Consider the following 102,493-nt stretch of genomic DNA (forward strand, 5'->3'; position numbering starts at 1 on the left):
TATGTTACTTTAGAAAGCCCTTTCAGACTGGTAGAAAAGTCAGTGGATTCTGTCATTTTTTCCTTCTTTAAAATTTGGTAATGAGTAAATAGCATAAAGAGTAGGAACCTCCAAAAAATAGCCGAGTAGAATATAGTCGGTGAGAAAGCAAGATATTGGAATATTAGAAAGAAGGGAAGTAGCTAGATAGGAGAAATATTCGCTTATCTTGGCTTTTATCTGGCAACACTTAATATTTAATAAATTCTGAATGTTCACCTCCCTGGTATGATTCTGAAAACAATTTTTTTTATAAAAATTATACTTGTCAGTGAATTTCCTAGGAACATTCTTTGGTGATGACACAAAATTTTGTGGCTTTAGTTTTCCAAACTTGTAAAAATGACTCTTTGCTTATATGATTTTGTTTTTCTAGTAGAGAAACATCAAACATAACAACTTATCACTGCCTGGAATGAGAACCCTGCCCTCATTCCTAGGTAGTGATCCAGAAGTTGGATTGTATTTTCTGTTTTCACCAACATGTTGAGGTCAGCCTTTTCCATTCATCTAGTAACATTACTCATTATTTCTTGACAATAATTATTTAACAACTCATTTGTTTTTCTTTGAGGTACCATTTCTAATTAGATATTCATTATAATAAAATTAAAACGTTGTTCAATTTCTGCTAATGGACTGTGGCATTCTTCATATTAGGAAAAGCTTCTATCTCTATGGCGTTATAAAGATATTGAGGCCCAGGAATATTCTGAACAAAGTCAGAAACAGCCAGTAATAGTTCCTCCTTTGGCCAGATTCCCAGGAATGTCACTGTGTCTTTTCCCCAAATAATCCATTAGAATGCTGGTTCCTCATCTTTTAAAGATGTGCAGTCCATCCTTGTTTGATGTGAAAGATTTCTCTTTCAGTCTAGCTCCCTTTCTTCTTTCTGACCACCTGTCCTCCATCAAAAAGTGCTTCAGGAAACACTTTTAAAAATAAAAGTGAAATTAAAATAGCTGTGTTTTGAGAATTTTTTTCCCCACAAAATTCTAGGTCAGGCTTAGAGAATCAATTTCGGTCAAGATAATTTTATAACCCTTAGTGAATCCTTTTAGATTCACTAGCATCTAAAATTTTTATAACTGATTTACTATTTATCCCTGTTCACTTAATGAGAAATTTAGAAGTTGGTCAAAATAATTTTTTTTAAATACAGAATTTTAGCGAGGCACTCAATGTCCCGTGTTTAGCCATGCAGCAGCTGGACTTTATTCTCAGTTCCAAGCCCCAGGGTAGTGGGTGGAGTACATCCCATCACGCAACTGGGTGAGGCCAAGGCAGGGATGAAAATCTGAGGGTGACCTGGAGTGGGTGCAACGTGGCTAACTTTAGCTGTGTCATATCATGTAGAATATGCCACTGCAGTGCCAGCCAAAGGCAGACCAGGATTCAAACCCCAAAGAACCACTCTGTGACCTTGGGAAATTCCTTAACCAACACGAACCCCTGTTTTCTCATTCATAAAATGGAAAAGCTGCTATATCCATCACGGTCCAGTCAGGAGACAAGAAACCGTACCAGTTACCTGAACAGTGAGAATTTAATATATACACATATATAAAAAAGTTGTTAAGTAGGTATAATGTTGTTAACTAGGAGACTGAAAAGGTAGAAAGAAGACACTAAGAAACCACAGCAGAAGCAACTATGGGAAACATCCACCTCCCCTAGAGGTGGGGAAGAGAGGAGGGGGGTGCAGGTGGGACCTAGGACCTCTGAGGATAGCGCACGAGGATGGGGCTGGTGTCTCCAAGGGGGTGTGATGAGGCTGCTTCTGCAAGTGAGGGGGGAAGTGCAACCTGGATTCAGACTGCCCCTGGAAGGGATGAATAAGCATTGCTGATGTGAGACGCACGGGAACAAGAAGTAGATCCCAGCCCCCAGGGGAGGAGCACGTTCCTTCTCCCTCCTGCAGCCTTGTAGTCTCCCTCTGGTTTCCCCATGGGCGGAGCCCAACAAGGAATAGCGGGTAAACAGAACTGTGGTCTGCAGAGTCCCAGACCCTCAAAGCAGAGCAGACAGCGGTAGGTTTAGAACTGAGAGACAAAAGCCAAGTAACTGGCACAAATATCATGTATGCAGCACTCACTTCATGCCACGCACAATGCCAAGTGCTTTGCACGCATTACCTTATTTATCTTAACAACTTAGTGAAGCATCCCCATTTTACAGATGGTATGTTAGGAAGCTGGGTTTATCTGACTTCGTAACTCCTCTGCTGTACACAACAAGGTATTGTCTGGATCGTATCTCAGTAAGCAGAGGTCCCTCCCACGTTACCCTCCCTCCCTGTCCTAATATATTCAATTTTCTCAGAGCTTGCTGGTTCCTGGGGAGAGGCAAGGGGTATGGACAGTCAGAACTTACAGAGGAGCCAGGGGAGGAAGTGGACCCATTTCCATTTCGTGCTTCAGGTGTGCATAATGTGGCCCTGACAATAGGCAGATGGAGAAAGGAAGAGCAAGAGACTCCAAGGAAATTCACCTGGCAGAAAGGAGCAGACCGAACTCATGGCCATTGGTTCACTGGGGAACAGTGCTGTTAGTAAGTGATGCCTTGGCGGCTGGTCTGACCCAAGAGGGTTGCCAGGGTGGAGGGTTCAAAGGAAGGTCTGTGAAGCTGGGGTGGAGCTCCTGAGAGAATCTCCAAGGGTAGAAGCTTTCTCCCTTGTGTCTTGAGCTATCACTGTGGCCTGGGGCACTGGGACAAGAGAGCCATCTCTGGGCTCATCAGGGCTGAACAAAGAGTTCCAGCTTCAGTGAGAGCAGCTGTGATGAGAGGTGGCATCTTCCTGAACTGTGAAAGTTTCAGGGAGGAAGGCAGAGGCTTTTGCAGCGCCCATGGCCATGTCACCTCAAACAGCTCTAGAAAAAGAGCCAGTCTCTAGAGAGGATTGTTGAGGTGAGAGCCACAAGGCTGAGCGAAGGACACATTCCATCCGCCTTGGATCAAGCTGCCTGGAGAAAAACTCAGATAGAGATTTGCATGCAGGTGGTTCACTGAGGGGTGTAGTCGACAATTACAGACATAAAGAAGTGAGGAAAGCGAGCAATTATACTCCAATAAAGGTGTTAAAAAAAAAAAAGAAGTGAGGAAAGCAAGACTGGGTAGAGAGAGAGACTGAACTGCAATGGAGATGCAGCAGAGGCCTAGCTGATTCCATCTGCAGTGGGGCCTGGGACGGCCCTTCAAATCGGGACTGATCTTTTAACTCCCACATAGACCAGCCACTGGGTGCCATCCTTGGGGGAGGGGCTGTAAATCTTGTCCTGTGGGAAATTCCTAGACATGTGCCAATTGGAAGGTGTTAGCAGCTGACAGCCAGCAACTGGGGGAATGAACGCCTTGGTCCTAAATGAGAGATCAAGGAGGCCCACCACAGCATCCCCTGCATATCCATCAATTTTAAAAGTATTTGTTGAATAACTCCTCTAAGTCAGGCACTGTGCTGAGCACCGGAAACACAACAGTGAGCAAGACAGACAGATATCCAGTTCAAGGTATAGGTACATCTACTAAAGCTTTCTTTGCCTCGATGCCCTCATCTATAAACTGTGGATTATAATAGTTCCTAACTCAGGGGGTTGTTGTTACGAGCGAGGAAGGTAGCACACACAGAGCCCTGCCTGGTACATAGCAAGCTCTCAATTAGTATTAGATGTTGTTATCATTATGTATAATGCCCACTCTACAGTGTTTGAGGACTGCCGGGAGGACCAGCAGGGCCATCAACTCCACTGCTATACCATCCTTTGCAGGCATGGATTTGCATGAAGAAGAGGACATACCTTAAGGGAGAAAGAGTTGGAACTCTGGGATTGGTCCAAGTGCAATAGTAAGCAACTCCTGCAGAAAAAGTATGGTTCTCAGTAATCTACCCTGTCGACTGATGGCCAGCCCAGCCCCCAGGGACTCACAGTGGGAGAGGACTGCAGGGAAGAGTAAGTGATAACATACAGGGTGGTTTGACTAATCTCTGTGGCCGAATAAGCACAGTCTAGCCCAGCCAGCAGCTCTGGGAGAGGGGATACTCATCAGGCAATCAACTCAAGCTCAAGTCCATTTCTCCACGTCGGTGCTCCTCAGCTATCTGCCCACCTGTGTCCCTGGACTTGGGCTCTGAACTGGGACTTGAACAGGGCACTGCATCCAGGAATTTCCCTGGGCTCCATTCCCTTGGCTTTATAACCACAAATAGTTGTGTTCCAGCTCCATCCTCTGGCTTACCTGTTGGCTGGGCATGCACCACCTGAGCCCTGTCTGCCAGGTAAGAGGGGCTGAATGGCAAAAATGGGAGTGAAGGGTATTGTCTTCACATGGCATCCCTGTTGGAGAAGTGAGAAGAGACACCAGTTTTTAAAGGGTTTGATCCTTTCAGCAACATGCGCACCATGTCTGCTGCCCCTGGAGGGCATTGTGCACTGCAGAAGCAACACTGTGCTTTGCATACCTTGGCCTTGGCAGCCACAGAAAACATCACAAGAGGCCACAGCAAAGGGGGAAGAGGTTACAGGTCCTGAGCAATACCCAGAAGAACTCTTTCACAAGTGTACATGGGACTCCTTGCTAAAGTCTCCAGGGACTCCCTAACTAATAGGGGAGGAAGCTGAGGGTCTGGAGTTCTCACAGAGCAGGTGGGGATAAAACCAGAGAAATTCTAGTTTGTATGCTCTTGTGACCCCCTTTGTCCCTCCCATCTGCCTCAAGCTGCTATCACCACTCTTGTGTGGCCTGAGGTCTTAAGAGTTACATATGGGTAATTGACATCTGTTGTCTTGTCACTTAACCTCCGTGCTCCCTACTGGTAACCACAGCACAATTTCCCTTGGGGGATCACCAACTCTTCCCCTCTCAGTTCATGAAGTAAGGGTGGGGTTGATTGTAGCCTTGGCTCAAGGTATGGGCATGTGACTCAGCCTCACCAATCAGAAAAAATATGATATTTCTTTAGGTCACAATGATTGGTTTGGGGATGGGCACATGATCCAAACAGTCACTAAAACTCAATGACATTTTTACTGGAACTCTTAAGGAAAGGATAATTACTCCTTTCCAACAGACTTGAGTGAGGTCTGCTGCTCCTGGAAGCATCGTGTGACCACAAGGGACAGTAATATTTGGAAACTGAGCCAACACTGAGGAGAACAGAGGTGAGAGAGATTGGTTGGGTTCCAGTGATGCCACTGGAGCCCAGATCTCTCTGGGGATCTTTCAGTTATGAGTGTCAGTGTCTCTTGTTTTCGCTTAAGGCTGTTTGGCTTGTTTTTCTCTGTCACTTGTCACCAAGAAAATCAAGACAGATGCAGTCTGTAATATGTGCAGTATAGGATAGGGAACTTCAAAGGCGTCCGATCTCACTTCAGTTTCCGTTTCTCCCTTCATTTAATCCTCATTTCAACTATGAGAGGTAGGTAGGGGTGATGGTTTTACTGTCCCACTGAAAAGGTGATAAAATTATACCCTTGATATGCTGAATGACTGACCCAAGGTTTTCTAGCTAGTAGATTACAGAGCTTGGGGTTGGTGACCTTCTGATTTGGGAAACAGGAAATGTCAACAAGATCAGCACACCAAACGAGTGGTGATCGGACCTACTTACTGATAGTAATGTCTTGAGGATACGTTTGGTGCTTTAAATGATGCTTCAAACATTTTCTGTTTACATTCACTAATGTCATTTTTTAATTTTGCCATTGGCCATATTTGCACCTCCAAGTGGCTTCTCATATTAATGGGGACAAAAGAAGTTCCTATAGTAAACGAATTCAATGGAGCAATAGGAACTTATTAAATGCTTCAAAACTGTTCTATCACCTTCCACCTCATTCCCTCAGCTTTTGTGCCCTTGGTTCTCCAGAGCTGCTCACCAAGAGGCCCACCTGAGAGAGAGAGAGCAGAGTTGGGCAAGGATTGTCACAAAAATCAGTGCTGGGCATAGGTGACATTTAAACAGCCCTGAATTTCCTATTCCCAAGTATGAGTCACTGCCGCAGCCTGGGAACCCCAGTTGTGAGTGATGCCTAAGGAGATTCAGATAGATAGACAGACTGACTGAATGACTGACCAATGGACAGATTGGTTCCTTCCATTGTGTATCCCAAATTCTCCATGGCCTTACTCTGTCCACCTGCTGAGACGTGAATATCACTTATAGGAAAACTTGGGTACAGACTCTTGCGCTATTCACTCATTCATTCATTCACGTAACAAATGCTAGTTATGTACCTACTGTGTGTCCAAGACTGGGCTAGACTCTGAGGATACAAAGCCCACAAATAGACAGTTCCTGCCCTCGACAGCTTTACAGCCTCGTCGAGAGAGAGCCACAATGATAAGAATAAGTGTTCTAAGGCAATTTAGGTGCGATGATACAAATGTGTACAGAGTACAGTGGAGGAAAATAAAGGAAGGGTCAGTTCCCCCTGAGGCAGGAGAGCCAGAAGAGGCTCATAGATGATTGGTGCATAAACTGAGTCTTGAAAGAGAAGGAGATAGTTGCCAGTCGATGGGGGTGGGTGGAGGTATTCCTGGCAGGGGAAGCAGCAGGAGTTTGCCATTCCAGTTGCATGAGACAGAAAACCTGAGCCCAGCTGGTTTAAAGAAGGAGGGAATTTACTAGGGAACTGAGTGAGCAAACAAAAAGGCCAAGGATGGACTCATCAGGCATGGCCGGATTCCGGGCCCAACCACTGTCTCCAGGACTTGTTCTCTATCTGTATCTCATCTGATTTGCTCGGAGATGGCTCCAGAAATATCAAGACGGTGACAGCAGATCCGACCCTACAACCTCTCAGGTTTCAGCTTCAAAGCAAAAAGACTGCACATCCCACGCTTCTCAGAAATGTCTCCTTCTCCAAAAATGTTTCATGGCAACCCATGGGCTCTGAGGAGGAAGCGATCACAGGCCCATCCCTGAAGTGAGCGCTGCGGCCAGGGGAGTGTGAAGCTCTGATTTACTGCGGTCTGAGTCACTGCTTTCCCCAGAGAGTCAGGGTGGAGCCATCCTCATCAGGACAACTCGGACTAAGAGTGGGGAAGGGGCTTCCTTGGTGGCGCAGTGGTTGAGAGTCTGCCTGCAGATGCAGGGGACACGGGTTCGTGTCCTGGTCCGGGAGGATCGCACACGCCGCGGAGCAGCTGGGCCCGTGAGCCATGGCCGCTGAGCCTGCGTGTCCGGAGGCTGTGTTCCGCAACGGGAGAGGCCACAACAGTGAGAAGCCCGCGTACCGCAAAAAAAAATAAAAAGAAAGAAAAAAAGAGTGGGGAAGGACAATCCAGGCACTATGATCACAGGAATGGGGAGCTGACCACGAGCGTCCGTTTCAGCTCTAGTCCTGCCGACCTCCACGGCTCCATGTCATTCTGACCAGGAACCTGGAACCAAGCAATGCAACACCACAGAGTCCCAGGTGACTAGCACCAAGTCACAGTCTCCAAAAGGACCAATTTCTGGTCATCTCTTTTGTAAGCATTGTCTTCTCTGGAGCCCACACTTTGGGAAAGGTTTTTATTTCCTTCCCACCAGAGACCCCCAGCCCCTGGGGGGAGCCAGAGAGCAGCCGCAGTCTGGAGAGGCCCCTGGAGTCTCAGGGGAGCCCTGGCTGCCCGCCAGGACCTACCAAGGCCAGGCCACAGGTAGTGCCATGTCAGTTTTCTACTTTTTTTTTTTTTTAGTTTTAAAAAAACTAAAGTGAAAGAATGTTTTTACTCATGTAAAGATTACTCTATTCAAAGTTAGTGTCTGATTTGATAGGCAAGATTTAATTTGATAGGCAAGACTTTTACTAGTTGACACTAGTAAAATAAATAAATAAACTTAAATAGCCATATGTGGCTAGCGGCTGTCTTACTGAACAGCACAGATCTAGATACTTAGCTAAATTATACCGTGTTTTCATTTACTGTTTCTTAGAATAACATTAAAGACATCATAGTTATGTTTCAAACTTAGCTAATGTAAGGAGCTAGTATCTTGGATAAGTGGAGATCCAACCACAAAAATGTCGAGGAGCAGCAATAATTAGAGACGATCTCCCAATCACCTTCTCATTGTGTCTAATGTTCTCATATTTCCTTTTCTGGAAGCCAAGAAACAAGTCTCTCCTGTTTCTCTAGTGCTTTTTGCAGAGATAAAAAAAAAAAAAAAAAGTCCAACCACCAGATATTCATCTGAAATACTACCCATCTGGACACTTACTATTCGGCTGTTTGTTTTTGCCCTGAAGAGTCCAGATGACTGCTGATTTGGGTATTTCCAATTTTCCTTGGTGCTAATCTTTTTGAAGGCGGAGAGTTGTTGGCCTGGTATGTTGTTGGTTAAAATCCTTTGGGCTGCCTAAGTTTTCAGACCCACTAGAGCTATCTGATGAGAGGGCAAGCTGGAGGAGGGTTCAACTGAAGTGTAGTTGGGTATAATTATTCTGGATATAATCATGTCGTTTTGTAGCTTTTCTTTCTTTCTTTTTTTTTTTTTTTTTTTTTTTGCGGTACGCGGGCCTCTCACTGCTGTGGCCTCTCCCGTTGCGGAGTACAGGCTCCGGACGCGCAGACTCAGCGGCCATGGCTCACGGGCTCAGCCGCTCCGCGGCATGTGGGATCTTCCCGGACCGGGGTACGAACCCGCGTCCCCTGCATCGGCAGGCGGACTCTCAACCACTGCGCCACCAGGGAAGCCCTGTAGCTTTTCTTTTTTCATCGATTTTTCTTGTTTGGTCTTTCTTTTCCTCAGCTACAAGTGTTTTGGTGGTGGTGATGGTATGGGATGGTGTGGTTTGGGCTTTAAGGCAATCCAAGATGTCCTAGATTTGTAGGTGACACAAGCAATCTAGAAGAGATAGGTGTTACAGGATGCCTTCTGTGTATCTAATTCTGCACCTTACTGCTGGTAGGTGTCTGTTGTGGGACAAGAGTGAAATACAGGATTTGGAGCTCTAGGCATCTGAAGAAATGCACCTTTACAAAATAGCCCTATATGTATTTTCAATGGAGTTGGACCATATAATGACCTCTCTGCTAAAACTGGGAAGGACACAGGTATGTCCTTGTTTGGGTGTCACAAAGTTAAATTCTTTCTTTTTTTCACACAAAACTATTTTTATTAAATTTCACCTTTTAAATTTTGTACCATCATTGCCAATTCATAATCTGAACTTTTAATTCATATTATTTCTTCTTTTTAAAAAAATTTTATTGAAGTATAGTTGATTTACAATGTGTTAATTTCTACTGTACAGTAAAGTGACTCAGTTATACATATATAGATTCTTTTTCATATTCTTTTCCATTGTGGTTTATCACAGGATATTGAATATAGGTCCCTGTGCTATACAGTAGGACCTTGTTGCTAGAAAGTTAAATTCTTGATATCACAATCTTTACATGGAGGCAGCAGTGAAATGTTTCTTCTGCTCTCACTCCCACCTCTTCCAAGAACTTGAAAATAAAGTTGCCTCTGCATATAAAACCCTAAAATGCACCCATGTGGTAGCCATGGAGTACACCATATAGATGTCCCTTCAGGAGAGAACCTGGCGTAAGGACTGTCATTAGTTGTCAGCCTCCAGCTCCTGTACTTTAGAGATCTACTACAGGATACCTGCCAAGGCCACCCAGGCTGTTCCCAGCCAATGGCAGAAGTACTAGAGCCAACACAGGTCTCCTCTAACAGGCTCCTTGCTAGAGGTCCTTGTTGCCCTGGCCCAGCTTTTACTCAGGGCTGCACTGTCACCTAAAGTTCTTCCAACCCAATCCCACTTCTTTCCCTAAATCCTTTCACAGGTGCCAGACCTGCATTGCAGTCTGAGGCTCCCTACCTACTCATGCCTCCTTATCCCTTTATCCTCCACAGGTGTTTCCCTCAATATATCTGTGGACATCTAAGTCTGTACTAGTGACTGTCTCTCAGAGGACCTGAACCAACACAATACAAAATGAATGAGATTAATTAATTAATTAATAACTAAACTTGAAGGACATTCTCAACGGTGAGGATACAAACTGGGTCGTTCTATTCAACACTATATCTGCAGGGCCTAGTGAAGCAGTTGGCATAAAGCATAAAGTAGCCTCTCAAAAACTTATGAAAGGAAGAGAGGGAGAGAAGAAGGGAAGATTTTGGATGAGCTGAGATTAAAAATCTAACTAAGCTTTAGTGAATGTTAAAAAAAAAAAAAACCCGCAGCATTAGAAGGAAAAGCATGTAGACAGGAGAGGATGGTCAGTTTTGAATTTAGAAAAGGGAACGTCAAAGAGTAAAAATTTGTTATTACTTCCTCAGCACTGTCTGGAGAAGATACACACACACACAGATGCATACACACATTCCAACCTGCATCCATATCTATATATGCATGAATAATAATGTGTAGGAAATAATGGATATATTATACATCTATTCATATACCTATTACCTTGCTCAGAATTCTCAATATATACCAAGAATATACCACAAGGGTCAAAGGAAAATGGAACAAACAAAAAAATCTCCTCGAGATACTGCCAATGGAAACATTACCAATTGAGAAAACGGACGATCGCCAGCTGCAGGCACAGTCACAGCACTTCTGTTGCTACAACTTCCCATTTGTGCAATTAGTTCTACACAGCAGGCCAGAGTGCTCCTGTCATTAGCGTCTGGCAAACATCGCTCAGTTAAGATGTGGAAATTGCAGTGTCCCTGAGAAAAGGCTCTGGACTCCATCAAGAGCTGTAATCCTATTAAATTCCATCAAACAAGTCTCAGGCTAATTTTTAAAATTAATAACCGTTTAATGTCCACAATAAATATATGTTGATGTTCAAGCATTTTGGTTTTATTTAAATTTACCGAAAGTGATGTTTTCCCACATATATCTTCTTTTGCAATTATCTTAGTGGAAAAATGTGTATGCAGAGTTTGACTTGTTTCTTAGGAAAAATGAAGTTTTTGTTTGGATTATTCAAAAGTGTTTACAAGACAATAAAGTGTTTTTAGAACTCTGAGGGCAAAGGACTCAGGACACATACTTGAAACAGTTTTATTAATATCATGGATTTAGGACTGTGTTCATAGCCATAATTTCATGTTTATTTATATATAAACATATATTCATATACTACAGTATATATAAATCCTTGACATATAATTTTTTATATTTATAAATTCTTATATATAAAGCTTTTAGAGAAATTCTTAAATTTTAATTTCGTTTAATTTTAGTTAATTCTTAAATTGCAAATTCTCTACAGAAACACTTAAAAGAAAACCAACTGCAAAATTCACAGAACTCTGAAGAATCTCGTAATGATTCAGTCTCATAGTTTTAATGTCTTTGTTCGCATATAATATTTATTTGGATAATGCCTTTTAGGTAGTTATCTTACCTTTTCAAAAGCAATAACCTTTAGCAATCTTGAAACTCATAACAAACCAGACTCAAATTGGAAATACAAATTCTTTTATTCCAGATGTTTAATGAGCAATGAATGTGAATCTTTTCCTTGAGGAAAAATAAAAGGCAATTGAATTGAGGTAGATTTGTTGGTTCTGCCTGTGTTTAGAATCGGTTTCTCCAGACCGTAGTTTAGAAGACCAATGAGTGCAGGAAGTGACTTGTGAATGGAGAACATAGAAAAAGATCCACTACCATTCCTCTCAGGAAATCATGTTCAGTCTGTCACTGCAGTAATGTTGGCACTATAAGATCATTATCATTGATTTTCTTTATTGGTAACCTTCCCAAAATCGAAGAAGGACTTGGAATGAAAACAAACTCTTTAAATCCCTAGATATAATTTCATAGTAGAAGAGGCACATCAGAAAGGACGGGAAACTAAAGGGACACTAGTGTCATCTTTGGTGGCAAAGTTAATGGTGATTTTCTTCTTTCTCTTTTTAAATATTTTCCAGAGTTTATATAATGAGCATGTATTTCCTTTCTACTCAGGGAAATTTTTTCTTAAAAAATAAAAAGAACAAGAGATGGTGACCAAAGATGGAAACCCACGCAGCTCAAGAGAGAGCTTCACTTTTCATTCCTTGGTGTTGGTTAGGGTTGGGTGTTGACACCAAATGCTTGCCTCGAGCTTTGAGAATCAGTGAGGAGGACACAGGAAACGCAGGGTCGTCTGGGGCAAAGGGATCTGGGCTAATATGCTCTGGTGCTCTGGCATTTCTTGTTCCAGACTCCTGGTTCCTTGTTAGTGGGCAGTCATGGTGGCATTCCTCTCACCGTTGGGGTCCCAGCACTTTCCTCCAAGTAACCCCATCTTCCTTGAAGACAACTACCATCTTGGCATGACTCGTGATTATGAGTAATATTGAGTCTTGGTGAGAGAACCAGATGGGTTAATTGCAAACATATCTGGATCAATTTATTGAGGTTATTTAATTATGGGAAGTATACCTAACAAACAAAATTAAGATATTTCTTACCTACAGTTAATACTAATCTATCTTATAGACAAAGACTTAGCCCCCAAAGTCAACATAATAAAGTAATTCCAAGGCGTTTCGGTTTGATTTGGTGGTGTTAATTATACTCTTCACTTCATGGCCCCCATTATCATCAATGGTCCACACACTGAGGATATTTTAGGATCAAGTTCGTTTTTTTGTTAACACTGGTACTTACATCTTTTCTCATGGCCAGGTCTCCATATTATGTGGTAGAATCCTGTGTTCTCAACAGAATCTTTTTCGAATTCTCGGAGGGCCATCTTCATGTGGAAGTTGGGTGTCCAGTTGTTCTGAATCATTCACCTCAGGCTCGCTCTTCCTTTCCCGTAATGTTTGCTTACACGCTGCTTCCAGAGGAAGAAACAGGGTAGCAGAACCTTTTCCTCAATACCAACGATAGAGAAGTCCTGGGAGAGCTCTCTGATTGGACAGTCCTAGGTCACATGCCCCACAGGGCAGGGGAGGCGGGGGCCGGTAGGAGCAGTGAATGGAATCGGTGATCCTTGGTGCACACACAGCGTAAATCCGTCCACTCCAGGCACCATCTCCATCTACACTGAACTCATGGGTCCCAAATGAGGCTCTGCTGGATTGGCGTGCAGTATTGATGAAGAGCTTGGGTTTTCCAGTCAACCAGGGTTCAAATCCCAGCATTTCATTTACGTATGGCAGGTTTGGGATTAGCGGTTAACCTCTATAAATCTCAGAATCTTCACCTGTAAAATAGTGATTATCACTCTTACCTTATAGGGTTTTTGGCAGCGTTAAATGAAGTATTATTGTAAAGCATTTATATCACAGTTCCTGGTGTATAATAAGTGCTCAGTAAAAGTTAGGGATGATGATGATGAGGAGGAGGATGATTTATCGCAAAGTGCTTCCATTGGACAAAGTTTCATCCCAAACCAGCAAAGGGTTGCTGACTTTTGTCCAGCGTTGGCAGATGAGTGGAGCTGGTTTCATTCAACACACATTACGTTGCCTTGGGACCCTTATACATAAAGACTACCTTGGAGCCGTTTTCCTCAAAAGAGACAGGCTAATTGAACTTTGTATATCCCTGTCATGGACATTAATCATACTTGTGCCTGCCATTATTTTTTGAGTAGCTCTTTAATATTTGGGGAAATTTCTACAGCATGCAGACCTTATTCCCCACAAAGAGTTGTGTTCCTAGCCTCTCCTGCAGCTGAGATGCCGGCATGTGACACAGACATTACCATATGCACTTGCATGAGACTGATTCAAGAGATCCATCTGAGCAAAGAGGGTCAGTGATGAGCTTTCATTCTGTAGGTGGCAGCAGAGCTGTCTGGCCTTTGGGGTACTGGTATTGAGAGATTGAATTTCTTGGGGCAGAAATGCATCTGCTGTGCTCACAGGTGTCACAGTGTCGGCAAGTTGAAGTACCTGTGTTTAGTACTTAGCCTTGGTGGCAGTAGTGGCAACAGATTTCTCACGGGGACATTTCTGAAGCAAGGTTTTGGCCACTATTCTGGGAAAAATAGCCTTGGAATAAGTTTCTCCAGTTCTCTTAATGGTAATGTGAACTACCTTGTGTTTTAAAATACATCCCTTATACTGCTTGAATCAGCCAGTGTGGACTCAATTGCTTGTAGCTAAGAAGCCTAACCAGTACAATTCCCCCCCCAATGTTCTATTCTCAGGAGGAATAGTATGCTTCCAAACATCAAAAAAATTGAACTAGGGCTTCCCTGGTGGCACAGTGGTTAAGAATCCGCCTGCCAATGCAGGGGACATGGGTTCGAGCCCTGGTCCAGGAAGATCCCAAATGCCACAGGGCAACTAAGCCCGTGCGCCACAACTACTGAGCCTGCGCTCTAGAGCCAGCGAGCCACAACTACTGAGCCCACGTGCCACAACTACTGAAGCCCGCATGCCTAGAGCCCGTGCTTCACAGCAAGAGAAGCCACCGCAATGAGAAGCCCGTGCACCGCAACGAACAGTAGCCCCAGCCCGCCGCAAATAGAGAAAGGCCGCGCGCAGCAACGAAGACCCAACTCAGCCAAAAATAAATAAATAGAATAAATAAAGTTATAAAAAAAATTGAACTTTTTTTTTTCGAACTAACTTCTAATTCTAAAAATCCTTGTTCACAAGAGTATCTACTGATAGACCTGTGCACAAGAATTCAAAGATTACAGAGTTCCTAAAAGTTGATAGTATCTGAAAAGCTGAATTCAGAAAAGACACTTCATCAGTAAAGCATTAATATCATAACTCTACACTATTATATTTTCCTAGGTAAGAGAATATGGGCATATTCCAGTTTGATAGTTTTGCAGAATGACAGATGTTATGGAAATGTCACGAACAGTATTGTCACTAAGTTGGGCTGCATAAAAGAATTTCCACACTATTTGCTTTCCAGATACTTTTCATTCCTTTTATACATTTGGAGCACTTATAAATCTAGAGACCCATGTGGTGCAGCTGGAGCAGTGTCACGTTCAAGGAAGCACAGACCACACCTGAGTTCCAGATATGGCTCATGCCTCTAAAAGAACAATGGGAGGGATCCAGGGATAGAGCCCAGCCCGCCATTATGTCCTCTCCCGGACTCTCCCCGTCAACCTGATGCAGTCCCTGGATTGTTGCTCAGGTGCTTTTCAAGATAGTTGGAAAAATTATCTGAGATTTTGAATGAATCCATACCTGAGATTTACTGTACTGGAAAAGGCCACTTACTTAAAACAGGTTCCAAAGTTTCATAGCAGATATTAAAAAAGTGTTTAGGGTTTTACCTTCAAAAATGAAGCTGAAATTTTTTAAGTTAAATTTATTTTGTATTTAACAAAATTTCATCTATATTTGCAGCTATGTGCCAATTCTCATAATAAACAAAGAATGAATCAAATCTGGAATTTTTAGCACAATTTTCCCTACGAAATTACAGTCGAGCAAAATATAAGCATTCTTCCCTTCACCTTTGATTTTCACAACATCATAAAGTAGAACGTTACTTTTGAAAAAGTAGCATAGGGAATCAATTGTTCGCATGGGCATCTCTTTAATATTTTTGGCATTAAAAATCATTCTTTTTTGGTCAGCGACCTTTAGTTTTTTTCCTTCAGTTGTTCACTGGAGTAATTCATCCAGGTGTTCATTTGTCAAAGAAGTCCATCATTCCTCCACTTCTTTCAATATCACTTGCATCCATCTTACGAGATTCTGCATCTTTTACAAGATCAGTACCGCACCATGGATTAAATGTGCATTGTATTTCTGTTGCACTTTCAGATGTTTACAAGGTTGATGAATTGACCAGTGACTAACCAACAAAGATGTTGACATACTGGGCCCAGCTAGGTGCTAATATTATGCAACAAAGTACTATGAGCGGGGTCTAATTTTATAAGTGGTCAGTTCATTGGTGAGTATTCTCGTATTCCCATGATTTTGAGTCTCTGTGCAACTTGGTTAACTGCAGAGACTGGGTAATATATACTTTGGACAACAAGGATCACTTCACCAAACACTCTGCACCCGCAGGGGTTTGGTTCTCTCCACCTCTCTCCTTTCCTAGTGCCTGGAGTTTTAGCGGCTCCCCACCATTATACCAACGCTGCATCTCTGAAGTCCAGAAATCGGTCTCACAGAAATGGACCTTACACAAACCTTCAGAGTCCACTTGGGTGTGTCTCAATTCTGACACATTAAGCTTCTCAGGACATTTAAGCTTTATAATTTTGGTCAGAACTGTACCAAAATGTTCAATGCAGCTCTATTTACAATAGCCAGGACATGGAAGCAACCTAAGTGTCCATCAACAGATGAATGGATAAAGAAGATGTGGCACATATATACAATGGAATATTACTCAGCCAGAAAAAGAAACGAAATTGAGTTATTCGTAGTGAGGTGGATGGACCTGGAGTCTGTCATACACAGTGAAGTAAGTCAGAAAGAGAAAGACAAATACCGTATGCTAACACATATATATGGAATCTAAGAAAAAAAAAGTCACGAAGAGCCTAGGGGTAGGATGGGAATAAAGACACAGACCTACTAGAGCATGGACTTGAGGATATGGGGAGGGGGAAGGGTAAGCTGTGACGAAGTGAGAGAGTGGCATGAACATATATACACTACCAAACGTAAGGTAGATAGCTAGTGGGAAGCAGCCGCATAGCACAGGGAGATCAGCTCAGTGCTTTGTGACCACCTAGAGGGGTGGGATAGGGAGGGTGGGAGGGAGGGAGACGCAAGAGGGAAGAGATATGGGAACATATGTATACGTATAACTGATTCACTTTGTTGTAAAGCAGAAACTAACACACCATTGTAAAGCAATTATACTCCAATAAAGATGTTAAAAAAAAAAAGAACTGTAGTTCCAAGTTAAATATGCGTTTCTAAGAGCAAATAATAATGTCTTAGGAAATTTTTAAAATCACGTGGTAACATCAGTGTCTTTCTACATGTCTCAACAACAGAACTATCAGTGTTGGAACCCTAACTTTTTAGTGAGGATATAAACGCAGTTATCAGTCTGTAAATTAAGAAAAGAGTTGTTGCATATTTATGTCCAAATAGTTTTCTATCCATTTAGTCATATTTCAAACTTTGTTTTTTAATTTTAAATTTTGAAAACTTAGTTTTGAAGAATGAAGTATTTTCTGGCTATGATCACTTCAAATCATTACCAGAAAGTGAATTAAGCAATATTTTCACTTCATAATTTAAAACTATGACTTTTTAATAAAATATCATCTAAAATACGTATGCTGTTGGACAGCATATTCTTGAAATGTGTGCAAAATAAACAATCATTTATTTTCCTATTTGCTCTTTTAAAACAATTTTATTGGGTTGAGGGTGTAGGTTTCAGCATATAATGTAGTTTGCCAAGTTCTGTAATCCTTTTTTTTTTTTTTAAGTCATACAGGGTGTGGTGCCTTCAGAAAATTTTTAACAAGTTGTAATTCTTGGTGTTTTTTTCCTTCGCATTTTCAAAAATAGTAAGAAAATCTAAACCCCACAAGGAAATTCTGGTTCCTACTATTGACTCCTGGATTCCCCTCCTCTAAAAAGTAAGATTATTCTCTGCCGCCATTCTCTGTCGCTTATTTCCTTGCCTGGAGTATTTATGTTCTTAACACTGTAGGCTCATTATTAGAAATGAAGTCTTGGGACTTCTCTGGTGGCACAGCGGTTAAGAATCTGCCGGCCAATGCAGGGGACACGGGTTCGAGCCCTGGCCCAGGAAGATACCACATGCCGTGGAGTAACTAAGCCTGTGTGCCACAACCACTGAAGCCCACGTGCCTAGAGCCCGTGCTCCACAACAAGAGAAGGCACCGCAATGAGAAGCCCCCGCTCCCCAACGAAGAGTAGCCCCCGCCGGCCGCAACTAGAGAAAGTCTGCATGCGCCCAGCAATGAAGACCCAATGCAGCCAAGAATAAAAGAATTAATTAATTAATTTAAAAAAAGAAAAAAATGGAGTCTTGATAAGGATTATTTTAAGGCTTAATTTTTTTGCTTAGAATGGTGAAAATACTTTAGGAGGAACAACACCAATGAGGCATCGGAATTCAGCTATATCCCCTTGTGGTGATGTGGTCATTGAAAAACCCAATGACTCCATTCCATTCTTGTTTTTCTTTTATTAATCCCTGGTTATTGGGAAGCACTTAGCAAAATAAATATTTTAAATTATTTTTAATTAAAATTAATTAAAAGTAATAAAGAAAGCCTTGATTCCATAAGACTGCAATTGTTCTTAGAAAAACAAATTCTCTGTACATCTCAACTAATCAATACTACAGAAAAAGGCATCGTTGGAAAAAATCTTTGAAGAAGAGAGAGGCGACAGCAAAGAAGCGCTATTCTCAGGACGTAACATGGGGTGGTGAGAGCTGAAGATCCGGAGTTTGTCTCCGTTATTTGTCACGGTAATGACAAGTCACTCACTAATCACACGGCTGAAAACTCACTTCTAAACCGCCCCCCGCCTCCCGGACAGAACCTATCTCCCTGTTCTCACACACCAGTAAAAGCAAAAAGAATCTACTGAGATTCTGTGTGTGTAAAGTAAGAGAATTAGAGGAGGAGTTAAAATATAGTAGAATCTCTCTTCTCTTTTCTCTTTTCTTTCTTTGGATCTAGATGTCGTAAGGAGAAATCCTCTTTTCCAGCAATCAGCAAGCGCGAATACTTTTTATTTGAAAGCAACTAGAGAAAAACACTCCCCAAAGCAAACCAAACCAAGGCTACCCCCCTCCAACCACCCTCCCACCCCATCATCTGTGGATCAGGGCGCCAGGTCCCATTTGGGTACCACGCGGCAGGGGATTCCCTTTCATCCTTCTCTCCACAGCCCCTGCCCGAGGGATGTGAGCGGTGTGCGGGTCCCGGGGTGCCAGCGAGGAGCCGCCCGCCACCCCGCCCGCCCCTAGAGAGGAGGCGGCTCCCGCCTGGGAGCCGCCCCCTCTCGCCGCCAGAGAACAAACGGGATATTCAGCAGTGGCCTGTGGCTGCCAGAGCAACTCCTCAGGGGAAATTAAGCGGCGAGGCAGACTGCACCGTAATCGCCTCTAGAAAAGCGCCCGGCTCCGCCTGCCGTGCACGCCCGGCTACCTGGGCTGCCCCGCGGCGGCGCGTGCGAGAGAGCGGGAGAGGGCTCGCCGGGGTGCGGGGCGCGCCGGGGCGAGAGTCCGGGCCGGTGCAGAGCGCGCGGTGCTCCGGGGTGCGCGCCGGGGTGGGGCGAGCCCCGAGCGTCTCCACCGGCCATGAGGGGCGCGGGCGCCTGGGCCCCGCTCTGCCTGCTGCTGGCCGCCGCCGCCCAGCACTCGCGGCCGCAGCCCCCGGAGAGGTAACGCGACCCCCGCCCGCGCTCCCTCCCTTCCGCCCTCTCTTTCCCTCGCCCACGGCTTGGCTTTACCCACTCCGCTTTGGGGCGCCGGGGGACCCACACGCCACCAGGACCCCGGGATGGCGCCCGTCCTCGGGGCTCCTTCCGGCGCTCCCCAGCTCCGCCCGCCCCACGGCCCCGCAACTGGCCGGCCACCGCCTCTCCTCTCCCCGAAAGTTCAGGCGGGCGCTAGGAAGCACTGGGACCCAAATGTGTGGACTTTGCTTTACTCCTGTTTTCTTCCCCGGAGAGGTTTTGCCCAGAGACAGAAGCCTAGGGAAAAACGCGAGTTGCCCGGCGCCCGGGGAGCGGCTCTTGGCAAGTTTAACTCTTCAACCTCTGAGCTGCCAGATGGCTCCAGGACCTGGGCCGGGAGACCCGCCCTATGGCCAACTTTGCCTTCTCCTTTTCAATGGAAGGTTCTGCCAATGGCCAACGATTTTCAAACAAAGAGAGAATTAGGCATCTCTCCAAATCCAGGAAATTAAAACTTCTTCATATTAACCAATTACTTGTCTAGCTTTAAAACCATGCACTTCATGGAGCCTAGCTCTCACTCTCTCCCCACCCCCCCCGCCCCGCCCCGCCCCGCAGTTAAAATTTCCATTTACCATTTTCCTGTAAGATCTTACCACTTAACGTGGAGGACTTGACTGCATACGGATGGATGGATAGATTGATCTTGTTACTATGGTGGAGACAGATGGCAGCTGGACTGAATGTTTTAGAAGGCTAGAATTTATTCTAAGAGCTAACAAGTATTTCAAATCCCGTCTATGAAGCAGGCAGTCAATTGTCAGTATTCACTTTATCCATATTAATAGACTGCATCTTTCTGAAATTGACATTAAATTGTTAGACAGTGTTTCAAATTTCTTTTCTTCTTTTATTTTCCCAGACCTGTTTTCACATGTGGCGGCATTCTTACTGGAGAGTCTGGCTTTATTGGCAGCGAAGGTTTTCCTGGAGTGTACCCTCCAAATAGCAAATGTACCTGGAAAATCACAGTAAGCATTTTTTAAGAGGGTATTCTCCAAAAGTGAATACCGGAAACAGTGGAAGAGCTGCTGCTTTTTTCCTCTGCTGTCAGAATTTCGGTTGGGGGCAAATGTCTGTAATAGTGAAATGTTGGATTTATCTCTACTATTTGGGAGATTTTTAATAGAACTAGTGGTGCCCTGCATTAACAGTTAGAAAGGACTCGAGATAATGCTTGCAGGGATAAATTCTTAAAGCAGATGTGTGTCTGAAAACCCAGTCTGACTCAGCTGAGTTTCATGGATTCAAAATTAAAGCTATCTTCAGGCAAAGGCCCATCATAGAGACTTCTAGAAGCTATTTGTTGCCTATGCCTTTCATAAATGTCTCCCAGTGGCGGATAGAAGATCAAAGGTAGTACTCACCTCTGACTACTTTATAACCATTAGGGGGAAGAAAAGGGGAAAGAAAAAGAAAAAAACAATCCCACTTAATGTCTCTGACTTAAAACCACCACTAAAAGCAATCTAAGAATAGAGAATAACAATAACTTAGGGGAGAAAAAGCCTAAAAACAAAAACTAACAAAATGCCCAGGTTGGTTACTAATGGCATAGATTATGCTGAGTCAAGGTAAGAAATCAGATTTAGAGACAGCCAGCCTTAAAAAAATAAGTCTGGATTTAGTCAGCTAGAGTGAGTCATCTTTCCAAGTGAGCATAGTAGTGACCATTATCTTCTTCATTTTTTTCAATTTTGGGAAGTTGTTTGGTACTTGAACACATTAGTTCACCGAAAGCTTCATTCAGTCAGATTGTACCACCCATGAATTAATGATTTTTAAAAGTAGGTACCTCTTATTGAGCACTTACTGGGTGCCAGGCACTGTGCCAAGTAGGTAACAAGCATAATCTCACTGAATCTTTGAAATCACTGTGAGGAAGTATGATTATCCCCATTTTATAGATGAGGAAGCTGAGGTCTAGAACAATCATATAAACTGACTTGATCAAGCATTGGGTAAGTCCAACTTTCTATGAAGTAAAGCCTATTTTGCAGTGAGGCCTTCCCACCAAGAAGGTCATTTGACAGGCAGATATGAGGGGGTCTCCTTCTTTAAATAAAAGTCAGTTCCTATATGCATTGATGCTCTCCTGTAAAATATCGGCTATCTAATGAATTGGTACAGATTTCATTATGTTATTGCAACACATGGGGCCAGGAGAGGACGGTCATGAAAACTAGCTCTGCAATATTGGTATTAGCATAAATGTGAAATAAGGCTCTGAGACAAACATGGAACTTGGTTTTTATATTATAGTTGTGTTTCAGTTATGATTAAATGGCTGTAAGTTAAAAATGACCCAAGGAAATTAGTGACTGAGAGGCACCATGTGCCTAGCAAGTAGACTCCATGGTTAGCCCAGTGTTTTGGGTCTTCGGGGCAATGTTAGTTCTGGAGGTGGGGAAGGGTGTCCAGTGAAAGCTGTCCTTGGTAAAGGAGGGGTGTGCCCTCGCAGAGGCCTGACTACCTTATTTTTATGTGTGGGAAAGAGGAAGTGTAATGGATGCTCCTTATGGGTGCAATGTCAAGGTGAGGCATGCTGGCTCTCATTCCATCACTCAGAAGCCGTGTGATGGATTTATCTTTAAACCTCAGGACTGTTGTGAAGATAACATGAGATGGTATGTATAAAGCTCTTTGGCTGAGTGTCTGCGTTACAAGAAGTGCTCACTAAACGTTAGCTACCACCGTTACCGTTGTTGCTAGTATTGACTCATCCTTTCTTCTGACTGGTAGGCAATATGGCAGATCACTGCCACCCCCTTAGTATATGGGCTAAGCTGGGCTTGGCATCAGCTTTAAAGCAGCTCAGACTTTGATGGAACAATAGACTTTGTTATGTGTATCTAGGAAGCACTTATTTCTGTGCTTGGGTTCTCCTGTGATCTTACTGGAGAGATTCTGTGTGCGTTAGGACTAGGTTGGCTCCTAGTAACAGAGATGCAAAGTAACAATCGCTCAACCAGAAGCTTGGTTCTCTCCCATGTAAAGGAATCTGGAGGTAGGCAATCCAAGATGGGTGTGGCAGCCTCAAATCATTAGGCACTCAGTCTCTGCTTAGATGTGTGCTCAAGTTCCAGCCATCAGGTTCATGGTTTAGCCAACAAAAAGGAAGAGAGGAAGGGCACAGATCCTCCCTTTAAGGACATTGTGCAGAATTACTTGCACCTTGCTGTTTACATTGCACTGGTTAGTTATTAGTTACATGGCCACTCCTAGCTGCAGGGAAGCCCTGAAATGAAGTCTTCATGTCAGGAATCCATGTGCTCCGCTAAAATTCAAGAGTCTTCTTTTGAATAAAAGTCTTCTATCAACTGTGGAAAGAAGGGAAAACAAGCAAACAACAAGCAGTCTCTGTGACATATTTATTTGTGGTTTGCCCAGGCTGCCTGAACTAATGCTCAAAAGTTGAGTAAAAAAGTTGAGCAAATGCCAGCCTTTTTGAAAAATATATATTTTTAGAAAGCATAGGTAATACACAAGAAAGGACTGCACAATTTGCTTTTCTAGTGAAAAGCTTTATAGTTTTCACTCTTAGTCATTTGATTCTGTTTCAAGGGACTGCCTCTTTTATGCTTGCATATGAGTAGCACCAAGAACTTCCAGAGGAGCCCAGTACATTCTCCTGGTTATAATTACAGCCTCAGCAGAATGTTCCCAAAGGCCTTGGATGCTCTCAAGATCTCAGTTTCAAAATATCTTCATTTCTTTGTATTTCACAAGGAAAAGCACTGAATCGTTGGAAAAAATATTCCCAGTTCTTCTTCATGGTCCTCTGGTGTGTCAGAGTAGAAGAAGGGAGCTCCCTAGCTTCTGTATATCCTTGGGTTGATAAAAGAAGGAGGACTGTCGTAGCACTAAAGCTTGTAGAAGCTGGTAGCCCTAAGGTCTGTCATTCATTCAGCAAATGTGTGTTGGGTCTTGGGTACTACTGGAGTTTTGGTGAACAAGGCAGCCAAGCTCCTTGCCCTCATGCAGCTAGCATCTTAGTTTGGAGAGACAGGCAGTTAATATTTAAACAAACAAGTAAACAAGAAAATAGTGATAACTGAATTATAAAAATAAAATAGATACCACTTCATATCTATCAGGATGGCTACTATTGAAAAAACAGAAAATAATAAGTGTTGGCAAAGATGTGAAGACACTGGAACCCTTGTGTATTGCTGGTAGGAGTGTAACATGGTGCAGCTGCTGTGGAAAACAATAGGATACTTTCTCAAGGAATTAAACTTAAAATTACCATATTACCCAGAAATCCCACTTCGGGGTATATACCCCAAAGAAGTTAAAGCTGGGATTTGAACAGATATTTATACGTCCATATTCATGGCAGCATTATTCACAATAGCCAAAAGGTGGAAGCAACCCAAGTATCTATCCACAGATGAACGGACAAACACAATATGGTATACAAAAGAACATTACTCAGCTTTAAAAAGTAAGGAAATTCTGACACATGCCACAACGTGGGTGGACCTTGAAGACATTATGTTAAGTGAAATAAGCCAGTGACAAAAGAACAAATATTGTGTGATTCTGCTTACATGAGGCACCGACAGTAATCAAAATCATAGACACAGGAAGTAGAATGGTAGTTTCCACGGGCTGGGGGAGTAGAGGAATGAGAGTTAGTATTTAATGGATACAGAGTTTCAGTTGGGAAAGATGAGAAGGTTCTGGAGATGGATGGTGGTGATCGTTGCACAACTTAATGCCACTGACCCATACGCTTCAAAATGGTGAAAATGGTACATTTTATGTTATGTATATTTTACCACAATAAAACATTTTTTAAAATAAAATGAAACAGAGCAGTGGAATATTAGATAATAACCATATTCCAATTCCCAAAGGGCAAATCTGTAGAGACAGAGAGTAGATTAGTGGTTGCCTGGGGCAGGGGATAGGTGTGGAGACTAACAGTTAATGGTCATGAGGGATCTCAAAGGTGGAAATGACCTATGGTGATGGTTGTACAACCTGGTATAGTTACTAAAAGTTATTTAATTGTGCCGTTAAAATGGGTGAGTTTTATAATATGTTAAACATACCTCAAGAACTATGTAGAAAAAACCAACAAACATAACACAGTGGTGGGATAGAAGTAGCTATGGATGAGGTGGTTGGGAATGGCCACTCTGAGGAAGTGACATTTGAGCTGAGGCCTGAGTGATAAGGATCCAGCCATGTGAAAGTCTGGGGAAGAGCATTTTAGGCAGAGGGACCGGTGGGTGCAAAGGCCCTGAGGTACAGACAAGCTTGATTTGTCTGAGGAACAGCCAGGAGGTCACTGTGGCTGGAACAGAATGAGTTAGTGGGACAATGGGAGAAGTAAAAAAGGTGAGCAGGGGCCTGTAGGCCATGGTGAAGAAGAGTGGGAAGCCACTGGAGAATCTTAAGCAAAGGAGTGAGATGTTCTGATTTTAAAAGATCATTCTGGCTGCTGTGTGGAAGATGAATTGTAGGGCATTAAGAGTGGAAACAGGGAGACCGATTAGGAAGCTGTGTGGCCTCCGGGAGAGAGAAGATGGTAGAATGGACAAGAGGGATAACCAAGGAGATGAAGAAATGTGGACTCTTCTCCCTAAAGCAGTTGTCTTAGTAGTTCTGAATGCAGCTAGGGTGGAGTGGCACCGGCCAAGAGGCCCAACGCACCAGGCTCTGGACCCTTGCTTGACATCTGCTCCAGACAGGGCTGTGCTCTGGTGTGGCCTCATCCAAGGCAGTCCATTAAAGGCTTTCTGGAAACCAGTGGATCCAGTCCATTTTCCAGCTCCTGCAGTCAGTAAACCAAGAGTAGAATTCCCACTGGCTATTCAACATCATAGAGACCCCTCAAGACGGAAGAGTCTCAGAGTAGCCCCCAAACTCAAGTTCCCGTAGCCAGAAAGATCCTGGTTCTCACCACTCACCTGCTTTGCAGTCCATTCTTCCAGACTGGAGATGTGTCCCAGCAAGGTGGCTTTCACCACCAAATCCTCTTCATCAAACTCTATCTTATCAGTGGGGGCGTGGTGGTGGGAAAAGCCTAATGTTAACGTCTGTATACTTTGAGAAAGGTGAAGGCTAGTGGTCACAAGCAAACTTTCTAGCCATTTGTATTGGACTTTCTGAGATGGAAGTACAGCTTGCAGGTTGGAAATTTAGATTTGCCCTTAAATTATAGGACTTTAAAATTTTCCTTGCTATTTCTTGGACGGCTGCACTGTCTAAATACACTATCAACATTGGCTATTTAAATTTAAACTGATTAAAATTAAGTTAAAAATTAAAACTCCAGTTCCTCAGTCACCCTGGCCATATTTCAGATGCTCAATGGCCACATGTAGATGGCAGCCACCATATTGGACAGTATATAATATGAATATTTCCATCATCACAAAAAGCTCCTTTGGACAGTGCTGTTCTAGAAAAATTTCGAGGTTAATTTTACTCATGTGAAGATATGTTGAGGAGGCACGTGCTCCGTGCTGCTTAGTTGTACTTCTGCTTTGCAAACGAGGAAGCTGATGCTTGTTCTGTGTAGTGCCAAAGCTGTGACTGGAACTCAAGCCTCTTGACTCAACTATATCTTTCTGGCCACCAACTCTTGGTGACCTCAACTACGCTTAGGTTTTACTAATTAATTTTGCTGAGTGTGTTCTAAAAAACGTATGGCTAGAGTTCAAATCAGAGAATTAAGAAACTTAAATATTTTGTTACTAATGATGGAGTTGAGGGTTTCTTAGTTTCTCATAAGAGTTGAGGTTCAGGACTGTAACCTAAGGGGCATCTGCATAAAATACCAAGTCTGCATACATGGCGGGTGGGTAGGACTTAAGTATGATTTGACAGCTAAGGGAAGTATAATTTTTGGAAAATGGTGGCTGGTCTTCTAAGCAGGCTTGGAAGGACAACATGACTGGGTTGAGGCAAAAGTCACCCAAAGTGATTGAACAATGAGAACTGCTCCTGTACCAAGCCCGGCAACAAGAAAATGAAACTCCAAGTATTGACATACCACCACCCGGACCGCTCTATCACAGTGGTCCCCCTGCTGAGTACATGTGCCCAAAGGGGCAAGACTGTGCAGGAGACAGTAAGAGACCTCTGAGATCCCTAAAACAAGTCAGGGAGAGTGGACCAGTGTCAAAGAGCACAGCCGGTGGGATGTGGCTCACTACTACACTGGCAAGGCACGTTTACCAAGAGCCCACGAAGCACGGCTGTAGGTGCTGGAGACACACAGATGAATACCTGGGAGATATGAGCATGGGAGGCTGCCTGGGATGACGCATTCCCCAGGCTCTGGGTGGGAAGGGAAATAAAACCCAACAAGCACCTTGCTTTCTTGGGTCCACCAGCACAAAGATCACCATTCTATTAACGGTTTCCTTATAAATTCATTGCAAACTTGGCATGTCACCCAATCCTTCGGTTCCTTGATCTTTTCATCGATAACTTGTTCATTTTATAATCCCAGTAGAATTGGAGATTCATATTGATAATTTGACACAATTTAAAAAAGAAAAAGAAAAGAGGCTTTAGTAGCAAAATAATACCTTGTGAAAGCAACTCTATTCAGAGTTTGACTTGGGCTGCATATGGTATGGCCAACTAAGTGGAACCAGCTGAAACTTGGTTTATAGCAACTATGCAAATTAGAGGAAACTTGAAGCCTAGAACATTCTGGGAACTCTCCTCGAATAGGTATGTAGGAATTGTTATTTTAAATTGGTTCCCAAAGTTAACAACTAAATATTGCATCTGAATTGCTGTTGTTATCTAACAGAAACAGCAGTTGGTATGCAGATGTCAGTGAAAATGATTTTGTTCTTAGATTTAAAGGTGGGCATAATTTACAAAACAGTTTTTAAAAATGAGATTATTCGTGTATGTGGTCTTATTGTTATAAAACATTATCAGAATTACAAGGTATTTGTTTATGATTTATATCTCTTTTTTATTTCCAAAAAAAAGTTTGAAGGTACTGAAATTAGAGAGCAGATTATTGAAGGTTTCAGTTATTATTCTGAGCAGAAATCTGGCTTGGGAAAAAACCAGCAAACATTTGAGCAGTTTAAAATTTGGTGGTTCCTTTAACTCTGAAGTAAATAATGTGGGCTGATCAGAAAGTCACAGACTTATGCCAGAAATGGAAGGAGAATTATAGCAATGAATAGAGTCAGTCCTATTTAAGCCGAAAGTATGTGGCAAAGTTTTCCTTATTTAGCTAATTCATGCAGAGGAAAAAGGCATAAATTGTCATATGTAGAACATCTTCAGATTCCCCAGGTAATACACGTACTGTCATTTTGCTAACTACCTTATTTTTTCTATGCAACTGGAATTAAATATACTCGTTATTATACAGGTCGCAGATCTAAAATAATAACAAATGGTTACTTCATCTGCATCCAATTCTGTGATGTCAGTGGATACATGTTAGTATGTCCATTTCACAAATGGCAAAAGTGAGGTCTAAAGAACTTGTATCTTGCCTCATATCCCTGCAAATGGTTTGAAAAGCCTAGCACATTTTCTGACTCGGTGACACAAATGCACTATTATGCACTTATTTAACAAATAAACATTCGCTTAATGCTTATTGTGCATCCGATATGTACTGAGCATTGGGCTGGGCCCCAGGGCTAAAAGGTCAAGGCATAGTTTCTATGCTTACGGAGTTTATAATCTGGTAGGGAGTAGTTAGATAAGAAAATCAGTAGCAATTACGTTGTGTAAATAATTATGCTACTCACTGTAAGTAGTTTTAAGTATTGATAATGTGGAATAAGGCTGATTGACATTTTAAAAATTATTGAAGTTCTTAGATTATTTAAATGAAAACAATTATTACCTCATGCGAAGAGTAAAAGATGTTATGACCCACTTTACATCTGTGCTGCTCTAAGACTTGAGAAATGGTTAGATGTCCTTTGTTTGACAGCACAGGGCTGTTTTACAACACATGCCTTGGTATTTCCAAATACACCTAATAAACAATTGCGTAAAGGCATTCCTTACCATGGGGTGATTTTGTTATTTATGTGTGTTAAAGTCATCATACTGAATCCATCCTCCAAAAGCCTGATTAAGTTTAAATGGCATTCACATTTACTTTAGAGAAATGATAGATTGAAAATGTGATTGGGGTTTACATCTTCCCACTAACCTTCATATGGCTTCATGAAAAGCAAGTCAGCAGTGGTGGGGCATGGAATTGCATGAAAATTGAAACATATACTGATGTTCTATTTAGATTGGGGCTAGGTATATAATTTGAGAAAACAAATAGTGAATTTAGACAGGAACTCAACATTTAAGTCGCTTAATCATACCTAAGGGTATGGCAAGGGGTTCTAAAATTACTGTAACTGTTATTTGCCTGGTATAACCACAGCAGGACAGATAGCGGAATGGAATTTTGGCCTTAAACACATATTTCCTGGCTTTAAAATACATGTAGGATTTAGAATTATATAGAGATTTAAATTCCAGTCAACTATGGGGTTTGTTTTAATGTACCTATACATTTGTTAGACTAGGCTTCGTTACTTCAGCTGCCTGAATAGTAGTTCAACCCAATGCTTGACTTAATATCATTCATATCTAATTCCTTAGTAAAGATGAGTGCAATTAACAGAGAATGTCTGCATACCCAAACTTGAGCACTCTATGAATGGGAAAAGAACACGATAGCTACATGCTGTCTGTTTTTTAATTAGGAGAGAATAATTCAGAAACTTTGCGATTCTTATGACACTTAAACTGTCCCAGTTAGGTTTCAATTGATAAAATACTGGAAGCATTAAAACATTTTCCATGCTGCCTTCAGTCCTTCTGAGAAGCAGGGGGAATATAAATCCTAAATAAATAAGCAAGTAGGTGACGATTTCCCACTGGGGCCTCAGCCCAATTTTTCTAAATTTGTTTAGTTTCCTGCTTGCTTTTAAGGGCTTCTGTTGCTTGTTTTGTTTTGTTTTTCTTTGCTGTCTCACATGGAAATCAAATATGTTTTTATTGATTGAAAACATGATGTTTTATTATGTGCTTATTTGTACTGCTTGTATTTTTAGGCCTGGTTGAAGGCAGATGCCTTAGAAAGGGCTTAATGAGTAGAGAAGAAAATGAGAGACCATGAAAATGAAGTCCTCTTTGGGTATTTCTTTTTTCTGAAAGAGATTCTCTTTAATAATATATTAATGACAAAAAGTAATTTTTACTGAAACATCACTATAGTAATAGAGCACAAAGATAACACATTTAAAACCCCTCTATTAAAGAGCTGTATAATGAGAAAGCATTTAACAGAGGTAAAACACCCAGAAATGGTTTTAAAGATTGTATTATTAAAAAGACCGATGGAATTAGTTTCACACTCCTATCCCAGAGTTCAATTTATGATATGAAATTATAGGCAAATTTGAATTGTTCCATAAAATTTGCAGATTCCTTGCAATCTATCAGGTATTGACGGAAAAAAAAAGAAAAAGAGAGTGGTTTCATTGCTTGGTTGCTCTATGCTGGAGACCAGAGAAGCATTTACAGGGCTCCTAATTCTAAGGCTTTCTCTCTCTTTTTTTTTTTTTTTTCACATTGTCCTGCTTTTAGAGTTTGGAAAGTGTTCCGGTGGTTAGCTGCTGCACAGTCAAGTTTTATCTGCATGGATCATTATTCCTTGAGCCTATGAAAAACGTGATCACTAAAACACCCCTGCACGTTATAATTTAGCAGCCTTATTGACAGTGGCAGTGGCGCTTTGGGGGTACTCTTGAATTTCTTACTCTAGGGACTTGGGAGAATAGAAGTGTTTTCTTCAGATATAAGAGTCAAGGTGGCAAGTCTCTGTAAAACCAATATAAATATCTAAAAATAAATGGAACCACCACAGAGACGTGGGGAGTTGCAATTAAAGCTGCACAAGCCCTGCCACTAAATATCACCTCTCTTTCACCACCTCAGCCCCAAGACACTCCTGGACATGAAATATAATAAAATAGTGTTTCCCAAAGTGCAGAGGGAGGGAGAGACCTTTTCGTCACAGATGGGCTGTTCTGTGGACCAAGCTGGTAAGAAGCACAGGGAAGCCGGTGGAGATTGGATTGCTGCTCACCGCTCCTAGAAGTGAATTGATAGTGTTACGGACTAGGGTTCTTGACCTTCCTTAATCGATAGAAATTGATAAGAGGCCAGACAAGAAATTCAGGCCGTGCCTTATCGGGGGCCCCTGCTGCAGCAGGGGGGGAGCGAAAACAAGGAACGGGTTCCCTTGCTCATTTCTGGGGAGGGGCAGCAAGCTGGTTCCTTATATGGGGTGAGGATAAGGGTGTGTCCAGGGGTCGGGCTGGAGGTGTGGCTTAGGTGGCTTGCCCACCCTTTTGGTGGAGTTGAGTGCAGGTGACGTGCACATTATCCCTGTTTTTGCTCCGGGCTCTTCAGAAGTGGCAGTTGGATTTTTGATCTCTTTGTATCTTGTTGTCCATAATTTGCCCCAACTGGGCATGCACACAGTTATTTTTAGTCCCTTATAGTTTCTTTATATTGTGTTGATTGAGGAGACATTTTTCCAGGTGCAAGCACTGCAGCAGAGGGTCCCTGGTCCCAGCCTGTCTCAGTAAGGGTCTGATATAGACTTTCTAAAAGCCCTGGGCTATGATTGACCTTCTGGGAAGAAATCATAATTCATTACAACTATTTTTAAAGTACCTTTCAGAGATCAGATGCTGGGTTGGGTAGGGAGACTGTAATGTTTGGAAAACCATGTCCCAGAATAGGGCTTGGTGTGGCAAGGAGGCTTTCACTAGGCTGGGAGATGTCCCGGAAAAGATCACAGTAGCACAGGGTAACAAGGTTCACGGTGGAGTGTTGTAAGTATGGCATCACTCAGTGACTAGTAGAAACGGCATTGGCGAGTCATACTGAAATATTTTTCAGCTATTTACTAGGAATGTGATGCACTTTCTAGAACTTTCCAAAGTTGGTTATCATGGCCAGACCTGCGTTGTAAAGGTAGCGTGAGGATTGAAGGAGGTGGTAGATGAGAGGCCCTTGGCACGGCGCTTGATGCAAGAAAGTAGTCAATAAATTTTTTTTTTCAACCTCTCTTCCAGGACTGCAATAAGCCATGAAAGGGTGGTGTTTGTGTAGAACTTGTCTGCAAGCCAACGCATTTCAAGCTGGATGGTAATCCCTTTGGGGCATGGCTAGCTCCCATGGGTATTGGAAATACCCATTCCTACTCACTATGTCCTTTCTTCACTTAAAATATGGTCTTTCATAAGACTTTGTCCACAGAAGTGCTTCCAAACCTTCCCTGATTCTCCTCAAGCTAACCACCTCTCACCCAGCACCAACTGAGAATGCCCCGTAACTTTTAAGGCTAGGGTGTTTAGAGGCAGAGAAAGGATTGTCAGTTAAGAATTGCAAATAATTTTCTGTCTTTAGAGATGGGGATTTTAATTTGCTTTTGGAGGCTCAAATCATCAGAATAGTCCCCACTAGTCATACAAATTAAGTAACGAATTTATTCATTTATTCCTAATAGAGATACCCCATGATATATTATTGATAGTTAAGAGTGCAGTTTCTGGAGCCAGACTGCCTGGGTTCAAATACCAGCTCTCCTATTACGGTGGTGAATCCCCAAAGATGACCCCTAAATAACCTCACCTCCTGGTATTCACACCTTTTTCTAGTACCCCCAAACATTGAATCTTGGCTGGCCCTATGAAAAAATAGAATGAGACAGAAGTGATACTACATGACTTCTGGGGTTGGGGCATGAGAAATCTTAAAGCTTTTGCCTTAGTCTCTTAAAACATAAACTCTGGGGGAATCTAGCTGCCATAAAAGGACTGCCATGCTATGAGGAAGCCCAAGCTAGCCTTGTACCGAGGCTTCATGGAGAGAGAGAGAAAGATGCTCAGACAGCCCCCAGCTGTTCCAGTATTCCCAGCTGGGGTGCCAGACATGAGTGAGAAAGTCATCTTGGAGGACCAGCCCCAGTTAAGCCTTCAGACAACTTAAGCCCTAGCTGAGAACTGATAGTAATTGCATGAGATAATTCAAGCAAGAATCACCCAGCTGAGACCAGTGAAGTCGCAAAACCATAAGAAATAAGAGTACATTGTTGTTTTAAGCCACCAAATTTTGGGGTTGTTTGTTATGCAGCAGTAGTACCAAAACAGTTACTTACTAGCTGTATGACCTTGACCTTGAGTTACATACTAGCTGTATGACCTTGAGATGAGCTTCCTCATCTATAAAATATGGCTAATAATACTCTCTACCTCATAGGATCATCTTGGGCATTAAATTAGTTATTACATGTACAGTATTAAAAACCGTGCTTAGCACATGGTAAGTACTTGAAGAAAAAGTATTATTCATCCATGAACTATTTATTGAATGCTTAATATGCGTCAGGCCTTGTTTTATATTCTGGAGATATAATAGTGAAGGTTCTCATACTGATGGTGTTTACTCTCTATGGGGGGAAGAGAGACAATAAAACAGATCACAAATAGTAGGGTAGGAATAAGTACCATGAAGACAATAAAACAAGGTGATGTAATAGAGACTGAGGCTGACGATGTGACATTTGAACTGAAACCTGGATGATGCAAAGCATCTCCCCACTGATGGTTCCTGAAGAAACTGTGAGGTCATCACTGCTCTGAATGCAGATGACTAGGTATGTGGCATTAAGCAACTTCTGACATTTCTTGTCCATTACGAGTACAAAATGTCTTCTGGATGATTACGAGTGAAAAGGCCTTGCTCGTGAATTAAGGTTAACTCCTGTGGACAGAGTAGTGGATTTGGTTTGCTTCTTTGCTTCTTTATATTTGGTTTGTTTGGCTTTTACTTTTGAAAGGTGCTTTGGGATGTGGACAGGGGAAGAGCTGAAGGGTCAGTTTTTGTGCGTAATGTTGTCTTGGGTCCCAGGTGACACGGAGTGATGCAGAGTTGGGAGGAAGGTGTTGTCCTCATCCTGGCTCACAAGTCTCTGCAACTTGGAAGGGTGCAGAATCTTAGGAGCATCAGAAAATAACACCCTTGAAACAGATAGATGCTTCCTCTTCATCAGCCTGTTCAGGGGACTTGGTGGGCACTTCCATCACCAGGAACATTCTATTTATCCATTCATCTGTGAATGGACACTTGGGTTATTTCCACTTCTGGGCAATTTGAATAACGCTGCTGTGAACACTGGTGTTTAAGTGTCTGAGTCCCTGCTTTCAATCCCTTTGGGCATACACCTAGGAGTGGAATTGCTGGATCATGCGGTAATTCTCTGCTTTATGAGGAGCCACCAAACTGCTTTCCAGCAGTAAGAGAGGAAAGACACGTGAACGCTATCACTAGGGAGCCAGACAGCTTTGTGGGCCTGTGTAGACATCCCTTGGAGATACTCCAAAACAACTGAGATTTTAGGGGGGATTCTGGCACAGTCATCAAGCTAATAGGAACTTGCACCATTGTTCTTTAGGGATTACAACTAGGCATTTATTGTGTGGGGGATACATATATGTGGTAGAAAAAAAATTTTTTTTACTGCAAGGCAATTATCAAGAGCCATACATGTACCCTAGGAATTGCCCAATATACTTGTTTTAATTATTATATTAATTGTGATTTATAATTTTAATGAACTTGCTTTATTCTCCATAAGTCTTATATATATTTATCCCTATAAATCTGAGCAATGCATATATTGTTTTATTACTCTCTATAAATCTTAGCTATTTATATATCTGAAAATAATGAAACTATATTTCTTAGTAGAGAAATAAATCATAGAATTATTAAGTCAGAAAGGAATTACCAGAAAGCATTCCTGACTGTCTATCCCCCAGTGCAGGCTGGACTCTACTTCCTCTGTGTTCCCATAGCATCCGGGGAGTATCTTTATTGCAACACTGATCACTGATCATCTGTTTACTAATCTGTCTCCTCTACTAAACTGAAAAGCTCTTGCGGACAAGACCCTTATTTTAGTTTTCTGTTCTCCTAGTAGCTAACATAGTGCTTGACACAGGCAATAGTAGCTGATGAAAGAATGAATGTATAAATGAATGAATGTTCAAATGAATGAGTGAATGAATGAATAGATCAATGACTACACCTCCTTTTAGGCAGAACAGCACAGAAGCTATAGATCTCTGCAGAAGAGTATCAATTTATTGCCAAAGATCTCTAGGGAAGGAGACTTATTCTGAAAATGACTTATTCTGAAAATGTTTGTAATCTGCAGAATGCTACCGTTAAAAGAGATGTTCCCTTCCTGCATCCTCCTTGCTTCTAGTTGTGTGCCATATGTGTGCTGTTTGCACCTCCCCCTGCGTTTGTGCATTACCAGTCACCTTATGGTTGTACTGGGTGACCACCAGTCAGTCAGCGTAACATCAGTGACATGAACAGAACAACACACCCTGTGGATTTAATGTCGATTTCTGCATATTTACTTTCCAATATGGGTGAACATTCTTAGATGCATCATTGTGTGAAGTTCTTCTTCTGTGCCTTCTGTTCCACTGCACAGTGTCACTATAAATACGCATTACACTTCTCATATACGCAAAAGTACAGTGCTGCAATATTAATGTTGACTTTGTAAGCTGTTAGTTTTATGTATAAAACCATTCGGGGTTGGAATTTGTAAATAGTTAAGTAGAGAAATAGGTAAAACAGTTAATATGAATTAAAAGTGTGTTCTTTTCTTTTTTTTTGATTTTTATTTTATTAAATCATTTTTTTTATACAGCAGGTTCTTACTAGTTATCCATTTTATACATATTAGTGTATATATGTCAATCCCAATCTCCCAGTTCATCCCACCACCACCACCACCACCAAGAGTGTGTTCTGTTAGCTACTACACTTTGGTAAAAACGTTACATTCTTTTAAAGCCAACACATCCTTATAAAAATGTAAGTGATAGAAGGCTGAATGAAAGAGATTAGATTATAACATAATTCTCACATTTGTAGAATTGCTTGGTTGAATGAGCATTTATAACATTGAATAATATCACCTTAAGTATTATATTTAAGTTTAGGTATTTCATTCCATTTAGCCAATAAATCTTTTGAAAAAAAAAAGTCATTTGGGGCAATTCTTCACATCTTGTGAGGATGAATTAACAGTAAAATTGTCATCCTGTTGATGAGGACACTTCCCTCTGGCTGAGTAGTAATTTTCACACTTCCCCAAGATATGTATTCAGTGATCCTTGGGGGCTTTTATGAGGGAAACAGACATGGTAGCTTCTGTTGCAAAGCCAGGCAACAAGAGGCAAGATTTTTCTTCCCACTTAGTGTTATTCTGTGAGCTGTGACGAAGACACAAGATGGAGCACCTATGAGGGATGCAACAAGAAAGGATGTTGGTATGGGAATCAATGAAATTATTTTATTTGATTTAGGCAAAAAGTATTTACTGAGCACCTAGCATGTTCTAGGCAGTGTTTGGGCACCAGGGATATGTCAATGAACCGGGCAGACAGAGATTCTTGCCCTCAAGGAGCTTTGCATGCCTTGCATGTGCTGGGAGCAGTGAAGAAGCCTGTGGAGTGAACAAAGGGGAAGGGAGCAGACGCTGAGGTCAGACAGGGAAGGGTGGGGTAGATCCTATACGGCCTGGAGACCAGTGTGCGTGAGATAGAGAGCCTATCAGTCAGGGTCTCCATGGAAAACAGCATGCTTGAAATAGCATGTTGGGGATGGGGTGTTGTTTACAGAGAAGCTGTTTAAAAAGGGTAGGGAAGCTAGAGGAGAGAGATATTACTAGAACCCAGGAGTCAACCCAAGGGGACCTCACAGAGAAGGAGCCAGGGAAGTTAATATCCTGACCTAATTCTCTTCCGTGTTTTCCGTTTCCTGTTGGGGCTTCCCATGGCCACAGCACCCGAAGACAGTGGTTGATGCATTGATCCAGGTTAACCACCCAGTAAGGGGAGTAGGATGGAGATGGGAGGAGAATGGATCCAGAGGGACAAATGGAAGACATTGGGCACAGGAAGCCTGTATCAGCAGTCTCCAGAGAAACAGGACCAGTAAGACATGGATATACATATACACACATGCATATATACATACAAACATATACACATGTGCATATAATGTACATATATGTATACATATAAACACACATATGTATATAAAATATATACACATACATACATATATAGAGATTTGTTTCAAGGAATTGGCTTATGCAATTATGGAGGCTGGCCAATCGGAAATCTGTAGGTCAGGTCACTTGGCTGGATTCTGTCAGTCGGGAGCTGAGATGCTGCAGTCTTGAGGCAGAATTCCTTCTTCCTCAGGGAAAGGTTTTGCTCTTAAGGCCATTCAGCTGATTGGATGACGCCTACCCACATTATCAAGACAGCCTTCTTAGTGAGCTGATTGTAGATGTGAACACATCTATGAAGTACCTTCATGGCCACACCTAGGTTAGTGGTCGATTGAATCATTAGGTGCTACAGCCCAGCCAAGTTGACACGTGAAACTCACCATCCAGCACCACATCAGGGTTCTGGGCCAGGAGTGACATCATGTGACTTGTGCTTGTAAAGGATCACCTGGATGCTGTGTTGAGAATAGAGCATAGGCTGCTGGGGTGGAAGAGGGGAGCCTAGGTAGGAGGGTCTTTCTGTAATTGAGGTGAGAGGAGATGATGGCTTGGACCAGCCATGGAGGAGGTGAGGGCTGGTCAGTGTCTGGAGATACTTTAAAGTAGAGCCAATAAGAATTGTCGATGGACAAAATGTGGGGTGGAAGAGAAACAGAGACAAGAGAAACAGACAAAATGTGGGGTGGAAGAGAAACAGAGGAGCCAAGGATGGCTCCAATTTTGGAGCCATTCCAATTTTGGAATTGTCGATGGACAAAATGTGGGGTGGAAGAGAAACAGAGGAGCCAAGGATGGCTTCAGAATCTTTGACCTGAGCAAATCGGAAGGAGGAGATCAAGGTGGCACAGAAGCTGGGGTGGAGCGGATTTGCCGGGGTGAGCAGGGGTTCCGTTATGACATGTTAAGCTGGGGTGTACATCAGACCCCACAGCAAAATGTCCTTCCAGATACCGCTTAACCAGCAGAGAGGACAGGCGGCAGGTAACAGATTGCTTCCTATTCTTGATCCAGTGCCTCGGAAAAAGTAATGAAAATGTTACAAACTTGATCAAATGGCAGCAGTGAGCCCCGTCTTTAAAGCGTGAGGTTCAAGGAACTGTTGCAGTATAGGACTGTGCTTAGGTGTTGCCGGCGGCTGAAGATAAAGGTGCTCATGAAGCTTTTGAAATGAAGAAGGTATATAGTAAAAAACAAAAAAATCACTTCACTTCACTGTTAATGTCTATAAAGACATTTCTTCTGCTTCACATGACCTGGTGTATTATAGCAATAAATCCTATTTCTTCCCTACCCTAAACCTATTATTCAGAGCCATAATGTCACTATTTTACATTGAAAATTAGGAATTGGAATCTTGAGTTTGAACTGGGGTACAAAGTGTTTGGTTGCTGAGACTTTGGCATATTCCCAACACCGGATGTTTTCCTTCACCTTTCAGAGAAATAAATCAATAACTTAACATTGGGCATATTTTCAAGCTACACCCAAATGCTGCAGCAGAAAGTGAAAAAATACTTTCTAGAGCTAAGTATTATCAAGACAGAATCAGGAACCCATTCATTGCTCTTGCCCAAATTGAAACAGTCAGCTTTCTAGGCCTTGAGTGTGATAAATCCATCAGTCTTAACATTTTACAGAATGCTGCCATGTGTAATGAGAAATCACTGTTATTCCGGGTCCTAATTTGATTTGACTCTCCAGAACTTTCTGACAAAGCCAGCAAACACTTGCTGCCATTCTTGACATCCTATGATGCTTAGGATTTTCTAACTTTTAGAGACAAGAATAAAAAATAAAACTGACTGCCTCTGGTACTATTACCAAATGTATTGGCACACTCTAGAATCATCCCTCTTGTTATTGTGAAAATACTATTAATTGCAAGATAGTAAATGAATTTAATTTTAGACTTTTAAAAACAGGCCTAGAGTTGACAAACTGTGTACATTGCCTGTATCTGTTAAATGGTCCTTGGAGGCCAAAAGTTGGAGAAACACTATTCAAGACAGTGCTCTCCTTAAGAGCAGAAGCCACAGTTATGTTTGTCCTTTCCTTAGAGCCCAGCAGGTGACCTGACACGTAGTAGGTCCTTGATAAATATTTGATTAATTTATTGAAAAAAATTGGATAGCCTTCCTAGAAGAAACAAAAGAATTATCATTGTTCCCTTGTGTTTTTTGTCCTGCCTGCAAGGAACTTGCATTCGTTTGGGAAGAGTTTACAGCCATTGCATTCCTGTGTTTTACTGATGAGTTATCGTCAACACATTCTGCTGCACTTTCCTCACACGTTTCAGTTACTTTTCTGAGCAGAGACAAAGAACCACAAGTCACAACCCTCTACAACAATTCAGCTTTAGCTCCCTTGGGAAACTGTCAAATTAACCACTAATATTTTCTGTTTTTACTCACTTATGAAATGGCTGTTACTTCAGATTAAGAATACAGTTGATATTAATGCTACTGAACTGAACTTGGGTCCACTTGCCTGCCCACTGTGCAGCAAAGCCAATCTGCTGACACTGGTTTGTAGTGAAGGAAAGTACAGTGTTTATTTGCAGGGCACCAAGCAAGGAAAATGGGCAGCTCATGTTCAAAAGACCCAAACTCCCTGATGGCTTTCAGGGAAGGGTTTTTAAAGGCAACATTTGGGATGAGGGTTGCAGATCATGGACTTTCTTCTGATTGGTTGGTGGCGTGGTAACAGGGTGATGTTTTTGGAATCTTAACCATCAACCTTGTGGTTCCAGCCATTCTGGGGTCTACAAGCTTGTGGTCAGCATGTAGTCACTATTTTCCACTTTAGTGTGGGTCTTAGTTTCTGCAGAACAACTGGAAGATATGCATCACCATGTTATGTCTATCCCTTGAGCAGGAACTAGGACTCTGTTTTATCACTGAACTATTGTTTAGGCTATCGCTACTTTTCTTGCTTAACTGCTTTTCCTTTGTTTCTGAATTCCACCACTTCTCTAATTAGTAACTGGTTGAGTCTGTGCTTTGGAACTAAAGGAAGGCCCAAGAGACTAAAGCCTTTCTCTGCACACAAGAAACAGGGGACAGGGAGGGGGGTGGCTTTTGTACCTCTGTGGGCTCCACGGGGTCCTGCTCGGTTTCACTCCCCCCTTTTCTTTGATACTCTTCAATCCTGAGGGGAACAGGGGCGGGACAAGAACGGAAGTAAAGTTTTGGATAGAGAGGTTAATCGTAAACTTGGCAGGGTAACTCAGTTTTAGGGAGACTGGGTTTCATTAACAGGACAGCATAAATTAGATATGGCTTGTAGTAGGTTGTGAGATTTTTATACTGGATCACGGGGCAATGGACTATGACTAGACTTTATAGCAATTTGTTGTTCAGGTTCATATCAATTTCAGAGTTCCTCAGTAGCAGGTTTCAAGTTTGCACAGTGTTGTGGATGGCACTTAACTAGTGGCTGTGTTATGATACATAATACTTGTAATTTTAGCCAACATTTATTGAGCCTTAAGTAAGCAGCAAGCACTGTTCTAAACTCAGTAGATTGAAAGATATATGTTCGTACCATCTGCATGACATTGTGTATTTCTGCTTATTTTAGTTTTGGAGGGTTTTTTTAAGGTATACTTTACATAGAGTGAAAGGCACAAATTTAATATTTATAATTCAATGTATTTGACAAATGCATCCACCTGTGTAACTGACACCTCCTCCATTTCCAGTACCCAGAACCTTCGCTCTCACTCCTTCCCAGACAATTCAACATCCCTCCACGGTACAAGCACCATAGATTAGTTTTTCTTGTCCTAGAACTTCATAAAAATGGAATAATTTGGAAAGCACTCTTTTTTCTTCTTCAGAATTTACTCAGCGTAATGTTTTTGGATTTATCAATACTGTTGTGTCAGTAGTTTGTTTCTTTTATTGCTAAATATTATTCCATTTTATGAGTACACCACGGTTTGTTTACCCATTCTCCTGGTGATGGACATTTGGGCTATGATGAATAAAGCTGCTGTGAACTTTTTGTGAAGGGCTTTTCAATGCATATGTGTTTTCTTTTCTCTTGTGTAGCTACCTAGCAGTAGAATTCATGAGTCATGGGATAGGTACACATGTACCTTCATAGGAAACTGCCAGATCAGTTTCCAAAGTGGTGACCCTTTTACACTCCCACCAGCAATGGCAGAAAGTTCTGTGTGCTCCACATTCTAGCATTTGATATCATCATCAATCTTTCATTTTATTTATTTATTATTATTCTTTTAAACAACTTTATTGGAGTATAATTGCTTTAAAATGGTGTGTTAGTTTCTGCTGTGTAACAAAGTGAATCAGCTATACATAAACATCTATTCCCATATCTCCTCCCTCTTGCATCTCCCTCCCACCCTCCCTATCCCACCCCTCTAGGTGGACACAAAGCACTGAGCTGATCTCCCTGTGCCATGCAGCTGCTTTGCACTAGCTATCTGTTTTACATTTGGTAGTGTATATATGTCCATACCACTCTGTCACTTGGTCCCAGCTTACCCTTCCCCCTCCCCACATCCTCAAGTCCATTCTCTATGTCTGCATCTTTATTCCTGTCCTGCCCCTGTGTTCATAAGAACCTTTTTTTTTTTAGATTCCGTATATATGTGTTGGCATGCAGTATTTGTTTTTCTCTTTCTGACTTACTTCACTCTGTATGACAGTCTCTAGCTCGATCCACCTCACTACAAATAACTCAATTTTGTTTCATTTTATGGCTGACTAATATTCCATTGGATATATATGCCACAACTTCTTTATCCATTCATCTGTTGGTGGACACTTAGGTTGCTTCCATATCCTGGCTATTATAAATAGAGCTGCAATGAACATTGTGAAACATAACTCTTTTTGAATTATGGTTTTCTCAGGGTATATGCCCAGTAGTGGGATTGCTGGGTCGTATGGTAGTTCTATTTTTAGGTTTTTAAGGAACCTCCATACTGTTCTCCACAGTGGCTGTATCAATTAACATTCCCACCAACAGTGCAAGAGGGTTCCCTTTTCTCCACACCCTCTCAAGCATTTATTGTTTGTACATTTTTTGATGATGGCCATTCTGACTAGTGTGAGGTGATACCTCATTGTAGTTTTGATTTGCATTATTCTAATGATTAGTGATGTTGAGCATCCTTTCATGTGCTTGTTGGCAATCTGTATATCTTCTTTGGAGAAATGTCTATTTAGGTCTTCTGCCCATTTTTGGATTGGGTTGTTTGTTTTTTGATATTAAGCTACATGAGCTGCTATATATTTTGGAGATTAATCCTCTGTCAGTTGCTTCATTTGAAAATAATTTCTCCCATTCTGAGGGTTGTCTTTTTGACTTGTTTATAGTTTCCTTTGCTGTGAAAAAGCTTTTAAGTTTCATTAGATCCCATTTGTTTATTTTTGTTTCCATTTCTATTTCCCTGGGAGGTGGGTCAAAAAGAATCTTGCTGTGATTTATGTAACAGAGTGGTCTGCCTGTGTTTTCCTCTAAGAGTTTTATAGTGTCTGGCCTTACAATTAGGTCTTTAATCCATTTTGAGTTTCTTTTTGTGTATGGTGTTAGGGAGTGTTCTAATTTCATTCTTTTACATGTAGCTGTCCAGTTTCCCCAGCACCACTAATTGAAGAGACTGTCTTTTCTCCATTGTATATTCTTGCCTCCTTTATCAAAAATAAGGTGACCAGGCTTCCCTGGTGGCGCAGTGATTGAGAGTCCGCCTGCCGATGCAGGGGACACGGGTTCGTGCCCCGGTCTGGGAAGATCCCACATGCTGTGGAGCAGCTGGGCCCGTGAGCCATGACCGCTGAGCCTGCGCGTCCGGAGCCTGTGCTCCGCAATGGGAGAGGCCACAACAGTTAGAGGCCCGCGTACCGCAAAAAAAAAAAAAAATAATAAGGTGACCATATGTGTGTGGGTTTATCTATGGGCTTTCTATCCTGTTCCATTGATCTATATTTCTGTTTTTGTGCCAGTATCATACTGTCTTGATTACTGTAGCTTTGTAGTATAGTCTGAAGTCAGAGAGCCTGATTCCTCCAGCTCTGTTTTTCTTTCTCAAGATTGCTTTGGCTATTCGGGGTCTTTTGTGTTTCCATACAAATTGTGAAAATTTTTGTTCTAGTTCTGTGAAATATGCCATTGGTAGTTTGATAGGGATTGCACTGAATCTGTAGATTGCTTTGGGTAGCAGAGTCATTTTCACAATGTTGATTCTTCCAATCCAAGAACAAGGTATATCTCTGCATCTTTTTGTATATCCTCATTGATTTCTTTCATCAGTGTCTTATAGTTTTCTGCATACAGGCCTTTAATCTCCTTAGGTAAGTTTATTCCTAGGTATTTTATTCTTTTTGTTGCAATGATAAGTGGGAGTTTCCTTAATTTCTCTTTCAGATTTTTCATCATTAGTGTATAGGAATGCAAGAGATTTCTGTGCATTAACTCTGTATCCTGCAACTTTACCAAATTCATTGATTAGCTCTAGTAGTTTTCTGGTGGCATCTTTAGGATTCTCTCTGTATAGTATCATGTCATCTGCAAACAGTGACAATTTTACTTCTTCTTTTCCAATTTGTATTCCTTTTATTTCTTTTTCTTCTCTGATTGCTATGGCTAGGACTTCTAAAACTATTTTGAATAATAGTGGTGAGAGTGGACATCCTTGTCTTTTTCCTGATCTTAGAGGAAATGCTTTCAGTTTTTCACCATTGAGAATGATGTTTGCTGTGGGTTTGTCGTATATGGCCTTTATTATGTTGAGGTAGGTTCCCTCTATGCCCACTTTTGGGAGAGTTTTTATCATAAATGGCTGTTGAATATTGTCAAAAGCTTTTCTGCATGTATTGCGATGATCATATGGTTTTTATTCTTCAATTTGTTAATGTGGTGTATCACATTGATTGATTTGCGTATATTGAAGAATCCTTGCAACCCTGGGATAAACCCCACTTGATCATGGTTTATGATCCTTTTAATGTGTTGTTGGATTCTGTTTGCTAGTATTTTGTTGAGGATTTTTGCATCTATATTCATCAGTGATATTGGTGTGTAATTTTCTTTTTTTGTAGTATCTTTGTCTGGTTTGGGTATCAGGGTGATGGTAGCCTCGTAGAATGAGTTTGGGAGTGTTCCTCCCTCTGCTATATTTTGGAAGAGTTTGAGAAGGATAGGTGTTAGCTCTTCTCTAAATGTTGGATAGAATTCGCCTGTGAATCCATCTGGTCCTGGCCTTTTGTTTGTTGGAAGATTTTTAATCACATTTTCAATTTCAGTGCTTGAGATTGGTCTGTTTATGTTTTCTATTTCTTCCTGGTTCAGTCTTGGGAGGTTGTGGTTTTCTAAGAATTTGTCCATTTCTTCCAGGTTGTCAATTTTACTGGCAAATAGTTGTTTGTAGTAATCTCTCATGATACTTTGTATTTCTACAGTGTCAGTTGTTACTTCTCCTTTTTCATTTCTAATTCTATTGATTTGAGTCTTCTCCCTTTTTTTCTTGATGAGTCTGGCTAGTGGTTTATCAATTTTGTTTATCTTCTCAAAGAACCAGCTTTTAGTTTTATTGATCTTAGCTATCATTTCCTTCATTTCTTTTTCATTTATTTCTGATGTGATCTTTATGATTTCTTTCCTTCTGCTAACCTTGGGGTTTTTTTCTTCTTCTTTCTCTAATTGCTTTAGGTGTAAGGTTAGGTTGTTTATTTGAGATGTTTCTTGAGGTAGGATTATATTGCTATAGACTTCCCCCTTAGCACTGCTTTTGCTGCATCCCATAGGTTTTGGGTCGTCCTGTTTTCATTGTCATTTGTTTCTACGTATTTTTTTATTATCTCTTTGATTTCTTCAGTGATCTCTTGGTTATTTAGTAGCGTATTGTTTAGCCTCCATGTGTTTGTAATTTTTACATATTTTCTCCTGTAATTGATATCTAGTCTCATAGCATTGTGGTCAGAAAAGATACTTGATACAACTTCAATTTTCTTAAATTTACCAAGGCTTGATTTGTGACCCCAGATATGATCTATCCTGCAGAATGTTCCATGAGCATTGGAGAAGAAAGTGTATTCTTTTGCTTTTGGATGGAATGTCCTATAAATATCAATTAAGGCCATCTTGTTTAATGTGTGATTTAAAGCGTCTGTTTCCTTATTTATTTTCATTTTGGATGATCTGTCCATTGGTGAAAGTGAGGCATTAAAGTCCCCTACTATGATTTTGTTACTGTCTATTTCCCCTTTTATGGCTCTTAGCATTTGCCTTAAGTATTGAGGTGCTCCTATATTGAGTGCATACATATTTACAATTGTTATATCTTCTTCTTGGATTGATCCTTTGATCGTTATGTAGTGTCCTTCTTTGTCTCTTGTAATAGTCTTTATTTTAAAGTCTATTTTGTCTGATATGAGAATTGCTACTTCAGCTTTCTTTTGATTTCCATTTGCATGGAATATCTTTTTCCATCCCCTCACTTTCAGTCTGTATGTGTCTCTAGGTGTGAAGTGGGTCTCTTGTGGACAGCATATATATGGGTCTTGTTTTTGTATCCTTTCAGCCAGTCTGTCTCTTTTGGTAGGCACATTTAATCCATTTACATTTAAGGTAGTTATCGATATGTGTGTTCCTTTTACCACTTTCTTAATTGTTTTAGGTTTGTTATTGTAGGTCTTTTCCTTCTCTTGTGTTTCCTGCCTAGAGAAGTTCCTTTAGCATTTGTTGTAAAGCTGGTTTGGTGGTGCTGAATTCTCTTATCCTTTGTTTATCTGTAAAGGTTTTAATTTCTCCATCAAATCTGAATGAGATCCTTGCTGGGTAGAGTAATCTTGGTTGTAGGTTTTCTCTTTCATCACTTTAAATATGTCCTGCCACTCCCTTCTGGCTTGCAGAGTTTCTGCTAAAAGATCAGCTGTTAACCTTATGGGGATTCCCTTGTGTGTTATTTGTTACTCTTCCCTTGATGCTTTTAATATTTTTTCTTTGTATTTAATTTTTGATAGTTTGATTAATATGTGTCTTGGCATTTTTCTCCTTGGATTTATCATGTATGGGACTCTCTGCGCTTCCTGGACTTGATTGACTGTTTCCTTTCCCATATTAGGGAAGTTTTCAACTATAATCTCTTCAAATATTTTCTCCCCTTTCTTTTTCTCTTCTTCTTCTGGGACACCTATAATTCGAATGTTGGTAGTTTTAATGTTGTCCCAGAGGTCTCTAAGACTGTCCTCAGTTCTTTTCATTCTTTTTTCTTTATTCTGCTCTGCGGCAGTTATTTCCTCTATTTTATCTTCCACATCACTTATGCGTTCTTCTGCCTTAGTTATTGTGCTATTGATTCCTTCTAGAGAATTTTTAATTTCGTTTATTGTGTTGTTCATCATTGTTTTTTGCTCTTTAGTTCTTCTTCATCCTTATTAAATGTGTTGTATTTTTTCCATTCCATTTCCAAGATTTTGGATCATCTTCACCATCATTACTCTGAATTCTTTTTCAGGTAGACTGCCTATTTCTTCTTCATTTGTTTGGTCTGGTGGGTATTTACCTTGCTCCTTCCTCTGCTGTGTATTTCTCTGTCTTCTCATTTTGCTTAACTCACTGTGTTTGAGGTCTCCTTTTCACAGGGTACAGGTTCGTAGTTCCTGTTGTTTTTGGTGTCTGCCCCCAGTGGGTAAGGTTGGCTCAGCAGGTTGTGTAGGCTTCCCGGTGGAGGGAACTCGTGCCTGTGTTCTGATGGATGAGGCTGGATCTTGTCTTTCTGGTGGCAGGACTGCGTCTGGTGGCGTGTTTTGGGGTGTCTGTGAACTTATTATGATTTTAGGCAGCCTCTCTGCTAATGGGTGGGGTTGTGTTCCTGTCTTGCTTGTTGTTTGACATAGGGTGTCCAGAACTGTAGCTTGCTCGTCGTTGTGTGGAACTGGGTCTTAGCATTGAGATGGAGATCTCTGACAGGGCTTTCACCGCTTTATATTACATGAGGCCAGGAGGTCTCTGGTGGACCAATTTCCTGAACTCGACTCTCCCACCTCAGAGGCTCAGGCCTGACACCTGGCTGGAGCACCAAGACTCTGTCAGCCACACGGCGTTGGAACCCATATTGAATCTCTAGTCCAGGATCTTTTGGAGTGAAAACGTGATGAGCTCTGGAGCAGCACCAACACACCACTGAGGTGCACACCATAGATAAACCTTAGATGATCATCAATCTTTCTAATCTTAGTTATTCTGGAGGATGTATAGTAATGTCTCATTGTGATTTTAGTTTGCATTTCCCTGATGACTATTGAGGTTGAAAGCTTTTCATGTGCATATTGGTCTTTCTTTATGAAATGCCTGTTCAAGTCTTGTGCCCATGTTTCTTATTGGATTATTTGTATTTTATCATTAAGTTATAGGAGTTCTCTATTATTCTGAATATAAGTTATTTGTTAGATATACGTATTGCAAATATTTTCTTACCATCTGTGGTTTATCTACTCATTTTATGAGTTTCTTTGGATGCCCAGAAATTTAAAATTTTTTGAAGTCCATTTATCAGTTTTTGTAGTTAGTGCTTGTAGTTAGTGCTTTCTTGCTACCCAGGGTTGTAGTTAGTGCTTTCTTGTAGTTAGTGCTTGTAGTTAGTGCTTTCTTGATACCCAGGGTTGTAAAGATACTCTTCTATATTTTCTTCTAGAAGTTTGTAGGTTTAGCTTTTGCACTTATGTCTATGATCCATCTCAAATTAATTTGTGTATGGTGTGAGGTGGGAGTCAAGCTTCATATTTTTCTGTGTGGGTTTCCAGTTTTCCCAACATGTTTTGTAGAAATTGTTGCGGTTTGAGAAATTAAGGTGAGAAACGAGTGTTCTTAACAATGCAGTCTTTGAAGGATACTGTTGTCAACTCACAGTTCTTTTGTGGAGAGGAACTTCATCAAACAAACTTGTTAGGGGTGCCTTGCCCCTCCCTCTTGGCATGAAATGGATGTGCGAAACCAGATTTTGCGGTGTGACTCAGATGCTCATCTTTATTACAAGTTAAGTTTTGATGCTTTTCTTTCTATTTGTAATTTGAAATTAGGGTTGACAATTCAAAAAAAATGGGCAAAAGATCTGAATGGACATTTCACCAAAGAAGATATATGAATAGCCAATAAGCACATGAAGAGATGTTCAGCATCATTAGTCATTAGGGAAATGCAGCCCCAAACCACAATGAGATACCACTTCACCTCCACTAGGATGACTGTCATCAAAAAACAGAATAATAAGTGTTGTTGAAGATGTGGAGAAATTGTAACTTTTGTACAATGATGGTAAGAATGTAAAATAGTGCAGCCACTTTAGAAAACAGATTCTTTTAAAGTTAGACATTTACTATATGATCCAGCAATTGCACTCTCAGGTGCAAGAAAAATGAAAACACACATCCACATAAAATTTTGCACAAATATGTTCATAAAAACATTGTTAACAATAGCCAAAAAGTAAGTACATCTCAAATATCCATCAACCAATGCGTGGATAAATAATATGTGTTATGTCATACAATGGAATATTACTTACCCATAAAAAGGAATGAAGTACTAATTTATGCTACAACATGGATGAACTTCAAAGACGCTATGCTAAGTGAGAGAAGCCAGATGCAGAAGACCACAAGTTATATAATTCCATTGATACGAAATATCTGGAAAAAAGCAAATCTGTAGAGATTAGTGGTTGTCTGAGATTAATCTATAGAGATTAGTGGTTGTCTGAGGCTGGGCATGAGAAAGAGGAATGACTGAATGGGCTTGAGGAGTGATGGAAGTGTTCAAAAATCGGATTGTGAGGGAGTTTCCTGGTGGTCCAGTGGTTAGGATTTGGCACTTTCACTGCCGTGGCCCGGGTTCAATCCCTGGTCTGGGAACTGAGATCCCGCAAGCCATGTGGCACGGCCAGAAAAATTTTTTAAATTAAAAATCAAATTAAATTGAAAAGTAAAATAAGATTTATATATAAAAAAATTGGATTGTGATGACGGCTGCCCAACTGTAAAAATTTACTAAAAATCATTAAAATGTACACTTAAAATGAATGAGTTGTATGGTTTGTAATTTTTACCTCAGTGAATTTTTTTTTTTTAAGTGTTTTAGGATTGGAACATTTTGGCCTGAATGGGGTCTGAGATATTAAGGAAACACCAAGACCCTACCTGACACTTGTGGCCAAGTGGGGAATGATACAAGCAGAACTGCCGTGTCTGGCATTATAGGACTTTGGTTTTAAGAATCACTTTCTTGGACTTCCCTGGTGGTCCAGTGGCTAGGAGTCCACGCTTCCACTGCAGGCGGCGCAGGTTTGATCCCTGGTCAGGGAACTAAGATCCAGCATGCCGCACGGCCAAAAAAAAGAATCATTTTCTTGAATTGGAAACCCACAAGATAACACCTCCCCTCAACATCAGCCCACACTCTAGGGCAGCCAGGGGCTTTGAGGAAAGGGTGCTTGGTGAAACTTGGGTCTTCTCATTTTATGAATAAGCCTAAGGTTTGCAGTTGAAGAAACAAGAACAGACAGGGGACAGCATGGAGGTGGAGGAGAACACCATGCCAGGCCACGTTTGAACGTAGTGACCCCTGCCCTGCCGTGACTTTTCAAGCCATCTGTGCCAGTTACAAGCAGTCTGATCTCGTGCGTTTGTTCTGAGCCTCTCTCCAATGTTGTTCTTCCCATCCACGAGTGTCTTCTTTTTATGATTTTTCCTAAATGTGTTGTCACAGAACATTTAATTTAAATGTCACCCCATGTGAGCAGAAGGGTTCAGCGTCTTTTCTCCTGCTGCCTAAACTCTCCTTTGGGAATCCTGAGGTTTTTCTTAAATAGCACGTTAGTTTATGCATTTTTCTTTTGTTTGTAATTTCATTTACGTTTTTTGAAAAGTTTCCTTGTGGGGTGGGGATCTGAGGGGAGGAGAATTTATAAGCAGAGTTAGCTAGGTTGTTGGTCTTGGGAAGACAGTTGTGGAAATAATGGAGGTGCCGCCTTTGTTTACACTGCTCACCGCCGTCCCCAGGATGTGCCCTTTGGGTTGTGGCTTCTGGCATCTCTGAGCCCCACACACACCCTCTTTCTCTCTTACCCTCTCCTTATGGCTCCGCATTTGGGAGGCATCTGGCTACAGTAAGAGTCATCTCTGGCCTCAGATTGTGTTTTCTCTTGTAAAAGTTTTCCACGTCCTCTTTCCTGACAGAACTATACCTTTTTTTTTTTTTTAATTGGAGTATAGTTGCTTTACACTGCTGTGTCAGTTTCTGCTGTACAGCAAAGTGAATCAGCTGTACATATACATATAACCCCTCTTTTTTGGACTTCCTTCCCATGTGGGTCACTACAGAGCACTGAGTAGAGTTCCCTGTGCTATACAGTAGTTTCTCATTAGTTATCTATTTTATACATAGTATCCATCGTGTGTATATGTCATCTCAATCTCCCAGTTCATCCCACCCCCTTTCCCCCTTGTACCCATACATTTGTTCTCTATGTCTAGAACTACACCTTGTAAACTCATTCCCCTCCCTCCAGCCATCGTTCCAGCTGCCTTTTGATACTGAAACATATACCTCTAATATCTTAAACTTGCCAAAAGCAAACTTATTACACCCTCTGTCCCTCCACCCTGCTTTCCTCTAAAACAAAACAACACAAAACCTTTCTCTCCTTCTCACGGTCCTTCTAATGTGGATGGTGCCTGCGGGGATTGAAGCCTCGAGGTCATCTTTAGGGAAGCTTCTCCTCCCTGCCATCCCCCCTCTCGTCCCCACCACCTTAAGTGAACCCAGCTTTCCGCTGCAGATGCTCACTGTGAAATTAAAACAACAACAAAATGTCATTTTTTTGCCTACCAGATTGACATGTCTTGACAGCATCTGTGTAGTTGAGGGCGTGAAACGTGGGACTGTGAAGTAATTCAGCGTTTCCTGGGTCTGGTCTGTAATCATCTAAAATGCCCATACTCCTTGACTTAGCAAATCCATTTCTAGGAATTCATCCTACAGAAATATTCCCTTACGCACAAGAAGCCGTATATTATTGTGATTATAATAGCATTATTTATAGTAATGAAAAATTAGAAACATACTGAAAGCAGAAAAATATGTGATTGTTTCTGTAAATTATGGTACAGGCATACATTAGAATAAAGCCATTAGAAAATGGTAACGTAGCTGTCTTTTAGTTCTTTTGAGTCTTCCACAGCAGGGGTCCCCAAACCCTGGGCCATGGACAGGTACCGGTCCGCGGCCTGTTAGGACCCGGGCCGCACAGCAGGAGGTGAGCTGCGGGCGAGCGAGTGAAGCTCCATCTGCCGCTCCCCATCGCTTGCGTCACCGCCTGAACCATCCCCCACCTCCTCCCCTCCCCGGTCCGTGGAAGAACTGTCTTCCATGAAACCAGTCCCTGGTGCCAAAAAGATTGGGGACCACTACTCCGTAGCATCTAGCATAATTCTTGGTATTTGATAAGTGCTTAATAGAATCTGGCTTTTCTTTTTTAAATGTACTCTTGTACATAATTTTATAATGTTATACCTAACATACTCTTAAAGTAACCTAAGACTATAGTGTCATATCATTCTTATTACTTCTTAATAAAAATCACCTTAGTGACCTCTGGTTAAGCATGGTAGATTAAACACATGTGCTTATATCTGCCCCCTCTCAAGATCCCACCAAAATTACAGTAAGGAAATTTAAAAATTTAAACCCACAAAGACAAAGGGAACTGGAATGGTACTAACAGTACGTGAGAGATACCAACAAAATTTTGGAGGATAAGAAAGCAGATGGCCAACGGTAACTGAATTAGCAAAGGAGAGAGAATGAAATCGTGACTTTCAGAGGGGAGGGGGCGCTGCCACCGAGGAGCAAGCTGATTTGTGCCACGGAATCCCTGCCACGGAACTGGAGGCACCAGGTTTCCTGGAAGGCAGTGGAGCAGGGGAGGTTAAATTGGAGTTATGTTTGAAAGCCTTTTAAGAGCAGTTAACCTCTCAGGTTCCCTCCCCGACTCCCAGCAGCAGGGCGGCTGCCTCCCTTCCCTGTTGCCCTCCATCATGGCAGGGCTTCTTCTCTGGGAACCAGAGAGGTCCTGGACTTGGGAACTGCAGGTCCGGCAGAAGGGGCCAGGCTGTTGGGGAGGTCCTCCCAATCCCCTTTCCTTCTGCTTCTCTCATGAAAGCTGCAGCAAAGCCTTTACCCCTCGGACAAGACATTGAAGGATCTCAGCGAAAATGAACAGCCCCAAGGGAAGGACCTCCAGACACTGACTTTTGGGAGACCCCGGGAAAAAGCCAGTCTGTCCCCAGTCACGCTGTGGTGACTAGCCCTGCCACAGAGCTTCCCATCTGCCTCACCTCAGTCGAGGGTTCCTAGACATTTGAGGAAAGGCTCTTACCTGAAAGAGTGGAGCCCAAACAGACAGAAACCAAAAAACTCCAAGGAAACAGAGACAATGCAGAGAGCAGAAGAAAATTTCAAAATGAATATCGTTCTCCTCAGAGAGATCAAAAAGGATATTGTTCACATAAAATAAAAGCAGGATGCTTAAAAAAAAAAAAGAAAAAATAAGTTAAACACTCTCAGAAATTAATAATTCGGTAGAAATGAAAAATTAATTTCAATTAATTTTTAAATTGATAGAGGGCTGGAAGATAAACTTGAAGAAGACACTCAGAAAGCAAAATATTAGAGAGAAAAGGTAAGAAAATTAGAGGATCCAGGAAGCCCCATCTGACTAGGGAGAGTTCTAGAAAAATAGAACAGAGAATACGAAAGGGAGGGAATTATCAAAGAAATAATACTCAGCACAATGAATGAAAAAGATAAACACCAAGGCACATCTTTATTAAACTTAGATGAGAAAATCCTGCAAGCTTCTGGAGGGGGTGGAAATCACGTAGAAAGGGAAAGGAACATTAGTTTATTGGAAGCTAGAAGTCAGTGGAACAATGCCTTTAAAATTCTAATGAAAATTATTTTTAGGCTATAATGCTATACCCTGCCAAACTGTCAGACAAATGTGAGCACAGAATTAAGGCGTTATTGTTTTTGTTTCTTTGTTTTGTTTTGTTTTGTTTTTTTGGCCACACCATGCAGCTTGTGGAATTTTAGTTCCTTGACCAGGGATCGAACCCAGGCCCTTGGCAGTGAGAGCACTGAGCCCTAACCACTGGTCCACCAGGGAATTCCCAACACGTTTTTAGAAATGGAAGATCTGACACTCTTTATCTCTGTATACCCTTTGTAAGAAAACTACAAGAGGATGAGCTCCAGAAGAATGAAGGAATAAAGCAAGCAAGAAAGAAGACATAGGAGCCCCGTGGGGATTTCCTGAGTTAATGGCTAAGCAAAATCCCAGCCTAACAGCTGTGCAGCAGGACTTGAGAGTAACCAGACCAGACCAGAGAGATAGAGGGCTGGAGGGTGGAAGGCTCCAGAATCAATATTTCAAAGAGGAAAATGGAACTGATAAAACACCTGTGGCTGATGATTACTGAGAGGGGTTTGAGTGACAAGCACATGGAAAACAAAGGAAGCTTAAAGAACAAGGCAATAAATTAGCCCTAAGAAAAACAAAAAAATTGTGCAAGAAATGTAACAACTTAGTTCAACAGTGAATAATATTTATGTGGTCGTAGTACTGGAAATCCTAAATATTGATTTAACCAGAATTTTCATGGAGGAAGAGGGAAAATAGTAGTAAGTTAAGAGATAGATATTTAAAAGCATAAATCAAGAAATAAGCAATTATACCCCAATAAAGATGTTAAAAAAAAGAAAAAAGAAATAGAAGCACCAGCATTTTATTAAGAAGCAAGGAGGTAAATGCCAGATAAAACAGTCGAAAGAGTTAAATTGGTTATTCCCTGAGGAATCAGGGATGGGAAGAGGGGCAGGGCTGTTATTTTCCGTGAAAGCCTTGTAGTGCTATTTTAAGTTATAAACTATGATTTTTTTGGATAAACGAATTAGGTTTAAAAACAATTTGAGTTCCTTCTTGTAACAACCTAATGCGGCCACACGAACCCTGTTTCTTACTCCTTCAAGAGAACATTGGATGCTCACATTCGCATCTGTTCTGCTTGGAATGTGTTTATTACCTTCCTGTGACTTCTCTTATCCCAGAAGGGAAAGGCTTTCTCTTTCATTCCTAGTAAAATAGTAGAATTTTGTGTTCCAGGGCCATTACAGATTTTTCAGAGGATATTAAAGATTACAAAAGGATTTTCTTGAAAATATCATTTCAGATTTTTTTCTTAAGTCATCACACAGAAATCAGTGCTATCCTATAAAAGCTTTCGAAAAAAATTACACCCACGTGTCATTAAGGAGAAAACACGGGTTCTGTATGACCCAAAGGCCCCTGGCTAGCAAAAGACAACCCTGGCTTCTATGTCTGTAACCCTTAAGCCTAGCTGTCAGACGACACAGACCAGTGGCTTAGGGTAGGGATGCTTTTTCTCTATGCATCTCCACCAATCATGTTTATCCCATTCTGGATTAACTCATGCTGACAGCTTCTGGGGAATTGAAACTATATCCTAAAATGACTTAAGTACTTTGTTCTATTTTTTGAAGGTGTGAAGAAATTGGCTAGATTTAATTCTATGACCTATCTGCAGTCTTTTATCATGAAACACAGCTAAGAAAAAGCAATGACTATCCTTTCTTTAAAGAAGTTATAATCAATCATATGCAGATTGAGAGATTATAGCAAACCAGACTGCTTGGGATGGGTGGTGTTTTTACAGTCTTCTTCTCTCACATGTCTTAATGGAGCCCTAACTTGATCCAGGGAGGCACTGCCAGGTTCTGTGTCACAGGGACCCTGGGAGTTTATGTTTTCCCCACCTGGATATGTGTCACTGTGCCAGCTGCTATTATTTATGGCATAGATGGCATATGGCATAGATGGCATATGGCATGATAAATGGCATAGAAAGTCCCCAAACTGTTCGCAGATCTGAGACTAAAATGAAGATAGGAAGCTCTTCCCCAACTCCATCCTCACCTTCCCTGCATTTTTCTGATGCCTGGACTCCAGCTGCCTGTGGGTTCAGACTCAGATGAATCAGAATGGAGCAGTCCTGCCCCTGAAAGTTTCACAGCCCACCTGGAGACAGAGCACACACCCCAGACCCTGTGGGCCCCTGTGGGCCCCATAGATGCTGAGGGATCTACCGAAAGAGAGGGGAGAATGGTAGAACAGTGGGCTCTGGGAGCGGAAAGAGGGAAGATGACACCCCCCGAGTGTGGACATTGGTCAAGCAGTGGGAGGCTGGTTGGTTCCTAGAGAAGGTGCATTTGGCCCAGACTTTGAAATCGGGGTGTCAGTCGACAGACTGAGATGGGGAGAGAAGATTCCAGGCAGAGGTTATGCATGTGATCTCATAGAGGTGGGAATGGAAAGGGGCTGACTGTTTTCGAGGATGGGGAGATTCGAGCCCAAGATACAAAGGGCTGGGTAAAGATGAGACCAGAATGTCAGAGGGGTGGGCCTCACACAGCATTACTGTAAGGAGTCTGGACTTCATTCTGCAGGTTACAGGAAGCTATTCTTTCATTCTTTTATCCATTCAGCAGCTCTTCATTTACTCAACCTATGGTTTTTACTGGGGCAGCTTCTAATTTTAGAGGAGGGACCCAGATGCCCTGCTGCCAGGATAGCCAGGACTCCTCATTTGTCCTGGACAGTTCCGATGTGTACCTGTCATTCAGGGCATCTCATGTGATTTAACATTTGTCATGGATTTTTTATTATTTTAAAAGAAATATTACTCCTGAGAGTTGCTTTAAAATAATGCAAGATGGGTTTGGTAGAGCTTCCCTTTGTGCTTCCATCTTCTGCCGTGGTCTTGTCTAGAAGGGCATCGTACACTTATGCAGTAGGCAGAGTTCTCTCTTCAGCATGTGGTTAAATGTGAAAGACAACCAGTGCAAACTTGTCTCTTTTTTCCCAACACAGCTAAGACCTTTCAAGGACAGCATTCAAGACACCCACTGATCACGTGAAATAGCTTGGGCTTTAGCCACTAGGTTCAGCCACTCCTTCCACTCTTGGGTGGTAGAGGGATGAGTGTTTGATGCTTCTGGTCCCAGAAGCCAGGTGGCACCAGTGCTGTGACCAGTGAGACACACAAAGCCACCAGGCTACCAGCTGGCTGGTTCAATGGACAACATGGGAAGTATAGGTTCATTGTACGTGAACTATATGCTGGGGAAACGAGGCTGAGCTGTCCTGCTGTAAAACAGTCTGAGTGTTCTTGCTAGAGTGGTTTCGTTATTTATGGCTTGGTATAAATCTACAGCTCTTTATTTTATAAATCAATATTTTATTGTATGGTAGTGCTTTTTTATTTTATTGTTGGGTAATGCCTTTTTATTTTGCAGTAAACCCTTTCAAGAACAAATAGCTAAAAAGACAGCTCACGTGTAGTGAAAAATTAAGTAGTGAATTTCCAGTTCTCAGGAAAAGTGATGACGAATGCATAACTCGCCCAGAAGATTTGTCATCACTAACATCTACAGTAGGGTCCTAGTGATACCATGAGCCACAGGAAAAGCAGAAGAGGCACATCTGTGAAAAGATGTGAGCAGTATGGAGGTTCCTTAAAAAACTGAAAATAGAGCTACCATATGATCCTGCAATCCCATTCCTGGGCATATATCTGGAGAAAACCATAATTTGAAAAGATGCATGCACCCCAATGTTCATTGCAGCACTGTTGACAATAGCCAAGCCATGGAAGCAACCTAAATGTCTGTCCACAGAGGAGTGGATAAAGAAGATGTGGTACATATATACAATGGGGTAATACTCGGCCATAAAAAAGGATGATATATAGCCATTTTCAGCAACACGGATGGGCCTAGAGATTATCCTAAGTGAAGTAAGTCAGACAGAGAAAGGCAAATACCACATGATATCACTTACATGTAGAATCTTAAAAAAAAAAGATACAAATGAACTTATAAACAAAACAGAAGTAGATCCACAGACACAGAAAACAAACTAATGGTTACCAAAGGGGAAGGGGGAGAGGGATAAATTAGGAGTTTGGGATTAACATACACAACTACTATACATAAAATAGGCAAACAACAAGAACCTACTGTATAGCACAGGGAACTATAGTCAATATTTTGTAATAACTTATAATGGAAAAGAATCTGAAAAGAATGGATATATGTATATGTATAACTGAATCACTTTGCTGTACACCTGAAACTAACACAACATTGTAAATCAGTTATACTTCAATAAAAAGTAAAAATAAAATTACTTCATTCAGAGTTTAAAAAAAAACGAATACTCTACATTTTTAAAAATTTCTATATATGTTATTTATATATATATATATATTTTAACATCTTTATTGGAGTATAATTGCTTTACAATGGTGTGTTAGTTTCTGCTTTGTAACAAAGTGAATCAGCTATACAGAATGCTCTACATTTAAACCTGACTTTTTCTCCTCCCCCAGGCAAAACCTAAACGAGTAGCTTTTTGCCCACCTGCCTGTCTCCCCATCCTGGCTGGACTTTCCTCAGAGTTCCTGTTGCCCTGGGTGCTGCTTGTTGTGCCTTCACATTTTTCCCATCTGCATTTTCCCGTGGCAGACTTGAGTGGCCCTGCGGGAGCCACCTTCTCCTCTCTGGTTTTTCCATCTTCACCCTCAGGCTTAGGATGCATGACCAGCTTCTTGTTCATTTCACAGCCAGGTCTTCCATCAGAAGACCCACTTCTTTTCCCATCTCGAGCAGTACCCATGGCTGCTGACTGTCTTCTCACCTTTGCTGCCCAGCCACAGATAAAGGCGTCAGGGGTCATGACGGTGGTGCCGGAAGAGCCAGTTAGACTTTGCAGGAGCCAGTGAATTTACAGCACGTACCTCGGTGATGCCTCTGAATTCACTCTTTTCTGACTGCTTCAAATCGTCTGTCACCTCCCCTCCTATTCACACAGCCTGAGACCGTGTCCGCTTCTTGGTGGCCATATTTCAATGCTGCTTCATATGGAACTTATAGGCACCAAAAAACAACAAAGATATCTCCACAGTTTCCTGTCACCGAGCTGCTGGGTCAGGACAACTGGCACGTGTCACTATCCATGTGTCAATCAGGATAATTAACCCAAAGTGTAAAGCTGTACCAAACAACCCCCCAAATCTCAATGGCCTGACACAACAAAAGGTTATTTCTTTTATAAATTTATTCATTTTATTTATTTTTGGCTGCATTGGGTCTTCGTTGCTGCACACGGGCTTTCTCTAGTTGCGGCGAGCGGGGGCTACTCTTCATTGCGGTGTACGGGCTTCTCATTGCGGTGGCTTCTCTTGTTGCGGAGCACGGGCTCTAGGTGCGTGGGCTTCAGTAGTTGTGACACGTGGGCTCAGTAGTTGTAGTTCTTGAGCTCTAGAGCGCAGGCTCAGTAGTTACGGCACACAGGCTTAGTTGCTCTGCGGCATGTAGGATCTTCCCAGACCAGGGCTCGAACCCGTGTCCTCTGCATTTGCTGGCGGATTCTTAACCACTGCGTCACCAGGGAAGCCCCAAACGGTTATTTCTTTCTTTTTTTTTTTCTTTATTTTATTCAGGTGTAGTTGATTTACAGTGTTGTGTTCATTTCTGCTGTACAGCAAAGTGATTCAGTTATACATATATATACGTTCTCTTTCGTATTCTTTTCCATTATGGTTTATCACAGGCTATTGAATATAGTTCCCTGTGCTATACAGTCCATCGTTCCCCCACCCCACCTCCCCCTTGGCAACCACAAGTCTGTTCTCTATGTTTGTGAGTCTGAACGAAGGGTAATTTCTTGCTAATGTCACAGTCCAGTGCAGTTGGATGGCTGTCCCGGGCAACTCTCCTTTGAGCATTAGCTCCTGTGTGCCTGTGCCATCTCCTAGAACCTTCCTGTTTCCTCCCTTGAGTCCCCTCCTTAGAGCAAACAGAGAACTCTGAAAGGATTGCGCAGAGGACTTTTATGGCTCGGCCTGGACGTGGGTACCTCACTTCACCTCCATCCCACTGACCAGGACCCAGGCACCTGGCCCCAACCTAAGTGCAGTGCAGGCTGGAGCATGTCAACTTCCTGTGTGCCTGGGGAAAGGAATCGAGATCAGTGAGCATCTCCTCAGCTTCTGCCACGGTCAGGCCGTGGGAAACACAGTCGGGTAGAAGTCAGGGCACCTGGGCTCTGCCGCCGACTTGCTGGGTGGCTGTAAGTCATCATAACCACTCTGAGCTGTTTCTTCCTTTTCAGAAGGGTGCCACTACTGCTTGCCTCATACCTGTTAGTTAGTTTACATTGTTACATAAACTTATGTGCTAGTAATAGGAGTTGTGGTCTGCACTGTTTATTTAAAATTAAGATTATAAGGATTCCAGTCATTTGTTCAATAACTACCTTTTGAACTCCTGTAATAGCTAAGCATTGAACTAGCTGTGGGCAACCTCTGGTCTCTGGATGGTACATTCTGGTGAAGAGACAGATGATACATAATCTGTAAAGAAATAACACGGTTATATGGTCAACGTGATCTAAAGCAACTGAAGGGCTCGGGAGAGACCCCTCTGGAAAGGTGACACTTGAGCTGACAGTTAAATAATGAGGTAGGTAGAGGCAGACTTGGGAATATCAGGGAGGAGAGTGTGCCGAGCAGAGGGGCCAGACTGTGCAAAGGCCCTGAGGTGGAGAACCAGCTTGGAGACTTCCTTGAACAGCCAGATTGTTGCGTGACAAGGAAAGATGAGGTCGGAGAGATAGTCAGGAGCCATATCATACAGGACCTTAAACTTCACATTGCTTCAGTTTCCTTACCTGTAAGTTGCAAAACTGGGCTAATATCAACTTCATAGGGTTGCTGTAATTAAGTGGAATAATATATGTCAAGGGCTTAGAAAAATACCGGCACCTTTTATACACTACTTAAGTGTGTGATTATAGGTACAGTGAGGATTTTATTCCTGCCATGCTGGGAAAGCTTTGGACAGTTTTCAGCAGAGGAGTGTAACCTCATCTCCACTGGTTCTCATGGGCTGGGCTTGAGGTAGTTGGGGGTTTCCACCCTCCTTCCAGACATAAGGATGTAACAGGTTTTTTTTTGGTAAAAACCCTAACCAAAAAAAATATATATATTTTTTCAAAACATCACGTTATTTCCATGAATCAAAATGTATGTCTTATTTTCCTAATGTTTATAAGATTCCATCTTTAAAAAGAGGAGTATTTAAATAGACACAGATGATGGGAATTCCCTGGTGGTCCAGTGGTTAGGATGCCTCACTTCCATTGCAGGGGCCACAGGTTCAGTCCCTAGTCGGGGAACTAAGATCCAAGCAACATGGCACTGCCAAGAAAAATAAAATAAATAAATAGAAGAGACGCATGAATAAGATCTTGAAGCTTCTGATTTATCCCCCTCTTCAAGCCTAGCCAAATATTTGTGCGTAATTTGTACATACATTTCTCTGGATTACATTTGGAGATGTAAGTGAGTTGACACAGAGCTGCCGTGCCTCTTGAACTTGCTGTAAATAAAATGTGGCCTGCATTTTAGAACATGCTTTCTGAAAGGTCTGTTTGTAGAAGAAGAAAATCTAAGAACATTAAAACGAGGACTTTTTAAAAAAATCAGACAGGCTGCAGAAACAGATCTTTTTGCTCAAATTAGTAAATGCTGCGTTGGGGGAAGAAAAGATACAGACACACAGGAGCGTTCCCTCTTCTACCGAAATCTATTCCTCCACACAAAAGCAGCTGGCTTCTATGTGCATTTTTATTTTTTTGCAACTGATAGAAATAGATTTACTTTAATAATTTCAAGTTGAATATACACATTGATAGCCAATAACACAATTTTAAGTCCTCTGTCATCCGCTCGGTTATTTATTTATTTTTACATTAATTTAATTAATTAATTTATTTCTGGCTACGGTGGGTCTTCACTGCTGCATGCAGGCTTTCTGCAGCTGTGGCAAGCGGGGGCTACTTTTTAGTTGCGGTGCACAGGCTCCTCACTGCTGTGGCTTCTCTTTCTTGCCTTTGCTCATAGTATCCTGAAAATGCAAATGACCAGCTCAGAATGCAATTCCCCATTCATTCTCTGGCAGCAGCCCTGGCATTGGCATCCAGCGACTTGGCATACTTGCCTGTGACCATAAGGACACCCCGCGGGCTGTGGGGTGAGCTGAGGTCACTGTTGCAGTGCTGGGCTTTGGCCCACACAGGACTCGGCTACTGACAGGGAAAATCACAAGCCAAGAATGATTTTTCTACAGGCAGATAATGAATCCCTTGGTCAACAGAATCTCAACAACTTGGTAGCCTTGTCTAATTTGCTACCCCAAAAAGTACCTTACTTGAGTTTCTGCATTGTTAGCATTTAAGGGAGATTTGAGATATAAAGTTTCCCCAAAGATATGTCTTCTATTTTTGGTAAAGAATGACGTAGAAAGGAGAGGGGCCTTCTGGAGTTTTGCTGCTTGGTGGGATATGAAATTAAAACCCAAGAGGCAGAGCCACCCAGAAGGTGCCTCGTCCAGGATTTGTGCAAAGAAGCCGGTGGCCATTTAGCTCTTGGTGGATTCATTCATTTAATAAATCTTTATTATGCACCTCTACTTGGGGCCATGTGCTGTCCAGAAGATGGGGATGCAACAGTGAACAAGGCGGGGGGGGGGGATCCTTACCTTCTAAAGCTCCATCTTTCAGGGAAAACGGATGCAAAAACATAATTTTGCATGGATACATATATATAAAAGTATTTATATATATATACATATATATATACATATATATACATATATTTTGCATGGATACATATATATAAAAGTATTTTGCATGGCACAGAAGAAAACTCACTCAATTTGTGACAGCGGTTGCTTCTGAGAAAGGAGGGACAATGAGGCTATGAATGAGGACAAAGGAAAACTCATTTTATCTAAAATTATGTATTTACTTTTTAAAGGAGACTTTAAAAAATGTGTTGACAGAATGTTAACAATAATCAATTCTGGCTGGTTGGTACCCAGGTGTGTATTATATTACGCTCTGTTTCGTTCTATATTTTTTTACATCCCTAACAAAGAAAAATCAAGGGTACAGACCATAGATTCTTCAAGTGGAAGGTCATCTTCAGAGAATATGCTTTCCAAAGTCCTTTAGAATCATAATCCAGGAACTCTTAGCAAAGTTCACCTCACAGATCATCAGACAGTCTTGGTTCCTTATATAAATATGAAGAACAGCTGTTGTGTTACAGCGAAAGGGTTTGATGCAGTGTGCATCTCACTTGCAGTAGAATTTCTCTTTGGCCTTCAGTGTGAGATGGCATTCGTCTGTGGTTCCAATAGACCCACAATGGGTACAGATCTCCCCTGAAACCTTCCTTCCAAAGAGTTTTTGTCCGGGTTGTTGGGTTTTGTGTTGAAAGTTATACAATGTAACCCATTTTCTGCTTCTGATATATTTGTGTCTCATTCTCAGAGAAATTTCAACTTTTCATTGCATCGAGACCAAATAAAGAATGTTGGAGAAGGAAAGATTTATCCCATTGGGAATGAGTATCCAAGGCTTGGATTCCATTTCAACAGCCTGACCACAGTCACCCAGTTTTCTCAGTGTCACAGAACTATGATGAATGAAATGAAACAAGGCTATGATGCCCCATGTCCCTCCTTGTTGCAGTCGTCCAAAGACTCTAGGACAGTCTCCCTCCTTTCTTGTAAATTTTAGCCCCTGGCTCATGGTCACTGTCTTCAGCACCTTCCTTGTCATCATTCGCAGTAATTTCAATATCTACGTGGATGATCCCCTTGGGTCCTTAGCTGCATCTCCTCCATTGCTCCTCAGCCACCCACTTCCACTGTCATTGTCCTTGCCTCTACCATGATCAAGGTTGTTACTGCCCTCACCCTACTGAGTCCTGATTTCTATGCTTATAACCCAACTTGGATTCCACGGTCCACCGTTATGGTCATTCTCCTGCCTACGTCCTCTCCCCCACCATAGTCCTCACTTGGCAAACACCCCTCCACCTCGCAACCTCCCCACCCAGCACCGCTTAAATCCAGCTCCAGCCGCTCTGCACCTCCACCCAGGGAGCTGAACGTGGTTGGGGAGAAAAAGAACGCAACCATGCAGAGAGGACTCACTTTTTCTTTCCTTTTTAATGAAGTATAGTTGATGTACAAGATTATATAAGTTACAGGAGTACAACATAGTGATTCACAATTTGTAAAGGTTACACTCCATTTGTAGTTATTATAAATTATTAGCTACATTCTCTGTGTTGTACACTCTATCCTGTGGCTTGTTTATTTTGCACATAATAGTTTGTACCTCTTACTCCCCTACCCCTATCTTGCCCTTCCTCCCTGCCCTCTCCCCACTGTGGTTTACTCTCTATATCTGTGAGCCTGTTTCATTTTGTTCACTACTTTGTTGTACTTTTTAGATTCCACATATAAGTGATATCATACAGTATCTGTTTTTCTCTGTCTGACTTACTTCACTTAGCCTATTACCCTCCAAGTCCATCCATGTTGTTGCAAATAGCAACATTTCATTCTTTTTTATGGCTGAGTAGTATTCCATTGTATTTATATATACCACATCTTCTTTATCCATTCATCTGTTGATGGACACTTAGGTTGCTTCCATATCTTGGCAATTGTAGATAATGCTGTTAAGAGCATTGGGGTGCATGTATCTTTGAATTAGTGTTTAGTTTTTTCAGATACACACCCAGGAGTGGAATTGCTGGGTCATACAGTAGAAAGGACTCACTTTTTTTTTTTTTTTTTTTGCGGTACGCGGGCCTCTCACTGTTGTGGCCTTTGCCATTGCGGAGCACAGGCTCCGGACGTGCAGGCTCAGCGGCCATGGCTCACGGGCCCAGCCGCTCGGCATGTGGGATACGACCGGGGCACGAACCCACGTGCCCTGCGTCGGCAGGCGGACTCTCAACCACTGCGCCACCAGGGAAGCCCGTGGCATCACATTTCGATCATTTTCTGATCATGGGATAAACAGAGATTGTATGCAACAAAGCAGAACAAAAAACCAAGGCATTCTACAACAGCTATCTCCGTGAGCATGCTTAAAAATTTAATTGCATTTTTTGCTATCAGCTTCTTAGACTGTGGCTTTAGAGCTTCTGATATTCACACTTAAGATAAGCTTCCAGCAATTAGAATGCAACCATGTCAAAGCCAAAATATCCCTCTTCTTGTGACTACTCTGTTACAGCTTCTACATTGGGTGTGTATGTGGCAAAAAAGGCAAATAACACTGAAACGCTTCTTTTTATTATAGGAAAAAAAATTCATGGCATTTACCAGCATGGGGAAGCCATATTTATAAGAAAGCATCTGTTGATCTTTGAGTCTGAGATAGTCTAAGATGAAGCAGTCAGTGTTGCTTGTGTTTTTTTTTTCTTTAATCACTGACCTTTGTCATCTGTAAGCTTTTATGGAATGAAATTCTTATTCTATTGAGTATGAAACAAAGCTGATCAAGACTTTAAACAGCTTGGATGAAGAAATTAAAATAGTGTGAACTGGGAAAGAAAAGGGGCCTTTGTAACAATCCTGCCAAATGCTTTTGTAGCCATTTTCTCTACCTATTCAGGGAACAAGGAGGGAGGAGGAGATTATGGTGAGGAAAGTCTTATGAGAAAGTGAAAACACATCTTTTTCATCAGTGTATTGTGTTTCAAGGCTGCCTGTTATACAAAGTTTTCACCTGGAAAACAAATAAAAACTCAGCGACTTTGAAAAGAGATGATTCACCAATTACTCAATTAATATGATCATTGTAGATATTTGATCTGCATTCTTCAGGGCCCAAAGTGGATTATCTGTAAATTAACTGCACAATTGCCAAATCACCCCTTCAGTTTGAACTTCATAGAAACATTCTGTATATTGAGATCGTCCTATTGTATTATTTGTGAAAAATGACATTTCAAATGTTGCTTTGCCAAGCACTATCTCTGAGTGCCATGGTGCTTTGAAATACGCAGATGTGCGCCAAGGTCCAATCAGGACTGGTATTCTTTGTCAGCAATGACTTATCAATTAATAAGACTGATGCAGTATTTTGCAGCTTTGTTGAGACAGACTCCCTAGGAATAAGCTCCTGTACCCCAGAGAATTGTGGAATTTGTCAAAAGAGAACAAATGCTTATCTTTCACTAGGAATACATTATGGTAGAAAATCTTTTCTGGCCTAGTTCAGAGTTGAGGGAAGAAAAAGCACCATTTTGGGTATTAAACTTTTATCTGCTTATTTTAGTAATTGGCTAGATGTGAAGATTTCAGATGTTTTCATGACACGGTTTTCCACTTGGCCCTTTTCTTGGCAGGTCCCCGAGGGAAAAGTAGTAGTTCTTAATTTCCGATTCATAGACCTGGAGAGTGACAACCTGTGTCGCTATGACTTTGTGGACGTGTACAACGGCCACTCCAATGGCCAACGCATTGGGCGCTTCTGCGGCACGTTCCGGCCCGGAGCTCTTGTGTCCAGTGGCAACAAGATGATGGTGCAGATGATTTCCGATGCCAACACAGCTGGGAATGGCTTCATGGCCATGTTCTCTGCCGCTGAACCAAATGAAAGAGGTATCGTTTCCACATAACAGCAATAATAAGGGCTCACAGTTGTTGAATGCCTCCTGTGTGTCAGGCACTGTTCTAGGCACTTTATATGGATTTACTCATTTAATCTAAAGTTTAAGAGCAATTCTTCTCAGACAGAGAGCTAATAAATACCACCAAACCATCAAGAGACCATTAAAAAGTCAGTCTTGGGTCTTCCTTGGTGGTCTCCTGGTTAAGACTTCGCCTTCCAATGCAGGCAGTGCAGGTTCAATCCCTGGTTGGGGAGCTAAGATCCCACATGCATTGCGGCCAAAAAACCAAAACATAAAACAGATGCAGTGTGGTAACAAATTTAATAAAGACTTTAAAAATGGTCCACATCAAAAAAAAAAATCTTAAAAAAAAAATCAGTCTTGCCAAGGGGGAGGGAGGGTGGGGGAGGGATGGACTGGGAGTTTGGGGTTAGTAGTTGCAAACTATTACATATAGAATGGATAAACAACAAGGTCCTACTGTATAGCACAGGGAACTATATTCAATATTCTGAGATAAACCATAAAAAAAATCAGTCTTTTTTAAAGCCATATATATTCTTATAAAAATTCAAATGTAGAAATTCATGGAGTAAAAATGTGAAGCCTGTATACAGATATACACGTACAGCTATAGAAAGATTTCACCCCATTGTAGTCCCCTCTTAGAAATAGCCGTGGCTGGTAGTTCCCATGCCGTCTATATGCACTTACTTATATGCATGTACTTTTGCAATAGTTTTTAAAATACATAAGTAGTATCACACATTCATATTGTTTCACAACTTTTTCTTTACACTTCATACTACGAGTTGGGATCGTTCCGTGTCAGTACATGTGCGCTCCCAAGGGTAGAAACCTCTACCCTTGGAAGACAACCACAGTGGTCAACATCTGTTAAACTTACAGCCTTCCGCCTGCAGGCACTCCTAATCTTTTCTTGCTTTGGGCTATAGTGCAACTCGCTGGTTTGAGAGAGCAGCCAGAACCTTTGGGAGGAAATCCCAAAGAAGAATTGAGGCACAAAAAATTTAGGTGTAATCCAGCTAAATCTTTGGCTAATGGCTAAACTCTGCATATATGAGGGAGAACTCAATTGGCCTGGTACAAAAGCATCATCTGGAGGTTGAAAAAAACAGAGATTACAACTGCTGCCCACTACCAGGGCAACAGACTTTGAGCTTGGGTCTAGCCAAGTTGAATGCCTGCTAGAACAAAAGTCACTTTTTATAGGAACACAACAGAATCTAGAGACTTTATAATGTATCATTCATAATGTCCAGTATCCAATCATGTGATGAAACCAGGAAAGTGTGTCCATATTCAAGAAAAAAAGCAGTCCACAAAAACTGACCCCAAAATAACCCAGAAGTTACAGTTAGCAGACAAGCACTTTAAAGCAGCTATTATAAATGTTTAAGGATTTAAAGGGAAATATATGTGTAAAAAATAAACAGATTGAGAATCTCAGAAAAGAAACTATGTAAAAAAAGAAAATGGTAATACGAGAGCTGAAAGATACAGAACATGTAATTTTTTTTTTTTTTTTTGCGGTACGCGGGCCTCTCACTGTTGTGGCCTCTCCCGTTGCGGAGCACAGGCTCCGGACACACAGGCTGAGCGGCCATGGCTCACGGGCCCAGCCGCTCCGCGGCATGTGGGATCTTCCCGGACTGGGGTACGAACCCGTGTCCCCTGCATCGGCAGGCGGATTCTCAACCACTGCGCCACCAGGGAAGCCCCGAACATGTAATTTTTTAATTTACCTGATGGGCTTACAAGCAGATTGGAGGTGGTAGAAGAAAAAGGCAGTGGATTTGAATAGAAATGATCCAAGCTGAAGAACCAGGAGGAAAAAGATGAAAGAAAGAGAGCCTCGGAGACCAGTGAGACAATGCCAAGCGGTCTAACACATGTGTAATTTGTGTCCCAAAAGAAAAAGAGAGTGATAATAATGCAGAAAAAATATCTCAAGAAATGATGGCTTGAGGCCACCCAAATTTCGTGAAGAACATCAATTTATAGAGCCAAGAAGATCAGCAAATCCCAAATAAGATAAATAAAAATGAAGCCACACCTAGGCACATCATAATTAAATTACAGAAGTCGAAAGATAAAGAGAAAATCTTAAAATCAATTAGATAAAACCCAAATCACATACAGAAGAACAATGGTATGAAGGATGGCTTTCTTTTAATCAGAAACAATGGAGGCCAGGAGGCAGTGGAACAGCATTATTAAAGTGCTGGAATAAAAGTATCAACCCAGCATTCTACAGCTAGTCTTCAAAAATGAAAGTAAGTCAGAAAGAGGAAAACAAATACCGTATGCTAACACATATATATGGAATCTAAAAAAAAAAAAAAGGTTCTGAAGAACCTAGGGGCAGGACAGGAATAAAGACGCAGGTGTAGAGAATGGACTTGAGGACACAGGGATGGGGAAGGGTGAGCTGGGACGAAGTGAGAGAGTGGCATGGACATGTATACATTACCAAATGTAAAATAGGTAGCTAGTGGGAAGCAGCTGCATAGCACAGGCAGATCAGCTCGGTGCTCTGTGACCACCTAGAGGGGTGGGATAGGGAGGGTGGGAGGGAGGGAGACGCAAGAGGGAGGAGATATGGGGATGTATGTATATGTATAGCTGATTCACTTTGTTATACAGCAGAAACTAATGCACCATTGTAATTATACTCCAATAAAGAGGTTAAAAAAATAGAATAATAGTAATGGTAAAAAAAATGAAATAAAGACATTTTCAGATAAACAGCTGCATCACAAGAAGTATTTAAGGAAGTTTCTCAAGTTGAAGGGAAGTGGCCCCACAGGGTAACTCAAAGGTAATGGAAGGATTGAAGGCCACTGGAAATGGTAAATATAGAAGGCTATATTCTATTTTCTTCTCTAATTTCTTTACATGTGTCTGTTCAAAACAAAGCAAACAAAAAACTTTACCACTCTATTGTGGCAAGCGTAATGTATGACATAATATATATGACAACAATTGAACAAAGGATGGAGGAGCAAATGGAAATATACAGTATGTGAAGAAATACACTGTTAACTCTAAATACGCTGTCCTTGGAGAACCCATTAAGACTGCAGTCCTTGGAGAACCCATTAAAAATGCACATATTTTAGCTAAAAGCCAGAAGATTAAAATAGAATACCAGAATTATTGAACAGCCCAAAGAAGGCAGGAAAGGAAGAGCAGATGGAACAAGAGAAAGGTGTGACAAATAGAACAAAATAGTAATTGGCACACTGTCCAAACATGTCAATAAATACATTAAAGGTAGAGGATTAAATACTCTAATTAGAAGACAGTAATTATTAGAATGGGTTCAAAAGCAGAGCCCAACCATAATTGTCTAAAAGAAAGCACTAGAAATACAAAGACAAAATAGGTTCAACATAAAAGGATGGAAAAATACGTACCATGCAAACTTCATTAAAATCAAAACTAATGCTTATAAAAGGCAATGTTACAAAGATGAATAGGCAACCTACAGAACAGGAGCAAATATTTGCCAAACTACCTCATAAAGGATTTGTATTCAAAATATATAAAGAACTCAACAGTACAAAGATAAAGATCCCCATGAATATAAAAATGGGCAAATACATGAACAGATACTTTCCAGAAGAAGATATATGAATGACTCATAAGTACATGAACAACTGTTCAGTGTCATTACTTAACAGGGAAATGCAAATTAAAACCACAATGAGATACCACTGTGGTTTTACGTACCAGCCGGGGTGGCTAAAATAACTGACCGCACTAAATGGTGGCAAGGATGTGATGCAACCAAAGTGCTCATCCCTTGAGATGTAAAAAATGCTACAACCGCTTGGGGAAAAAATTTTGGTAGTTTCTTATGAAGTTAAACATCTACATCTACTCTTGGCCCAGCAATTGCATTCCTGGATATTTATGCAAGAGAAATGAAAATACATGTCCCCAAAGAGATTTATACAAAAATGTTCATAGCAGCGTTATTCGCAGAAGCCCAGACTGGAAGCAAGCCAAATGAATATCAGCAGGAGAATACGTGAACAAACTCTGGTTTCCACACCCCAGAATACTACTTAGCAACGTCAGGGAACAAACTACTAATCCACACAGCAACATGAATGTATCTCGGAAATTGTACTAAGCAAGAGAAGTCAGACGCAGAAGAGGACACACCGTATAATTCCACGTATATGAAGCTCTAGAATAAAACTAATATAAGGTGAAATTTTTTAGAAAAATGGCGTGAAGAGCCAGCAGACTGACTGACAAGGGATACAGGAATTTTGTGGGAAATGATTCTATTATAATCATAGGAGTGTGGCTCACACGGGCAGATTCATTTTTCAAATTTTTACAGCTAAGACTTGTGCATTTCAGAGTATTGAATTTACCTCCCCCAAACCTGTAAAATGATAATAATAATAATAATAATGCAGGTGGTGAGCATTGGGTAGTGATGTTGATAGAATAGTAAAATGATGATAATTGTTGAAATTGGATGATGCATACATAGAGATTCATTACATTGTTCTGTTTACTTTGTATATGCTTGAAATTTTCCATGAATTAAAAGTTACAGATGGACTTCCCTGGTGGTGCAGTGGTTAAGAATCCGCCTGCCAATGCAGGGGACGCGGGTTCGAGCCCTGGTCCGGGAAGATCCCACATGCTGCAGAGCAACTAAGCCCGTGCACCACAACTACTGAGCCTGAGCTCTAGAGCCCGTGCGCCACAACTACTGAGCCCATGTGCCACAACTACTGAAGCCCTCATGCCTAGAGCCTGTGCTCCGCAACAAGAGTAGCGCAATGAGAAGCCTGCGCACCGCAACGAAGAGTAGCCCCCGTTCGCCACAACTAGAGAAAGCCCCTGTGCACCAACGAGGACCCAACACAGCCAAAAATAAATAAATAAATATATATTTTTAAAAAGTTACAGAAATTACTCCAGGCTCAATTTTTATAACACACTGTCTTAAATTTAGAGACTTCTTTTAAGAATGATTACCTTCTGTGTCACAGAAATATTTTTAGTATAGTATATTAATTCCTTTCAGCGTTTCTTTGTTCGTTAAGTCCCAGTAAAATTAAATGTAAAACTTGTATTAAAATGTCTTTCTAAAATTATTTCTGTGAACCTTTTTGTATTCGGTTGACCAAAAAGTTCATTTGGTTTTTTCCGTAAGATGCTACAGGAAAAACCCAAACGAACTTTTTGGCCAACGCAATACATATGCATAGAGATTGGTCTGAAATGATGTTTGTCACATGTTCATTGTGGTTAGTGGGATTTGAGGTAATCTTACCCCGAATTTAATTTTAATTTTTTTTCCCCCCACCAGTGAAGAAACAGCTTTACTAGGAGTCTAGGCGTATTTGGGAAACCCAGTTCAGTCCCAGAGAAGTGCGGCTAATATCGGCACAGAGCAGGAATCTAACACTGCAGAATTTTCTCTTGAAGCCCAAGTGTGAAACTAAACCTCCATCTTAATATCCTAACAATCAGAAGTGCTGCTGCGTTTAGCTGTGGTGAAACTTCTGGAAGCTCCTAGTGAACTAATGAGACTTGTGCGTAAAGGGAGAACCTCCAGCACTGCTGAGTCTGAGCTCTACATGAGGTTATGGGTCTGGGGTGGGAGGAATAGAGGAAAAGGCAAGGGGATGGTCTCATCCCCACACAAGACCATCTCAGTGTGCAGGTGAGGGAGGAACCATGGGTCTGGGGACAGAGGGCAGCAGAGGGACACTGGCTGACGAAGCACAGTCCCTGTCATAACGCACAGGGCCTGTGCTGTCTGGTGTGAGGGCACCTCCAGCAGGTCCCGGCAACACCCGGTGGCACCCCTTCCTGAGGCCCCTGGGAGAGAGCCTTCCTGGTTCTGTTCTGAGTTCATTCAGAGCAGAACTGCTCATGCCTGGCGGCAAGTCCAGGGTCATGGTTAGCTGCGCGGGATGGAGCGGCCCCCCTGTGACACCTATACCTGTTAGTCCGGGAGACTTCTCTGGAGCAGTCACTTTCTCAGACCAAGAGGGAGCTTGCCCAACACAGGCCCAATCCAGAAATCACTCCCACCTTCTTTAATGCTTTTCTGTATTGCTGAAAATTTATAAACATGTATTGTTTTTACAAACAAAATTATTCTTAAAAATTGTGAAATGTATAGTATAAAAAGTTTTCTAGGAATGAGAGTTGTCTACAACAGCTAATTCAGATTTTGTCCATGGACATGGACAAAAATATTATTAGTAAATAATACCCCTGCCTTGAGAGTTCTAATGAGCCTGCATGATTTCTGAACGAGTGCATGCCCAAATGTTTTGTCTCATCCAAAAAAATGGGAAAAAGGAAGGAAGCTATGGCCCTGATTTCACTCCTTCTCTCTCTTGTGCTGATATGATATGTCATGTAACCTAGAGATCATTGTGTGTGTGTGTGTGTGTGTGTGTGTGTGTGTGTGTTAGGGAGGGGGGTGGGTTTAGAGGAAACTAACCATTTTTTTAAGAGAAAATTTAAAAGCATCTGTCATTGTCTTTATTATAGTATCAATATTCCAAATTCCTAATTTCCCCATGGCTGCATTGCCATAAACTTGGATTTTCTTTTTTCATTTTTAATAACTTCAGGGGATCAGTATTGTGGAGGACTCCTTGAAAGACCTTCCGGCTCTTTTAAAACCCCCAACTGGCCAGACCGTGATTACCCTGCAGGAGTTACTTGTGTGTGGCACATTGTAGCCCCAAAGAATCAGGTAAGGTTCCCTGAAAACATGAAGAAAGTATGCATGTGTGAATTAGTGTGAACTGTTAAAGATACAGGGTGAGGAAGACCCCCTGGACACAGTATTTCTTCATGCAAAGGCCCAGGTTAAAATTGCCTTTGTGCCATTTGACTTGCAAAGTCACGGATTTAATTTCCTATTATAGAATTGTAATTTTCAAAACAGGTTTTGAAATACAGATGGTCTGCAAATTCCACATGAGATTGTTTAACCCTGTGGAAGGTGTTGTAAGCATGGGGTTATAAGCAGCAGTGACTAACCATGGGAGCATAACAAATCCCCAAGTACATGTGCACCTCAGGTTACCATTTGCTCACAGAGCATTATGTCCTGATAATGGCCCTCTTAGAGACCAAATCAGAAACAGCCTGAATGCTTCACTTCAACAAAGCCAATGCAAGCATACCACATCATCTTTTCTAAGAATGGTCTGATGAGAAAACTGGTGGTGTGTGTTTTTTTTTTTTTTTTTGGTTGCTGTTTAAAATAAAATTTGTGTAGGTTCCCCACAAATAACTTTATTCATTGCTCTAAAACAATCAACAGAGAAGTTTTCCATTGTTTATTAGTATGTGGTTATATGAATTTTTACCCTTTTTGGGGACCACTTTCAGATATTAATCACAGGGTTGAACTTAGCATGAGAATAGACCAAGCTTACATTGTGGAATTCTGAAAATAACTTTTAAAAAAATTGTTATTATTACAAAACATTACAGACTTATCAAAACACTGTATGGTGAGCATTATAATACTGTTAAAAAAACTTTTCTAAATTGATCTTTTGTATTGCTTACACAAATATTATTTGACATATATTCATTTCTTTAGTGGAAAATTATTCAGGTAAATATAACCTGCAAGTTAGTGATTTGAGTACACACACACACACACACACACACACACACACTTCACACACTTTGATCGTAATCCTAAAATTCAGTTTTATTTTTAAGATGAAAAATATGTTCATTTATTTGATAATGAAAGATTCTATAGATCTATTAAACATTTTATAGTTTAAAATAAATTTAAAAATTAAATTTCTCAAACGTTTAAGCCATTATGTAATTCTTGAGATAGTATTGATCATTTTTCTCTCTGTGTCATTTGTAAATATGTTAGATTAAATAATTTGAATTTAATTATACTCACAGATTACAATTTAGCATCTTTTTCCCATTGTTTTTCTCTTGGATTATTTAAATTTAAATTTGGGTTTTATCTTTTTATATGACTTTTGGCTTCAGCCAGCTGAGTTTTTAATCATGGTTGTAGTGTCTGAAATCACTGGAAACTGTCCAAATGAGAAAAATAATATGAGAAAGTTAAGTCCTAAGTAATTTCTATGTAAATCTATGGGCATTTTCTTCTATTAAAGACTTACTTTTTAAAAAATTATAACTTTCCCCTTTCCCCTCCTATTTATTTACTTATTTTTATTTTCTCTTCAAAAGTTCTGTGACTATTTTCTAAGTAGAAAAAGTTCAGCCAATTTTTTAATAACCTAGAACACATTTTATTACTAACCGCTAAGGAGTTACAGGACCCAAAGAGGAAATATTTTAATATAACTTAAAGCAGTGTTAAGTATGAATAAGCAATTATTCACCCATCACTGGTGCTGACTTTTTAAAAGTGGATAAATATGTGGATAAGTGGCAATGATGTTCAAAGCCACATTTTACCTCTGTGTCTCTCTGTGGTACCATTGCTGTTATCACCTTCACCCACGTTACTGTGTCTAAGTCTTTGCTAGCTAACAACTAGTAACAGTGTGCCTGTCCTAACAGGAGTTAATGCCTATTATATTCCATAAGCAGCAAGGAGGGTTGCCTGCCCACCTGCCGTCCAGCGAGAGTGGGGACCAGCTCTCTGGGTGCCATGGGTATTTATGAACCCAGTGAGACTTCCTCTGACTCACAGGTTGGAGGGAGTCTTGAAAAATCTGCTTATGAGGGGAATGATTGCTCTAACATCAAAACTTCTTATTGATTCGAATAATTTAGGACACTATTACTGGTACCAGTGTAAAAAAAAATTAAGAAATACTTCAGAAATCTAACACTGACTTTGTGTATCCATGCTTCTATGCAACCTCTTCAAAAATCAACCAGATCACCAAGTAGACTGTGTCTGGCAGGCACAGTTTTCAAACATACTTCCAGAAGACATCATAGTCAGTTCCCACTTCCCTGAACCTCTGGTCCTAAAGAATCTGACTTCTTTACATGTGGTGGGAACGTGAGTCTCCTTTTCTTGAAAGGGGAACTGTTGTGTCTACCCATCTCACACACCCCAACACACACTACTATAGGGGACATTGTAGATAATATTTTCATTTCTATTAGTTTTCCTCTAGAGAAGAATGAAGTTGGTGTATAGCCCCGCTTCCCACTCCAACACTAGCCCAATTTAAGTCTTAACATAGGTTTCTCGGGTTATATAGTGTTTTTATACTTTCTTAGCTGTAAGTGAACAGAGTTCCCACGTTTAAGATCCTAATTAGGATTGATCTGGGCTTGAGATGCTCTTTTGGAATGATTAAAAATGAAAGCAAAAGAATACCACAATTTTGATAACTAATAAGTATGTAAACACTGAGAAAAAATTCAAACACGGTGAATACATTTTTTTAAGAAGGAAAATCGTGGTACCCTACAAATCTGGGGAGAGGAAGAATTCTGTCTGAGGTTGTTCTGCACTGCTCCTCTGACACTTCTAACGTTGTGCTTTCACTAAAGCTTATAGAATTAAAGTTTGAGAAGTTTGATGTTGAGCGTGATAACTACTGCCGGTATGATTATGTGGCCGTGTTTAACGGCGGAGAGCTCAATGACGCTGAAAGAATTGGGAAGTATTGTGGCGACAGTCCCCCTGCGTGAGTAGCACCTGTTTTATTTCATTAATATTTTAGGAGCTCTAAACTCGTTTCTTATTAAATTGTCCAGTTATATTGTATTTGCTGGAAGATTCTGTGGTGTTGTTTTGTTCTCAAATTCTTGGGTTCCATGGCAGTGGAGTCCCGTACCTCATCAACACAAAGAGTAGCCAACCCAGAGAGCGAGGCAACATTAGCAAGAGTGTAGAGAGGGCTCGGCAGCCAAACAGATAAACCGAAGTGGAGCTGGTGATGCCCCTGGGGCAGATGCTGAGCCAGAGACCTGACCTGGATACCTCACTGCCCTGCAAGCGGGGAGCTGAAGCATCAGAGTGGAATGAGGAAAATTCTGAGCAAAAACTAGGGAGCTGATTATTGGGAATCCAGACGAGGAAACCTGGAAGCTTATGACAGATCCAGGTGATTCTACCTGTCCTGGACTTTGGGGGCTTCATGCCGCCTCGCATTGTTGCTCAAATTCTTGCTGAGTGAGCCTGAAAGGTACTGTGTATTTATCACCAAATATTTATGGAGCTAAGAGCTCTGCCACTTACTAGATGCATGACACTGGGCAAGTTACTAAACTCCTCTGTGCTGTATTTTGGTGCAACACATGACTGTTTTGGTGCAAGATATTTCACACCGTCACATACAGTACTAGGAAAAGTGGCAATGACATTACTACAGGTTGCCGGCCAAGTCACCACTGTGCCAATTTAAATAGCCTTTCTTATTCTGTTGCTTCAACATAATTAGAATATCTGCATCACTTGATCTTACACGCATTTCTATGATTTCCCATAGACACATCTGAGTTAAAGCAAGGTACTTTCCGGTTTAAATTCATTTCTATTTATTATGTTTGATAATAGTAAGCATTTTTGATGTGGATTTTACAGTCCAGTTGTAAAATGTACCTGGCATTGCAAAACTAAGACCGTTTTGAAGGAGAAGGAACCGGCAGGAGGATTTGACCAACCATGGTGGAGCCAGGTCAGAAAGCTGTTGTAATTAAGACAGTGTGGTTTTAACAGAGAGGTAGAAAAATTGACTAATGAAAACACCAAAGAGAGGCCAGAAACATACCCACGTGTCTCTGCAGATGAGACATATCCCAGAGACGCACAGATCAGCAGGTAAAGGATGACCCTATTGAAGAACGAGGCAGGGACAACTTTTGCTTCTATGGTAAAAATGAATTCTATTCATATCTAACAGCACACAAACGTCAATTACAGATGGACTGGGAACTGAAATGAGAATTTCTGCTCATCAAAATACACCTTAAAGAGAGGGAAAAGAGAAGGCACAAAACGGAAACAGATATTTGTAAAATACTTGATATATTTGACAAAGACCTAGGTATAGGTTCCAAAACATATCAAGAAATCCTTAAAAATTATTAAGGAAAAGATAACAACTCAGAAAAAATGGACAAAAGACATGAAAAGGCATTCCCCAAAGAAGAAAGTTGCACAGTGAATAAATCTTTGACAGGAATGTAAATTGGTACAATCACTTTGGAGATCAGTTTGGCAGTATCTAATAAAATTGAAAATAAGGACCTCCCTAGTAGCACAGTGGTTAAGAATCCACCTGCTAATGCAGGGGACACGGGTTTGATCCCTGGTCCGGGAAGATTCCACATGCCGCGAGCGACTAAGCCCATGAGCCACAACTACTGAGCTGGTGAGCCACAACTACTGAAGGCCACGCGCCTAGAGCCCATGCTCCGCAACAAGAGAAGCCGCCAGAGTGAGAAGCCCGTGCACCGCAACAAAGAGTAGCCCCCACTGGACACAACTAGAGAAAGCCTGTGTGCAGCAACGAAGACCCAACACAGCCAAAAATAAATAAACAATTTTTTTTTAATTTTTATTTATTTTATTTTTGGCTGCGTTGGGTCTTCATTTCTGTGCGAGGGCTTTTCTCTAGTTGGGGCAAGCGGGGGCCACTCTTCATTGTAGTGCGCGGGCCTCTCACTATCACGGCCTCTCTTGTTGTGGAGCACAGGCTCCGGACGCGCAGGCTCAGCAGTTGTGGTTCACGGGCCTAGTTGCTCCGCGGCATGTGGGATCTTCCCAGACCAGGGCTTGAACCCGTGTCCCCTGCATTGGCAGGCAGATTCTCAACCACTGTACCACCAGGGAAGCCCAATAAACAATTTTTTTAAAAAATTTGAAAATGAGCTTGTATCCTCTGACCTGCTATAGAGCATATACCCTATTCTTCTCATGGACAGTTTTGTTCCTGTGCATCACAAGACATATACAAGAATGTTCTCATTAATATTATTTGTACTGGGGGGAGAGTAAACAGCACAATGTTTATCAACAAGAGAATAGTTCGATTCTGTTATAGTTCACACTATACAGCCCTGAGCACAGTGGATGAATCTCACAGTTATAATGTTGAGGGTGAAAAAAATAACAGAAAAAGACACACTATACTCTTTCATTTATATCAAGTTTAAAAAAAATGCAAACCTATAGAATATATGGTTTCACGATGCATATGTATGAGTAAATCTGTAGACAAAAGGAAAGGAGAAGCACAAAACTCAGGGCGGGTGGGGGCAATGGGGATATCACTTCAGCATCCCTGTGCCTGGTTCAAATCAGTATCGATACCACTGGATTCAGTCCCGAAACATTTACTATATATACCCCAGCCGTGTGGCAGACACGATGCTAGGGACCTCGAACACAAAGATAAAATAAAAGGTACAGAGGTAAGTAGTGGGAAGGACCAAAACAAGGCAGATAGGTAAATTGGCAACGGAATGTCCTGGTGGATTTCTGACAAGGAGTCCTTTGGTCCAGTCGGGACAAGTGGTGGGAGGTCAGGGGAGGTTTGGGAAAAGAGATGATGCCTGTTGAAGCTGAGTCTTGACGCAAGAGTGAGAGTTAGAGGCAGAACTTAGGACAGACTCGTTCCAAGCAGAGGGGACTCCGTTCTTGAAGATCCACAGGGGAGATACATGCTATTCTGGAGCCTGAACCTTGAGTGGGCGCCCAGAGAGCAAGGAGGCGGAGAGTGGAGCTGGGTTGCACGTCCTGCAGACATGGGGACTCTCGAAGTGCAGTTAGGGGCAGTGACAGGACCGGTGCTTCTAGAACGCCCGCCGTAGACAAGAGGAGCAGGGAGCTGGCAAGGAGGCTGTAGCAGTGGTCCCGGTAAAGCTGAGGTGATAGGGAAGGGTGGTAGAGATGAAGAGGAGGTGGATCAAGGAATATATACGAGGCAAAATTGGCAGGACTTGGTGGTTGGTTGGCTGTAGTGATTGATGAAGAGGTAGGCTGTGGATGACAAAGCAGAGACAGCTCACATAGCCGGCTCTATAAGACACCGGTCAGCATCCTCAGTCCATCCTGGGATTTGCCAGTGGGGAGTGGGTCCAAGTGAGATGGCCCCTTGCCTTCCTAGCGCTTTGTAACATTAATGTGCAGATGCAGCACTCTGCCCTCAGTACGTTTATGGCACCGTGACTCTGTCGCATTCACACTAACGCTCAGTAGCAGCGTAACTCAGTAGTGGCGTATCTTTGTTACTAAAATACTCTTCCTTGAGAAAATTCAGCTTCCAATATCGTGCTTCCAAGATGAGTTCATAGAAAAGGCAGTGAATGATCACTATGATTATAACATCATGCCTAGAAGGCTGACCTGGTTGGATCTTAAGGTTTTCTTTGCTGCTTATAAGAAGTGCTTTTTGTAATTCTATCATCTAAACAAGATTAACGTGTCTTATTTGTACTTGTAGTTGAGAACTGTGTTTCCTGCACACTGTATTTATTCAATGGAATGTGTTTTCAAAAGCAAGATAAAATATTTCTGTTCCAGGCTTGATTCTTAGAAGCATTATTTGAATGACCTTGGTCACTTTTGTGACTGGAACTCTAAATGTGGGTCACAGAGCTTGCTCTTAGGTTTGTCTCGTCCCTTGGCTAAGAAGGCAATAACCTTCAGGACAGAAAAGAACCCTGCAGTTTTTCTAACTGGTTGGGTCAAGTCCAGATCTACCTTCCCCTCCACCCACTCCACTCAAAATAGCTGACAGGTTGCCTCATTACTTACTATCCGTGAGGGCTAAGAAGTGATTCAGCTGAGACGACGACTCAAAAAAAGGAGTTTAGTCAAACCACCAATTAACTCAATTAAATAAATTTTCCACTTCTGAGTTAAATAGTTTTAAAATAGAATTAGCCAAACAGCATTTTTAAACCATTGTTTAAATAACAATAGCAAGATTAAATGAAACTACCGTCTTGTATAATATAGTTATCCCCTAAGATTTAACAGAGCTTCTGAGCCTCAGTTATTATCGCCACTAAACCTTTAGTACCAGCAGGCCCCTAAAATTGCTTTAAAATTAGAATTCTTAATGATGTCTTTCATGACCACCAAAACAAAGTAATCACTTTCTCTTTCTCCTTCACAGCATTTTGCTACCCAGATTATAAACAGAAAGGTTTCCATTTCAGGCACGCATAAGAACTCTCATTAACAATGAAATGAAAGTCCCATTAAACCCTGCATGGCTTTCTTATCCCTAGGTGACCAACCCACTGAGGTGATCCCTTTGGTGGTGTCTTCACAGGGTGTGGGAATTTGTTCAACCGAAGTTCTCCATCTGATTCCCCAGGGCCAGCATCCCTAGCTCCCCAGGCCAGCTGGAACCCAGAGTCTTAGTTCAAAGAAGCTGTGTGGTTGCCAAGTCAGGCCAAACCCTGCGGTGCTTGTGAGGAACCAGCTGCAGCTTCAGTGTTTACCTTGGTCCCAATGTCTACCAGCGTCTCTAAAGGCACCTGGTCCTTTCAAATGCTGACTCTCCTTGGCCTTGGCAAATCACTTGAACTCTCCGATCTTCACTTGCCTATTCCATGAAGAGGGGATAATAACAGGGTTGTTGTGAAGACAGAATTCAACAGTTTTCATAAAGCACGTGCCTAACTGAGCAAACGTTCAGTAAATGTTAGCTATTCGCATTAATACTGAGCAGATTAAGACCATCATCTTTTCAAGTATTTCAGCTTTTCAGTTTAAACAAAGAATAACCTATCGTCAGAAATTGATGGAAAGTTAGAAAATTCTACATTTCAGAGAGGTGTCACCTAAATTTTTAAATATATATACAATTACATCTTTTTTTCTTTTAGGCCAATTTTATCTGAGAGAAATGAACTTCTCATTCAGTTTTTATCAGACTTAAGTTTAACTGCAGATGGATTTATCGGTCACTACAAATTCAGGCCAAAGAAATTGCCGGCAACTACAGCACCACCTGTTACCACCACCTTTCCTGTGACTACAAGTAAGTTTTTCTCGTTTGAAGTTTGTACACAAACTTGAGGAGTATAACAAAAATTCTTCTGAAGTAGAAAAAAAAAAAATTAAATAAGAGGAAAATACTTGAGACTAAAATAAGTTAAATAAGATGAAAACTTATGGAAGAGAATAATATGATTCCATGAATTAAAGAAAAGTGTAAGGTGTAAGAATGCTTCTAAGCTAATAATTTTAAAATGTTACCTAAGAAAATTATGGTCACTTAAAAATGCTAGGAATCCTGTTTTGGCACAGATCACATGACAAGCCTACTTTTTCCTGGCACTTATAAAATTATGTGTTTTTTTTTTTATTACATAGAACTGTAGTGTTTTAGGTTAAAGTTTCAGGGCCCTGATACCTGCCTGTTTTCACATCTGCCAGTATTTGGACTTTTTTGGGATGGGGTATGCTCCAAATTGTGTCATACAAAATGTATTATTTTTTCAAATTGGAGTAAATCAAACAAAAATATTTGAGGTATTAGAGAAGCCAGTCGGGAAACTCTGGTATTATCTAAGAAATGGAGGGGCAAGTGTGGGTCCCTGTATCTTGTCTCTGTACCCTGTCAGGTCCACCCACCAGGATTTCAGGCCTGAGATTTCAAAATCTAAATACAGGGAGGAGAAAAAAAGGGGGAAGGAAGGATCTAAGGTTAATATATGAAATAGGCTGAGATAAACCCAGCTTTACTGCCCACCATTTTCTGCAGGTACCCTGAGCAGGGCTGTCCTGAGTACAGGCACTTCTAGAAGGGCTGATTTTTCTGAGCACTCCACAGTGTGCCACCTTGTGGCCTGCAGGTGTATTGCCGCACGTTACAGCAATATTTCTCCAGCCCATCTCAGTGGACCCTGGTCTCCTATTCTTTCCAGTGAATTATCTGTCTGCATTCATGTGGTTCCCCAGCTTTTATCTTGTGGTTCCCCAGCTTTTATCTCCAGTCCTAAACTTTCTCTGAAATTGCAAACATGAATTTGTAATTTTCTCCTGGAGTTTTGCAACTGCTAGACATTTAAATTAAAACATATCAAATGTAACTCATTTCTATCACATTATTTTCTGTCTCAGTTCTGCTTCTCCACCTGTTTTCCCAAGCATGGTCCACAGAAACTGTAGCCACACTCTTAGGGTCCCCTTCCTCTGTCTTAATTCCCCACTGAATGCCCCATACACACACACACACACACACACACACACAGAGCAGACTGTGTCCTTCTCCCACTTGAATTAATTGTCTACACCTGTGCCATCCAATACAGTGGCCACTGTTGAACACTTGAAATGTGACGAGTGCTACTAAAGATCTGAATTTTAATTTAAGTACAATTTAAAAGCCTCCGTGGCCAGTGGCTACCATATTGGACGGCACAAGGGCCAACCCCCTTCGCACTTTGTACCTAGCCTCTCTTGCTAGGTTCATCTTTAGGCCCTACCACCTCACTCCTGATGCTCTGAGTAGTTGGGGTTTTATCCTAAGTGCAGGGGAAGCTGTTGGTGGATTTAAGGAAAGTTCAGGATTAGATTCACACTTTACGAAGATCACTCTGTGAGGCCCCAGTGAGGTGAATGGACTGTAGGGGTCAGGAGGGTCAGCATGTTCTTGGGGTTGTCCAGGGGAACTGCACCAGACAGAAGTACAGAGACGGTCAAGAGACACTGACAGTTCTGCAGGCCAGAGACCTTGGGAGATACTGACAGGGCTCAGCGGTTAATTGGACTAGGGCAATCCAGAAGCATGCCTCCCGGGTCCCTGGCTTGCACAACTCAGAGGAACCATGTTACCATTCATAGAAGTAGAGTCATAGGTTGAGGGGTAGATTCATAAGTTAAGCTGTGCCCTTGTGGGGTTAGAGGTGTCTGTGCGACAAGCAAATGGAGCCGTTATGTAGACAGTAAGATCTACGGGCCTCCAGGCCAGAAGAGAGATTTAAGCAAGAGATTTAAATTTGAGTTTTCAACATGGTTGACCCCATGGGGGAGAGGTTACGGGGGAAAGGAGAAGAAGGGCTGGAATTAAATCTCTAGAAACTCCAGGTCTTTAAAGAGGGAGGATCTGCTGGCAGAGAAGGATGAAAAAAAGCAGCTAAGGGGCAGTGGCGGACGTGGGGGGAACCCAGGTGTCTTGGGGGCCGGGGAAGAGAGTGTTTTGAGAAGGCGGTAGTCAGAAGAGCCAAGTGTTGATGAGGCTTCAAACAACGTCAGGACTAAAATGTTACCATGTGATTTCATGACGTGGAGGCTACTGGACACCCTGGCAAGGGTTATGAGTGGAGCTGTGCAGGCAGAGGCCAGATAGGGGTGAGGGGCGTGTGGAGCAAGGCGAGGAAACTAAGTCCAGCGACTCAGTGCACAGGTTCAAGCCAAAGGGAGGGTGTGAACGTGGTAAAGCCAATGGGAAGTAGCCGGCACAGCAGGAGAACAGAAGGGCAGAGTGAAGGAATAAACTGTAGAGGAAATTTCCACAAAGATGAGCGGGTCTGGCCTTCGGAGGACGCACAGAAGGACAGACCTTAGACCAGACGTGGGCAGCCTCCTCTCTCAGGGGAGGAAAGAAGAGAGGGGGGCAGATAAAGACAGCTCGGAGGTCTGGTGGGGCTTCGAGGACATTTTCTTCTATGATCTCTGTTTTCCCCAGCATATAGGCAAGGTCACCGGCTGAGAATGAGACGGAAGGGAGGTGGGAGCCCCGAGGGGTTGGGAGAATCCGAAAAACAGCTGTGGAAATTGGAGACAGCTTGTCGCTTGGACGAGGGTCCATTTGTGTCCTCAGCTGTCTACGTGCAGGCACAGAAGGAGAAGCAGAGGCTCCTTCAGGCTTCCTAAGGGTTGGAGGGCAGAGGGGAAAGGGAGTTTAACATATTGTCAAGAAAGTGAGATAAAAGACCATGGAAATTAAGTGGAGTAGCTAAGGAAGTAGAGACGGGCCAGGATGGTGCAGTGGGAAGAATGCGAGGGGTCCATGTGTTGAACCTCTAAAGACGGAAAGCAAGTACTCGTGAGAGTCTGAGAGTAACTAAATAAGCTTGAAGGAGAGGAGGCTACACTGGCTGACAGGGTGTCCACACTTGGGACATTGGTGATGAGACTTCAGCAGGAGGACCTGGAAGCCTGGGACTGAGGGGCGGAGACGGAGCAGAGGGAACGTCTCTGGGAAGGATGGGGCCGTGGCGGCGCCGAGAGGGATCGTCCCCGAGGAGGGAGGACCCACCGGCACAGCCGCGGGAGCACATGGAGAGGAGGGCTGAGAACCAGGTGCCGTGCTGGGGAGTGCAGGGCAGCAGAGAGGACGGGAGCATGGCGAGGGTCAGGGTGGGACAGCTGATGGCTGAAAGGCAAGAGAGCGGGGATGTCCCGAAGGGAGAGAAGGGGCCGTGTGGGACACCCACCCAACCTCCAGACTAGCATTCCGAGGCCGAGAAGGAGCTGGTTTCCAGTGGCCCACGTGAAAAGATGCTCTTTCATCAGACAGGGAGAACCACTAACGCCACTACCTTTTGACTCAGTGAATGAGGTAAATTCAGGTCCCCAACTCCTAGAACAATAGTCCCTCTAAATGCTTTCTGAGCTCTTTCTCCATATATATGCTATTGTGTTTATTTTACCATTAAACTGTGTGTATTTTAACATTAAATTGTATATATTTTAATACTATAATCCACTTTGGATCCTTTTTGGAGTTAAGTAGGGGTACACATTAAGAGTAAACTCACAAGGAGGAGATATGGGGATATATGTATATGTATAACGGATTCACTTTGTTATAAAGCAGAAACTAACACACCATTGTAAAGCAATTATACTCCAGTAAAGATGTAAAAAAAAAAAAGAGTAACTTCACAGAAAAGTTAGCAGAACATATCAGCAGGGCAATATCACAGTTGTAAATTCTTACCCACCAAGTAGTGTTCTGTGACAGCTTTGTTTAGTTCTTCCTAGCATGTTGCCACATATAAGTGAATCATTAGGAAATATTTTGGGAACATTTTTAATGAGGATTATTTTCATTTCATTTCATTTCGTTTCATCATAGTACAGTTTCTCAACCTTGGCACTATTTACATTTTTGGCCAGATCATTCTTTGCTGTTGGGGGCTGTCCTGTTCACTGTAGGAAGCCTAGCAGCATCTCTGGTTATATACCCGCTAGATGCCAGTGGCATCCCCTAGCTGTGACCACCAAAAATATTTCCAGGCATTACCAAATGTCACCTAGTAGGCAAAATCACCCCTGACTGAGAACCACTGTGGTTACCTGTTTAGTTGTACTTTCAAATTTGTCTACTTCTCAGTTCTTAAGATCCTTCTAGGCAATGAATAATCCTTACTAATAATCCTTACAGGCTCAAAATAAATGTTTAGTGATTGGTTGCATCTAATTACGGCTATAACACACCTTGCCACAGGAGCAGTGTTCCCAGAAACCTGTACTGCTCCCATTTGGGCGACTGTGTATTTCAGGTGCACCAAGAAAGTACCCTCCACCCTCAGGGGGAGACCCACAGGATTCCTTTCGGAAAATGAGGAGTTAACCTACATCTCCTGTGTTCATATTTGTTGTACTGGGTTTTTCTAAGCAGGGCACATGAGACTGTGTCTATTTTTAGTTACAGCATTAGTTATATATAAAGGAAGAAGAGAATAGGGCTAAATTTGGGTTATCTTTGATCTCAGGTTTAAAACTCCACAGAGGGTATTGAGTTACCCTGAAGAAATTAGAGCAGGAGTCGGTAGCATGAAGCGTTGCCTTTGCATGCTTTTTAATTATTTCATTGCAATGACAGATTGGTGGCTCAGGGAAATATATGGGAATTTTAAATTGGTAGATTCAGATCTAAACACCAATTATACTTGAATTCATTTTCCTGAATCTTATGTCTTTCTTCTCTGAATGAAGGTTTAAAACCCACCGTGGCCCTGTGTCAGCAGAAGTGTAGACGGTCGGGGACTCTGGAAAGCAATTATTGCTTGAGTAACTTTGGTAAGAAATAAAACCCAGCCTTTCCTCTTTAATCAGAAACCTGAAACCGCATGCTTAATCTCAAAGGAACTGCCGTGAATGTGATGGTAAAGGGTCAGTTACACTCTTCATTTACCCAAGAAAATATTTTCTTACACACTAGGGTATGTTGACTTGTGCCTTTTGAAGTGTTAGATTTCACACCTGAGAAAAATTCATGTACAGAAAATATACATTTTCCACGTAAACTTAATAATTTGACTCCTGGTACGTGATACTACCGCTCTGTGTCTTCTGGCTGGCTCCGTATTCCTGAAAAAACCTGTATCCCTTCTTTCTCACATAGTTTTCACGCACTGAGTATTTTTTCACACATCTGTAATTCAACTGAAGTTAATTAGAAACATGTCCAAGCTGGCCTCTCTCCAAAGAAATTCAAGTATTTCCTCTGTAGTGTCCTTCCAAAGTACTAAATTCAAACTTGGAAATCTGAAATCCATTTGGAAACTCTTATAAACTGGAACCTGAGGAGATATTACCTAATGACTTAGAATTTCTAAGAGTTTTTTCCAATTAAAAAAAAATTGCACTTTCTGTGAAAACCACTTAAGAGCAAAAGATCCCAAGTTTAATTATGTTGGTTATGTTTAAAAGGAACATCGAAGAGAAGTCTTATCAGGAAAAGAAAGTTGGTACAGCCTTTAAATAGGTTACCCAGAACAAAGGGCCTCCCAGATGAGGCTTTGCTTGCTTTTTCTTATGCCTTCAAGTGGTAACTGCAGCCCAGACGGACTATGTTGCAGAGAAGGTATGAAGGCACTAAAGAATCTAGGGCCCTAAATCTAACTGGAGTTTGCAGCCGAAATTCAAATAATGGCATGAAAATGAAAACCGGTAGCACGAGGTGTCATTGCTCCCACACCCAGTGTCGTCTTCTGTAGGAGGTGCTTAAGGAAATCTCCCTTCCTGTCCTCAGAGCCCCCTGATTTCACTCGGCTACTGACTGACGTTTTGCAGTAAGCACTCATGACCGAAAGTCAAAGTAAGGCATGAGAAGAATTCTGATGTTATGAGCTTTGCACACCACATAAGCAGTGTGTTCTCACTTTATCCTGAAAGGGTCATATCAGCCAAGTCCAAAGCTCGATCTATTCCACTGTGACTCACTTCCATGGCAAAATGACCCAATACTATCACCAGTGGCCCATTGGTTTCCTACCAGCATTGGTAACACTCCTTTAGGGGCAGGTTTTGATTGTCACAATAACTGCCGGGTGCTGCTGGTTTTCTGGGTAGAGACAGGATTCATCAGAAAGTCATTCAATGCAAGTCCTGCCTCACCTGGAATGTCCACTGCCCCCACCCCCCAGAATGCCAAAAGCGCGCCTTTGAGAAACACAGCATCTTTCTTTCTGTGGGTCAGAAGTAGGACTCTTCTCTGAGTGTCACATAGTAAAAAGAGAGAGTGACATAATGAAAAGCAACTGAATTTTGCTAGAGTTTTTTTTTTTTTTAAGCAAGAAAATGTCTTAAGCTATACCTCAGTTCTATACTTTGACTTGTTAAATGCGTTAAACAGGATGGATAAAAAAGAGAATGTGAAAGACCCAGAAAAACACAGATATTTAGTGATCATTAGAGGGAGATGGGGATCTATGGATGAATCAAAGTTCAAGGAGAGAGCACCTGATATCCACTGAGAGAAGACAAATAAGGGAGGAAGTGGGGGGTTGGTCTAAGGAACAAAAATAATTCTGGTTTTTGCTAACCCTGATTACCTTCACTGCTTTTATGATACTGTTTCTTGAAAGGGGCTTTTATTTTCTGACCCCCATCTTCCCTCTTCCTTCCCCCCACCTCCATCCCAACCTGCTGCTTCTAATTCTCTTTAGTTTCCTCCAGCACCTGCAATTGGTCATTTGCTGTAGAAGCCTGGGAGAAGGCTTAAGAGAGTGGATATTTGTAAGACCGATTCTTCATTTAATAAATACGTGTTTTATAAAAAAAAAGTTCAAGGAGAGAGGCCAGCTAAAGAGAGGAACCAGGGGGAGACACAGAAAGGTAGGCGCTCACCCACACAGACACAAGGACTCAGATCTTCGTGGCTCAAACCCCCATCGTGCAGCCTCTTAGTATGGTGTTACCTCTAAAGGTACAAGGTCCTGTTGAGTATTCACAGGTAGAGGCGCATGAGCCCATCCCTTATTTGGTAACTGATCCACACGTTGGATAAAACATTGGAACGAGTCCTCGTCTCAGCAACTGACTGCAATTCGGCAGATATTTTGGTTTTCCTACTCAGTGTCAACGCCTAACAGCTGCGGTAACATAACAGCTCCACGACTCCTTTTGTTCAACCTGAATTTTGGTGACAACTGTACAGAATCAAATTCAATGGCTCTATTAGGACCTTCTTTCTTACATTAAAATGTTTCCCATCTGACACTTAGAGAAATGTACAATTACGTTCAGTTCTGCTAACACTTGCCTTCACTGTCCCATTATTTCAAAAACGTTTTCTTTTGCAGTCTTGGCCGGGACTGTTATCACCACCATCCCTCGAGGTGGGAGTCTGCATGCCACGGTCTCAATCATCAACATCTATAAAGAAGGAAATCTGGCAATTCAGCAGGCCGGCAAGAACATGAGTGCCAAGGTCGTCGTGGTCTGTAAGCAGTGCCCACTCCTCAGGAGAGGTGAGTCAGAGAAAAACTTCAGTCTTTCTTCCAGGGGAGCTCAGGAGCAGAGAAGGGGACGGGAGAGCCTCTCTGAGAAAATCATGGATCTTTCCATGCCATGGCTGGTCTAGGGAAGTAACGTCAGGGCGAATGTATTGCCCACTTGTGGTTTCGAAGGAGGGCCTTTGGAGTCTGCCAGAATTGGGCTCCAATCCCAGTTCTGGTCACTTGTGGAAGAAGACGAGATAATGGAAATGATCAATGAGTCCAAGAAACGTCTGAAGTTGGATCAGTAGGGAACAGACAGAGAAGGAGCACATCAGGAGAAAGAGATTTTGAAGTATTGCACTTAAGGTGCCACTACTGTGTGTAGAGGAAGATATCCATCAAGGAACAGGAAATTCAGAGCTGGAGTTCAGAAGAGAGAGGTATCTATGGGCTAGAATGAAAGATTTGGGATTCATTTGTAGATATAGGATTATTCAATCCATAGATGGAGATGAGTTTATTAAGAAATTTTGGAAAAAGAAAAGCTACTTCAGAGCCAAAGGTACATGATTTTTTTTAAAAAACAGGTTCTTTAACTTATAAAAGTAATGTATGCTCTATGGGTTTTTTTGTTTTTGCGGTACGCGGGCCTCTCACTGTTGTGGCCTCTCCCGTTGCGGAGCACAGGCTCCAGATGCGCAGGCTCAGCGGCCATGGCTCACGGGCCCAGCTGCTCGGCGGCATGTGGGATCCTCCCGGACCAGGGCACGAACCCGTGTCCCCTGCATCGGCAGGCGGACTCCCAACCACTGCGCCACCAGGGAAGCCCCTGCTCTATGGTTTTTAAAAAGTTTAAATAAGTAGAGAAGGATATAAAATAAAACGTGAAGCCCTTTCCCTTTCACCAGAGGCACAATGAACAGCTCCTTCCACACGGTTCTATCCATATCAAGCCTGCACATACACACGTAGAGAGAGGGATCATGCTACATATGTTCTACTGATACTTTTCCCCCACGTGATGTACATGTGGACAGCTTTCCATCAACAGCACGTATAGATCTCTTTTTCGGCATGGCAATAATGCCTGGCATTCCACTGTGTGCTATGCCATGATTTCTGTATCCAATATCAGCTCATTCCTTTCCTCAGTCTTGTTACACACCTCTACTACAAGTGAAACAAACCAAACCTCTGCCACACACACACAGAAATATAGCCTATCCACTTCAAGAAAGCTTTACTATGAATTCAGACTGTTGAGAAGAGTCAGAAGGTGAGCAGCCTCACGTTGACTCTTTAGAGGGAATAGCAAAGACTCTGTAGAAGGTAACACTTCTTTCCAGAACTGCCCGGAACAGCAAATAATGCACATCTAGACACAGTCAAATCTCGATGCTAGCAGTCCAGGCTTTCGGTGGCATCTACCTGTTCATCCTACCAAGCCTTCACAGGCTCAAGACCACTATGATGCCAGTGTAGGCCCACAGAGGAAGGCCTATGCAAGAGAAAAAGAAACACATATTTCTCTTATGACACACGGGGGAGAGGGAGAATAAAGGGGGTGGTAAGACACACTTCCTTTATGACATTTTTCTGAAGCAGTATAGATCTTCAGAGTTGAATCCTACATAGCTCAGCTTGGGCCCCAGTCTAGGCCTACCTTAGCCAGAAACACGGATATATAAAAAACAGTATAACAGAATAAAGTACTTTTTAGGACTTATCTCTTTGCAAGGGACTATAAGAATGGAAAGAAGTATATGATCCAACCATGCCCTCAAAAAACTTACATAGTATAAATGTTGGAGACGTTAATAAAAAGTCCAAGACAACAACAACAGAAGACGATGGATCATTAGCTGACAAATGCCTGGGGAGATCCAGAAGCCTTGTGACACCAGGAGAGGCCATCTGAAGCCCCTTGAGGAAGGAGAGCCTTTCACAGAAACAGTGTATTGTTCATAGCAGACACTCAGTAAATACGTCAGACCTTCCGCAGAGCTGGACGTGACCGGATCGAATCATTCCATCCACATTCCTACTGTTAGCAGAGCTGGAACATGCTATTCAGTTACATTTAGATTTTTTTCCCAATGAGAGTCTTAAACCAGATTTTATCCTAGATAGGATAAATGTCTAATTATACCATTTACAGAGCATTTACCTAGAGGTGAGTTATAGTCGAAGTTGTTTCAAACCAACACACAGAGAGAAAAAAATTAATCTTATATTCTCTTTTAGGTCTAAACTACATTATTATGGGCCAAGTGGGTGAAGATGGGAGAGGCAAAATCATGCCCAACAGCTTTATCATGATGTTCAAGACCAAGAATCAGAAGCTCCTGGACGCCTTGAAGAACAAGCAATGTTAACAGTGAACTGTGTCCATTTAAGCTGCGTTCTGTCACTGCCTTTGAAGGATCTATTTTTTTCTCAGTAGGAAAAGAAAATTTATAACCTGAAATATTGAGCATTCAGAGAGATTTACTCTTCACATGATGTAGGTCGGAGAGCTCCGGTGTCACTGATGGAAGTTCCGTTGCCTGCACAGAAGAGAGCCGATTGGAAACCTGCAGACTTAGTGAGGTGATAAGAAACTAAATGTATCAAGCGTTGACAGTTTGGAAGCAGTTTATTTATACATCTCTGTAAAAGGATATTTTAGAAATGAGTTGTGTGAAGATGTAAAAAAGAGATTTTATACGTGCAATATTTATAGTGATATTTGTTTTACCTTCAAGCATTTGCTCTGAGTTGTTATATTCTTCTCCTGCATTTTTAAAATCAGTGCTTAATAAAATATTTTTAAATGATTATATAACAGCCATTAGACTTGCTTTTATAGAAAGTGGGACACTGTAAAAAGAATATTCCCTGCTATTTACACATAAGGTTGTCCTTGTATCAGTTTATACTTTGCTAAAAGAACATTCCAAGAACCGCAGGGACTAGATGGACTCAGTAATGTAAACAGACTATAATTCTTCTCTGCAGAACCAGAGAATGTTAGAGCTAGAATCGTGTCCCTCAGGAATCTCATTCAGGTCCTTCATTTTGTGATAGAAATGGAAGCTCAGGTATATTTAGTGACTTGTGCAGAGCACACATCTCCCAAGAGACAGAACAGGCAATCTAGCTCAATTTATATAGCTAGACTAAAAAGTTAAAAGCCAAAGATTATCAGACTGGATTAGAAAAACAAAATACAACAATATACTATTTGAAAGAGACACCTAAAGCATAAGGACACAAAGAAGTTGAAAAGAAAAGGATAGAAGAACATAAATATATCAGGCAAATATTAACCAAAACAAGACTGAAGTGGCTTTATTCATATTAGGGAAAAAAATAGACTTTAAGGTATTTCTCAAGATGAAGAGGGTTACAAGGAGATAAAACACTTCTAAAATTTGCATGCAGCTAATAACATGCAAAGATATATCACTAAAATATTTTATCCTTCAATATAATATAGGCTTCAAAATATATAACGAAGTCTGGCATAGTATAAATGGAAATTGACAAGTTCACCATCATAGTGGGAGATTTTAACACACTTCTCACAGTAATTGGCAGATTTAAAAGAAACAAAAAAAGATATATTTATTTAATAACATCTTTATTGGAGTATAATTGCTTTACAATGGTGTGTTAGTTTCTGCTTTATAACAAAGTGAATCAGCTATGCATATACATATATCCCCATATCTCTTCCCTCTTGCATCTCTCTCCCTCCCACCCTCCCTATCCCACCATTCTATGTGGTCACAAAGCACCGAGCTGAAAAGATATAGATTTGAACCACACAGTTAGCTAGATTTACCTGATGGACATAAACAGAACCAAAAGCTCTTTTTTTTTTTTTGGCCATACCACGTGGCTTGTGGGATCTTAATTCCCGACCAGGGATCAAACCTGGGCCCTTGTCAGTGAGAGCACAGAGTCCTAACCACTGGACCGCCAGGGAATTCCCCAAAAGCTCATTTTTAATCTCAGTATGGAACAACTTCACAACGTGACCACTTACTGCACCATGAAACAAATCCCATTTAAAGAACTAGTGTCGCACAGACATCCTTCTCCAGCAACAATGAATAATTAGAAATTAATAGCACAAAGTACACAATAATTAAAAAAATAAGGAAAAAAACCCTGATGTTGGAAATTGAGAAATGTACTTTTAAGTAACTCGTGATCAAAAGGAAACTGTCATGGAAAATAGAAAATATTAAAAACTGAATAATAGAAACACTGAATTTTAAAATGTGTGGAATGCAATTTATAACCTTAAATGTTTATATTCTAAAAGAAAGGGTGAAAAATATTTTGTGACTGATACAAATTATGGAGGTTAGTAAAAGAACAACAGAATACACTTCTAAAAATTGGAGGAAATAAACATACAAGCAGAAATTGAGTAAAATAGAATCATAAATAGAGACAATTAACAAAATAAAAAATTGGTTCTCTCAAATGACTCATATAATTGACAAAACTGACAAGATTAAGCAAGAAAAAACGTTAAAAAGGACAAGAAAATGATTTAGGCATGAAAAGGGACCTTACAACAGATGTTAACGCACTCTCAAAAAGCAGTTAAGAGGATATTATGAGCCATTTATGTCAGAAGATTTGGAAACTTAGTGGACAAATTCATGGCCAGGGGGTGAGGACTTATCACTTGGACTCAAATGGAAATAGAATACCTAAATAGTCTTAAAATCATTAAAGAAATTCAATCCTTTTTTTTTTTGGCGGTACGCGGGCCTTTCATTGTTGTGGCCTCTCCCGTTGCAGAGCACAGGCTCCGGACGCGCAGGCTCAGCGGCCATGGCTCACGGGCCCAGCTGCTCCGCGGCATGTGGGATCTTCCCGGACCGGGGCACGAACCCGTGTCCCCTGCATCGGCAGGCGGACTCTCAATGACTGCGCCACCAGGGAAGCCCAGAAATTCAATCCTAATTTTAAAACTTTCTTCAGATAAAACCCCAGGTCCAGACAGTTTTACTTAGAAGGTCTACCAACATCTAAGGGACAAACACCGCCAATCTAACATATACTATTCCAGAGTATAAACAAAGAAGTAACACTCAGCAATTCTTTTTATGAGAGTAATATAATCTTAACATCAAAACTTCAGCAGACAACAGGATCTAAAACCACTAGTCTGATTTTACTTCTGAACATAGGTGCAAAAACCCTAAACTAAATATTATCCCAAAAAATCCAGCAAACCAACCAAATAGGTGACAATCAAGTTGGGTTTATCCCAGGAATACTTGATTAATTTAACATTAGAAAATCAACGATCACACTTCACTGCATTAATAGAACTGCAATGCCAGCTAGGGAGTCTTAGGGGCAGCTAAACATCCAGACTTAACAGTATCACAGGCCTCCCTTGGTACCAATATCCTCAGAAAGATACTGTATAGCACAGGGACCAGAGCTTAATGGCACAATGTCACACTTTCTTCTCCGGGAGTCTTTGCAGCCATCTGGCAGCAGTTCATACCAGCTATCCATGAGCTGTTTTCTTTGCCTCCCTAGATAAAGTCTCAGATGCCAGGAGACAAGATTCATGCCAGATGGGTGTAGACACCCCAGTTTAAAGGTCGCATCTCCACAGAAGCCAGTTATCTCTTGTAACAACTCCATAAGCCCAGCTCCCAGACGCCTCATAGATGACACACCTGTTTATGAGTTACACACTCAGGAAAGCCCAGAGCTCTGGCTCCCCTATCGGGTATTTATAGTTCGCTTATACTGGATTGGATTCCTCCCAATCCAAAGCAATTTACCAATCAGGGATCATTTTTACCAGAAACAAGTTTGTCTAGCAACATAGTTGACATACTGTATTATCAGATTACTAGGTAAACTAAGCTAGAGTTAAGCAAAGATCATCTTTTAATGGGGAAAGGTTCTGTTAAGCCCTATTCACAGTAGATTAAAGAAGAAAAATAATTTGATCTTAGTAATGCAAAAGTACTTGATATAATTCAACATTTACTCATGACAAAAATAAACCCTGAGCAAACTATGAATAGAAGGGAACTTCCTTAAGTTGAGAAGAAAACTTGCAGCAAATCTTATATTTAATGGTAAAGTATTGAAAGCATTTCCTTTAAGATCAGTGATAAGACAGGAATGCTTGAAATCACATTTCTATTAAAAATTGTACTGGAGGGTCTGGTCAGTGTAGTAAGTTAAGAAAAAGAAAAAATGATATTGGAAAGGAAGAAACAAGACTATTATGCAAAGATGATATGATTATCCAAATAGAAAACCTGAAGCAACATGCAGGTGATTAGAATTAATAGTTTCACAAGTTTGTCTCTTAGCCCTAGCCCAAAACAAGATATAAATATCATTTTATAATTTATAATTAAGCATCTTGAGTTAAGTACATGAGGCTCATTATTCACACGCTAACAGCCTCTTTTTAACATAGAAACTATGGGGGTACACATGGATGTACAGAATTAGGGATTCAGATGGGGCAGCTCTGGGACATACATAGAAGTTTTTCTGAGGGATTTTAAAGTTATTATGTAAAATTCTGACTTTGTTTTTGTAATTTGCTTCTTCCCTAAGTCAACAATTAGGTTTAAAAAGGCTAAAATTTAATTAGATATAAATTTGAAACAGTATCTTTTGCTTGAAGGATGTCCCTGTGGCATTCTGATACCAACATTAAATTAGATTTAAACAGTGAGGTTTTTTTTTAACATCCGTATTGGAGTATAATTGCTTTACAATGGTGTGTTAGTTTCTGCTTTAAACAGTGAGTTTTGAAGTATAGAAACCTATAAAGAAAAATTACAAGCTTAATGTACGACTTTATAAAGCTGATTAGAATCACATCAGATTGGAAGAGTGAGGGGGAAGAGGGTGGAAGAGTAAGACGCGGAGATCACCTTCCTCCCCACAGATACACCAGAAATACATCTACACGTGGAACAATTCCTACAGAACACCTACTGAACGCTGGCAGAAGACCTCAGACCTCCCAAAAGGCAAGAAACTCCCCACGTACCTGGGTAGGGCAAAAGCAAAAAGAATAAACAGAGACAAAAGAATAGGGACGGGACCTGCACCACTGGGAGGGAGCCGTGAAGGAGGAAGGGTTTCCACACACTAGAAGCCCCTTCGCGGGCGGAGACTGCGGATGGCGGAGCGGGGAAGCTTCGGAGCCGCGGAGGAGAGCGCAGCTACAGGGGTGCGGAGGGCAAAGCGGGTAGATTCCCGCACAGAGGATCAGGGCCAACCAGCACTCACCAGTCCGAGAGGCTTGTCTGCTCACCCGCCGGGGCGGGCGGGGCTGGGAGCTGAGGCTCTGGCTTCGGTCGGAGCGCAGGGGGAGGACTGGCGGCGTGAACACAGTCTGAAGGGGTTAATGCACCACGGCTAGCCAGGAGGGAGTCCGGGAAAAAGTGCGGACCTACCGAAGAGGTAAGAGACTTTTTCTTCCCTCTTTGTTTCCTGGTGCGCGAGGAGAGGAGATTAAGATGGCTGCTTAAAGGAGCTCCAGAGACGGGCGCGAGCCGCGGCTAACAGCGCGGACCCCAGAGACGGGCATGAGACGCTAAGGCTGCTGCTGCCACCTCCAAGAAGCCTGTGTGCGAGCACAGGTCACTCTCCACACCTCCCTTCCGGGGAGCCTGTGCAGCCTGCCACTGCCAGGGTCCCAGGATCCAGGGACAACTTCCCCGGGAGAACGCACAGCCGCCTCAGGCTGGTGCAACATCACGCTGTCCTCTGCCGCTGCAGGCCCGTCCCGCACTCCGTGCCCCCCCCCCCCCGCCGCCCGCCCGCCCGCCTGCCTGAGTGAGCCAGAGCTGCCGAATCAGCGGCTCCTTTAACCCTGTCCTGTATGAGTGAAGAACAGACACCCTCTGGCGACCTACACGCAGAGGCGGGGCCAAATCCAAAGCTGAGCCCCCCGGGAGCTGTGCGAACAAAGAAGAGAAAGGGAAATCTCTCCCAGCAGCCTCAGAAGCAGCGGATTAAATCTCCACAATCACCTTGATGTACCTGCATCTGTGGAATACCTGAATATACAACGAATCATACCAAATTGAGGAGGTGGACTTTGAGAGCAAGATTTATTATTTTTTCCACTTTTCCTCTTTTTGTGAGTGTGCATGTGTATGCTTCTGTGTGAGATTTTGTCTGTATAGCTTTGCTTTCACCATTTCTCCTAGGGTTCTATCTATCCGTTTTTTGTTTTTTACTTTAAAAAAAATTTTTTTTCTTAATTATTTTTTATTTTAATAACTTTATTTTATTTTACCTTACTTTATTTTCTTTTCTTTTATCCTTTTTCTTTCTTTCTTTCTTTCTCCTTTTTCTCACGTTTATTTGGAGCCATGTGGATGAAAGGCTCTTGGTGCTGCAGCCAGGAGTCAGTGCTGTGCCTCTGAGGTGGGAGAGCCAACTTCAGGACACTGGTCCACAAGAGACCTCCCAGCTCCAAGTAATATCAAACTGCGAAAATCCCCCAGAGATCTCCATCTCAACACCAACACCCAGCTTCACTCAACGACCAACAAGCTACAGTGCTGGACACCCTATGCCAAACAACTAGCAAGACAGGAACACAACCCCATGATTAGCAGAGAGGCTGCCTAAAATCATAATAAGTCCACAGACACCCCAAAACACACCACCAGACGTGGACCTGCCCACCAGAAAGACAAGATCCAGCCTCATCCACCAGAACACAGGCACTAGTCCCCTCCACCAGGAAGCCTACACAGTCCACTGAACCAACTTTAGCCACTGGGGACAGACACCAAAAACAATGGGAACTACGAACTGTGGCCTGCAAAAAAGAGACCCCAAACACAGTAAGATAAGCAAAATGAGAAGACAGAAAAACACACAGCAGGTGAAGGAGCAAGATAAAAACCCACCAGACCTAACAAATGAAGAGGAAATAGGCAGTCTACCTGAAAAAGAATTCAGAATAATGATAGTAAAGATGATCCAAAATCTTGGAAATAGAATAGAGAAAATGCAAGAAACATTTAACAAGCACCTAGAAGAGCTAAAGATGAAACAAGCAATGATGAACAACACAATAAATGAAATTAAAAATACTCTAGAAGGGATCAATAGCAGAATAACGGAGGCAGAAGAACGGAAAAGTGACCTGGAAGATAAAGTAGTGGAAATAACTACTGCAGAGCAGAATAAAGAAAAAAGAATGAAAAGAACTGAGGACAGTCTCAGAGACCTCTGGGACAACATTAAACGCACCAACATTCGAATTACAGGGGTTCCAGAAGAAGAAGAGAAAAAGAAAGGGACTGAGAAAATATTTGAAGGGATTATAGTTGAAAACTTCCCTAATATGGGAAAGGAAATAGTTAATCAACTCCAGGAAGCACAGAGAGTCCCATACATGATAAATCCAAGGAGAAACACGCCAAGACACATATTAATCAAACTGTCAAAAATTAAATACAAAGAAAAAATATTAAAATCAGCAAGGGAACATCAACAAATAACACACAAAGGAATCCCCATAAGGTTAAGAGCTGATCTTTCAGCAGAAAATCTGCAAGCCAGAAGGGACTGGCAGGACATATTTAAAGTGATGAAGGAGAAAAACCTACAACCAAGATTACTCTACCCAGCAAGGATCTCATTCAGATTTGATGGAGAAATTAAAACCTTTACAGACAAGCAAAAGCTGACAGAGTTCAGCACCACCAAACCAGCTTTACAACAAATGCTAAAGGATCTTCTCTAGGCAAGAAACACAAGAGAAGGAAAAGACCTATAATAACAAACCCAAAACAATTAAGAAAATGGGAATAGGAATATACATATCGATAATTACCTTAAATGTAAATGGATTCAATGCTCCCACCAAAAGACACAGATTGGCTGAATGGATACAAAAGCAAGACCCATATATATGCTACCTACAAGAGACGCACTTCAGACCTAGAGACACATACAGACTGAAAGTGAGGGGATGGAAAAAGATATTCCATGCAAATGGAAAGCAAAAGAAAGCTGGAGTAGCAATTCTCAAATCAGACAAAATAGATTTTAAAATACAGACTATTAGAAGAGACAAAGAAGGACACTACATAATGATGAAGGGATCGATCCAAGAAGAAGACAAAACAATTGTAAATATTTATGCACCCAACATAGGAGCACCTCAATATTTAAGGCAAATACTAACAGCCATAAAAGGGGAAATCGACAGTAACATATTCATAGTAGGGGACTTTAACATCCCACTTTCACCAATGGACAGATCATCCAAAATGAAAATAAATAAGGAAACACAAGCTTTAAATGATACATGAAACAAGATGGACTTAATTGATATTTATAGGACATTCCATCCAAAAACAACAGAATACACATTTTTCTCTAGTGCTCATGGAACATTCTCCAGGATAGATCATATCTTGGGTCACAAATCAAGCCTTGGTAAATTTAAGAAAATTGAAATTGTATCAAGTATCTTTTCCAACCACAACGCTATGAGACTAGATATCAATAAGAGGAAAAGATCTGTAAAAAAATAGAAACACATGGAGGCTAAACAATACACTACTTAATAATGAAGTGATCACTGAAGAAATCAAAGAGGAAATCAAAAACTACCTAGAAACAAATGACAGTGGAGACACGATGACCCAAACCTATGGGATGCCACAAAAGTAGTTCTAAGAGGGAAGTTTATAGCAATACAATCCTACCCTAAGAAACAGGAAACATCTCGAATAAACAACCTAACCTTGCACCTAAAGCAATTAGAGAAAGAAGAACAAAGAAACCCCAAAGTTAGCAGAAGGAAAGAAATCATAAAGATCAGATCAGAAATAAATGAAAAAGAAATGAAGGATACGATAGCTAAGATCAATGAAACTAAAAGCTGGTTCTGTAAGAAGATAAACAAAATTGATAAACCACTAGCCAGACTCATCAAGAAAAAAAGGGAGAAGACTCAAATCAATAGAATTAGAAATGAAAAAGGAGAAGTAACAACTGACACTGCAGAAATACAAAGGATCATGAGAGATTACTACAAGCAACTCTATGCGAATAAAATGGACAACCTGGAAGAAATGGACAAATTCTTAGAAATGCACAACCTGCCAAGACTGAATCAGGAAGAAATAGAAAATATGAACAGACCAATCACAAGCACTGAAATTGAAACTGTGATTAAAAATCTCCCAACAAACAAAAGCCCAGGACTAGATGGCTTCACAGGCGAATTCTTTCAAACATTTAGAGAAGAGCTAACACCTATCCTTCTCAAACTCTTCCAAAATATAGCAGAGGGAGGAACACTCCCAAACTCATTCTATGAGGCCACCATCACCCTGATACCAAAACCAGACAAAGTTGTCACAAAGAAAGAAAACTACAAACATCACTGATGAACATAGATGCAAAAATCCTCAACAGAATACTAGCAAACAGAATCCAACAGCACATTAAAAGGATCATACACCATGATCAAGTGGGATTTATTCCAGGAATGCAAGGATTTTTCAATATACACAAATCAATCAATGTGATACACCATATTAACCAACAGAAGGATAAAAACGATATGGGCATCTCAATAGATGCAGAGAAAGCTATTGTCAAAATTCAACACCCATATATGATAAAAACCCTCCAGAAAGTAGGCATAGAGGAAACTTTCCTCAACATAATAAAGGCCATATATGACAAACCCACAGCCAACATCGTCCTCTATGGTGAAAAACTGAAAGCATTTCCACTAAGATCAGGAACAAGACAAGATTGCCCACTCTCACCACGCTTATTCAACATAGTTTTGGAAGTTTTAGCCATAGCAATCAGAGAAGAAAAGGAAATAAAAGGAATCCAAATCGGAAAAGAAAAAGTAAAGCTGTCACTGTTCGCAGATAACATGATACTATACATAGAGAATCCTAAAGATGCTACCAGAAAACTACTAGAGCTAATCAATGAATTTGGTAAAGTAGAAGGATACAAAATTAATGCACAGAAATCTCTTGCATTCCTATACACTAATGATGAAAAATCTGAAAGTGAAATCAAGAAAACACTCCCATTTACCATTGCAACAAAAAGAATAAAGTATCTAGGAATAAACCTACCTAAGGAGACGGAAGACCTGTATGCAGAAAATTATAAGATACTGATGAAAGAAATTAAATATGATACAAATAGATGGAGAGATATACCATGTTCTTGGATTGGAAGAATCAACATTGTGAAAATGACTCTACTACCCAAAGCAATCTACAGATTCAATGCAATCCCTATCAAACTACCAATGGCATATTTCACAGAACTAGAACAAAAAATTTCACAATTTGTATGGAAACACAAAAGACCCCGAATAGCCAAAGCAATCTTGTGAATGAAAAACGGAGCTGGAGGAATCAGGCTCCCTGACTTCAGACTATACTACAAAGCTACAGTAATCAAGACAGTATGGTACTGGCACAAAAACAGAAATATAGATCAATGGAACAGGATAGAAAGCCCAGAAATAAACCCACGCACATATGGTCACCTTATCTTTGATAAAGGAGGCAGGAATGTACAGTGCAGAAAGGACAGCCTCTTCAGTAAGTGGTGGTTGGAAAACTGGACAGGTACATGTAAAAGTATGAGATTAGATCACTTCCTAACACCATACACAAAAATAAGCTCAAAATGGATTAAAGACCTAAATATAAGGCCAGAAACTATCAAACTCTTAGAGGAAAACACAGGCAGAACACTCTATGACATACATCACAGCAAGATCCTTTTTGACCCACCTCCTAGAGAAATGCAAATAAAAACAAAAATAAACAAAAGGGACCTAATGAAACTTCAAAGCTTTTGCACAGCAAAAGAAACCATAAACAAGACCAAAAGACAGTCCTCAAAATGGGAGAAAATATTTGGAAATGAAGCAACTGACAAAGGATTAATCTGCGAAATTTACAAGCAGCTCATGCAGGTCAATAACAAAAAAACAAACAACCCGATCCAAAAATGGGCAGAAGACCTAAATAGACATTTCTCCAAAGAAGATATACAGACTGCCAACAAACATATGAAAGAATGCTCAACATCATTAATCATTAGAGAAATTCAAATTAAAACTACAATGAGATATCATCTAACACCAGTCAGAATGGCCATCATCAAAAAATCTAGAAACAATGAATGCTGGAGAGAGTGTGGAGAAAACGGAACACTCCTGCACTGCTGGTGAGAATGTGAATTGGTACAGCCACTATGGAGAACAGTATGGAGGTTCCTTAAAAAACTACAAATAGAACTGCCATATGACCCAGCAATCCCACTACTGGGTATATACCCTGAGAAAACCATAATTCAAAAAGAGTCATGGGGCTTCCCTGGTGGTGCTGTGGTTGAGAGTCTGCCTGCTGATGCAGGGGATGCTGATTCATGCCCCAGTCCGGGAGGATCCCACGTGCCGCAGAGCGGCTGGGCCCGTGGGCCATAGCTGCTGAACCTGTGCGTCCGGAGCCTGTGCTCCGCAGTGGGAGAGGCCACAACAGTGAGAGGCCCGCGTACCACAAAAAGGATCATGTACCAAAATGTTCATTGCAGCTCCATTTACAATAGCCAGGACATGGAAACAACCTAAGTGTCCATCATCGAATTAATGGATAAAGAAGATGTGGCACATATACACAATGGAATATTACTCAGCCATAAAAAGAAACGAAATTCAGCTATTTGTAATGAGGTGGATGGACCTAGAGTCTGTCATACAGAGTGAAGTAAGTCAGAAAGAGAAAGACAAATACCGTATGCTAACACATATATATGGAATTTAAGAAAAAAAATATCATGAAGAACCTAGGGGTAAGACAGGAATAAAGACACAGACCTACTAGAGAATGGACTTGAGGATTTGGGGCGGGGGAAGGGTAAGCTGTGACAAAGTGAGAGAGTGGCATGGACATATATACACTACCAAAAGTAAAATAGATAGCTAGTGGGAAGCAGCCGCATAGCACAGGGAGATCAGCTTGGTGCTTTGTGACCACCTAGAGGGGTGGGATAGAGAGGGTGGGAGGGAGGGACACGTAAGAGGGAAGAGATATGGGAACATATGTATATGTATAACTGATTCACTTTGTGATAAAGCAGAAACTAACACACCATTGTAAAGCAATTATACGCCAATAAAGATGTAAAAAAATTTTTTTAAATATAAAGCTCATTAATTTATCTCACGAACAAGAAATTTATATTAATAGTAACATAATACAATGAAGAGCCTCCTGGATGATGAGGAGAAAGACTTGGATCCTCCTTCACAGTGCAGCATTGGGGAACCTTAGTTTCCTTATCTATAAAATGATAAAGTTGAATTGGATTCTTTCTGAGATCCTGTATAGGTCTTCAACTGTTTCCAGATTCTTGAATAACCAAACTGATCAAAATATAAAGTAGCACAGAAATAAAATTAACCACTTTCTCCATTCTAAACCCTTGGTCCCTCCATGGCCTGGCTTGTTTATTTTCTAAGACTGACTCTTGATTTTTTATTTATGTTTAATACCCCACTGTGCATCCTTTCCCTCTGTCTCTTGCTCATCTCACTGGTCTCTGCTTCTGACCTTGGTCATAAACTTAAAGTCTTTAATAAACTAGTCGTTTAGGAAATAGGGACTG

The 102,493-nt window shown here is 41.5% G+C and overlaps 1 protein-coding gene across 1 annotated transcript; it reads left to right on the forward strand.

Annotated features, from left to right (window-relative positions):
- Positions 1 to 18,967: 18,967 nt before the first annotated feature.
- Positions 18,968 to 90,632, forward strand: PCOLCE2 (procollagen C-endopeptidase enhancer 2). Its single transcript, XM_019934307.3, has 9 exons — positions 18,968 to 19,318; positions 20,256 to 20,364; positions 64,910 to 65,165; positions 71,821 to 71,945; positions 74,720 to 74,856; positions 80,015 to 80,169; positions 85,080 to 85,163; positions 87,671 to 87,838; positions 90,053 to 90,632. Exons 1-9 carry the CDS (start codon positions 19,236 to 19,238, stop codon positions 90,181 to 90,183), a joined length of 1,248 nt encoding a protein of 415 aa, XP_019789866.1. The 5' UTR covers positions 18,968 to 19,235; the 3' UTR covers positions 90,184 to 90,632.
- Positions 90,633 to 102,493: the final 11,861 nt, after the last annotated feature.

This window comes from Tursiops truncatus, chromosome 4, assembly GCF_011762595.2.
Source record: "Tursiops truncatus isolate mTurTru1 chromosome 4, mTurTru1.mat.Y, whole genome shotgun sequence".
In the NCBI taxonomy this organism is placed as follows: Eukaryota; Metazoa; Chordata; class Mammalia; order Artiodactyla; family Delphinidae; genus Tursiops; species Tursiops truncatus.

Coding starts and splice junctions, on each gene's coding strand:
- PCOLCE2 (XM_019934307.3), top strand. CDS start 19,236: ATGAGGGGCGCGGGCGCCTGGGCCCCGCTCTGCCTGCTGCTGGCCGCC. Junction 74,857..80,014: donor TGTGGCGACAGTCCCCCTGC/GTGAGTAGCACC, acceptor TTTTTCTTTTAG/GCCAATTTTATCTGAGAGAA. Junction 85,164..87,670: donor TTATTGCTTGAGTAACTTTG/GTAAGAAATAAA, acceptor TTTCTTTTGCAG/TCTTGGCCGGGACTGTTATC.